Genomic DNA, 136,254 nt, shown 5'->3' on the forward strand with positions numbered 1-136,254 from the left:
AACACAAAAATAAAGAACAAACAAACAAAACAAACATAAATAGGCCTGTAGCCAAACTGGTCTGAGTAACTGGAAGCTAAGGACTTTCTTAGAGCGTTGCTTGTCATTAAATAGCGTCCTTATCTGTCGGATCTGTCAGAGGAGAATCTAAACGCGCTCCCTGTCCTGTGCACCTCTCTCCTCTGTCGTCTTCCTGCTCTACCTTTCGGTAATTGAATTAGCTCAGTTTTAGCTGGGGGAGGGGCTTGGCTTTGTTCAAGTGACGCCCATTCAAATAATTTCAAACCAATGGGACTATCCCCTGCTCCGCCGTAACCAAACCCACTCTTTCAGTCGGCGTCTGGAGCTGCCTGCCAGCCCTCACCGTCCTGTGTCCCGGCGTTTTGAACCCAAACACAAGAAAGAGAACGACAACAGAGCATGCACATGGGAAAACGCAGTATTCTTTTCATCTCTGCACGCTGCACCATGGCTCATATATGAGGAGGACACTTTGGGAAGCGGACATAAAGAAGCGTCTCCACGGGGACAAGCGCATGAGAAAACGCCACGCAATTTGTCCTCTCCAACACCGAGAAGGACTCCTCCCCACCTCGGCCGTAACACCTCCGGTACATCGCCCAGAAAGGATGACACTGTTTTTTGCGCTGGGAACGAAAGACCAAATCTAGCGTTGCCGTTCGTCTCCCAGACACTGTATGGCTTTAAAAAGTTGCCTGGAAAACATGGACATCTGACGTGCGTCTCACAGCGTCATTGGACACATTGAGCCCCCCTCTCTTTTCTCTCCATCACATTTTGGACTGACTAATCCCTGAGCTTTCGGTTTGGAGTAAGAATAAGTGTTCAGCAGTTGTCACTTGCCCTGACACAGTCTACATCCAGAGACTGCATGCAGAAGGGGAACACTGTCACACTACAGAAGATAGCGTGTTGTGCTGTGCGTTTGTGGCTGATCTCCCTGTTTGTGCTTATAGAGGAAGAAATACTTTCGTCTACCCAACACGGATTTCTCAGAGCTGACATCCAGCAAGAAATAAAGCTTATGATTTATTTGGATCCTCGCACTGAATTAGCGAGAAAACACAGTGACACACTGTTTTTTTTTTCTTCTAACTTTACATTTCAGTAGCTAAACCTGAACAAGTGTTGCCTTGAATGGTTACAGTTCCCTCTTTTCCTTTGCGTTTTCTCTGTTGTGCGCATTTTTATTTGTTTGGCGTTCTCCAAACTGCGCCAGAAACACGCGGCCACATGTGACTGAGACTCATCACCTGTCCCGGTTGAAGCAGCCCGTAAAACTGATAGACTGACCGACACTGAGGAGGAATACGTGCCGAACTTTTGCTGTAGTGATGCTGCAAGTGGAAATGGTCCTCTTCATCTGCCTGGTGCTGTTGATGTGTGTATTTAGCCAGGAGCCCGGTTCCAAAGTGGTGGCCGATCGCTACGCCGTCTTCTGGAACCGAACCAACGCCAAGTAAGTGGCCTCGCAGCGGGGCAAGTTTGCCGCGGAGAGTCGGAGATGTGTCTGTTTGCTCTGCATGAACCGCGGGGTTCACAGGTTTTCTGGACCGCATCGATGCTTATTTTACGCAGTGAAGACATAATGCCAGTACTCGTAGGTAGTACACACAGTAAGAGGTGTATACGGAATTTAAAAATGCTAATGTGACTTATTTTTAATATGTAGTCATGAACGGCGCGTCCCATCGTGAGCAACTGTAGAAAAAACCGTGCGCAATAAGGCCCGGACAGCATTCGTGCTCCGGTGTTGCATCCTTCTACCATCTTCCCGTATTGTCAGATAAGCTTGGACACAGAAGTAAGATCTACAAAACCTGGAGGATTATCTTCTTTAAAAGTATTTATCTGATTGTTGGACTGAAGCTGGGTATTTTTTTTAGGAGCCTCTCAACCCATCAACGGTATCTAACAGTATCGAATCAGGCTAAACTCCAAATAGATCTCTGTCAACACATATCCTCAGAGTCTCTATCCCCTTTAAATACATCCGTTCGTTTCTTCGCTTTAACCTGCATTTACTAGGAGAACATAACCTGTAGGAAAATACAAACGCAGAGTGTACCAAATCTTTATAATGGCAGAGGACGCAGCTTATAATTTTTTTTTTTTTTTGAGTATTTACTTGTGACTTTCTGAGAAACTTGCGAATAAATATAGCTAGTAAGCCTGCTAATGTATATTAGAGTATGCAATATTGCCGTTGTGTACTGTTGTCGAAGTAAACTTAAAGTACAAAAGGTCCAGAAGTACTTCAAAGAGTTATTTATTAATATTAGAAGCACCACAACAGACCACTTATAATAAAAAGACAAATTTACTTTTAAATTTAACAGACATAATACAATTAAGCTTAAGTTGAATATAATTTATGAATTTCCAACTGTGACGAGCTCATGTTTTTATTAGTTTTTAGCGATTCTTTTTAAAAATATGAGTCATTTACATGTAAATTATTCCACAAGGAATCAGCTAAAATGTTTAAATTTTCATCAAGTTTAATTGTTTTCCAGTTAATTGGAGAGTTTTTCTTTCTTTCTTACTTTGCAGCAGTATCACACAATGTCTACCAGACACACCAAAAGCAGACTGCTGTGCAGTAAAAAGAAATAATTAAATAAGCATGGGTGTTTTTTAAGCTCTTGTCAAATTAATAATAAATGTATCTGTTAAAATTAGACTCAAGAAAGCTTAATCTCTCTGAAAGATGAAATTCAGTGTCACGTGAATGTATATATATGTGACATGTCCCATTTTACGTGTATAGTTTAACTTTTCAAACTTTTGGTTTTACTTTATGTGGCAATGCACACCTCAGAGTGGGAATTACTGTTTTGCTTTTACTATTTTTCATATTGGTGAGAATTATTTTGCATTTCTTCATAAATTCAAAGTCACAGGATTAAGATATATTTTTATAAAGCCCAGAAACATGCAAAATGCCTATTTAAAGATTCTCAAAACCTTTAGGAATGAAAAGAGGTAGTTTTTTAATTTCCATTTGCTTTAATAAACTGACAGCTAGGTGCTTAACGTGAGATACTTTGACAAAAACCTGTTATGGAGTTGTGGGAGGATTTTAAAAGCCACTCCGGTAAACTTCAGCAAAGTTGGAATGAAAGTTTCTCATCTGTGCTGCAGTCCTCGCCTCAGAAACCTCTTGGTTCGGGCAGCTTGACTTAACTTCAGTGTAAACTGTGCATGTTTGTTGAGACAGCATTTCCTACTAAAAGTCCCTTTTGGAGTAGGACTGCACAGCTTTCTTCTCAGGCTTCATATTAAGTCTGAACACTGCTGCTGGAGTTTACTGAGATCTTTCACTCAACTGCCAGTGGCACTTAGTTTTTGTTGAATAAAATCTTCCAAGTGTGCAAAGCCATTAATAGAGCATGCTGAATTTGTTACACAACTATTTACACTCATCTTGAAGTTTGGGAAAACATGATTTATTGCTTGAAACAATTAGTGGTCGTGGTACAAATGGACGGCTGACTGTAAGCTCTGTGTTGAAGTCGGAGCCAGTCTAGCAGGGTGTGTAGATTCTCGGCCTGATAATACCGTACACCAGGGCTGCTGTGCTCTTGATCCCGACTCCGACTTATATGCAGGCTGTTTATTTATGAACCACTGTCCTCAATAGAGGCAGACACAAATTTGAGTTAAATCTTGATTTCTACCATTAATAACACAAACTACACTTTTTTTTCTTTTTCTTTTCATCAAAAAAAGTTTTGACTTGACTGGCTGCTCTGTAAACTTGATACCTTCCAGATGTGCTGACAAGTTTTCTCATTTTCGGTGAAGGGGGAAAAGGAGTTTATTTAGAAGAAAGGGAATTTAAAATAAATCGAGTGTTAATCTCAGATCTGACCCACTAAACACTGACTGAGGAAGAGAAAACAACATCCCTGTGATGCAGTGGTCTGCGTGCCTTTTTACTTTACATTAGGTCCAGTAAAATCAGAGAAATAGATAGTTTCTTGAGCTTCATCTGTCTCTGAAGCTCATACTTGCCCGAGGAAAGGAAACAGGTTTTCACATAGACTTATCATGAACAGTCATTCTGTTCTGCTTACTCTGAATAGTTTGTTTGACTCTCTGCCCTGCAGGGCTGAGACAGAAAGCCAGAAAGGTAACTTAAAAGCAGAGAGGTAAAGGAGACAGAGAAAACATGTCTTATTGATGACTCGGTTAATAAATATTGAGTGCCTCTCCTTCTGCATTACTGTGAAAAGCTGGTGTGGCACTGAAACTTGTCTGTGTTTGCCTTTGTTCTGAGGCTTCATGGTCACACCGAAAGTATGAGTGTTTGGAGAATTTACACAAAGAGCACCCGTGCATACAGATTTTTGAGTTAAACGAACACTTATACATGATAGCAGTAAAATAAATGTAACATAATTGCAGGGAACATTGCTAGCAGGTGTTTTAAAGGATCATTTCTGTGTTTTTTTTATTTATTTTCTCTTACTTTGACTGTTTTCATTGTTGTCTGACCACAGTCAATCAAGGCTTTTTCTTTTTTCTTTTTCTACAGAAAACACAATTTGTTGCTGAGATATATATATATATATATATATATATATAATATATATAGTTTATTTATTTATTTATTTATGCCCAAAATATATAAAATTGCAGTTGCTGCAGGCTTAAAAAAGTTGGGAAATCCATTACATCAAAGCTGCAGTTTGAGTTTGGTTTTGTCATAAACTCTCCTTTGCTTAGTTTATTGTACCCAAATTGGACATTTCACATCAGTGTGTGCAATATGTTATGCTCTGCTTGCTTACTTAATCGCCTAAAATTTACAGGAAAAAAAACATATGCAGAGCAAAATTGTACATGTAAATATTAACATGACTTAAAACTTTCTCACACCTGCTTGTAACTGTCCGACTGCAATCAATTTGGCGTTTCTAACTGGAAATGAAAAAGTGAAAAAAAATGCACATTTAAAATGTCTGGTTATTATTCATAAACAGAACACATTATTCACATCCTCGTAGCTCTGACTGTAATATCAGGTGAATGATCATAGATAAGAACTCTTTGTCTATGAAATGCAACTTAATACCAGGATCATTATCATTTTCTTTTCTTCAGGTTAGATTTTTTTCTCCATTGTTTTCCTTTGGTCAGAGTTATCTATAATTTGGATTATTTAGGAATTCTTTACTAGTAATGAGTGTTATTTGTAGCAGCAGCTCCACAGTTGTTTCTGCTGGTGTTTCTGCTGTCTGGGGCTGAGGTGGGTTTCCTTGCTGTTTTGCTGGCTTCGTTCCACTGTTGTGTTTCACAACCCCAGCATGAGACCAGGAACTTACAAACTGCTTAATTATTCTGAATAACACCTTTCTCCTCCCTCTTTTTCACACATCCAGGCTCCCTTTTAGTTCAGTCTTGTTATTGATTACGGATGGGGTTAATAGAGATGTATAGGAAATCTTGAGGTTTTATCTGTCTCAAGAGACCTCCCACAGTTTAAAACTTTTTCTGCCCTCTGCTCTCTCACTGACCATCTTTGCATCTATGTGTTTATTGTAATAAGGAAGCATATGCGGCCTCTAATAATGTCTCAGCTGTAATACCAAACACACAACCTTTCGTTTCCACTCTCCCCCCACTGCCTTTTCCTCTTCCCCATATCCCTCCTCGTCTTTCTCCCATGTTGCCTCTCAGTTCTCTCTCTTTGTACCCCCGAATCTTTCGCTCTCCCCCTTCCCTCCATCTCCTCTAGCCAGGCACCGAAAATGAATGAATACAATTAGATATTTTCAAAGTCCGCACACGGTTGATGGTGCAGAAAGACGTTCAGAGGTCAGGCGCACTCCGAGAGGAGCTGAGAGGGAGGTCACGCACACACGGCGAGGAGTAACGAAGCAGAAAGTTGGCCTGTGAGCGACAAACCAGCGACTAACTCTCCTTGAAGCGGAAGGTGTTATTCACATAAACAGTTGGATATAGTTTTGGTCATGCAAATTTCTCAAGGTGATTTATGTTTTGGTGCACGTTGTATCGCTCAACAAACGCGGGTTTTGTCTAAGATGCTGCTTTGTGTCGTAGCTTGTATTCTTCAAATGAGTGTAATTGGAAACCTCCAGTTAGTTGTCATGTCGTTGGTATCGGCTTGCATTTGTTGCAGTCGTGTCTGGCTTGTCTTTGTGTGTGCATGCTTTTGTGCTTACACATGTTCATATGTGCACACAAAGTGACAAATGAGCCACAAGGATACATAGAGCTTGTGATGTCACCCATAGATTCATACATACAAGTATAATCACATGTGTTTTTTTTCGTTTTGGCTTCTTACTTTCTTACATAGAGCAACAGTGCTGGTACGTACTTACATGAAACTGCTGACCCTTCACTATGTATAAAGGTGGAAAGTTAGTCTAGACACCCATCTGTTTCTGACAGATGTGAGAATTATGCATTACGTATTAACTTTGAATTTTGACCCCGTTCTGGTCTCTTTTGGCTGTACCTTTTTTTTTGTAACCTATGCTGACTATTTTTCCTCTTTGGTTCTAGTCGTCTTGCTTCTTCTGTGTCTGAGACTTGAATAGTTTTTTTAAATGACCCTTTCTTTTACCCTTTCTTATTTTTGTGCATGTGGCATAGACAAGCACAAGCACCGACCAAACAGCAAGTGGAAGGGACACAAAGAGAGCGAGGCAGGGGGATAAAAATTAAACACAGGACCTGACGGAAAACCAGCAAACTGTAATGACGGTGTTGCACGATATAATTCTTTTATTAGGTTTAAATGGCACTTTGTATTTTCTCACCAGACCTGTAAATGCACTTTCCGTTTAAATTAGACTTTTTTTTCTGTTTACTAGAAAATGAGCCCAGCAGGCAGTAGTCAATGCTTAGTCAATGTGCTTGGCAGAGCAGCTGTTCTTCAGTGCGCAGTGGAAGAGGGGGAGGACTCTTGGCCGTGACCCTTGTGGAGGTGCTATGCGGCGGACAGAAGCAGCCCTGTCGCCAGGGGTGCCTGGTGGTCAGGCTGTAGTCTTGGATATGCTAATCCTGTTGAAGGCAGCCTACAACTGGACAGAAAAGACATTCCTTGTGTGCCTCTGTGTGTGTGTTTGTGTGGAAGAAGAGATTCTTCTTACTTTTTTTTTTTTTTTTTTTTAATAAAGTCAAACATTTAATGCTTTTAAGCTTTTCTTTGCGCTTACATGTGAACAGTTCATTCTATTTCTGTAGACCTTCAGTTGGTGCTTTATTCACTGAAACATGAGAAAACCTGTTTTTGTTCATGATTTAATAAATATTTCTTAACCTTACCGAGGTTAACGGTAATAAATTGTCAAGAGTGATGATAAAATAAGAGAAAAATGGCAGTCAGTTAAAATGTTAGGTTATCCATCAAAGAGTAGCAGAATTTCTTTTCTGCGCTGTCAAACTTGGTCAATATTAAATGGCAGCTTCATTTCAGTTGCACATGTTTCTTTCACTTACCCTGGGAAGCTCATATTAATGTTCAGGTTTTTGTTTTCACAGTAATCACTCCAAGGTCAGACGGAGTGCTGAAACACAGCTATCAGCTGAGCGATCAGTCTTTTAGCCGCCTTTCTACCCTTGGCATTCAGTCCGTGGGGGAACATTCTGTATAACTGTACTTGGAAACAATAAAGTATTAACCAGCTTATGCAACTTCCACATGTGGAAAGCTGGATGGAAGACTTATATTCTGGTGTTGGAACATCAAAAGTAACGTCTTCTTATTTTTCTTTTTTTGTGTGTGTTTTAGTTTGTGGCCTTTCTACCATATCATTATGTGTGATTATTCATAGGCTGTTTTTCCTCCATTCTCACGGTCTCTAATTTAATCAAAATATTAAGTCACCTTACTTCAAACTTGTAGTTTAAGTGAACGGATTTATAGTTAAAGTCAATCGAGGAAACAGAGAAAGGTGGAAAAAAATACAGTAAAGGGCTCATGTGTAATTTTAAATCCCCCAAAGTAGCTACTATTAGGAAAAAATAATTTTTTAGGGTCTAATAAGGCTTGAAAAGCCAAAGCAGGAGTCCTATATTGCCTATGATAACTCCTCGTTCATGGATGAAAATGGCGCTGCCATATCCTTCTTCACGTCCTCCGCTCTGCTCTGTAAGATGGAGGCTTGGAAACAGCTGTTATTTGGTAGATCTACCCCCCCTGACCAGAAAGGGGCGCTACAGAGAGGGGTCTGATAGCCTCGTGTGCCCTCTGCTCTCAGCCAAAATCATATTAGGTGTACAGTTGAAATATGAACTGCATACATTTGCTTGATATAAACCACCTCTTTTTATTTTGCTTTGACTGGACTGTGTCAAGCTTACTTACTGTCAAAGTCATGTTGTATTTATAGGAACCAAATCTGCATGTAAAGGCCAAGACAACTGATGGGTTTCAAACTTTTTGTCTTTTTTTTTTTTTCTTTTTCTTGTCACCGCTCACTATTCAACTGGAAAATTTGACGGGAACAGTCGAGACCGCTCGCTTTTTGCCAGACACATTTTCCACAGATAATTCCTTTCATGGTAGGCTGGCTTCGGACCGTACGCTGCCGTTTTCCTTATTTAACTTTGGGGGCTGCGGGGGAGTAACTGGATGTTTTTCTAGCTGGGCAGCAGTGGGGAGAAAAGATCCCAGAAGAGAACACATCTCCAGCTTGTGAATAAAGACCTAATTGACGGGTTGTAGCCAGTTGTAAATGACTCATGAGGTAATACGTCCTCACAGACAGACTGAGAAACACACATGTACAGTTGTGTGGTCTTTCCCTTGAGAAGTGATACAATCTACTTGGTTTATTTCCAGACTTAAAAAAACAAAAAAACACCTTTCAGTCATCAATTGGCTGCTTTCAACCAGTTATAGTGTTATCGCCTTGCTTGTGTGTCTGTTTTAAGTATCCATGAATGCCTTTGATTGCATCTTGTATTTACACTGAGTGTTTCTTTGTTTGCATGGGCATAGCCATGCAAAAGTGAAATGAAAACAGGAGAAAGGACTAATTGATGGTTTGCCTTTTGATTTCATATGCATGACTCTTTGTGAATTTCCTTATGTTGTGACACTTTTCCGCTGACCAGGTTATAAACAAGCATACAATGTCACCTTCACTTTGTTAGAGCGAGGCCAGCCAATAATAAGCTAGCTGTATTAGACCGTTTGAAATGACAGTAGAGAAAAATACTAGCAGCCACTGCCCCCCCTCCCTGACCCTAAACCCCCCTCTAGTGCCAGGCTGTGAGACTGAAAGACGGCCATTGTTCTGCTCTTTCTGTCCACTCCAAATAGCCAAGGCTGAAAGTAATGCATGCGTTTTAAATGGACAGAGAGAAAAAAAGGGAGGGCAAAGGAGAGGAGTAAGGGAGAATGGCGTGAATGGCAAGAGAAGGAAGAGCGTGCAGCTGAAGTTGTAGTAGGCTTTCGGACAGAAACAGGGAGGAGAGGAGGAGTATAATGCAAGAGCCAGACATGAGGGGGAGAGGCATGTAGGAGCCAGGGGTGACAGTGTGTGGAGAAGAAAAGGTGGCATTTTTCTCAAGTAACCTGTTTCTCTTCTCTCCCCACCATCCGCTACCCACCCTCCTTCTTGCCTCTCCTTGCCAAGGCTTAAAGATGCATGCGGGTCGCTTGCTGTCTGTCTCCCTGGTGGTGACCATGACTGGTTGGTTGGTGGTGGTTTTCCAGGAAGACAGACTCTGAATCCTCACCATGAAGAGATGCTCCCTTCGTGGTTCAGGTTTAGTGACCCTGGGGTTGTTTTCTACAGAGAAAGGATTAAGCCTGCAGGTTTAGACCCCTGCTTTGTTTCCTCTGACAGAGAAGACTGCCACACACAGGGTTGTGTTTATTTGGGGGTTGGTATTTAGGTACTAAGTTGCATCTTGGTCTTAACTACCGCGACACATTGCATGCTGTGCCCTTGAAAGTGCATTTTCCACTGAAAGGATGTATCAAAGTCGGAATGCCAGGGTGTGTTCAATGTAGTGGATTAATGGAGGGTTTCATTCCAAAATGCTGTATATCTGCTGTGGAGACAAATTGGTACAATAAGAATGAGCTACTTTTGTCCACAGCCAGACTTTACAAGCGCCGGCCATAAAATGATGTGTTCCTTTCTTTGTAATAAAGAATATGGATAATTATGCATGACTATAATTCGAATGATAGAGGAAACAACGCACGTATTTGTCTTGCTTGTGTTTGAAGCTGCATTACTTAAAGGATTTGTAAAAATGAAAAAAAATTAAAAATAATTAAATAAATTAAAAAAATATATATTTTTATCCGTTGCACTGTATTTTAAAAATGTCTTCAGTAATAATTAAAAATCCACTCAAATTAACTTCAATTGCTTCTCCAATAAAATGAAAAGTTTTTTTATCCTACTCTCCTGGGCTGCAAGGGTACAAATATTTGTCTGATGTAAACTCTAAGAAGCATCCAGAATCAAATAGTTAAGAAATGATAAAATGCGCAACATTGAACTCAATGTAACATCCTCAGTGGATTTTTGGCTTTGAAGCTCAGACAAGTGAGTATTTCGTGGGTGTTTGTGTGTCTGCCTGCATACTTGTGCGTAGTCATTTGTACGCATGCGTGATGTTAGGTGTGCTTGCACTGTTATCCCGAGCCGACCTCTGCTTTAATGAAGCAGCAGAAACATGGACCCACTGCTATAGCAGAGCACAGCACTATTCTTGACCTATTTCTCTGAGCCTGCTCCTCTGAGAGCTACTTGATATTTTTCCCATTTTGTGAAGTTACATTTTGTGTACGTGTGCATGTTAGTCTTTGTTTATGTGTGGCGTTTGGTATTCCTATGTGGAAGTATATTGAGTCTACGTTTTTTCCCCTCTCCCCTAAAAGAGAAAACGATTGATCCTCCAAATGTGTGATAAATCCCATCTTCACTCTCTCCTCTCATCTGTGCCCAGCTTTGACCGGCCAGGCTTACTCTGAACATTATCCCACACAAGCAAATATGACACCCCAAAGAACACAGAGCAATGCATGCACGTACATAAACATATACAGTACACCACTCTGCATTGGAAGGGCAGTTCATTATTTCTTTAGTGAGGTTTAAGTTGCATGAGATGCTGTATTTATTCAGCTTGTTTATTTTCTTCCTTTAAAATCAGTGAGCAGTGAGCTTTGGAGTGCAGCAGCCTTTGAACCACGGCCTATCCCATGACTGCAGCCCGGGGTATTAACCCAGAGCCACTGAGAGGCTTAAAAAGCCATCAGCTCATTGTCCGGAGACACAAAAAAAAGCCCTTCCTCTAAAATTCCCCCCCATCCTCCTCCTCTCTTTTACTCCTTCCCTCCTTTCTTAAGAATGCCTTGAGCTGGCCTCTGCTGGCATTCATATTAATCAGTTTTAAGGTTCTAATGAGATAAGTGAGACTTAAGGGGAGTCCCCAAAGTGGCCTAAGCCCTCCAGATAAACAGAGGTGATGAGCGCTGCCTATAGCTACATCCTCAGGAGTGTGTGTGTTTTTCTCTAGGATAGTCATGCATACAAAAGTTTTTTAAAGTCCTTAATCTCTCTGCGGGGCATTGAAAACCAAAACATCCCTAAACTTGGTTTATTGTAGGGACAGTCATCACTTCGCCTTGTAAAAGTTAGGGTGATGATAGCAGAAGGTTTTGGTGATTTTTTTTTTCTTTTATTTAAAAAGGATTTCAGAAGTCCCCCCCCCCCCCCCCCCCCCCCCCTCTTTCTTCCACACCAGTACCTCCTTTTTCTTTCCCGCATACTTCCTACCCTCCACCCCTTATCACACTAAGTATTCTAGGAATATAGGTCAGTGTGTTTTCTCCCACTCTTCTATTCCTTGTGCCATATTGCCCTCTCTGTCTCATCCTCACTTATAGATCTTTTCTGACTTTGGGATTACCTATTCTCTAACCGTACTGTCCTATGGTTTTGGGGTCCTGCTGGGGTGACCCAGCATGCCCACTGTCAGCATTAGGCCTAATGTTGTGGCTGGAGAATTTGAGTGGCGGTCATTAACACCCGAATTTTCCTTCCTTTTTTCCTTCTTTTTTTTCTGCGGTGGGATCAGAGGACTTCTTTGATTTTTCTTCCTTAAACCCTTTCAGATATTTTACCATAACTGAATCTGAATCATCTTAAAAATGTTTAGAATTAGAGAGGTTTAAATAACCTTCATTTAGCAACAGTGATTTAAGCTTCTCAGCAAGTATAACCTTCTTAGGCAAATTCAGCAATCTGTAATAATCTGCCTTAACGTCACCTGATGCAGAAGCCAAAGGTTGATTATGATAAGGCATAAAAGAATACCGGTTTAATTCAAAATTACACTTGTGAAGTTCAGTTAATTAATTAATTTCACACATCATGAAAAACACTTTCCTGGTTTGAAAAAAAAAATAATCTTTTTGAACATTTGGGTTCTTGTGTAATGAAGAGTCTGGTTGAACTATTCAGCAGAACTACTGGAGTCTTGCGGCGGGACGAGTCCCCGGAGAGTTTAGTTTCACCTGCTGTTCTGTTACTCGGGGCCGCAGGACTCCACGGCCGGAGACATTCCAGCCAGGATTAGTGTGTGCATGTCAAACGGAAGCACAAATAGGAGCAAATGAAGTGGCTTTTTTTTCTTTTCTTCTTCTTTTTTTTTCTCAGAAAAGGAAAAACATTGAACCTGGCTGGTTTGAGGAGAATATGCTTTTAATACTCTAGTACAAATAATTTTATTTCATATTACAGGGGAAAGGTGTTTCTATTTTATTTCTTTTATGTTTGCCACCTCTATTTTCTGTATTGCCATTTAATGTGTATGTTAAATATATAATAAGATATTAATGCTACAAATTTTGAAATGCAGAAAAATTGACAGTTTTTATTTATTTAATGGATTTAAATAAATTACACTTTAAAATTTCCAGTTTAGTTTGACAAAATAAATAAATAAAAAGTAAAAAAAAAACAACAAAACAAAAACAACAATAAAAAAGATATTTTATATTAGGGATATTTTTAATGTTGATCTAGACACGAGGTAGAGTTAAGTTGAGCTAAAAGGCTGCGGTGAACTGAGTTCTACGTATTTCCCGTATTTGGTTGGCTTGAGTGGAGTGATCATGAAAAATCATTACTGTTTTTAATTTCTAAAGGAGACACATTTGTAAATCTCTGGATGCAATTCCTAAAAAAACTGTCAAACCTTTAAGTAAATTTAATTTTTTCTTTTTGAAAAGTGATTTATTTATTATTCTATGATAAAAGTTTGCATTGTGTAGTTGTTTCATACCTTTCATATAATTGTTATTTAGTTCTGGATTTAGAATTTTTCTAGCGGCAAAATGACAGGTGTCAGTTGCCAGATCCATAAAATGGTGTTTTCAGCAGCTTTAATAATACACTGTAGCCAAACTTTTTATATCCCTTCTCTGGGATGTAAAGAGCTGCATGTACATTTAGCCAATGGTCAGATTGTGTCTACTGTTTTACATTAGCTTCAGAGCATTTCTGCCTGTATCACTGTTAAGAGGAACATGGCACGAAGATGGTTGAATTATTCACACTCATAATCGGCCTTTATGTCCTGCTGCCAAGCCTGGCCTCACTGTTATTTCAGTGCATAATTGATAGTGCTCAGAAGTGGAAAAGTTAGAATAGCAGAAGTAATGTGAAGCGAAAGTGTAGTCAGGCAGCACAAGAGGGGAAGAAGGGGATTGGTGGGGTAGTGAGGGGGATAGAGGGATGAGGTGGGCCCCAATAGGAGTTTTTACACAGAGCTTGTGTTAGCCTTTATGGGGCTTAGGCCCTGCTAGCGTGAAGATCGCGTGTGTAGGCCAGCCAGACTAGTCTTGAAGAGGAGGGGGAAGGTGCGGGATAAGAGGGGGATAAGAGAGGGATGAAAGGAGGTGGGTGAGAGAAGAGATGGGGATCCAGAGTAACAAGGGCTGACGTCGAGCTGGCCCAGAATGTGGTCTTTTTCTCCCCTAAAGTTATTCTGGAGCTCCGCCGTGGGCAAATATGTATATAAAACGGAATTGAATGAGTTTAATAGATGGCCAAAAAAGTTCATTTTTGAATTGTTGAGGGAAGAAAATCACAATGGTTCGGTGCAGCTCAATTTGCACTGTTGGGTTTCAGGTTTTTTTTTATTTTACTACCTGCTTGCTCAGGCAGGTTAGATGAGCACTGACATCATATTACAATCATGCAATGCAATGATCAATAAACAGCAACTCCCAGAGAAGAGCAGACATTGCCTCTATTCCAGTAGTAAGGAGAAGCCACATGTTGGGAAATTCAGATACTCAAACTCTTTACAAAGTTTAAAGACATTAAATCACATAAGGAGAGCTTTACTTTTCTGGACAATATTTTTACAGTTCTACCTTGATGTTTCTCTCCTCCCTGTATCCTCAGTCTTCTATGAAATTCCCTAATTGAACAGATCTGTTCCATGAAAGTTTGGATATGTCTCAGGTAAAGGTGTTAACGCAGCCCCCAGGTGTAGTGTATTTAACACCTCTCTAACCCTTAATAAAGCCGTGCTAACTGCTGTCTAGTTCTACCCTTTGTGTTCCATAACAAAGCCTTTTAGCTCCTAATAACACAACAGCACTGCCGGTGTCAAGAGAAACCTGAGATAAAGTCCACATCAGAGAGTTGGTGGGAACTGTTTAATCCGTCTCTCGAAACCAAACCAACACACAACAAGCAGGGATCATGTTTGGCAAAGTGGCCTGCTTTGATGAAGGGATCGGATGGTGCGAGTAGGAGGAAGGACGATGATGGAAAATGGAAAGGCGGCTGAATGCTGGTAGTCTGTTACGCAGCTGTGAAAAATAACTTCTGGAGAATGATACAGGGAGTTGCACAGGGTGTGTGTTAATGCTCGCTCATGCAGATGCACTCATATACATGCAGGCTAATAGTGCCCCAGAGGCAATACTTGTTTCTTTTATGATCACTTTCTCATACAGCAAATTAGTTAATTTTTCAAAATTAGTTGCTTAATTAGTTCTTTAACAGATAACTGAAAGAAAAAGACAAAAAGAGACAAACATTATTAATGTTTCAAACATTTCATTAACATCCAGGCTACAATTTTATTTTTTTCAGCATCACTTTTGTAGTGTGTTAGACTTGAGTCACTACAATGTGGCCATAAAGCCGTTGAGTGGAAACATTAGCAGAGATACGTCTCAGAAACTCATAAAACCAATTTATGAGCGCACTTAAGGCCCATACACCTACTGGAGCCTTCTATAAAGATGCAGACAGAGATAGCACCAAATTCTTCCCAGTTACCCACATTTTAAAAGTAATGAATGTGGATCAATAAGTGATAGTGTGCGGTTAATCTCTGACTTTGCCAGTTATTTCCAATTTAGGAACTCCTTTCCAAACTAAAATTGCAGCATTTACAAGCTTATCATTGATTTGTTTTATTGTTTTCTTCCTACGGGCTAAATGCATTGAGTTGTATTTGTCTTATCTTCTGCAGTGTTTAAATTCCTACAAGACTTGTGAAAGAAAGAAGAAATTGTAAGAAGGAGAATGCTTCTTTTTGTAATTGTACTTACTGATTTTAGATATCTATTTCTACATATGAGACAAGAGGTGAAATAAAGGGAAAAATTCAACAATCAAGGCTACAATAAAATGTTTCTTCTCTGGTATGTGGGAACAAAAGTTGCAGCCTGCTGCTAAATGCAGTCTGGCCATCCAGCAGCAGGGCACTGTATGTAAGCAGGCATGTGTGCATCTGAGCTCTAACGCTTATTTATTTCCAGGCTCAGCATGCTGGGGATGCTACTGGCACTGGCAGGTATGGATTAGGCCCCTTTCTGTCTCACTGTGAAGTTAATTGAGGGAATCTTCCTCCCACAGCGGACTGGGACTACTTCAGACCTGCATGTGGACTGTTTACAAAGCTTTCACTTTTAATTTGAGTTGACAATTTCTGACTCCAAGCTGATGAGACCACATCCAATAAATCATTTCTCTGTGACCTTTTATGCAAACGCTCCTCATGAGGACCCCCCCCCAGCTGCTACTAAAGTAATGCCAGTAATATGATATAACGGCTTATTACGGTGTCACTAATTAGATTGTACAGCAGTTTGATGTGTTATACTGCTAAACCATCATTTAACTTCACTGGTGGTTTGCATTTGCTTATTTAAATGTTACTGTGCTATTCATCTGGATTAGTAATCCCTTCTGTTGTATGATTTTGTGTAAAATTAATTGATATATTATTAAGAAAAAAGTTGTGTCAGGAAATTCTGCTGCTAATGCCTTTGGATGGCATTTAGTTTTAATGGCAGGGGGATGAGCTGCTCTCTTTTTGATACATTTGTTTGAACCTGTGTTATTTATGTGTATGTTTGTTTTTCTTTATGGTTAATTATTTAGATGTGACAGCAGAGCTCAGATTATCCAAGTGTTATTTGCTCGAAGTATGTTGCATGACTGTTTAAGAGAAGCCAATAGCTTTACTATTGATATGGTGGTTGCTAGTCATAGCCTTTCATGAGGATTGACATAAAAACACGTCAATTGAATGTGAGTTGATTAAATCTTCACGTCAGTTTTATTTATTTATTTATGTTATTTACTACTTACACCCTTGAAAACAATGGAGGAAACATTACCTCAGTACGTTCTCATCTCCCCGTGGAGTTGCATGTTATTGTGTCTGTTGTGTAAATGTTTTACTTCCAGATATCTGGACACGAAATAATTCCTCGCCTTCTGGCTTTGTTTTCTCTGTGTCTCTTCTGGTCTTTTAATTGTGAATTTTGCCAGTGTTTTACAGCCCAGTAATGATTTTATAGCGGGCTGTTTTATACTGGTGTCCAAACCAGCAGCCTGGGGAAGATTTAGTACGCTGCTGTTGTTTGGTAGTGAGCTGTAATTGGAAGGTCAGAAGGACGAGTTTCACTGTAGCAGAAGATCACCTGCACAGTGTAGATTTAAAGGTTTTCATTCCCACTCACAGACACACGTATACCGCATATATATGTATAATCTAATATTGATATAAAAGATTGGGCTGAAGCTGTGTTTTACATCTCAGAGATGTAAATATAATAATTCTACTTCAGGATCTGTATTAATTAACAGGATGTATGTGATTCTTCCCTTTTTATTGTTGCTTTGAGACCAGGAAGATGTTTTTCTAAGGGTCCATGTTGTCCCACTTCAGAACAGCTGCTTTTGGTCCTGCATGGGATGCCAGGAGTTAACCACAGGCTCGTCTTGGCTGCAAGGCCGAGACGCCTGTGTGCTTGACGCTATTTGTGTGTGTGTGTGTCTGTGTGTGTGTGGGGCTCCATTTCTGCATCTTGTGCCACATTTCGTGTCTATCGCCAGCCCTTCTCTCACGCTTGCCTGGGCCTTTGTCGTTAATGGGGTTTGGGTGGATGGTGGGCTGAGGAGTGCGTAGGATGATGGGGTGGGGAGTGGAAGGGAGTGAGGAAGGGGTCCGTGGCCAGTAGATAAGTGGGTGATATCTGGCTCATACTGCTAATGTATGCTGGGCCACATGGTGGGTCCACTAAAGGATATCTCTGGGTCTTTCTTGGCACGCAATGTTTTGAGCTCTACCTAAACACATAGTGCTTTTACTATTAACCAACTCCCACGTACAATCACAAACACTCACACACACCTTTAGACACTGGTTGACACACAAAACTGTTATTTTTTACTAGTTTTTTTTTAACCACTCGGGAAAACTGTATTTCTCACCTGTGTGTTGTATTTTTGAACATCATGTGTATGCATGTGCATCCAGATGTGTAGCTCAGTGCTTATCCACCCGAGCTTGGTAGCGTTACCGTTATCGACAACAGAAGGAAAGGTGCGGCAGGCAAAGATGCAGAATATGCTGACCTGAGCATCCAGCGACAAAAGTGTGGGCTGAGGCAAGGATGGCTAGAAAGTAGATTTACCATGTCCAGCCTGGCTCTATTGAACCAGTTTGGCTTGCTGACCAAGGCTCCCGTACCTTATCCTATCCATCCACCTCTCTGTCCACTCTGTTCCTGTTTCTCTCCTCTTTTTTAGAGTGCTGTCTGCCATCTAAGCAAAGAGAATTGATTTTTTTCCTGTCCTTTCTTCCCCCCCTTTCTTTTATTTAATACCCCTCAGCCATCACAGACCCCTTGCAGCCCTAATCAATATAGTATCTGCATGTGCACTGGGTTAAAATACAAACACATACAATGACAGTATCACAGTGGACTCAGCATCCCTTCTCTCGTTTTCATGGTTTATCGCTGTGTCTTTGCTTGACTACCTTTTCCAGCCCACCCTCTTGATTATTTCATTCAGTTTACATGCCTTCTCTCCATCCTTGCTGCCTCTCCTCTCAGCACAGTGAGGATCTAATGCAAAAAGGTGAGAAAGTTAAGAGATTGAGAATGCATTTACTGTGCTCCTCTTGACCTGTGTGCGTCGTCCTCCTCCTCCTCTTTCTCCTCATCGGGACAGTTTGTAATAAGAGTCTGTGTGTGTAGGTGTGGTGTGTGTGAGTAATGAATCGTATTGGTTGTTAACAGGGTCAGTAAGATAGAAAAGAGCACAACGCTCACTGTTATAACCCCTCACCCTGTGCGGACAATGTGTGTGGGTATGTGTGCATTTCAGGAGTTGTGGGAGTAAGCTGCTCGACAATACTATGCAGAATGTACTCTGTAGTCTTCACTGCATTAACCTTCTCTTTGACCCCGTCTTTGTCATGAAATACATACAAACACACACACAAAAAAAGAAGAAAAAACTGTTAAAAAAGCAGCAAAAACATCCTCTGCTGTCCCTGTGCTTGTCTTTCTTCCTGACTGCAACCTGTCTGTTCAACTGCATTCAGCAGTTCTGCTGGGGAGCACTGAGAGCTGTCATGCCCAGTGTGGAGCTTCCATGCTGGGCTAGCTGTTTCCTCGAGCTCCCCTCTCTGATGACAAATGACCTGTGTCTCTGGATCAGACACAGGGAGCTGCTGTGGGGGCGGGGTTAGGGAGGGTTTAATAGTGTAAGGTGCCGAGTTATATGAACTGAATTGAAAAAAAGGGGACTAGTAGAAGGAAAAAAAAAAATAAAAGAAGGAGGGGGGGGGGGGGGGGGGGGGGGGGGGGGGCGAATACACTGGCTCCACAGTTAAACCACATCTTTTTGGCCTCACCCACCTGCCTTTTTGTCTTACAAACCAAACCATAGTATGTTCATGATGAATTATGTAAAAATATAAGGTGTAATTTGGGTATAACAGACAACGTACAGATATAATGGAACACGTATTTATCCAGAACAGCCCCAGACAGATGCATGCACCGTCCGTGCAAGCAGACACCCCTATTGAACACAATAACGCTCATCTTGGTGCAGCGCTTAGAGAATATTCCAGATGGCTTGAATATGCTTTTGTACAGTAATTTCTACAGAGACCTTTTGTAAATGCGAATCCCATTACACACACGGCTCAAGAAAAAATAACTTCAAAATTGACAGAATGGTATTGCTGAGTAATTTAGGTCTATTAGAATAGCCACTGATTGGAGACGCCATTATTTCTGCGCATTACAGAGTAAAAGGGCTCTGATTCGCTGCATATCGCAGGACGGGGCAGCCCGAGGAGGTCAGTGTGACTAACAGTTCCTCTTTGTTCACACCAAGGTTTTCATCAGGCCTCCAAGTCCTCCATTTTTTTAAACAGTAATGCCTAATTCATCCCACATGGCTCACTCTCACCCTCTCTCACAACCCCCCCCTTTTTTTCATGCATTTTTACATCAGTGCACACTCATTAAAGATTATACCTGCACACAATCACAGCCTTGCACACATTTAGAGGGTTACACGCTCAAACACCTTCACTCTTTAGCTCTTGTTGGTTTTATCTTCCCCAGTCAGTCATTCAGTGTTAGATCTTGCTGATTCAGACAGCTTTTACAGCAGCTTCTGCACCGGGGGCCAAGCAAGCCAGACACCACGCAAAGCCACGTAGACATTATGGTGTGAGAGGTGGACATATGTGTCTAAGTATGCATCAGTGGGTTTGGTTAATTTACTTTATGCTGCATTCATCTAGAACGTTTGCTCTCACCACATTCTCTGTATTTTACAAGGGCAGGCAGGGTGGCCCCACCGTATAACTGGAGAGATATTGGCATAAAAGAGAAGTCATAGATACAACAGCCAGTGTTTACAGATGAGTGCTCCCATCATTATATACTCCTCTGCTCATTCACCGTGAGTATGCTCTGAAAGTGTTAGCTTTTTTAGACGTATACGAAATGATGGCCAAAAAACTTTTTTTCATTGATTTGATTCAGAAGAAAATTCACCTCTGAAAGGCAGTGAATTAATCGCAAGCTCAAAGGGTCAGCTCATTCAGAGAAAACTGTTTTTAATCAGAGTTGAATCTAATGATGCAAAAAAAGGTTTAATAGTTTTTAGATAACCTCTCCTGAGATTTCTGCCACAGAACCAAGAAAAGGAAAACATTTTTGTTTTATTTTGCTCTCAGAATTCATCACTCACCTTCAAGAAATTCAGTGGCAGCAGCTACATCATAAGCCATTCTCATCCTGCTGTGCATGAAGTGCTTGTAGACTATCCAAAGTGTTCAGAAAACAATTAAATGTCTCTGAATGGTGAATTAATTTAATGAAGTATGCCAATGCTGTAAACACAAAATGGAAATTCAGTATCATTTCAGGCTGAAATCCTTGTAAATGAATTTCTTAAAAACACAGACAAAAACAAAAGAGAGAAATATTCTTATCAGGACCTTTCCTTTATAATTCACGGGAATGCATGTTAAATAAACCATTTGGGGTAAAAGTTGTGGTATGGTTTAGTAATTCCCCTGACTCCCATTTAGTATCTATTAGGGGCCAAATACCAAATATATGAAAAGGTTAATTTTCTTCTGTTATGGTTGGGTTGACCACATTTGCCATGATTATGTTGAGGCACTGGAAAATGGCACACAATTCAACTCTGATTATGCAGCGGTTAACACTGCATCCAATAAGTACACACTTTTCTTTAACATGAGAACATGATGGTGGAGTACACGTCTAGATTTTTTTTTGGACTTGAATACACAAATGCAGACTTAGTTTCTTACTTACTTGTGATTTTTAGTGTGCTTTATATATTTCACTTGTTTTGGACTTTCTATGCTTCAGCCCTGCAGGAGAGTTTTTGTTGTGGAGCCACTGGTATTTTTTGCTCTAGTTATATTTTGAATTTTTGTTTCTTTTTCTTAAATGTTCAAAATTATATATTCAGAGTTGAAATATGGACACCTTGATTGGTGTATCAGAAAAAAAGACCTTAGTATTTTGAATGAAATTCCCCTATAGCTGATGTGCCACTACATTAGTAAAGTGCATTCAGAGTCAGTGGCTCATGTTACTGGTACTAAAAGTGTGGTGTGTATGCTTTCAAAAATAATATCACAAATAGCTGCATTGATCAAGTAACTTTATACAAAATGCAGCAAACAGACACAAAAAATCAATACTGATGCAGAGCAAACTCTCCTACTTTAGGATGAAGTTGTGTAAAGTTTTCGACTGTACTTAGCTGGTAGTTTGCTCCAAGCATGTGCAGATTCAGTGTCTTCTGTCTCTTCTTGTAATCCCAGGCTGACTTAACGATGTTGAGATGAGGGCACCGAGGGGGCTGCACCATCTGCTGCAGGACTCCTTGTCCTGTTTGTCACTAAAATAGTTCTTTATGACTGCATGTTTGGGGCCATTGTCTTGCTGCAGAGTGAATTTGGGACTGAAGAGACACCTTCTTGGCAGTGCATGATGGATGTGAGTCTGAAATTTTTCCTCAGACATGTGCTTCTGCACTATTACCTGTTCCAGTGCATGTTTCATGTGTTCTTTGTAGAGCACAAGTCTAATGACGGTTGATAAGTGTGACCACCACTTGGGGTGCTTAGTTCCTGCTGGGCCGTGAAGGGTGGGGTGGAGTGGGGGGCTTTCATAGATTAGACACCATCTGTTGGCTGGCACTCCACAAGCACATTGCCCTCTTGTACACACATAAACACACACACAATCTCACATGCACTTTCCACATTAATGGGGCTGATCTACAGTTTCAACATTATTTACTTCTTTGTTTTTCTCTCGACTTTTCTGACATTCACCTTCTTCTTCTCCTCCTCTTTTTCTTACATCTGTCCTGACCTGTTTTCCTCCCTGTAACCATGATTTATCTCTACCACCCTTCTCCTCTTACTTGAATTTGCCCTCCCTCTTTTTCTTCTCGCACTATTTCGTTCTCATGCACTTTCTCAGGCCATCCGTCTCGTTATGTGTCCTTTATCCTAAACTCTTGCTTTCCTTTATCCTTAAATATCTGCCTCTCTCCTTCTGTGTGGTGGAGTGTTGAGGGTGTAAAAGGCTGTCATTAAAGAGATGCCCCCCTGTCTCCTGCTGGGTGTAATCATCTATGAAAGAGAACAAATTAATGTAACCACAGCTAACACTGGTGGCTATGTGTGTGTGTTTTCTCTGTCTGAGTGGCCCAAGATGCCAACATGGCCCCCTTTGTTTCACCCAGCAGTCACCAAATCCTTTTTCAAGGTCACAACCACTCAAACCAGAGTCTCTGCTGTTGTGTGCCCGTTTGTGAGTGTGAATGTCAGTTGCAGGTTGCAGGTCCCATGATGCTACCTTTATGAATAGAGCTCATTCTCCACTAAACCACAGACATATTTTTCAAATCTTATTTTTTAAATTGGCCTATCTTCTGCAGACCAATTTTCTAGGAACTGATGCTGAACTTATTGAAATAAATGTGTGCATTCCTGCATGTGAAAAAGGTAGCTTGTGTCAGCGACGTGTTTGTGTTCCAGATCTGTTTTGGTGTCAGTATTGTTTGTGCTTTTCCTGTGTTTGTGTGTGGCATCCCTGTTTCATCCTGCCTCCTGAGGATCAGTGGTCTCTGGCTATTCTGAAGGTCAGAGATGACACCGTGGGAGAGGCGTCAGTCATCACTGCCACCCCTCCATCTCCCCCTCTCTCCATCTTTCCCTCTCTCCATCTTTCCTTTCATGTATTCTCATCTCTCACTTGTATGGTTCTTGGTATGTGGACTTTATTAAATTTTCCTCCGGGTGGGTGACGGAGAAGAGAGGAGGGGATCAGGGGAGTCATCCCCTCTTTCCTGCTTTCATCTGTCTCTCCTCTTTCATTCCCACAGGGGGACTCCGGTTGTTAGGTCCTTGCGGTGAAAAGGTAGCCCAGGAACCTCTGCCCTTTTTGGGCACTATGCTTCATGGCAGCTCCCTGATTCCATCTGGAGGTCAGGGAGTGAAAGAGAGATAAAAATGAGCTTTTTCTCTCCTTTCACATATTACACATGCTGCCGTCTCTTTAAGGCCTTAAACCTGACAGAAAGATAAAACTCTACAAACACTAAATCAGGCATCTGCAAAGTCCGGAGCTTCAAGTGGCTCTCTGGACCTTCCACAATGGCTTTTATTACATGGCTAAACATGCTAAAGAACTAACTAATGTTTTTAAATTAAGATATTATAACAAATGCAGATTTTATTTTTTTTTTTTTTTTTCATGGAATAATTGCGTTAAATTTCCACAACGTAATGACACTAAAAGTGCCAGTAATATTTTTATTTTTATTTTTTTCTATCTATTTTTCCTGTCATTAGGTTTGAAACTAAAGGCTCTTTAAACAGCATTGGTTAAAATAGATGGATTAAATTTTCAGGATTTGCTAACTAAAAGGTAAAAAGTCAGCAGAATGAATTTAAAGCTGTGAAGCTGCTTCCTTATAAACACAGAAGGAACAATATCTGATGAATATCAGCTATCAAGTGAACAGACAGAAAGCAGGATCAGAATCTCACAGCTCATAGATTGTGAGGAGAGAGAAATACTCACAATATGCACAATAACTTCCATCCATGCACCTCTGTGGTTCAGAGATTTCTTGTGGTTTCCAGATTTCTTGCCTATAAATTCTTTAACTTAGCATTTTTAGCTTGACTGTTTAGATTAACCTCTTGAGCCTGCACAATCCGATACTGGTAAGGGGTTAACATCTGGTTTTACGGGTATAATTATAAACATGTGGTATCCACAGAAAGTCCAGAATTTCAGCTAACGGCTCAGTAAAACCATTTCTATGACCACCAAACACAGTTAAGAAAACAAACAATTAAAAGACCAGACACACAAAGTCCGAAAAATATGTAAACACAAATTATGTCTCCCTGTGTCCACCTGACAACATGAACACGGACAAATGACACCTCTACTCAAAGCACACATCTCACAGATCCTAAAACTGTAAGTTTCACCTCGCTATGACCAAGATTTACCGAACCAGAGGTAAAAGAAGGCCCAATTTATGCTTCACGTTTGTAAACATAGTCATGAAATGTCTTACATTGGCTCAAAATTTATATCCACCAAGATAAAACTACATTTAGTTGGAAAAAACAAACAATAAAAAAAAACTACGTTTCTTATTGTCTTTTGGGAGCAGTTTCTCATCCAAAAATCACAGTTTTCTGCCAATTTGCACTAGTTTTGACAGAGAGAGAGAACGAGAGACAGAGAGAGAGCAAGAGAGAGAGAGAGAAAAACAAAAAGATATATAGTAAATATGTGCATTACATGCTAATCCATTGCTTCTGCAAGAAATCTTGCCAATTTAATTAACTATGAAGTTGATAAAGGGATTTCTCTTTCAAAATAAATCATTTCCCAAGACAAACAAGACAATCCTAATACTTTGAACTCTCAACTCGCTCTTTCCTAAATGATGGCAGACACAACAATTCATTTGAAAGGAAAAGCAGATGTTAATCAAACACGCTGTCAGTTTGGGCCACTGTTTTGTATAATGCGTTATTTATGCAACTGTATGTGAATAAGTTCAAAGCTTGTATTTGTTTAATGTGATCATGTAGTGTAGAGGTCACAGTCATGAACAAACATCCATCCCAGCATAGGGACAAGCTGTGTCTTGACAGGTATTGTGATTGCTGCTAGTGGGCAGTTTGTTCAAAATGTCCCTCAAAGCATTTTGACAGATAAATGATTGCATTCTTCCTTTTTTAAAAGATAAACGCTAAATTCTGCAGCCAACAGGGCAGGATTAATAATTTGTGTTAACAAGAGGGATGCCAGCCTCTTTTCATCCATCCCCAAATTGTGTCCCTCTCTATTTTCGCACATCACCCCGCTGATTAAACCTGACAGTTTCTCCTTCTCATCGTCTGAGATGACAAAGTATTACTGCTGCACTCCCAGAGTCTCATCCCTCAACCGTGGATGGCCCAGATCACAGTAGGAGCAGATTTGAGACCAGGGTGGAGATCTGTCACAACGCCCCTTTGTTCCTGAAACTCATATTTCATATCCTGGTTTGGCACGTGTATGGCATCTCTTAGTGGTAAACATAATTTATCCACTAAGCTGTTGCTTAGTGGATGCCAACATAACTATAGAAGCCACCAGAATCACAATTAACTCTGATTTATCTGCAAACTCCACTGTTAAACTCTGAATCAGCATTGGTTATAATGATGGTGTTTTTGCTTGAACCTGAGTTGAGTTTTTAATTCTTTGAGAAGATGATTGAGGAAACTTCTCATGTTAAAATTTGTATGGAAAATTTTGTCAATCAGTGTTACTTGTCCAGAGAGTTATGCTGAATTGTATGTTACTCATATCCTTGTATGAGGCTTTGCAGAGCATTTTTTTACAAACAAGATTAACTTATAACTTTTGCACAATTGGAAATAGAGGTAAGAAATTCAAATACCATGCAAGCTCTGTCTCACACTGGGACACCTTATGACTACAAAAGGTATCATCATATTAAATATAACAATGTTCTATTTTAGTCTGCCCCACTCCTTTTCTTTAGTGCTATACTGAAAAGCTGAAGCTCATAATTTAACACAACACTAGGCTACTGTATTATACTGTGGGCACCATAGACAGACATTCAACAGTACAGTATAAAATGGGATTAAGATGATTTAGAGTATAAAGGAGTCGAAGGAGATGACAGCTCAAGCCCCACGTTCCACTAGGTGTCTTTTATACGTCTCCACCTCTGAGCCTAAATGAATTGCTTCATGATGACTTCTCTTTTTATTTTATTTATTTATATATTTACATGCTAGAGTTATCCACCCTTGTCTCCCTTTCTCTCTTACATTCATCACCATTTAAATGGGGTATTTAATTCCAGTCTGTGACAGCCATCAGAATGCCACCAACTTTCAGGAAAATTACTCCCATTTCATCTTTGTAATTATTGACATGAGGGGAGGAAGGGGAGTGTTTGAAATGCTCACACGTGCCTATTATGGTTTCTTTGAAACTTGAAGAGGCTTGTGCTCTCAACAGGTTTGCCAAGAACTATAACAAGATTTACTACCATTTAGGAGCTCTACTCTTTCTCAGCGCTTACATACTGCTATTTTTTCAGGACTTCTCTTTGTCAGACTGTAGCATAGAGTAAAAAAAAAAATAATATTACGTTAAACTATTTTCTTCAGCCGTAGTAGGTTTGTGACTAAGCCTTACCAAGTTTGGTGTCTAACCTGTAACAAACAGCAAGTGTAACAGAAAAACATAAACAAAAACTGGAGTTTTTACGTGACCTACTTGGGACAAGAACTGTGGGGTTGTTATAACATAGTAGTCAGCTAGCCTCCATACGATTGGCGGTTGCAACATTCAGCCAATCCGAGTTTGCTTTCACACTGCCCTATGTCAAACAAACCAAATCTTTTGACCAGACCAGAGTTGTGCATCATAGTTCAACAAACCAGACTTTCCAAGCAAACTAACTAGGATTTCACTAAGAAGGACTGTTGTGAATGCATCCTAACTTAAGGGTAACTAACTTAAGTTCTGTGACTTGCTTCCAATTAACCCGCCTCACTAAGAATATGGACTTTCACAAGAAGGAAAAAAAAATGATGATGACCATCTGCATGAATAGAATAATTTTTATTTCGTGACTAATTCCCAGTTTTTCATGAGACTGGGCTGGAAGAAATATTGAGATCAGGTTAAATCTGCAGCATTCTTTGAGCTCTAATGTTGTATTGCATTATGTGCATTTTCACACTTCTACCATATCAACTCATATTTCCTCTGTGCGTTGGTAGGGGGCAGAGGTCTCTGAGGCTCCATCTTTATGCTAAGAACCTCGTAAAGAGTCGTGATTGCGGGGCGATTGTGTGAGAATGTGTTTATGAATGTCTGCATGGGGCGCCAACAGGGCTGCATCTCAGTTCGGGTTTTAATTCCAAATGGACGTGTGAGGACTGGCAGAGTGAAAAAACAGAAAAGCGTGTCCATATGGGGGTGGAGGGTATCCATAGATGCAGTGTGTAAAATGGTTATTGTAGCGTAATCAGCGTGGTGACCTGAGGCAGAGTTAATATTGAGGAGTTTGACCTTTTCTGTTGGTGGAAGCTCAAGAGCACCCCCCATTCACTGTGGCTTTATATTGGCATTTTATTCAGGGCTGTTGTGCTTTACACACTCTACACACACATATACATGCATGCACTCAAGTATGTAGGCATGCCTTTTTTAAAAAAAAAAAAAAAATCAGCTTTCAGACAAAAAGAGATAAAATATCATCAATGAAACAGACAATGCTCAAAGTTTCCTATTCTGCACCTACATGTGTTTATGTGTATACCACTTGTAGATACAGAATGTTATTCTGATTGCTTAAATTTCGGTGATACTGAAATGACATCTGTTCTCTGTGAAAGTAGAAACAGGCTGGACGAGTCTATGAACTAAAAAGATTAGACAGAAGTAATGGTGAAAAAATGTAGAAACAAACTCCCTGTGTTGGCAGCAGTTCTCCTAAATAACGACAGCTTATTAACCTGTTTTTTCATTTGCATTTGGGAAATGTGCCCGGTCATACCTGCCCCATTCCCAGAGGAAATAACTGCACACAGAATTATATGTTAGGAAATAATGTCACTTATTGTTTGCTCTTTCTTCCCCATGTCTTTGATTCAGTTATTCTCTGACTCCCATGTGCTTTCATAACATCTCTCTGCTTTGCTCTTACCTCTTAAATCCTCCCAGTAGAATTTAATGTGTGTTTATCCTTCCAGCCTTTCTTCCTCATGTCTTCAGGTCCCCAAGGAGACATCCAAAGCACAGATCCCCAGGTAGGGAGCCCCAGGCTGGGCTTGTGGCTGCTATGGGAGGGCTCACAGGGATTTGCAAGCTCTAGACAAACTGTATTGGTGGTGCAAGGTCTTATGTTGTACCAGAGATGATGAAGGAGAGCAGGTTAAGCAGATTTCAAGATGGAAGAAATATGTGGTGTTTTTTAGCATGACTTGGGCTCATAAAGGCAGTGTTTTATTTTAAATCTACCCATCAGGATTGAAAAGGAAAAAAAACCCTAGAAAGTATGCCTTAAACCTGCTTCACCACCTGAACCACTGCCCCCTATTTGTCTAACAGACATAGGACAATTGGTTACAATGATATCAAAGGTCCTGTCTCAGTCTCTGCTTTGTGGGGATATGATGATGTCCCACGCTAGGAACAGAACCAGATAATTAAACCCCCTCAGTGGCGCTAGCAGGGCTCATGTGGGCTGTCAAATTGAGGTGGCTATGTACACACAAATTTGTGTACACATTAATGCACTGACAGGCATAATCATGCTCATAGGCGGCCGTTAAAAAGTCAGAAATGCAAACAGAACGTCTCAAACTGTTCCACGCTTGGTTCACTTTGATTGAAATAAAACAGGGTGCCAGTAAATGTAAGCTCTTTGTAATTTCAGCCTCTTTGTGTATGTGGTGTGTTTTCAGTTGTCTACTCAGTGCCTTTCAGGAGCTGAGCAAATAAACCCTGTAATCTTTTTTTCTTTATTATACAACATGGACAAAAGTATTAACAATATTACTAAAGGCAGGAACCCCCATCACTACCATCATTCTTCGGTGCAAATTGACTGTTTTGGTGCTTAACTACAATTAATTGTGAGTGAACAAGAAGAAATATTAAGCATGACTGGCTAGAGCTGAAATATGCCTTATAGCTTGTAATCTCTTGATAATTCAATTAAATCCTGGTGTTTTCTGCACTCTCTCTCTCTCCGTGCACAGTTTAATATAACAAAACATTTTAGAAATTACAGCTTTCATGCCTGAAAAATCATTGGATCGGATATTCAGAATTTTCAAAAGTACTTATGAAAGCTTTCAGCCTTTTGTGCACAAACTGAATTGATTTGTTTATGAGAAAAAGAGCAGAACAAAAATTTTTTTCTAGCATCATGTGCTTAAAATATCAGCCCTGCAACTTCCTCTTTCTCTCTGATTTGTGTGTGTGTGTTACTTTGTTATTGTTACTGAGGTTGTGTATGGGGTGGGTCTGTCACATCATTCATTTTCAGATGGCCAGAGTAACAATATACTGTATGCTAATTGTTTGCTGCTTAATATGCTACATCAATCAGGACTAATTATGACACCGTTTCAGCACTCAGCTTTGTTTCAGCAAATGAGACAGAGTGAGTGAGAGAGGGACAGAGAGACAGGCAGGAAATAAAATGCTATATCAGATTGTAAATCCAAATCCAAGTGATGTAGAGTTTTTTTTTTCATTTTAAAATGTGTAACTTCTCTGCGTTGTTCTTTAATCATCAAAGGAGTTGGTGATCAAACTCAACTTTCGTATCTCTTCTTCATAATGCTTTCTCTCTAAGATGAGAATTGGCATTAAATGTGCTGCATTTAGGAACCGAGCAAGAGGTCCAGCAACATTGAAGCCAACAATGTATAAAGTGCACTGCACAAATATTACAATTGGCTTAACAAGTGCTCTGTGATCCAACTTGGAAGATAATTCTTCTGGCTGCTGCATTAAATGCCTTTCATGATTGATTACCCCAAGAAATCATTTTAATGGGTTCCAATCACACAGTAGAAGCACTTCTTGTTGAACTGAATTATTGTCAGATATTGGGATGTGCTAAGCAATCAAAACATTATTTATCCTGTTTAAAGAAAATTTAAACCACGCACCCTTTCTCACACACACCTTTTAAAACTTCTTGACTGTAGTAGGTGATCCCCTGATCGTTGCTAAGTGCATGGGATGGGGGCCCTCTGGCTTGTGAGTCTTTTTAATGGACTCCTAGACAGTCCATTTCTATTGTGTGTTGAGAACAACCCCAGTGAATGCAGCAAATTAATCACGTTTGGACTTGGATTGGCTGCCACTTTTCAATATGAGCCCCCTTGCATATGAGCCCCCTAAGGTGCAACCAGAAAAAACTGGAGAGGGTCAGACATGCACAAAATGGAGGGCTGAGAGAAGAACGGGGGGGGGATTCTCAGCTGAAAGAGGGACAAGGATGTCATTTTGTGTTCTTGCTTGGCCCCTTTTGCGCTCCTGATGGCATTTGTAGTAGCAGTAGGTCTGCAAGTCTTTGTGTCTTTGCATGTGTGTGTAGGCAGACAGAGAGTGTCTTCTAGATGTTTTGATGTGGCAAAGGTCACCTTGTAATGCCGGCCCTCAAGATAGGCAGGCTTGGAAAAAAAAAGACCAGAGAATGAATAGCTGTGTTGAGAGAGGGGGAGGGGGGGCGTGCAACTAAATCACAAAGTTTATTTGAGTAAAATTTGGTTTATTATGTCACATTCGTGCAGGTGACAGATTTATGAGAGAAAAATTTTGGTTGGTTTGTTTCAGGTTGCAATAAGCGGAAACAGAATGAGGCGATGCATAGTGAGGAGGGGAAAATAGGCTAAGCAGTGAGAGAAACCCCTTGGCTTGCTGTGGCCCCTGATCTGTATGCATCCCCACTGTTAGGATGATATTAGGGGGCAGAGAAAGGCTATTGTTCCCTTTGGGTCTTCCTCTTCATATGAAAAGAGAGATGGATGGAAGAGTGGAAGGGAGGAAGGCAAGAGACAGAAAGAGGGTTAGGGTGTGGGGCCGACCCATGACACACACTGACCTACAGACACCCGCCACAACTGAGGCTTTTGTCTGAGGATGGAGCTCCTCACGACCTTCTCCATGTAAAATCAAACCCTTAGTACCCCCCTTTCCCCTCCAGATCCACTCGAATGTGACAAGGTCAGGGTTCAAACACTGTCAGGGGCCCAGGGCAGTCACATAGAACTGGGAAGCCGCTCACTGCATATGTTTATGTGAGTGAATGTGCATATGTAAGTGTGTGTTGCCTGCCTGGATATGTGTTTATATGCTTGTGAGCGTGGTTGTTAAAAATTTGTGGTCATGTAACGTAATAAGGGGGTACATTTAAAAAGTAAGTTCTTCCACAGTTTGAGTCGTTCAGCTAATGCTGGATTTTACTGTCATTTCAACACCTTTTCAGTCCTTTTCTACCTGCATGTGTGAGAGCGTGAGTGTAGTTGGTTGGGCTCTTAATTGCTGGAGGGACTCATTAGAATGTGTCCTTTGGTTTTCAGCATAATGGAAATAAGCAAATCAACTTAAATGCGGTAGAAGACTGAAAAGGTTTTGTGTTTTCATGACCTCAGTGCTTGAAGATCTCAACTGTTACTGTATCCCAAAAAATCAGACTCACATTCACACACTGTTTTTCCTTCTTTATTTCTTTATCCCTCTATACCCCACTTTATTCCCTGTTTAGTCTTTCATCATCTGCATATCATAGTTTATATTCATTGGAGAGCCCCTATACTACTGCAAAATCACGGGAGCTTGACTGTTTCCATGTGGTGGGTTTTATTACTGGTTTCCTGCGTTGCTAATGTGGATTTTATCAACTCAGCATGTGTGCATAGATGCTTGAGAGAAAAGTAACATTTCCCCCCTTTTTAGAAAATTTCCAACCAAACTCTCCATGACAAAGTTTTAGGAATATGTTCTTGGACATGCATGGACATGAGTTCTGTGTAACACATAAACACTCTTGCCCTTTTAAAAACACACACTCTCCACATTCACACTTCAGAATATTATGCTTCTGGGATAAAATAAATCACCACAAGATCACACGCATCAGCCGTCAAATCCTTGGCACAAGCATCCACCAGTATAAAAGGATTTCATAGACCTGGCCAGTGACTAGAAAACATATATTAAAATTTACCTCCATATTTTAAGCTTGTCAAATGAAGGGGAGTAAATGGGACACACAGCTGGTAAAACCTTTTCACTGATGCTTGGTGCTTGAAGCGGAGTGTTTAAAGTTAGAGCAAGTGGGAAGGAGAGCAGGGAAGAGAGAGTGAGAAGGGCTAAATGTGGAAAACATGAGGATGCTGGCAGTAAAGCGGGCAGGCCAGCAGTGGGGGATCAAGAGAGGAATGGTTTGACATGGCTCTGTCAAACCAGTGTAATTACTAAACACCCCAAATTACATACCCTCATTTAGTTGTACCATATCATTTACCACTATCCACATCTTTTTGCTGTTCCTCTCTGTCCTTTCCTTCCCCGTCAATCTGCCTTCTTTCTAATTTTTTTTCTTATTTTATATCTCTTCATTCCTACACCTGCGGTTTTTCTGAGGCTTTCAGTGTTTAATGTTGCATCCTTGTTGGTGCTCTGGGTGAAATAATTTTTTTATTTTAAGTGGGCTGGACAGAGTTTTTCTTTCCCCTCTTCTGTCGACAATAAGTAACAGCTACAAGTAAAAAACTGACCAAAAAAAAAAAAAAAAACACTTTGCCTGGATTTGTGCAAACACACATGTGTTGAAAAGAAGTATGACCACAATTTGGAATTGGTGTTACCAAGAAATTAAATAAACAATGGCTTGGGGTGGAGACCTTGAATAGCAACCAGCCGCATTTGTCTGTCCAAAATCCACTGAGAGGTGATGCTGTCTCCACATGTTAAATTCAGTCACTGTGGGTGTGAGGGTGTGTGTGTTGTGAGAGCATTTATTTACATTAGTCCCCTGACAGTGAGTAAAACATCATTTCCAACATCTCAGCCTCTCGCGTTTCCATGGGCACAATGGAGACAACCGTATGTTTAAAAATCAGGATCTTGACTCAGGGTTAGTGTGTCTGCTGTGTACATTTGTGGTTTTCTAAGTGTGCAAGTTCAAGTGTGGGCTTGCATGTGTTTGTGTATGCACTTTGCATACTTTTGAGTGTCTCAGTGTGTATTTGTGGTGAAGGGTGTAGTATTAATCCACTGTGATTGTCTTGTTCTGATTACCGGCCCAGTGAGTTTGCTTGGATTGGCGCTTGCAGTGGCGCAGTCAGACACTAGAGAAGTAGCAAAGCCCATGCCACAGACTAAATAGCAGGCAAAAATGCCTATATCCAGTGTCCCCCTTTGCTTCACCCACAACACACTTGTAGTTTTCCTGTCTGGCTTACAGTGTGTACCTTTTTGATTGAACTCCATGCTGCCACAGCATCTGAAGTGTCTCATTCTGTTTGGGAAAGAATGAAGCACTTAGAGACACGTCCTGTTCCAACATTTTGTGACTGTTTGCACAACTTAAGACCTTGCAGATAGATTAGGCTGTCTAGGCTCTCAGTGCCATATCTCTGCCGTGGCAGCACACTGATGATGTCATAAACCTGCTCCAGCCTATCTAGATCATAGCTGACATTTTCACGGCTGACGGGACTTAGAATAGGGCGAGTACCTTGCATTGAGGAAGGGATTCCATTATTGCCTTTATAAGCCATAACTCACAAACACACACTGTCCACCACCTACTCACAAATGGCAGACTTAAGCTTAGAGGACACATGTTGTACATGTCTAAGGAGACGTGTAGCATTTCCAATGAGGACATTTGGGGTTTTCAGGGTTGAGAAGTGTGTGCTTAGTTGGTCTCCGTAGTGATAATCGCTAGGTGCGCCCACTGATTTATAGTCCCGTCAACGGCCACGGAAACCATCAGCAGAGCGATGCAGATGAGCGTAGAGGTAACAAGATGAGAAACGACAAGAGCGGCGGAGAAGTGAAAGAGAAGGGGATTGTGATCAATAGAGGAGAGTGGTGTCCATTTGGATAATGGACAGTGGATCATAAGTGAACAGGATCAGAAGCAGTTTCATTATCCACTTCATCCTGATCTCTGTCTTGAGGCGCTACACGTCTGTCTACATGCATGCATTCAGTTGCATCCAGGAGTGCTTCTTCATCTTGTGCACACACTACTTTAGGTGTGTGTGGGCCTCTTGTACACACAACAGACAGGTTTAGACAGGTTGTGAGTCAGCTCCATTATCTCACCCATCAGCTCTTTTTTCTCATCTAGCAATGTTAACTGAATTAGACCTGAAAGAGAAGGGGAGTCTGATTAGACAGCTAGTGTGAGAAGCTGACACAACTTTTAAAAGAGCATTACGATGATGTATATCGAATGTTTACGAAATAGAAACAATAATCCTCTTGATCCATGTGTCCAATCTGATTACCCTGCTTGATGCAGAGCATCTTCATCATACACCCACTGCAAACACACACTTCTTTCTTCTAGGATATCTGAATCTACTATCTACTCTCTTTCTATTTATTTTCTGCATGGTTGCGGGTTGTTCAAGTCGACACCAGTGTGCATGTGTCTTGAAGATGCAGGTTAAGTTTCCAAGTCACCTCTAAAATCCCTATTTTTCTGCAGCATATACTATATGATCCCACCTTTTGCAGTGATGCTTTGAAGTGTATTTACATTGTGACTAGCTGCTAAGTCTCCCTCTCACTCTCTTTGTTCCTTTCTGCATTTTTTCTTGTTTTTTTCTATCTCTTTCTTTCTGTCTCTCCTTACCTTTTCAATTCATCTATTCATACGGTCTTTCTTTACTTTTTGCCTCTGAGCAAAAAATGAACTTAAATGGAAGAGTTCATGCAGAGCCATCAACACTGTGATCATATGACTGCTACTGGCTCCGCTAACAGCTGATGATGCACTTCCAACGGCAACTCTGTGTTTCACATCCTCATGAGAATCACAAGCTCAGGAGTAAATTGAGAAATTAATTTATTCTAAAGAAGAAGCCATTGAGAGGCAGATATGCAGGGGAACATGAGGTGAGACAATCAGCTGCTCTGTATCAAGAATGTGAATTGGGTAAAACAAACAAAAAAATCCTTAAAATCTTAAAATAATTAAAACTGAACTGATCCCAGACAAAACCTCCCATGATCTGGTCTCAGATAACCACTGGTTTGGTGTGTGTGGTCACAGTTTTTTTCTCATCAGGGTGACTTTTCAACACTTGCTGAGACATCAGAGAGATCATGTGAGAAGGTGTTGATTTGATCCAATCCCAACACCTCTAGGACACACATACAAAGTCAAACATACTCTGAGGGAGTGGGACTTCCCCTTCAGCCTGAGAGGAATGTAGTAGATGATTTTTCAGACACAGATAGGATTTTTCTTGACTCATGTATACCATGCAGGTAAGATGTTAACATAGAAAGCTCTGTTTGAATTTTTTTAATGCAGTAAAAAAGCACACCAGCACTCAAAGCTCATGTGGTGGTATGTAATATTATGTTGCCCTTATAAATGTCTTCTGCTGAAATGAACCCCAACAGTTCATCATTCATTGCTGTCTTCAGTAAATGAAATGCTAGATTCAATGCTCAATTATCAGTTATTTAGATCAAGTGTTCCCACAGATCTTCATTGATTCCTGTGGTTCCTACTTGACAGAGAATGTTGCTGTCCATGATATGCAGAAGACTTCCTCCACCACCAGCGCTATGCCTCGTTTATTTCCTAAGGAAAGACCACTTATCGTGGTGAGGATGTCTCTGGAAGTCATGCGATCCATATGTCAATAGAGTGTTTGCTGTGCTGTCTACTATTACAGCTGGGTGCTGAGTCAAATCTTTAGTGTGGTGCTGGATTATTGCAGTCATTTCTCTGACAGAAGCACCTGCACACTCTTCTTGATTGCAAATTTAAACTAGTGTGCAAAGTGAGATTTGTGTCACTGTTTTTTAACTCAGCGTCAGTCAAAGGTCACAGTTTACTTTAACAACTAGCAGTGAAGAATCTCACAGTTTGGTGCCAAGTTGTTGGTTTGATCACATCTCTTTGTGAAGGTAGAAAGAATGATGGAGCCAGATTGTGAATTGCACCAAAAAAACAAAAAACAAAATAGCCTACGGATATTTCGATAAACTACCCTTTGCTAATGGCTTTCACACAACATGTAGCTAGAATAATTCCTGGTAAGATGCTAAAACTCTTTATGTCACCTTTGGGTTCATGTAGAGCCGCCTAAGGCTGCAGTTGTTTACAAAGGGGCTGTGCAAGCTGGTGGCGAAACGCATGCATGTGATGGTGTTACAGTGTGGAAGAGGTGCATCTGTTTTTTAATGTCTCCCTGTCTTCGAAAAACCCCCCACACACACACATATACACAGTCTCTCTGTCTAGATGGTTATAAATGGCTGGGTGTGTGGTGCCTGCAAACTGTCATTAGGAAGCCATTAGGCACATTCAGGGGAAGGACAAAGCAAAACGGAACAAAACATGGGAGGAAACATGGAACTGAGATCATCTTGGATCAGCCACACTGCATCTTCCTTCTTTTCCTCCTTCATCCTCCCACCCTGTTGTAGAATTGAGGATCTCGGCTAATGGCCACCACACCTCCCCAACCGCCCCGGGCCCTCCGTGCTGCTGTCAGACAGAAAAATATAAAGTCTGTAGGTGACCAGAGGGGAGGGTTACAGAGATGGACGAGGATAGATATCTGGCAGAGGAACAGGACAGTGATATTGGATAATGAGGAGGAAAGAAGGGGGAATATGAAAGAAAGAGAGAAATTATATGGTGCCTTTTGATTCTGCAACTCCCACTTGTGTGACACAAATCAGGAGATAGGGGCACAAGAGAGAAAAATCAATAATCTGACTTTCTTTTCCTCTTCTTCATGTTGCCCTTCTTTTTTCAGCATCATGCAGGAGAAAGCTTGAACTGTCTCTGCATACTAGTTTTCTTTCTATCCAAGTTCATCCCACTTCCTATTGGCTCTTCGTCCTCTTGTCTTTCTCTTAGTTTGCCAAAGAGTGAGAAATATACTACTAATAATAAACAGATGAAGTGAATCAGAGTTAAATAAAAAATAAAGGGGGAGCAGAAGAGGGAGGGAGAGAGGAGTAAATAAAATCTATTGAATAGCTGCTCAAAGCGTGGACACATTGTCTCCTAGCAACCAGGACCAGCTATGCGTTTTTCTCTCAGTTTGATTTCCTGTAAAAAATAATAAGAAAAAAAAAAAGCTGATTAGGAGATGGGCACTGTGGTGTTGTTTTCCGTGGATCAGTAAAAGGAACAGTTTGCATTAAAGTGACTAATACAGGGAAAAACAAAGTGAGTAAAAAAATATATAAAAGGGATGACCAAAACCAGGACACACCCTGCTATGAGTGAGGAGTTGGACCTGTCTTGGGATGATGTGAGTGCTGAGACAGAGCAAAGGAATGCAGAGCAGACAGTTAACCAGAACAGACATCTCAAAATAGAGGAGCGATGAGAAAAGGGTGGAGGTGGAATGAGATAGAGAAATGCTTGTTGATGATCTTTGTGTGATTTTGTAACAGTTCCCAAGGCAATGTCAGGCCAGTATCACACCTACAAGGAGAAAAGGGGTGGATGGGGTCAAAGTAGGAAAGACGTTGTTAAGAGGTAGTGTAGAACAAAAGGTTGTATAGATGAAGGAAGTGAGAGCAGGTGAAGTGTGAGGGGAAGGCAGGCAGGAAAGGGATCAAAATCGGGTTTAATTTTAAAACAATGGAATAATGTAGTCCAAGGCTGCCCTTTTCTTTACCTTTATGTGCTTTTTTACTATGCAGCACACAGTGACTGGATGGAAAATCAGGCATTATACTGCTGTGGCATCATCCCAAAACCAGTATGATCAATCCGTTACCAGCAACAAACTTTTCTCCTGCCCTGTTAACAAAGCCACAGTGTGTACAGCAAGGGAAATGAGGATAAATGGTTCTGTGTGCATGCGTAAGTCTGCCGTTCTGCTTAAGTTGCATGCTTTTACGTGTGAACTGTATGTAATGTGTTTTGACTTTTGTTACTATAGCAGCTTCTGCAGTGCAAACTGTGAATGAAGAATCTCATCTGGGACACCACGAGCTAGGAGATCAGAGAAAAACCATCTGTATATATGAGTAGGCTTATGTGTAATCGCTCTGTGTGTCTAAGAGTTCATCTCATCCAGCACGAGGGAATAGTGTAGATAAGTGGGAGACTGTTTCCTGGAAGAACAAAAGATAATAAGACCAGAAATGTACAGTAAACAGCGATTAATTGACACAGAGGATGGGTTGCGGAAGAATTACAGAGGCAAAAAATTCCATGGCAAATACAGCTTACTATAAATAACACTTATGAATGACACTGAAATCATCACTTAACAACACAATGTCATGCAGTATGTTGATGAAGGTGGTGAGTGCAGTTAGGGTGGGACAAACATAGACAGGAAGAGAGGGGATGGGATCAAAGAGGTTGAGATTAAATCATATCTCAAAATTGACTTGGTGGTGCCATGCTTGTCTTAAGGTAATTAACATACCTACTTACAAACAGATGGAGAGGAATAAGAAACTTAACTGATGGATCTGAAAAAGCCACATGATGGATAGTCACTGGTATGTGTAACTTTTATAAAAAAAAATGGTTTTTGAACATGTTTGATTTGGGTACATGGGTACATTCTATGAAGGTATACTGTAGCTGATGCAGAAAATGAAGCCATATTAAATAGAAAAATAACTTCTAAAGATTTGCCAGCTAAACTTTCCAATTTAGAGTCAGGCTAAGTAATTAGACTTTCTGAAGACTGCTCACAGATCACTGATCTTTCCTCACTGACTTTGTACTTCTTAAAGACACACTATGTAACTTTCCAATCTTAAAATCCTGTGTTTCTGACTTGTTTGATGGCAGAGTGACATTTATTATGTTATTTCTGGAGCCACTGCTGCCCAGCAGCATCCTGAGGCAGAGAAACCGTACTTCATAACTTTTGCTTCCTGGATGCCATGGGATGTTGCAGCTAAATTAGTGCTTTAAACACTGCGTCACACGCTACCAGATATTAACACACCAGCCATTTTAAATGCACACCATTGCTGATTCAGCAAATAAATGTAAGAGGGCATTATCAGAGAAAAAGAGGAAAAAGAAAGAAAGAGACAGAGCAAGAGATAAGACAAGAGCCAACATAGGACTTTTACTGGCTGGCGAGAGCTCACAGTACAGGTAGGATGCAAGATGGATACCTGAATTAGCCGTTGTTAGGGGGTGCATCACTGAGAAAATTTATCAAAGTTTTGTTGTGTGTCTTTAGTTAAACACTTTCTATATATTCATTGTGTTACCACACATATTACTGTGTCTAGGCTTATTGTCTGAAGGCATTAAGTACATAATTCTCGCATACAGTGACAATATGCTGCTGTGATTGGTGTTTAGAGGTAGCAAAAGACGCATACACTCACACACGGCTGAAGAGCAGTGTACATTCCTATGTAATCATCATTCTGTCAGCCTTCATACTTGTTTACTGTAAACAGCCTCATGCCAATCATTCTATCTTTTCATTCCTCTTTGTGGCGAGACTCAATGACAGCATGTTGCTTAGAGCAAGTTTCATAGTTTATGTTGAAGCTTGCACCCGCATGCTGGAACATTTGCTCATGCATGCATGCCGGTTTTGCATTTTCATAAACAAAACCAGGTAGACAATATTAATCTTACTGCCAGGCAAATATCCTTTGTCTTTTGTGCATGTTGTAATGGGATGTTTTTGAAGCCTAAGCAGGAACAAGGAAGAACTTGGGTGGTATGGGTGGCACTCTAAGAGCATAACCCACAAACCTTGCAAGCAGTTAAGTAACCTAGTCAGTGCCCCGCAGGATATAAAACATCTCCCCATGTCACCATGCAACTTGGTATCAATCTGTCTATCAGCTGGCCCTTCACTTCCATTGTGTGTATTTGGATTTTTTTCAAGGTGTTAGTGTGTGGTCTTGAAAGTGTGAGACAGTTTTTTTGACATGCAGTCCTAGCATGCTGCTGGAGGGCATAGCAGAGAAGGGAAGCATTGTTCGTATAGAGGTGTGAGTGAGCGAGAAAAGAAAAAAGAGAATACGACTGTGAGTGAGCAGAACAACAAATGTGACATTTTTCTGTGATGCACGTAGCTCCTCAGGCATCAGGGTAGTGGTAGATCCAGCATAATGATGAACCAAGATGGACCAACACAGGGCCTAGTAGCTGCTTGGGGCTGCTCTTGTTGGAGCTGAATAAAGGGGTGGGGGTGGGGGTCATCCTCCGGCTGTTGCAGAGCCGAGATGGAAAGAGGACACTTGAAGCATTTGTTTTTTTATTTCCTCCCATTTGGCGTATCTTCTGCAATGCTACAGTGAGTCAGCTCAATGAGGCATAAGGTAAATGCTCCATCAGCTCTCTGAGGATGGGTGGCATTTTGGCCTCAAGAGCAGTCTAGTGAAACTTCTTGTTGAGAAAGTGGTTGTTTGGAAGCTTGTTGATGGGAAAAAGGTTTTTGGCCAGTGAAATTACTGCAAGGTAATCGTGTCCATTGTTTTCTCTACATTGAACTGCAACGGCAAAGTGAAAATAAGAGAGAAAAAATAAGAAAAATCTGATCCACGATGTGTCATACTGACTATATCTGACACATTTTTACAACACGTTATTCATGCAGATACAGATGTTAAGCAAACATTCAGAAACAAAGAAACACTGTAGTGTACAGCCAGTGTCTATTTACAGTACACGTTTGTCCCGTACACGTTTGTTTTGAAGCTATCTCTGAGACTATTAGTTCCTTAACACAAGCTCACACATGAGTAACATTTTCCTCTGTAAGCCCTTTGTGTGTGGCCCTGAAAGAGAAATTCCTCAACTGCACACAACTTACAAAAATTGTAACAATGCCATCTCATTAACAATTGTCTTTCTTTGTGTTTGTTTACACCATATGGAGAGATTGGAGCTAGAAGGGTAAAAGAAGGCTTTGACTTATTTTACATCCCAAATAGGTTTGACCTTGCCAAAATCTTACTTCTTATTTATTAGCATGTACAGCAAAGGCAAGGGGAGAAGGGTTGAACTGGGAGAAAGGATTGGACATGGTCATAGTGTTGCACCTGGAAACTGCCCATTATGATTATTTACCTAAGTACTGTGCTCAAGGACAAGGGGCAGAGGCCTCCCAGTCCATCTGTATGTGGAGTTTTGTTAGGTTTTGCATTCATTTGTTTATGTGCCAAAATGTTATAAATTGTCTATGGCTTTCATCAATTTAAAGGGCTGTACCAACTATTTTGCATGCATTAGACAATCATACAAATCATACTTGGTGGAAAGGACTTTTGATCTAGTTTCTTTCTTTCTTCGCTCTTTAATAATCTCAGAACCCTTCATATTTGTTTGTTTGTGTACATATAAAGTAGTTTAAATAGCTCAACATCTATGCATGTTAAACTTTGTGTTAATTTCTAACGTAAGCGGTGGCAAGACTAAATTAATTTGCACTGGCTGGTCTGTGGCCAGTCATTATCTGATATGGAAGTACACAACACTTTGAACAGATAGCTGCATAGAAATAAGAAAAGGAATATTTAGGAGATGTGTCATCCAGAAGTGTAACCAGGTTTGTCTGCAACATCCAGCTGAATTCTGGAAAGAGGGAGAACTTAAAAACCTGATCATGTACATATGTGTATCTAATGAACAGTAATTTCATTTAGAAATCGGTTAGATGGGCAGTGCAATCAGGCATCTCATTTCAAAATTCTATGCCCCCAAGTGTCACACACACACACACACACATTCACACATATATGCACGCCAAATGACTCTGTGACTCTAAATGCCTACCAAATAAATGTCTCTTGGCTGCTATCTAGCTATCTAATTATTCCTTTTTTCATTAAATGGGTAAATCAGATTCTAATTAGCTGGGCTGTCATTCACTGGCCAGGGAGTTGAAGATGGTGTATTGGTAGGTGTTATTCGAGTGTGTGTAGGGGTGTAGGTTCGCGTGTGTGTGTGTGTGTCTGGGTGTGTGTGAATGTGTCTAATAGCATATGCTCTCCTCTCTGTCCCCAGGGCGAGGTAGAGGTCTCTGGTAATTACTTTTGTTGCACCAGGAAAAAATGCTGGTAGCGAGCAGGAAGGAAACCAACAAGAACCAATCAGGTGTTAGACCTTTGATTAAAGCTTCATCAGACATTTAAAAATGAGCAGTTTAACAGGGAAATACAAATATCCTTAGAATAGATGATGAGCAAATTAAGAAATGCCATTTTTCTTCAGGAAAACTTCCAGATTTAAGAAATGCAGTGTTTTTATATGTGAAAACCTTTAATTTGCCCATTTAAGAATGTCCGTATACCACAATTTGCTGTGCTTAGTTCAACATGTTTTAATAGTGGCTAAAGGAGCCATCAATAGAAATAAAGCTGAGAAGAGGGTTGTGTAACATTAACTATAGTTCCTCTGACTAATTGGTCCTCAAGAGACTCACTGGCAAGGGAGGACAATTTCTTCTCATTCCTGTCCTGCAGGCCCACTTTTACCACTCTCAGTCTGCATGTCTAAGAGCGAGGACATCATTTACTGGATGCTGACTATTTAATGTATTTAGTTGGATGCAAGAGTCTTTAAGAGACTACTTGGAGGCCTTTGTGTGACAGCATTCCCTGTCCAACTGGGTTTTCTAATGTGGGTTGTTCAAGTCCCTTTGGAATTAATTGAATTGATGTAAAACACTTCAGAAATTGCTATCTTTCCCTGAGAAGATAAACATCACCTAATCAGGAATTCCAGCCTGCCACAATCAAACAAATCAGACAAAGTTTGCCCTTACTAAACCTTACCCGGAATGCAATGTTCCTTACAACTGATTCGGATTCTGATCCTAACTCTGGCCCCCTTCGCTTTAGGGACCTTCATAAGAGTTGTTTGGGAGGCTTTTGAAATGTGCAGGACATTTCACTGCTTGTTCTGTTTCTGAGTTTTTAATTGGAAAGCAGAGAGACAGAAAGAGAGTGGTGTTTCAGTATGCGCATATGCATGTTTCCCCACAAGACAGTGTAATTGTTAGCAGTGGTGGGAATTTGGATTTGGACTAACTGAGCAAAAACATTCCTGCATAATGTTTAGTTCGGAGCATCACTACTCTTTCTCACAGATTCATGCATGCTTGTCTAAACAAATGTTGGTAAATGGATTTAAAATATCAAATAGGTTAGGAGGTGAGAGAAAATCTTCTTGGATTTGTGATGTGTGTTCACAAGTTCAAAGTTTGAGTTTGGCTGAGGCAAAGTATTTAATTACACTTATTTGTTTCTTTATATGAAACATCAGTTAATTTGTAAACAACATTAAAATAATGAGTAAATGATTAAAAGTAAACTGCTTAGAAGAGAATGTTTTCATTTTGAATGATGCTCAGAAAATTTAAGATTCAGCTGAAACTCACCTGCTCTGTTGTCTTACTTGCAGTGTGCTTACTAATCAGATTACACACTCCCTCGTCAACCAACACAGATATTGTTTAGATGGAAAGAACTACATCCAATGTAACACTGTATATACTCTGTAGTTAACTTGGTGACACTGTGTCTGTGCAGAAAAGCAATACAAGACAGCTGTAAAAAGTCTCTTTTTGAGTTGAGTCTTCAGGACAGAGAAGAATTAATGAGAAGTAAGGAATGTTGTAGAATTTTTACCCTGGTGACTATTAGGGATGCACGATATATCGGCATTAATATCGGTATCGGCCGATGCTAGTCATTTTTTAACATATCGGTATCGGTCCGATAAGCAAAACTGGGCCGATATTAACAGCTGATATTTATTTTCGTATAATTGCTGATTGTGTTCATGTGTCGGAAGGTTTGGCCATGCAGCAATGTTGCGACATGTGACAGCAATGTGGCACTACATTGTGGGTTGTAACTGAAGCAAGAAGCAATTTCAGCTGTGTGGTAATTTCTCACGGTGTAAAAAGAAGGTACTCGAAAAGCAGAATGCAATATCTGCAAAGTGGAAGTAATGCGAGGAGAATGGCGTGTCAACTCATTCAGCACCACAAATTTGATATGTCATCCGAAAAACTGCCATCCAAACTTCACAAACAATGGTGGGAAGCTAACACCACTAATGTTTGCCTTATTTTCACTTTGTACAGAATTTGATAATCTTAAACCTTTTATAACAAAATATATATATCGACATCGGTAAATATCGGTTATCGGCCTTAACAACAATATTAATATCGGATATCGGTATCGGCCAAAATTTTCATATCGGTGCATCCCTAGTGACTATGAGAGGTCTGCTTTAGAAAACAAAAAGTAAGTTGCTGTGTAAATTGCTGAAGGTTTCAAATAAAAGATGTTTGCTGATTAACTCAAAACAGGCAGCCTTCTGTGGGGTTTAAAGTCAAACCATGAGATCCAAGTGACAACATATATCTTTTTTTCTTTTTTAATACAGTCCCCATTTTTCTTAAAAGCTTTAGACATACTGTATGTATGTGTGATCTTTCTCTAGTGTTTTTCAGTGATTTTCTGAAAATGGTCTTTCTGCTCTTTGCCCTAGGTTTATTTTTCTGTCTTGCTTATTCTACTCTTCTCTCAGTTCATTGTGGTTGTTCTGATAATCCCACCAGCTTACCACATCTGGGTGCTGCTCAGAAGTACATCTATTAGTCAATTAAGCTTTAAAACAATAGAAAACCTTTGATGTACACTTGCCATTCTCCATGCACTAAATGCACACACTCAAATTGTCTGTCTTGTTCACACTTTGTGAACACATGTGGGTCCTGGACACATTTAATGGCATAATGGCAGTCACGGTTAATCTTTGTCATCCATTTTTCATGGCCAATTAGACGGAGTGGGGCGCATGTCTCACTGAAACTCAGCTGTGGCATCACAGGCTTTAGATGTTGAGCTGAGTGTAGCAGATTAGGCTGCACGTCTGTGCTATCGTTTGCATGATTTTTTGGAATCAACAGAAAAAAAGCCTTCTCTGTTTTGTGTATACTGTGTGCACTTGTATGGCTCTGTGAGAGAGAGATGCTACATAGACCATCGTGGAGTACAGTAAAGTTTCATCAGTTTTGGACTTTCACATCAATCACAGCAGATTAGCTGACACCTCTCCTACCCACACTGCTCTGCTCCCTGCCTGCAGGCCCTGACTGATAGAGGGGTGCTAGAAATACAACATACACATACTTACTTGATAGCAAACAGAAATACAAGGTTCATGTCTCTTGCACACACATATAACCCAGCAGATATTTGTCCTCCTCCTCTGCTTATTTTCTTTTCTGTCTTTGGTTTTTTTTTCTCACTAACTCAATATTTTCCCTTCCCACTCACTGGTTCAGTCTGTCTCAATGTATACAATTTATTCTGGTTGTGTGTGTGTAAATGTTGTGCTTATATGTCTCACTGATTGTTGTGTCCATCTATGGTGGCTCGTAGCCCACTGTGCTTGGTATCAGCCTGATCCAGTGCTTAGCACAGTGATGAGTGGATCCCTGATGATACGAGCTCCAGATTACAGCCAGCCCTGGACTTCCAACCAGTTGAGCCTTGACGTACTACCCAGCTGGGAATGAAAGACTGATGAATAAGTGACAGACATTTAAGATGTCAAAATTATTATTGGCCTCAAATATCCTCCAATATAAATTTGCATCATGATATATATGTCAAATGTAATCATTCACATGACTTTCTAACAGAGAGGTTGTTTCTGTAACCTCTGGCAAAGGATTATATCGTCACTTGCTTACTGGCCTGGACAATAAAATCAACCTGCAATGCAAGTATTGAGACTTAAGCACTCACCATTTAGCGAAGACTTGCTTTTCCCATGTGGGCGTTGTGATAGTTTGAAGAGTAATTGCTCTTAAAACTTAACACCAGCGACAGAAAGTGTGTGTCTTCTTCTGTATTCTGCCATTTGTCAAGTCATGTTTTCTGTAGCAGTCCAGAATGATCAAATTAAACATTGTCTTTGGAGAGGGATTTCCACATTATTTTTTGTGGCTGCTGCAGTTTTTTTACATTATTTGAAGGGTGGGTAAGTTGAGAGGTATTCATTTAGATGCTGTCTGCACCTTAGCCTCTAGAGTTCAGTAAAACCCACACACAAAGCATATATAACATACAATCATATAGTTTAAGAGACAATTGTAAACATGTATGCATCTGTAGATTGTACAAAAAATTCTATCTGAATTTACTTTGATCTGTAAAAAGAAAAACTGTCTTTGTGCATGTTTTGAGTTTGCTGGAAGGAGTAATAAAGGTAAATTTTGCATTTGTAATTGCACTGACCCAAAAAGGCAATCAAATATATTCCAACCTTTGTTTTGGAAGAGGATAAATGCTGACAGCTTTTTTGTTTTTTGACAAAAAGATGCAATGTTAGAGGTAATAGGCACAGTGAAGAGTGGCATGAATGACAGGTATGAGAAGTAGGAGATTTGAGGTGAAGAATACATTCTCCCTTGTTAGCAAAATGACCAAACTGCATTCCTGTTGTGAACGTTTTGTGTGTGTGCGTGTGTGTGTGTGTGTGTGTGTGTGTGTGTGTGTGTGTGTGTGTGTGTGTGTGTGTGTGTGTGTGTGTGTAGTGTAGTGTAGTGTAGTGTGAGGGCCTGTGGCATTATCTTTTGTTTAAAACATGACACATCACATTCTGGGCAGGAGGGAACTGTCTCTGTAAACATCACCAGCCTTCCACTGAGCAGTCTCAGCAACAAAAGTACCTCTGCTCTGCTTTCAGTGTATTTGGATAATATGACCTCAATACAAATGTATTAATTACAAGCTTAAACATGAGCTGACTAATCAGCCTTTCAGGAAATGGGATGAAAACATAATCATAGAAATGCTAAGAAATATTAAATATTGCAGTAATGAGAACCACCTGCCAAGCTTTACAAGGCTCTGTGGTGAAAACAAGGCCAATCTTATTATAATAACATGGCACAGTATGTTGCCTACAGTAGTTTGAGTCATATTCTGTATTTAAGAAAATGAGCTGATACATACACAAACAGACCTGTAAAATGTGAATACTGTTGTGTCTGACTTAGTTCACCAGACCAGTAATATCAGCTCATGGGACCAGCTGAAATGCACCGACCACACAGGGTGAGGATCTGTGTCAGCACTGTATTTCTATATGTGTGTTTGTGCATGTTTTTAAAGTCTACACTCTGCCTTTTCTTGATTAATGGAGTGTGAAGGGATTATGCTGATTCAGTTAACAACTTGGGCACAGTGACACGGTCATTATGCAGGTGAAGGTAAGGGTGTGTACCTATGTCTGTGTGTGTCCTCACATAGCTGTTTTCCTTAAACAGACAGGTGAATGGGGATGGTGGAGCAGCGTGAGCATCGCAGTCCTTTTGTCCTCTGTGCTAAAGGCAAACATAGTAGAGAGCTCTCACTAATCCCCTGCTGCAGCCTTATCTAAACTACACCTGAAAGCATAGGAGAGGTTGGAAGACAAGAGGTGAGGAGAGGGAGGAAGACGGGCCGAACAGAGAAAGAAAAGTTGAAAAAAAAAAAAAAAAATAGGTTTAATAAATGAAGAAGAGCGCAGGGGAGTTGGAAATGGAAATGGAATGACATGCTAGCGAAGATTAATGATTTAGCTGTGACAATGAGAACGGCACAAAAAAGATATACTTGCCAACTAATGTGGCAAAAAATGATGAACTGGATGTAATGCTTTTCAATGTAGTATGGAGATTTAAATGTAAATTAGTCTGATACTTTGATTTATTTCCAATGGGTCTTATCAATATCTTTGGTTACATTTCTACTTTCAGCCAGTCTTAGCACAGATATGTGTGATGAACAGCTACATTGAGCTCCTTAATACAGTCTTATCAAATTAAACCCATCCCATATTAAACAAGCAGATGTGATTGGCTTGGCCTGACCAAGGCTGTTTTTAGTTTGATTGGGAAGTGGACCAGATGCATTCTGCCAGAAAAAATGAAACATTAGATCTCTGATTTATCTAATTCTCAGGATAGGATTGAGGATGGTTTATTGAAAGCTATTGTCTCATTGCAACAGAATTCAAGTTCAAAATTCAAAGTTCAAAGTTCAAAATCTTGTGTAACATCAAGTCTTGCAGCAAAAAAGAACAGCACAGTATCGGTCACTAAAATGTATGCAGTGTAAGCAAGGTATTTCAGATATCTGCCTCCCTCCCACCAGTTCTGGGTCTTCTTCTTTCAGCCAGACTTGTCTGAAAAACCTCCACAGGAAGGTGCAGAGGAGCACCTTTCAACACAATGGAGCAGCAGGTTATGTCTGAGCTCGTCACCTGATCTCTCAGGCTGAGCCCAGCCACCCTGCTGAGCACACTCACTTCAGCAACTTCTGTCCAAAACCTCATTCTTTCGATCACTACCAGCTCAGCTTCCTCATCACCACAATGGTCCGCTACAGCGACCACATTACTGCTGACACCTCACCATTCCATCTCTCCATCTCACGCTCCATTTTACTGTCACGTGTGAACCAGGGATATTTAAACTTGGGGCAACAATTCCCTCGAACCTTGAGGGAACAATCCACTGTTCCCTGTCAGAGAACCGTGGCCTCAGATTTGGAGGTGCTGGTTCTCATCCCAACCGCTTCACGGTCTGCTGTAAACTACCTCAGCGCTTGCTGAAGGTCATGGCTGAAAAATATGAGGGTCAGTCAGTAAGTAGAGCAAGGTGAGCAAAGAAAGCTGGGTAAACATTTCCAGATTTCTGGCCAAAACCAGTTAAGTGTAGCACTTTTTTTTGTTGTTGTTATTTATTTGAAAGATGTTGTGATTTAGGATTTACTCAGCTGTTCAATCTTCATCCAAAACAACAGCGTGTGGAAATCTTTGACAACATTATTGATGTTTTCAGCCTGATCTAAATGAGTATGTTGGGCTTCTTGGGAGCTTTTTGTTGTACTGCTAACCTCCTGTCACGGACAAAACAAGCTAATAGATTATCACATTCCATTCCTGAGGCTGCTGAAGGCTAAAGAGGAGCAGAGGATAGATAGAACGGCAGCAAAGCAAAAGATTAGATTGATGATGCAGACGGTTGTGCTAAGAAAACACACAGATGATATTTGTCTCCCTACCTCTCCTTTTTCTACTTTCACCACTCTCATTTTACCCCCGTGCACGCACGTGTGTGTGTTAACTTAGAACTAAATACCAGTTGCAAAAAAGGAGCTGCATTACAGGAGTGTTACACAGAGAAACACCTGTACACACCCCACAAACCAGGCATGAGGATGACAGATATCTGCTCCCACAGACATATGGAGTGTTTATGTGGAATCCAGTAAAGATAGTCAGCTGTCTGTTGGATTTCTCTCAATCTCCAAATCAGCGATCACACTGCCATCTTCCTGCTTCTAAAGTATTTTACATTTATTGAAAATCAAAGACATTTTGGAGCATGAATAATGTTTGCGTGTTTCTGTGAGTAATGAAACTACTCTTACATCTAATAAGTTCATTACAAGGTACACTTTGTGGCAGCCATCTGATGAACTTGACTACATACATCATCATAGATGATGTATTCAGGTTTCACAGTGATACCTGCTTATATCCTGGCAAGCTGCGACTGTGAGGAGCAACACAGTCTAAATGTTATATTAATGTAAGCTCAAAGTTTAAAAAAAGATTTCTTATGATGTGTTTTAATATGTTTGTTGGGTTGTGTTGGTTGATTAGCAGACACAGATCATAGCAGCAGTCATACTACAGGACTAGTCAGAAATGCTATCTCTAGTTGATTTTGCACAATTGTCCCAATTTCTCACTGATGTAGAGCTACCATTTTAACCCTTACCAAGGATGTTCCCATGATTCATGTTCATCTTTTGTTTGAGACAGTCCATGAAATAACATACATGTATATTTTTTCGGTTTTGTGTACAAGTACATATGAATGAGCGAGTGTGTGTGCACATGTGGTGTGTGTATGATGGAGTGCCAGGCAAAGAGTTGATTGGCCATATGTCTGCACAAATGAGCTCTTTATTTAATAAGGCCAGTGATCTAAATTGTCATTACTGTCAACATTTAACTGTGGTCCTCCCTGCCAGATGGTATTTGGTAATATATCACACAGATGAGCTCTCTCAGTTTACTCTTTACTAAATCCATTCCATATTAGAAAGTGCTCCAGCTTTCATTTGGACTATCTCAAAGCTTGTAGTTATGACTTATCACATTTTCATGACCATTTTAGATCACACCATTGTATTTCATACCTTCTATTGTTTATCCTGCTGTATGCTCAGTATCTATGGTAATGCCTGCAGAGCATCTAGTTGTTTCTGTGGGAACAGCATGTGAATAGGTTTTAGTCTCATGTAATTAACTTGCACTTTGTGGCAAAAAGATAGATGCTATGCCACTGTCTTCGTCCAGAAATTCACTGTGTTTCATTGGGGGAAATTTGACATTACCCAGTGCAATTTCCGTCTTGATGTTGGTCGACTGATAGTGCAGCACACTCCGCTGCTGATGATACAAGACCACTGATGAAAATAGCAGGCGTGTTAGTTAATGGCTGGGCTGTCCCAGATGGGGTCAGGTGCGTGAGGAAGCAATTAAACAGAACACATCTGTCTCTTTACGCAGGTCTTACAGGTACTTATGTAAGTGGACAGAAATTTAGTGGAATTATGCAGAGCGTTAGATAGTAACTACTAATGTATATATACATACCCACATTAGTCTTTAATGCATTATTAGAATGGTTGCAATGATGAATAGATTGTTATAATGAAAGGGGGAACTGAGTAGCAAAGCAAAAAGACACTTTGTGAAAGGAAGAGATAGTAGACTAGACCACAAGAGTAGTTATCTGTGTGCATGGATGTCCAGTACATTTGCTTGCACATCTACTCTAAAATACAGCATTTTGTTTTTCTGTTTTACTAATCTCTTGTTTATTTTTCATGTTATTGCTTTTGTTTTCCCCCATGCCATGTGTTTTGGCAACACTTTCACTGTTCATCCCTTGAAATCCTGGTAAAGAACTGTGTACAGCAAAGTAAAGTACTTCCTTTCTCATTATCAAGCCAATATTTCAGCTATTTGCCATGAAGCCAGGTAGTGACTCTCAGTTTTTTTGACACGGATCAATATAGGGATTTAAAAACAGTTTACTAAAAACCTGAAATTAACTTCTCTCTGAGACTGGAGGGGGAAGAAAGAAGCATGCCAGAGTCCAAATAATTATTTTTTTTTTTGGAATCACCTCCCTTTAGTCAAGGTGGTTGCAAAGCGCTGCACGTAGATGTCTGAGAGGGGTCCCAGCAGACCTTCACGGAGAAGATGCAGATTATGAAATTTACGTCATGATTCTCCAGGCAGATCCCCTCGAATAGGCAGACACGCACACACACAAAAAGAAAAACCACAAATTGACCCCAAGTCAGTTCATTCATTCTGAGAGAATTGGGATCTTTTTTGCTTTGTCTCAGCTTTTGACCATCTATCTTTCTGTGCTTCCATCTCTGTGTCAGGATCCCCTGATGGGGGTTAAGTGCTCCGGTTAATTGCAGCCCTAAGTAGTGCCCCCACTGCAGCTGAGGAGGAATTTTTTACACCTTCCTTAATGTCCTTTATAATTTCACTCGCACCATCATCTGTTCTCTATTGTTTCAAAGCGACCTTTTGGGAAATATAGTTGGCTTCTTTTCTCCACTCTGCTACTACCTTTCTCATGCTCTCCTTCTCTTGCATGAAATTTGACAGGACACTATCAGTTTTCTAAGCTAATGAGTACTGGGGACATATTCAAAGTTGTATGCAAATCTCTTTCATAAATGTTATCTGTAATAAGATCTTCATAGCTGTTAGATGTTTTGGGTACAACAACGAACAAGTCCCATCTTTCTCTCCTCGATGTGCTATTGTGCCATCTCTTATTTTTTTCTTCTCATCTGTCAACTGTCCTATGCTGCCAAAAGACAGCCAGGAGGCTCAGAATGGGAGTGAGGTAATAACAGGGGAGAGTAACAGGAAGGAAAGGATGGAAAGGAGGATGACGAGGTGATGGAGAAATGAAAGAGGAAGCTGTTTGCAATAGCTGCAGCAGCAATTTACCTGCTGCACTGTGTGAAAGAAGGATTCCTAACAACATGCTTTTTGTGAAGCTGATACGTTCACATATGTTGAATATTTAGATTTATGTCACTGCAGTCATAAATGTCAGTAGGGCAGATTAAAAACAGGATGCTGTTTGGGGGCACCCCAAGTTAAATTACGGAGGTTTATAACTCCAAAGCTGCCATTTCCACATCTTGTCCAACTTTGCTAAGGTCAGCATGAACCTCCCTGTGCAGCCATCAGCCCCAAAATTTGTGCTCATGTGCTAGAAAGGTGAACAAGAAACATGTTGTTGTAGTCTAAACTATGTACCATTGCTCCTTTTTTGTTACGCATTCACATAAACTAGTTTATCTATACCTTTTTATTTCCTATGTTCAGCCAAACCGACAAAGAACAAACAAGAGCTTCTTGCTGTCCAGTAGTAGTTGTGCATGCGTTAATTGTGAGTCGAGAAAACTGTTGTGCATACACTATGATGTGTATAGATTAAAACATTTCTGCGAATACTATTTATGTTCATGCTTATGAGATAAGATACAGATTAATTTGTGAAGTAGTCCCACCCAAATATCTGACTGCCATTGGTGCCTTTGTTTTAGTCTTTTTGTGTGCTGCTGCCCATCCTGAAAATATCTACTATAGATTTATTGGTAAGCTGCAGATCATTTCTCTCACTCCCTCTGTTTCTTTGTCACTTGGTATCTACTGTCATTCCACTTCCCTTCCTGTTGGTCTTTATTTGCCTTTGTTTCTTACTCCATCTCCACACACTGACTTCCTCTCCCTCTTACTCCCCTCTAATTCTATTCATGGAAGCTACACACTCCATCATTCTGTCTCCCTATATCTCTGTCTACCCTTCATTTTCTCTACACCTTTCTGCACCAGAGAAAGATGGAGAGAGAGGGAGGAAACAGAGAGTGGGGGTGGGTTGGAGAGATGGACAGATTAGGTGACAGTGATAAGCGATCGATCTCAAGGCCAAACAGCCTTGGGTGGGGCCCCTCTAACACCACACCTCCCTTTTGGTTCCCTCCTCACTTCCGGGCTTAGTCTTCTTTTTTACATTGTCTATTTATCTGCCCCTCCTCCCTCTCCTCTTTCTCTTTCACCTTTGTTCCCTTCAAACTGACAAGGGTTCATTAAGGATCCACTTTGTGTGTATAAGTGCATGTAAGTGTTTGTGCCTGTGTGTATATGTGTATGTGCACGCTCACTTATGTCTGTCTGCTTACTTGATAAGTCATGAAGGATAGCTCCCAAAGGTGCCCCTAAAGAGCTTTTAGTGGCTTGCGATCGCACAAACACACAAACACAAATATGTGTGCAGACATAAAACACACAGGGCTAATTAGTGTTTTTTTTCTTTTTATTTAGTTTTAGTTTTTTTTTTTGTTTGTTTATTTTCTACAAAAAACTCAATGATTGTTGGGCATTTATTTGTAAATGTTGTCATGTTGGTGTATTATTTTATCTTTTGTTGCCTTTCACCTAAAACCCAGGTGCACAGAGCAGCACCATGTAGATGGTCTTTCATCCACCCCCTTCCCCCTGTCATCACCACCTCCCATCATCCCCATGTGCCTCCGAATTTGCCCGCCACAGCATATCGCCCTAACGAGGTTGTCTATTGATCAAGTGATGCTCTTTGTTCTGGACACCTAAATGGACCTTCAGCTACTCTCACCAGGCCTTTATGGGAGTTGTTATGGCCACAGCCTGATTACAACAGAGGCACTTAAAATACTCAATGCCTGATGTTTTATGCAGGAGCACACATAGCTTCAGAGGTATATGTCTGCTTTATTACGCTGTCCCCTAAGTGTATGCATTTCAGGGTGTTTTTTCCCCCCTTCCACTGTTTTCTTTCTCCTGCACTTTTTTTTAGTTTTTTCAATTGAGAGAGTATTTGTGTTGTTAAGTGTACATATTGATTATGAAAATCTAAGCAACCCAACAAGATGCATGTATAGAAAAAAATATCTTGTCTATGTTTGCAGGGTGTGAGCTCTTTCTGTTGTTTATGTGCTTGTGTGCATTTGCATGCTTGCGTACATGTTTAAATGTGTTGGTGTGCCTTCCTGTGCGTTCACTTTCATTTAAGGCCGTCCTAGTGTGACTAGAAAGCATGTGGAAGATTAAACTCAACTTTTTGTCCCCTTTCTGACCCCTGCACCATCCTCCCAATGAATAAGATTTCCAGTCAATCATTTCCTCTGCTGTTTATTCATGATGCTTCCACTTCAAATATTTCATCACTCATCAAGAAATATATGAAATCAGGGCCGTGTGTGTGTGTGTGTGTGTGTGTGTGTGTGTGTGTGTGTGTGTGTGTGTGTGTGTCAGTGAGTGTCTGAAAAAACATCTAATATCAGGCAGTGAGTTAAGCTTCGACTTTTGTAACATTTTGTGAAACACTGATTGTTTCTGGTATTGCTTTGATCCAGTGTCATCTGTCAAATTTGCTTAAATGAGATGTGCAAGCACTCTCTGTGGTTTAACAGATGCCTCGTTTCTCTGCCTCATTCACTCTCTCTTTCTCATGAGCATGAACAGCATGAAGCCAGAGTCAGATATTAAACCCACCCACCGTGCACGGCTCATACTGCATGCTGATGTGTTGAACCGCAGAGATGGTCAATTAGATTATAAGATATGATTTTCATTGTTTTGATAATCTTCTTCCATTTTTTTTCTCTTGTCTGTAACCTTATGACATTCTTGCTTTTTCCAAAATATCATAATACTTCTGCCGACACCATTACTGTGTTAAATTTTTCTTAAAAAAAAAAAAAAAAGCAAAAAGTTAGTCTTGGATCGTATTTTTCTGTTTTCTATTTTGTGCGCAGTCCCTCAAATTTCTGCCTGATGCTTTTATTTATTTATTTATTTTTATAACAGAAGCAGCAGGTCGGCTGTAATTTTAGGAAATTCTTATCTCAGTGGATAAAAAATGCTTAATATTAAGATGGGGAAGAAAAAAATCTGGGAAGTAATGCTGCATCTGTAAACAGCTATGTAATGGATCCAGGTGAGGGTGTAGGATTAGATTTTGAGATGATTAGTGTTTGAATTGATCCCTGACACCTGTGGGAGGATTTACTTAACGCCACAAAGCCTTCGCTTCTGACTTGATATAGACTGTCTCTTTGCACATACAGCTCACACACAGTTGACTAATGCCTCAACAGGGACATCTCACCCAGGCATCTGTGCGTATGTGATGAAGGGGCCCCTGCTGTGCCATGATGGGGACATCAATACCAGGCAGTTTAGGCTTTCGACACACTACTGTCAGTGTGTGGAGAAAAAGCAGCAGGTGGAATGAAACAGACACAAAATGGACGACTGGCGGAAGAGAGAGGGCTGGAAAGAGGGATTATTTTGTAATAAATTAAAATCTCAACTTCACTGCTGCAGTAAACTGTGAGAAGATTGAAATATACAGTCAACTTACACTATTTATTGTTCAAAGGATGCAAAATTAATTTGGGCCTGAACTGATGCCCCATTATGTACCATGTGTGCTACAACACGTGGTTATCGTTAAGTATTAATAGGGGCCTTTATTATTCGGATTGATAGTAATTTTGTTTTACGAGCTCTTGCTTTACCCATTCATGGCATGTGGTGAACGTGCAGTATGCTGTGCTGAAGCAGGAGGTCCTGACAGCTAGCTTAGGTCAGGAGATGAGATGGAGGAGGCAGCTGGAGAAGAGTGTGTGTTCAGGGATGGATGGACACAAGGACGGAAGGCATTTTCCAACTGCGCTAACTTTAGACCACACATGTCGGTGAACCTCCCAAAACCCATCCACAGCGTGTCACCACATGCTTCCATAAAACCCTCTTTGTGCGTGTATTTCTCTGTGTTTGCACACACCAACTTGCAGGCATAAATAAAGAGCACAGAGGATCTAAATAGCTTTCTACTACAACAAATCTCATCTATGTGTTGAAATTTCATTCTCTTTCTGAAAAGGTTATTGTTTCAGTTTCTTACTCTGCAAGATGAGTTCAGAAGTTCATGAACTCACAGTTGGAAGTGTGAAAAATGTAGCCTGTACCCTCTAAGGCGTGACCTACAGACCTTGTTTTAGTGCCAAAACCTTTGGTATCCCCCCAAAGGGGAAACTAAACTAGGTCAATGAGTTAGAATGAAGAACTAGATTTGATTAGGTAAGAATCAATCAGGATCTCTGTTATCAGGGGAATGATTTGATGAGGTGTGTGCATGTGTGTGTAGATATGGAAAGATTTAGTTTTGTGTTGTATGTGCATAAAAGTAAAACATCTATGCTTTTCCTCTTTCTTGTGAAAGATTTTGATATCATTAATATTGTTTTTCTCATTCGATGCTCAGAAATAAAAAATCAGAACAAATACCACAAAATTAATACAGAAAATCACCAGAGATATGAACAAAACTGTACAAACTTGCACATGTATCCATACACAGTAAGGTCACCCCCCACATTTGCAGCGCGCTTGTAGTACTAACCGCCTACAGCCCAGAACAAAGGCATGTTGAACATCTTTCGGCTCGTTTGACGTGACACAAAGCTTTGTTAAACAGACAGAGTTCCTGCTCTGTCAAACTGGGTCTTTTAAACAGGGCTGAGTTAGGATCAAAGACAAGGACAGGACTGACTGCTACCACTTTGCATGGTTTGATCCAGGTTGCAGCAAAGAGAAGCTTGCTTGGTTTCCTCTGAGAAAAAGGTTCAGCCAGTCATGAAAAGTATCTATAGACAGGTGGGATTCTTTGTTGCTCTTTCCTTTTGAGTCCAATTGTTCATAAGAGGTCGTTCATACTGATGATGTTTTTTTTATTTACCAGTATATGGATAGATGGGCTTGACTGTATATTAACACTGAATCAGGTCTGTGAATAAGCAGAAATAAATATAGTCAGACCAAGACCTGAGTAATGGAAAGCTTTTATAGAGAGCAGCACAAGGATTACTGTAAACCAGCCCTGAACTTCACAGTTTAATTTTTAACCATTTATGTGTTCATGTCCAAGCTAGGAACATGTATGCAGTCCGACAGTGTGTGTGTGTGTGTTAGTTGGACTATGTGCAAACTCTATGTCTATATTACATTGTGACCTGTGTGGCCCTGTATTACACGAGCATTGCCCACAAAAAGACACCCAGTCTAAGTAACCGACACACCACTTAACCCCCTGCCTGGGACCTTGACAGCTTCTCCATGGGAGGCTGACCCTGAGGGTACAAGAAAATGCTTTGTTCATACCAAACAAACACACATGCACACACACAAAATTTGCTGCATTGGTATAGACTTATATATTCTGGGCACGCACACACATGTGTACATAGTGTGGGAGCTAAAAGACCACATAGTTTTTAAACAGGCATGAGGAATTAGCAAAGAGGCCCATGTGTCAGCTCCCTGCTGGCAAAAACATTGTCGATCTCCCTGGAGTCACAGCTACTGCTCTGTCCTCCTGACCACCCTGCCATATATCTCTGCATCCATTTATCTCCCACTGACACACACATGTGACATGACAGACATTGAAATATGTATACAAGGACTGGATGAAGGACTTTCATCAGCTCTCAGTGAACATGTGCTATTAAAACACTGCTTTTACAATCAGCAGATGCAGTGGAAATCACCTCCTCCACATCCTCCTCAACCACGTTTCCTGTTCGTCAAAAAGTTATAATTGAACTTGAAGTTATCTTGAGAGAAGGCTCCACCATGCAGTCCTTGTGATCTGACTGAGATTAATATGACGGGTTTAGATTAAGATACTTATCATTAACCCTTTAAAAACATTTGGTTAAAATAGCAAAATTTGACTTGGGTGGCTGCCAGGATGATCACTATCAACAGTCTTGTCCCAGAGCTCAGTTGTTAAGACTATTTTGTCACCCAAACTTTTGTTCACTGTATAGACTGACATAGATAAAATTAAGAGATAATTATTGGGTTATGTGACAAAACGTTCTGTCCCACACTGTTCGCTGTTGGCACAAGTATATTCAAAAAATCCTTTTGCACAGTGGAATAATATACTTTTATTATGAGCATTCCTGGAGACAAAATGGAACAAGAAACCCTGACAGAGTTCAAAACCCTCCTCTGTCCATTGAGCAACAGCTGGGAAGTGTTCAGATCATGGACTGGTTTCCTCTAATGTAGGATTACAGTGTTGTACGGCATTTCACTTCACTGCCTTTATATTGCCTAAAGACAGTAATTAGTGTAAAAAAAGAACAGTTAATATATCCTCTCATTAGGGGAGAACAAGCAAAGTCCATTAAATGAAATACTTTGCCATATTTACAATTAGCTCCGCTGTGCAAGAATTGTAGAAGGAAAGATATAGATTACAGCCGAACAGTTAGAAAAATCAGCCAAGAGAAAAAGGTTTTTATTTAAAAAAAAACAAAAACAAAATCCCAACAAGTTTTGCTTAGTAGTTTGCACTCAGTGTGAATGCTCAGGTTAACATAACCCAGTTTTTTTGGGGGTATAAATCATACCAAATATTCAGTTAATCCAAAACTTTAAAGAAACTATGATCTCCCAAGAGGTTTACTACAAACAGGATAAATTAGACTTTTTTTTTGAGCAACTGTTTTAATCTCTGTTTTGTCCTCTTAATGAGCAATTGTACAGTTATACAGCATGTCAGTAAGTAGCAGATATTACATTAAATTAAGTTTGTTTCACAGACACTTTTGACTAAAATGAAGTACAATGTGTATTGCATGTTCGGTGCCACGGTTATTTCTATGGTAATTATTAATCTATTTAAAATAAAATGTAATACAAATAGGTAAAAATAGTTAATTAAAGATATAAAATTTACATAAAGGAGAATAAAATAAAAAAAAAATAGCAAATTATCTAAAGTTATGCTATTCTTGTTTGATCATTTTACCTGTATGATACAAAATAAAAATGAATATTTGTCAACGGTCAGACAACAAGTAGAAATGTATATTTAAAGGTTTGTCCAATTTAGCTTAGTTTGATTAAATAAATTGATAGATAAATTAATAGATAAATACAATGTAAACATATTATATTTTAAACCAACAAGCAAAGTTGAAGATAAATTTAAGATGGTGGGAAAGATTTGTTGTAGGGTGTTCATGTTTGTGAAATAAATCCCTAAAGGAAAGAAGGAATGCATAAAATACACATGCCAACCATGATGCATAGACAGACAAGTATAACTACAGCCTTTCACTAAAGCAATTATAAACCAACATAAACACATAAGGGTAAGCATTTGGCATCCCACTGCTCCCTTTTTACACACCTACCTCATCCTACATCCTCTGCAGTCACTCAAAAAGCCTCACACACTTTCCGTGCATGCATGCACACAGTAACACACCGTGCACTGCTAGTGGTTTGTTGAGTTTGAAAGGGGCAAGGGTTTTATCCTGTCACAGCTCCATGGCAACCTATTTGAAGGTCAGTGTGTATGCGTGTTTTCCCTTGTGTATTTAGAGTATAGATATACAACAAATAGGGATCACTAAATTGATTTGTGTGTTGTGTGTATGTGTGTGTGTGTGTGAGAGAGAGAGTCTTAATGACCAGTGCAACTGGTGAGATAAAACAAGCGAGAAACATATACTTGTCTGTGTCCTCTTTCTTTTCATCATCGCTCTCTCTCTTTTCATCTTGCTTCCCACATATTTACCCTTTCCCTTCATGCTTTGCTCCATCTTTTGCAGCATTTAAGCCTTTATACATGCCTTTTTTTTCAGAGGTTGTTGCCAGTTTTCTACTTACTTCATTCCAACCATTTTCTGATCTTTTGTCCTGAGAGACAGTGGAGGGTTTACATAGTAGCAAACAGAAGATTGTGGGCTGACAGTGTAGGTGGGCCAAAAGAGGTGGATATGGCAAGGAAGAGGGGGATGCTTGTAATAGCTGTGGGTGACGAGTGAACTGTTTTTTAATTCCTCCCTCTGTTGTTTCTTAGATCAACCAAGAAATAATTCTTTAGCTTTAGATGTCAAAAATAAATAATTTTCATTAATAGAAATCTGGAAATGCTGGAATCTGTGTTGTGAGGTTTGAGCCAGGTTAGATGTGCCAAACCACTAGTCTTGCTTGAATAGAGTTTGTACATGTGGTTTAATTGTCTGGTTAGATTGACCGATGTTTTGCATCACAATGTTTTGTATACATTTATAAACAGCAGATTTAGCATATTTACAGAAAAAATATTAATTTCATGCATTTTTTAAGAAACTTTATTGACTGCATTGAAAGACACAATTTTTCTTACCACTTTATTGTGAGCACCATGGTGCATATTTTAATTAAAACAACCTTATTTTCTTTATTCAGTCCACTTACTGCTTCATCCAGTTTGGATAGACCATTTTATGTCTATTTAAGCTTTGCACTAGGGGCTTTATGCAAGGTTGATTACTGTTCAGAGATGCAACAGTGCACCTGGGAATGTTTTCTTTGTTTACACTTCTGTATCAGCCCCACCTATCAAGGTGTTTAGGTATGTCACTTACTATGTATTAATGATTGCAGACACATGGTACTCTCAGCAGCCATGTGCTGTTTTTGTGTTTATCCAACCTCCTGGAAACTAGTCATAGCAAGCTAACCAGCTTGCCATTCAGGGTTTAGACCAATATTTCAACTCTGTTGTAAAGGATGTCCCTTTCTCCCCTTTCTTTAACATTAGTTAGACATGTTACATGGCTCAAAGCCGTTTCATTGCTCCTGTTCTGTCCCAGCTGCCAAACTCCTTGTCACCATAAAACAATGACTTATGATTAATGGCCGACACGTCTCACCACTCGGTGATACATGGCTATTAATTGATACTTACTGCCCATGTGTGACCGTGGAAAAGCTCACACAAGCACAAGCAAGGAAACACACATCTACTTTGGTCCTAGTAAACATGTCAAAGTGAACAGTATTTACAAAGGGATTGAAGTGGGTTTGGGGCAGCAATGATTCAGAAGAATGGCCCCAGGGCCTGACAGGATGTAGGGGGGGATGTGTCATTTTTCCCCGACTCCCTTGGTGATGAGGGAACACATAAAGAAATCCTTTTACACACAGATATACACAGACCCATATACACATACTCGGTCATTCACTCATGCATATAGTGTACACACATCAGTGCTGCACACCCATAAAAAAAGGTTGTTTGGCAGAGTAGTGAGTAGATGAGCTCAGAGGAAGTATCTGTCTGCCTCCCCCCCCCCCCTGTTTTGGACTTAAGCTGCAGTATGCTGATGCTGACTACATCAAACACTTACTGGAGCCCTACATCTCGCCGTTTCACTCAGCACCAAGAGCAGAACAAGAACTTGTCTGTCACTGCTCTTAATTCATTGTCTCCCTGGGGCAAAATGAGCACTGACAGACATAAATGGCAGAAATGAATATTGTAAGATCACAGTCAAGGGTGAAGGTGGAGGGAGAAAGGGTGGAAAAAATGAGTGATGGCAAAGAGGAGGTATAGGATGGAGAGATGTTTAACAGGCTCTAGATATGAGAGGGAATGAAACTAGATGTGAGAGGGAGAGATGAAGGAATGCACTGCTGACAGTCAGTATATTATACTGGGCTGACCACCTGTTATGTGCCTTGAGGTACACCATCTATAAAGCTACAGCAGATGGACACAATAAAATGCACCATGACCAGCAGCTACACACTTATATGTGTGTGTGTTTGTCCATTAAGGGTGAATCCCATTTCACCCCTTGGCCCTACCCCTTAGCCCTTCCCCTTCGTTTTGCGCGTTCACGTGAAGGGGTAGGGGTGTCCCAATTCCTTTTAGGACCGAGGGGTAGGGGTAAGGGGTAGGGCTATATACCCCTTCAAACGAAGATTTTTCAGAGGCACACTTGAAACGGAGGGGTATGAAAAATTTCCTGTTCTATATGAGAAAGCAAGTGTTTCTACGCACATCACGCTTTCTTGAGATGCAGGACAACACACACTCGCAAAAAAAAAAAAAAAAAAAAAAAAAGGCACAGAGAAAACAGCGTATACCAGCAAACACGATTAATTTTAATGGCATGCAAAATTCGTACTTTGCGTCCTACATATGCCTGTCGATAAGCAATAAGTCAATTAATTGCACGGTAACGAAAAAATGAGCGCAACAAGTTTGCCGCCGCGATAGTTTTCATTAGCCCCCCCCCATCTTACTGCACCATAGACTGTGTATGACAACAGGTTTCACTATGCAGTATCTCGACTGAACGCTCTTGTGGAGTGATCTCTCTCATGTCATGTTTGACAGCAGCATGTAGCAGCACGAGACCGTGGTGAACCACTGTGCAAGCCGGTACGCTGCGTTTGTTTACAGGGCTACTCTCACGCATCGGCCGTTAGTCTCGTGCATTTGAATGGCTTCTTACGCTCTCACGCTAAACCTCCGATTTCTCACGCTGGAATACACTTTAAGAATACACTTTAAGAGCAATGCCGGCTAATATTTATTGTTTTTTTTTATTTAGTTTCTTCCAGTATCTGTGTAAAATGTTCTTTAGTGACTACTGATGACGTATGTGACTGTTGAAGGGGTGTCCCAATTCGTAGGGGTGGACTTTTCAGCCCTACCCCTTCTAGCTCCGTTTTAAGGGGTAAGGGGCAAGGGGTAGGGGTAAGGGGTAGGGCCAAGGGGTGAAATGGGATTGGGCCTAAGTCTGATAACCCATATAAATATTAAAATATGCCTACATTCATGCATGCTTCAGCCATCTACCATGTCCCAGAGGCAGTAATATGTGATACTCTATATGCCTGATGTCACTGTGCCTTCTCTCTGAACCCCTCTCAATGTCGTAAGCCTATCGGCCAGTTAGCCAGCTAGGAATGTAGCTGTCAACTCATACAACAAGATCACATTCTCACATGTTCTTCCTCTGACTTCAGCACTCCACTTCTTAGTACTTGTCTTTTTGCCCCAGCAATTATATTTATGTGGCATCTCCAATCTCGTGGTAGTGTTTATTTAGCTTTTATTTAAAGTCAATAAGAACATGTTGCAACCAAGATTTAAGCAGAAAAACAAGATTTTAAGATGATTTTGGGTAAAAAAATCTTTGTCACTGTGAGCAGTTAGTTTAATGAATTGATTCAAACATGGCGACATGTTAAAGATGGTAGTGGTTTATGTGATTAGTACTCAACTATTTCTCTACCAGCTTGTTATAAGCTGTAAAATCAGTGTCTCAGAAATGGGTGATATTCATTCTAGCTACTTCCTCAGAAAAAAAGAAAATTAGCTTTCCATCTCAAGGTGTAAAACTGCAGAAAGTATGGAATTGTCAGGAATCTTACAGTCAGGATGACTTTAAGTTGGAAGTACAGAGTGCAGTTATCAGTCCTTCATCTGTCTTTCCTTTCACCACTATACTGTTTTGCCATCAGTTAACAGGTGAATATCTGTCTGGAAAGCCAAGTTGTTTCTAACAGCAGTAAAAAAAAATAAAAAAAAGTAGTTAAATTAAGTGCAACAGGCTCTCTCTCTTCTTTCCTCCTGCCTCTATCTGTCTGTCAGTGCATTTTCTTTCAACTCTTTCTCTTTCATGCTCAGACCCAAACCAATCATCTGTAATTAGCCAACTGTGAAAACTATATCGAGAAGTGTTTGCGATGTGCGTTTTTGTAGCGTATGTGTTGAAAAGCACTGAAAAGGCTGTGGCATGTGTAGATTAGTTAGGGTTCAGGAAGAGTTCATCTCCTCTTTGCTAAACATATTTTCCTTCTGGACCAAAATCAACAAGTGATCCTTCATTTTAACAACCTGCACATATACTCTTCCCTTCACACACAGCAATATGAGTCTACGCACACTCGACACCATGAGGCAAAAAATTTTTTTGGTGGGGTGGGGTGCAACAGATTGCTTTTTAAGGTGCCGGTGTATTTCTAGTTTCTTGGTTACTGTGATTTGATTTATCAGGCAGCAGAACATTGCCTGAGGATACTGAATTGAAAATATATCAGATGTATGAATTTCAGCAGGGGAGGTGAAATAATGTAAATAGATCTGATTTGGGGTCATGAGCTGGATTTGGAAGTGTGAAAAACTCAAGCAGGCATAAAAATAAAGAAATTGACAAGAGCAGGAATAAGCAGAATTGTGTGGTGGATGGGTCTTTGGCTTTCTTGTGCAAATTGCCTAAAGCAGCGTTTAAGCCTTATAGTTTTGATAGTTTAAGGCAAAGTCTCTAAACAACACAAAGCAGGATTGTTTCAGGCATCTTTGGTTACATAAAGTTGTTTTTTTTGTGTGTGTCACTGCATTAATCAGTCATTTATCCCAGTTGAAAAAAGTGTTGATATTCACTTTTGCTGTAACATGAAAGATAATCTCTCTTACATATGTGATCTATTAGCCCAAAAGTGTCAAACCTTTAAATCTAATAAAATTCCTTGTTAGGAATTAGTCTCCACCTCTTGTTCTACTGACATCTGGGAGCGGTGGTATTTACAAGTGTGCTGCTCGGCCAGACTACATTGAGAATTTCCTCTTCTCCACCTCTATTGAATCTCACTTATTCAACTGGTTAGATGACTCGGATTGCTCTCTGGGTGCTACTGAGCTCTTGCTCTCTCTTTTTTTTCTTTTGCCTTTCTCTTCCACTCAGGTTATCTATCTCTCCCTGTCCTTCTCGCTGTCTGTCTGCAGCCACCGATGCACAGCTTAGAGAAGTGGCTGATTGGACTGCATTGGGTACAGTGTGTGAGCACAGGGCCTGTGCGTGCACAAGCAGCTGTGTGTATGTTTGCCTCTCATAGTGAGTGCCCCAGTGTGTGCACTGCAATGTCACTGGGCTGTGTAATTGAAATGGAAATGAGCCAATCAGCGACTGCAGTGGTGTGCCACCTTACCCTGCATTCACTTCTCTGTTCCAGCTCTGCCAAACTCACTCTCTCTGTTTGTGACTCACTTTGCATGTGCAAGTGTTTGTGTGTGTGTGCGTGTGAGTGCTGACAACACTTGGCCCTCAGTTTTAACCCGAGGGCCTGAGGAGGCGGTGTGATAATGTAATCAGTTGATAATAAAAATGATCTTCTTCTCTCTCTGACAAGCACATACATGTGCCCACGCTCTGTGTCCAGCTGATTTCCTTGGCCTTGTGTTTTGACCCACAGCTCACTGGGAAAGCAGTGGCATAACAAAGACATGTAATTATCACCATTGGACAATTAACCTCCCATCCAAGTTTGCTCCTTAATTACCTATTTTACTGCTTGAAAGCATCCGTTGCCACTCTGCGCTGCTTCAGTTTCTTATGAGAATGGGGGAAAAAATGGTTGCCAGAAGAATGTCGTAAAATACAGGGAAGTCACTGTGGTTGGGCGGACTGTGTGCATGTGTGTGGCAATGAGGGAGGAGTGAAGCTAACTTAGCCCTAACTTCATCTACAGTTTTTTTTTTCTTTTTTTATGATTTTATGACTTTTCTTAATTTAGTAAGCCCTTTTCTCATGTAGACTGTGTCCCTGAAGTTTGGTACACATTACTCAGAGGACATGTGTGTGAAAATACAAATGTCAAAATTAGTCAGACCAGATGTTACATGGATTTTAACCTACCAGATCACTGTGGCACAAAGTCTGCACAGTGTCTGCTTCAGCCAATGGGTGGATGGTTTCCTAATTCATGATCCATGGGTAGATCATAAATTAGGAAAGTTGGTATGTGTAGCTGTCTCCATCATGGGTTTTTGTGGCTAGAAGCAGCTTACAAGGGATGGATATTAGTAAAAACTCAAAAGGACCAAACATATCTATTGGATAGCTCACCTGTCACTTAGAGTTATATTGTAGATTTTTAACCACTTTAAGCCATCACACACAAACAGGTGGGTAAAAATGAGTCCCTGGTGCAGCTGGAAGGGAGAACCCATTTTTATGTACCAGGTTGTAATCATGTTTATTCTGCTATAATGTTTGGCAGAAGTAGGCTGACTTGCTTTTCAAACCAGACTCAAGAGGCCATTCAAGAAACTGCAGCTTCCGAAATTTATGTCGGGTAATTTGTATGCTAAGGGAGATAATACTGTATGTAGATAACACATAGATATTCAGTGAATTCATGGCACATTTAGCATTCATAGCAGCTTCATTTAACTTGTGTGTTGATTGTATGGAACTGAGGGTTCTGTCATTTGTGACCAAATGACCACATGACACAAGTGTGTCCCCCCCCCCCCCCCCCCCCCCCCCCCGACCCTAATTGTGTTTTGCTATGGCGTGAAGCCACTCACACAGTCTTATGTTGTGTGCGTGTGTTAAATAGTTTATGTAGAACATAACTTCAGAGAAACCTACTGGGACATTATGAAATTGCCATTCCTACCATATATCCATTTATTACATTCACCTCTTATTTATACATTTTATACATTTTTTGCAGTTCTCTTGAATTTAAAACTATAAGGCAGCGTCTTAATAAAGAAACACCCCAAATGATGGAGCAGCAATTACTCCTGGGATGGTTGCTTATAGCTGCATTTTTAAACACAGCAACAGGTAGAGGAAGTCACTGAAAGATGAACACTTAATTTGTATTCAGAAACAAAAGGAAAAAAAAAAACTCTGTTACATTTGTTTGTCTTGTTTAAAATCTTGGTTTAATAGATCAGCACACTGTTGATAAAACCTGTTATTCTGAATACTCTGCTTTCCATATGGATGAACTAGCCCTAGACAAGAATTAGTAGTGATGCAGGTTTAAATGATCTTCTCTAGATTAATTGATCCTGCAGTAAAATTGCAGTCTTTCTTTACTGTTGACCCCAGCACTGCTGCTCCGTCTCTCCTGCCTACATTTCACTCCTCTGGACTCTAAAAGATCCTTGATTTACATTTCATTGGTTCATAATGGCTTGAAGCTCATAGATGCAACACAGTGGCTGATGTACAGTTTGTTTGAAAAACATGATTCCATTTTGCTTTGAGGAACAGTTTCCTCTCACTGCTGAAAAGAGGGGACCATTTAAACAACTGCTGTGGCCGATAAAATCACCCATTGCTATCAATAAGACACCAGCCACCTCTAAAACTCCCACATTACTCCCATGATACTCTTATGAAAACAGTTTTTTATAGGGACAAAAATAAAAAATAACACAGCAAATCCAAAAATACAAGAGTTTTCCTTTGGGTGCATCTTGATGACAAGCAGTCTCTAAGGGGACTTGGCTGCAAACATTCATGTCATGTTATGCACAAACAGTTTTAGTAGAATCTCCTTTAATGATGACTGCATGGATAAATGACTACTGTGAAGACTCACTGGGAGCCTTGCTGTACTATCTGCAGCATTCAGTTTTTTTTTTTTTTTTTGTCACCCTCCTTTGGAGGCAGGTCCTTTCTCCCCCCTTCCCCCTCTTGTCTGTTTCTCACTCTCTTTCTCACTCTGTGCCATTAGCAGCTTCTGGACGTCTCACTGCTGCTGCTTTGCCAATGTGCCAGGGAGCTCACTCAACTGATAACACAAACCTAATACATGTGTGTATGCTTGTCAGGTGTGTGTGCTAGATGTGCTTTTTTCCTGCATATATGCATGTGTGTGTGTGTGTGAAATACATGTTACAAATGCCTTTCCTGTCCCTTTTTATGAGCTCACTCACCCAAACATCCTCTGGCTCATTTGCAGTCAGGGCCACTAGCCACTATTCTGACTGCTGAGGCACAGAGAGTAGGGCAGCTGAAACATCACACACACAGATGCATGCATACACACTCTAATTCTCATTCTCTCTCATGCTCTGTCACTATCACACACACACACACACACAGAGAAGCTGGAATGAGTGGATGGGAGGATGTAACCATTAAGTCAGTGACATTTTAAAGCACTAAGAGAGATGCATGGCTCTTCCTGGACCTCCATAGACATGTTTTAAATGAAACGTTACAGATGAGCTCCTCCATACCTTAGCTGTAAACACTCTTATACTGGTATTTACCCTTCATGTGTAAACACAGAAAAACTATGTTTCATGCTAGCTCAGGCTCACATGTCCACATTAACATACAGAGCACATCTAGAGGACACACATGAGCACAATGATGAGAAATGGCTTGGCTCAATTTGTCGTTTGATTATTAAACTAAACATTCCATTATACCTAAATGGATTAAGAGACAGTGTAAGAGACCAAAAGCACTTTTATTTTTTTTCTTAATTTGCCATCTGATCTTCAAAACGAGTGCTCTGGTTTTCATTGTGATTGTAATTCTGTGTAGTTTGTCCAGACAAACTGCAGACTGAAGCAATCTAAGTGGGATATTCAGCACACGTATAGCAATTTGATTTCAAAAGATCCATTCTTTAGAGTCAGAAATCCAACATCATACACAAGCGACAACAGAGCAGTAGAGCCATTATGGTTTGAAAAAGCAAATAAGTGGAGAAAAAAAAGAAACATGGGCAAAATGAGGCGAGAAAGAGTTTTTCATGCAATTGTGGAGATTATATTTTCAACACCATCGGAAGATGTTTGAGACATTTGATGAAAATCAATGAAGCCCCCTCACTGTTATTGTGTACCAGCCTTATCAGTTTGTTCTTGTTCTTTATACACCATCCACTATCCACTATTCTAAGAAGACATAACTTATTTCTTTAGAAGATTTTTAAAACTTGATAGACTTTTGTGCCGTAGTTAGACATAAAAAAGAAAAGGCTGCATAGTAAGCGAGAAAGAAAGAGAGCGAGAGAGAGGTCACAATGCTCCCTCAGTGTGTTAATCCTGAGGCTCCAACATCCTTATGATGAAATTATTTTTTTCTGTCACACACTTTGCCCCGCGTATGTTCTGGGGCTTGAAGAGCCCTTCTTATAGACAGCAGTGGCAGATTTCAATTAGTTTCCTCAGAACTCTTGTAAGGTTGTGCTTTTACAACATTAAAAACTGGGTCTCAATTATAGGCTCACACCACCTGGCTTCACTGTGAAATGAACCAGTTAGCAGCAGCTGTATGGATAGGCTTGGCAATTTTGTGGTTAACATCATCACTCTTGGAGCTCTTTAAGTGTGCGTGCTTAATTGAGGGCATCACTAACAAGTTAACAGGTGTTCAGCATTTTTCCTTGGAGACCCTCTTCTGACCCAGAGGTTCGGGTCATACCACCCAGATAAACCAGAATGTTTGCAATGCAGAAATTGCCCTCTAATTCTGTGAAAATTCCACAGATGAGAGGCCTATTTGGGGAGCAACAGAGAAGAAATTGTGATTGTGTGTGTGTTTGTGTGTGCGCAGATGCTAGTTTGTGACAGTGTGTGGCCTTTTGATGAAACTCCCTGTATGTATTGCAGCCCTCTGACCCTGTGCGGCCTGTTCTAGATCATTGCTGCTGTAAAGATGCTTCACTGCACAGCCCTCAGAGACATCCCGGCCCCGTATTTTTCCTATCATGACATTTACTGCTCTGCCATCCTGCAATCCTGTTTCTCTCTCTAACAGTTTCTACTTTACACTCACTTTTTTTTTGTAGAAAAACATTTGAGTAAATGTTTTCTTCTTATTTGCATTTTTTGCAAGCATATTTTCTAAGCGCTTGATGCTCAAGTTTGTTATCATTTGAAAAGCATGTGTACATATGTGTGAGTAAACATATGTTGCAAGGAAAGATTTATGGATAAACCAACCAATAGAAATGCTTGTAATTTCCACAAAGTACTTAGAAGTTGCAGGAGATCTGCTTTTTTTGTGTAGAATCTAAATTCAGATTAACTTTTCTCCATAAAAAAAACAGTGTTGATTCATTAACACGTCTGTTCAGATGACTGGCTGATGTTTTTCTGCATCTCCTCTCTTCTGTTCTCCAAACAGGTTTCATCGTGGGGACTACCACATCGACGTGTGCATTAATGACTACTTGGATGTCTACTGCCCTCATTATGAAGTCTCAGTGCCTGAGGAGCGGACAGAGCGTTATGTCCTCTACATGGTCAACTACGATGGATACAGCACATGCGACCACACCGCCAAGGGCTTTAAGCGCTGGGAGTGCAACAGACCGCACTCCCCGAACGGACCACTCAAGTTTTCAGAGAAGTTCCAGCTCTTCACTCCCTTCTCCCTGGGCTTTGAATTCAGACCAGGCAGAGAATATTATTACATCTGTGAGTAACTTCTGTTTATTTATTTTTCAGACCTTTCCTATCAGTTGAAATGATTTTATCATCAGACAAAAAGGAAGTTACTTAGAATACAGTTGATGAGCCACTGCGAAGAACTAGATGGCCCTTTCCAGACAAAATATTTCTACATTAATCCGACAGAGTGATTCCTCTGTGTTCTGTGAGTCTCTACCAAGCTACAAGAGTGGTTTGACAGTTATCCTAGCAGATGCTTTCATGCTCTTGCCTCCACACTCCTCTCATCGCTCACAGAAACCTCTTCCCTAAAATGGAAATAGAATTCAGACGGTTGTTAAATTGAGACAGTTTGAAAGTTATAGCGCTCTTCCCTTGCTGCTCAATACCACATCTTTCAGAGAGTATGGTGTCTTCTGTCTGTATTATGGTATGCTTTTATTCAGCTCGTGCTAGATGTTAGGTTGTCTGCTTCTTGGCAGACAAACTGAGCCAAACTGAGTTCATCTGAAGTTAAAGCCCCTGGGAAATTAGGTTTTATCAAAGCTTGGTAATAGAGTGGAATTGAGTAGAGCTGTCCTTCCAAGACAGACTACACACACACACACACACATGGGAGGAGTCATTGTCAGGTGATGGACTTGCTGCCGCTTGCCTAAAACACATTTGTCACAAGGATGCGCTGATTTTTGCAAATAAGGAAGTCATGCTCATTATGCGGTCTAGTACTTCATTCCTTTAGCAGCTGAAGGAGGTGAAGGATGAAGCTTCAAAGTTTTTTTTTGTTCATTTTGTCATTATTTTTATCTTTGTGTCTGCAAAATTTGGTCTGAGGTGTTAACGCAGCTCTAGGTGCCTGTCAAACCGCTCAATATTTTTTTTGTGTGTGTGTGTTTTTTTTTTCTTCTCAGAGACATTGTTGAAAGAGTCAGGACCACAGCTGAGACGAGCTCCACTCTGTCACTGTGATCTGCTTTCTAAATTGGCACCTTTTTCTAAAGCAGTTAACCTGACAGCCAGCCAAGACTTCTGAGTTTTATTCATTTCACATATTTCTCTCCCTCACAGCACACTGTTGTATTTCATAGTTACAGATGTGAGTTAAAACAACAAAAACCGAACAAACACACCTTAGTAATGTTTGTTGGTGTTTCTGTTGTGAGTAGGTGTCGACTCTTTCTCGCTTGCACACAGAGCAAAACAAAACAAGTAACCTGTGTCTTTTTTTTTTCCAGATGCCTTCCAACGAACTGGTGTTTGTTGGTTTAAAAACTAATCTGATTTTCCTTTGCTTTTACAGCCAATCTGCATTGACAGCCAAACCAAATGAGATGAGGGAAAAATGAAAGTGTCGTAACTTGTGAGCGTAGATTGGGGTTAGTGTAGGGTTATAAAATTCATCCACTCCCTCAGGTCTCTTACATTTTATTTCCATTTCTGTTGAGAGATGCTTGTCCTAAGGGCTGGATTAAATTACACTGCGACCGACAGGGTTTCCATGGAACACATCTATTCTGCCATAGCACGCCATATTGGTTTAGTGGCCTGCGGCTTCATTGGCTATTGAATGATTCTAGCGCATAGCCTCTCTGGCTACTGTAGCGGATATTAAAGTCATCTACCATGAAGTCTTCTGACATGTGATATCCCTCTGCCATTGTGTCGAGCCCGACTTTCCATATGAAGCAGGGCAGATGGCTGCTGATAGATCGAACAATCCTTTTAGTGGACAAAATGTAAATTTAAATGAAGAAAAGAATATAGCTACATCACAAGACTTCTTAATTGATCCATCACTGCCAATCTTAATTTTTATTTAGCAAAAATAATAGAATTTTTCAGGTTGCGTCAACTTCCGCTTCACTACGTTTCTCTTTTAATCTTAACAAGTCAGGCATGAATACAACTTTCCAGCTTAAAAATAGCAAAACAGTGTAAACCTAATTAAAACAGGGGATTTTTTTATAAGAGTGTAAGATAATTACTTTGTAATATTATTCTTTGTAATCTCTGAGATTGCATTTTGGCTTACCATACTGGTACAATAAAAGATTAGTTAAGATGGTGGGAAAAAAAAAATTAAAACAGACTCAGGCTTGTTTATTTTTTGTCATTAATCCTTTAAAAATACAAACTAAATGTCAGTATAACCGAGAAAAATTAAATCTCCATAAATCTTATTTACACATCAGAAGCAGATATGCCAGGATAAGCTTTAAGGAAAACTTCTAAACTTGTGTTTACCTTGTCTGCTCTGTGTTTTATCCAATGTTCTTTTATTCAGCAGCACCAAGTCACCCTGACTGTTTGCTGGTTGTTTCTTTGACTCTTACACATTCATAAAAACTACATTCCTGAAATAAATTTTGTGACCTTTTTGTCCGAAACACTTTATATCCCAACCATGCTGGATGAAGCAAAGAAGCTTGATGCATAATTTTACCTTTAAATTTGGCACTAAAAATAATTTATACTCATAGAGTTATTAGGCATTTTCACACATCATAACCAATATTATCTCGCAGGAAGCTATTAGATGGCATCATGAGGAATAAAAAGCACTTTGAATTAGTTTGCAAATCTGCCAGTCTTTTTAGATAAAGTAGCTAACAACCATTTAAACCCGATCTAAGCTATAGCTAACATATAAAACAAACAGAAAAAAAGAGCAGTGAAACAATAAGCCTGGTAATGGTTTTCGTGTTTAACGGTAGCAAAGAATGTGACGAACAGCTACTGTAAGACTGTGAAGCCACTTCTGGAACATTTTGAGCTGAGTAGTTCTAGTAGTTTGTTAGTGGCTGATAATGCTTTTGTTATCATATGGAGTACCGTGTTGCTCCTTTATAATAATAATAGATGTGCTAGTAGTAGTAGTAATGATGTTGTGTCTTTTCCAGCTTCTCAGGTATGGATGCTTAGCCAACTATGAAACAATATGGTGGATATTTAACTTGTCTGCTATTATGACAACAATTTGCTCACTGCCCTGTGGTGATGTTCAGTCTAATTAGGGGTGCTGATACCAGTAAAGATTTAGCTACATTTTGCTGAGCTGTGAGGAAACATTGACTAAAACTATAGCTGTAGATCCAGGCTACTTCTTTTAAGGTGTCTTTGGAATATGTTTTTGTAACTGATTTTTTAAATACAGCAAAAGTTTACCATACTCTAAATCTACACTGCATTAACGCAGTCTGTGAACCAATCATTACCAGCCTACAATGAAAGTACTGTATACTGCAAATAGCTGGTTACCTTCCACATAGTCTGCCTCTTTAAACTTGTCTTTTAAGAAGAGTTACTGTAGATGTGCAGGTGGGAGTAAATAAATGGCATTGCGTGCTCCGATGCATGACCTGAATTTCTTGCTCCTATTGGGATCATTAATCTCATCATTTCTTTCTGTGCACAAAATGTTAAAATACCACAGGCCAAATTTCTAAATTATTAATCTCAAACCACAATTGATGACTGATCACTTTAATTCTTAAAATATTTAGTAGCTTAATAACTTTCACTGATTTAACTTTTAAAAATTATATCAACCATATCAGTGGACTATGCCTGGCTTCTACACAGAAAAAGGTTTCTGCTACACAGCAGCACAAAGAGTCCGTGGTCACACTTTGACCTTGTAGTCCATTTGCTATATTGTGTAAAGGTGTAGTATAGAATAGCTAACTAAGAAAATCCTATGCATCATTACTCTCTAAAACCAACTTTACTGCACACCTGCACTCAACAGCAATGCCAATGGGGCCCAAGCCAGAGGTCATTATCCATGAACACATGAAAATGAGGTAAGCAGTGCTTACTGTGGCGGAGCTTATGTACCTGAATTTTTTTTTTTTTTTGTCTTTTATTTTACCAAGAAACAATCAAACCAGAGAACTGGCCAATGTACCAGTCTTCCAGAATTATGTGAAAATCTAACCAATAAAAAAATTAAAAAGTAATATAAACAATGTCACATTCAAAATTATTCATTGTCTTCTTCATTATCTCATCAAGTTCATCAGTGGGTAATAAATAATAAAGTATCAAATTAAAGATCTTGTTCCATGTTTATCATTAACTTTTATCTTACCAAAGATAGTAAGTGTATTCACACTCAAAGATTTACAGTATTTAGCATAATCATGGTTTAAGTACAAACCTTGTTTCCAGAAAATTTGGAAAAACGTCTAAATTGTAATAAAAATAAATTTGCAGGACATGTTGCCTGTTAAGAGTCTACTATTAGTTTTTGTCTGAATCTTCCTCTTTTAATACATTTTAATAGGAAACAGATGTGGACTGTTAAACACACACACTCTGTGTGAAGCTACACTGTTAACAGTGTCTAAAGTATAAAGCTATAACATGGACCACTAAACACATGTCCACTGAAATTAGCCTGTGTTTCTAAGAGCTTTTCAACATTTCTGTTCAGAGTTGGCTTTGGTGGAAGGTCCTCTTATACCTAATCCTGACACCCTCACCTGTCACTAATTAATCTACTGATTGTAGAATGCTGTTTCCTGTAGGTTTAATAAACATTTATATTTAAGTTAGTTAGCCGAGACACTGACAATCATTTCTTTGGACTTGTGCCTGTTAAATAAAGTTCAATCTAATTTACAAATGCCAGACTCCAGTTTTAATTTGTGTTTTAGAAAATTTACCCCCTTTTCTGGTAAGGAGATTTGTACACAGACAGCACCAGAGCCTGTATTTCAAAACAGTGCTGACACATAGTAGCTGGATGTTAATCTTTTCCTCATCTCTATTAACTTTCTGAAGCCCAATGACTGGAGGGAATGGTGGATGAAAAATTTGCCCTATAGTTACATGATTGATTAGCTTTCTAGTTTGTAGATGAAAATTAAGATGTCAAATCATATTTCTGCAGAGAAAATGCCTGTTAATGGTGTTTTCGCCCTACGAGTTTGATGCGGGTCGAGGGCTGATTTGTTGCATCTCTGATAGAATTATAGAGAGGAGACAAGGTTCTGCTGTCATCTGCTTCAACAACAAAAACAGCTTAATCAACGCTTGCAGGACAGAGGGAATCACAGAAATTAAGGTCATAATTCTTTATTTTTGTTTGCGTCAGCCTCTTGTCTCTGCCTTAGGCAGTTAATTGAAGACAATAGGAAAACTAGATATGGACAGGAGCCTTTATTTCTTGTAGATAACATGCAACTATATTTTCTCAGTAGATCATTACAAAAACTGACTGTTATGGAAAGGGGACAACAAATTAGCAGAAGAATACATTAAAGAATTAAAATTGAACAGATCCAAGAGATCCAGGGTTGGGAGTAATCTAATGCTCTCATATGCAAGCAGTTCAGCAAAAGGCAGCATTAGCAGTGAGTGACAGCTCTGAATTGTCTGTTTCTATGAGAGACAGATGAGATAAGAAAGGACAGTGGGAGAGCTTGGGTCAGAGTTCACATTCTTGGTTTAAGTGAAATCCATCTCACAAAATGCTGATGTGAGCACAATTTTCTAATATGGACACAATCCACAAGATTGTATTTGAGTGATTTTAATCTGCAAAGGGCAGAAATCCAATATCAATGGCAGCTCACTGCTAGATATGAGTGAGAAGAGTTATGCCATTTTTAGGCACATACAATTTGTGGAAAATAGGAAACTTGTTGCTGTAATTCTGCCGTGGCAGACTGACAGCTGAAAACATGCTGTTTTCTTGTAGACTAACTTGCCTACTTACACAGACCGGAGCCATTTCTGACAATCAAAAGTGCCTTTGAGTCATAAGGATTGTCTATGGCTGCTATTAAAGGAGCACTTTCCAAAACCCAGAGGGTGTTGAGGAGTCTACCCACCTTAGATAAAATGAAAAACATTCAGTGAGGTTTCAGTCACTCAGCAGATACATGTAGGCCAATATGCAAAGTGTATTTGTTGCACAAGACAAAGCTTTCATACAAGCCAACCAGATCAAGAAGGAAACTTATATTTGCAAGACTTTTTATATGCTTTTATTCCACTTTACTGTTCCATTACATGCACATAAAGCTCAAATATATTCTTCAGAGCACCGTCTATAACTGTTATGTGATTGATCATATATGCTGTGATGCACTACCCTCCTTCAAGCTGCTTCCGAGGGGAGGAAAAAAAAAGTAGTGATGGAGCAGCAGCAGGAAAATGGCATTAATGTACAAATGAAATAGAGGCAGGGGATGTTGTATGTAGCCTATATTTTGAGAGGGTTGCTAATAATGATAAAGAGTCAGTGCTGTTCCATTTGTGGTACATGAGGGAACCTACATATGGACACTATCATAACTCAGGCCTTTCATCCATTCACATGTAAAATCCCACCCTGTCATCAGTAGTCAGAAATGATCTGACAACCTGAAGTAATGTGACAGAAAGCTCTGCATACTTGAGAAAATGCACATGCACTCATGTACGTGATGTATATATAAACAGACATATAGAAGCACATAAGCACAGTGTATGGTACACATTATTGTAATGCTGATAGATGGATAGGCTCCCCTGGTTATTACATCATTACTTGTCTTGAGTATTCATCCCATCTCCTTTTTAGATTTAAGCGCATCTGTCAGTGCCATAGAAGCTGTATAAAAAAAACTCTTCCCTCACCCACCCTCCCATCTCCTGGGATCTTAGCTTTTTCTAGGACTGCAATCTTCTGGATGGAGATGTCTGATGTTTCTCCAGGTATCTGTTGAAGCCACTTCTCCAGTGTGGGGGAAACGACTACCAGTGCTCCAGTCACCACTGATACTACTGTTTTCCTTCACCTTCCAGGCTTTCTCCAGCTCTTCCTTGAGTCCTTGGCATTTCCCCAGCTTCTCATGTTCCTTTCTTCTGATACTTCCATTGTTGGGGATGACTACATCTATCACTACGTCTTTCCTTTGCTACTTATCCATGATCACAATGATCGGTTGGTTGGCCACCACCATTTTGTCGGTCTGTATCTGGAAGTCCCACAGGATCTTAGCCCTCTCATTCTCCACCACCTTGGGAGGTGTTTCCCATTGTGACCTAGGGGTCTCCAGTCCATATTCTGCACAGATGTTTCTATGTTTCAAATAAATTAATCATGATTAATCATTCGTGACTATGCCTGAAATATGCCCGTTTTTACTGTATTGTATCAACAGAAAGAGCAAACCAAGCCAAAGCTTACTTGAGCTTTTCTTTCAATGCATTTTCACATTAGATGATCGCTTTAAAACTTTTCTATTGATTGATTGATTGCCAATGATTGTGGGTATTATAGAGTTAGAAGCTGAAACAGCAAATAATTCCTATCTCCCCATAGTAAAGAATCCTTTAAAAAATTCCTGGATCCAGACGGTGATCTGGATCACACCCAAAATCTAATAACTTGTTCCTTATTCCATTTCTGACATTTTCTGCAGATGTAATTAAGATCTGTCTATAACTTCTTTTTAAGTTAGACAAAAAAACCCGACACCCCCGAATACCTACTCGCATTCTGCCGTCAGAGTGTGTCTTCAAGGAGAGGGCAAGATCCCACCTGAGACTGCAGATAAAGTCGGTAAAGCTGTTACATATTTTATGTTATGGCTGTGTAAACTGCTACACAAAGTAAACATCAGGCTGATGTGCTGTATCATTCAGCTCTTTCACATTTGGGGCGGGAGGACAAGGAAGTCCCGACTCGACAAGGTAGATGTGGTTGCCGAGCTTTGACTGTCCCCAGCACAAGTGTATCCAATGCATGTGGCACACCTGGAAATGGTCGAGTTCTAAACCAAAGCTTTACTCCAAACACAAAGTTCAGTGCCATTGTTGTCATAGCTGAACTTAAAGAAATTAGAGTTGTGATGTCTAACATGGTGAGAGTTATGTGTGACATATCGAACACATTAAACGATCTTGAATATTTGCGTTGTTCTCATCTCAAACACTGCATTACATCCTCACAGATCCTTGCTCCCGTGTAATGCCAAGTTGGGGATGGGGCTGTGGGTCGCAGTCCTCATACTGAGCAGGGATAAGCCAGGGGGGAGACTGTTCTCACCTTGGCAAAATGATTGTGTTAATATGTGGTATGGGCTACAATCATGATGATAAATTTACCTGTTAGTTGCCACACAAACTGACCCTTTTCTCTGCTACAGGGGTTGAGATTTGAGTTGTTTTGTATATATATATATATATATATATATATATATATATATATATATATATATATATATATGTATATGTATGTATATTATTAATTTGAAAGATGTTTATGGAATAGTTATGACTCACTGCAAGCTGCAATACAGATAACACTGATGTGGACCTATAACTGATATTTGGTGTGAAGTAAAATTAAATGTGTGAGAGGAGTATTATACAGTCTGACTGCAATTCACCACCTCATCACCTGCATTGTGGATGTTCCCTGTCTCCAAAAAGTCCATACACATGGGTTAAAGTTTACGTACAGGTGCGCACATTTACCCCAATGTTTGTTTTCATAAATCACAACTTTTACATGGGGAGTGGAGTACGCCACATTCAGGCCTCGTTTTGTGCTTATGCAACGGTTATAAATGAGACCCCAGACCTGCACAGTAGCATCATTTAGAGAAGACACTCTCAATAGATATCTGAACCTGGACTGTCTTTATAGATGTGTGCATGGCTGTCTTATGACTAGCAGATTTTATGTCTCTGTTGCTAGCAAACACCATTAACACTGAAAGTTATATATAACTATATAAAATAAAGGCAAACAATATCTAAATTAAATAGGTTGTGCTTATCAACGTTTCTCATTCTTCAGCTTCACGTGATAGTGATTTGGATCCAGGGTCGTACTGGCACAAAAAGTCAGGCTGGAAGTCATACACTCACCCTAATTCTTACTTCATTCATCAATTCATACATCAATTCATCATTTTTAAGGGTGAGACTTTAATGCATTAATTGTGATCAAGTAATTACAAAAAAACAAATTATTTAATCGCAGTTTGCATTCCAAACATTGTGGAACGTTTGTCTGCAAACGAATTCCTGTTACTACGATTAAATTGAGACATACATGCAGTCAGAGCAGGAGATGTTCACCTCTTCTCCATGACCAGACTGAAAATAATGCGCAAAGCTGATGCTGGCTGATCCCGTCCTGGCTTACCGTCAGATATTAATGTGCATTATTTAAGAGCGTGAATGAAAACATTTAAAAAGTTAAAAGTACTGAAACACGTTGTAGACTCTTAATCAGAGAACAGCAGGAGTTGTTGGTTAAAGTACTTAAAATGACACTTCAACTTACGTCTGTTCATTTTGGGCCAGGTATATTTTCTATTTATTTTTCAACAGTTTGGAATTGAAATGCAATTAAATTGTTTGATTCAGTCATCCACTAAAATCCATTCATAAAAAAAATTTGCTTTTGGGGCAAATATTGTTATGCGATTAAAATGCGATGGACATTACAGGGTCCGACGTTAAGGTTTTTTCCTACTTGCCCTGTTGGGCAAGTACTTCTCAAGTCTACTTGCCCCATCAAAATTCTTACTTGCCCTGCCTAAGAGGTCTTCTTTCTGGCAGTGTCATGCAAACTTTTGCTCAGGACTTATATCCTACTAAAATACATTTCCTGTTGACTGTCTACAACACTACACAACACTTCTTCCTTCAGAAAACAGTATTTTATATGTCATTACAGTGACATGCATTGAAAAACATTTTAACAAATAACAATACAATTCCCGAATAAGGGACCAGAAAGAAGTATGTGTAAGTGTAATACGTTACACCCTCCGTGCCCTGTCTGAACATGTGAGCCACCTGTTTAATGCCTGATCAGTTAAAATCTTGCACTGAAGGGCCTTCAATAGCCAAAAACTTGGCCAACATTTTAACAGATAGCTGGCTCCTCCAGTCAGATTTTATTCTTTTCATTGCACTGAAGCCACACTTCAGGACCAAGACTCCACCACCATCAGGAGGTTGGAGAAAGTCTTTTTTCTTTAGAAGAGATGTGTACTACGCGAATGGCTGCTCCGTTTTAGTGACATGATAAGCAGTGGTAAGACATTTTTTTATCTGGTTGTGGCTCTCCGCATACAATTTTTGGACACAACAGTCCATCGGTCCGGGAACAGTCCGGCGTCTTTTTGCCTCAACACAAGACAAGTGTGGAATGGATTTAGCATGGCTCTCCAAGTTCTGTCTTCTGTAGCTGTCGTTTCCGCGGAAAAAAGATCCGTTTCTGTCGGCTTTGGTTGGGAACTCTTCACAGACCGTGCAAAACATACCCGTCAGTTTTTCATCATATTCTACCCACGAATAAATGTCCTTCCACGAAGGCAGGAAAGTTCTTTCTTTTTTCTGCTTTGTATTTCCCTCTCGAGCTCTCTGCCATGTTCGGTAACCCCACGTGACTGAACCGTCTGAGGTCGGCACGTCAACAGAGACACCCAATCAAAATCAGCAGCACATAAAAAAAAAAAAAAGCAGCTCAAGGCAACTGGCCCCTCGTGTGACAGACATAGGAGACAAAATAGACAACAGAAAAAAAATCGAAGTGGGTACTTGCCCGGCCGGACATGCGTGTGAAGGTTCTACTTGCCCGGCAGCTATTTTTACGTGCCCCGGGCAATCGGGCAACCGTTAATGTTGGACCCTGCATTACAAGGTTTGACGTCATCAATTCATGCAAATCAGCGCCAGCGTGAAGCTGATTATGAACACCTCATGAATAATGAGTGTAGGGTGTTGCCTTTCACACTCTGGAAATAAACATGGTACTTTGGTTTTGGTTTGACATAGGTTGAGCTCCAGAGGGAGGAAAATGATCAGCAGCATGTCAGCTGTCAATCAACGGCCACATAGTGGGCATCGAGCTCTATAAGCCTTTAAATCTTATTAAGAGAGGAATGATTTCCGCAGTGACCACCAGCACATATATTATAGGGCATGGATTTAACAACGGTGACCATAATGACTCATTAAAAGTAAAAAAAGAAAGAAAGAAAAAAAAAGAGAAAAGAAAATTATTTGACTATATTTATGGAGAAGCTGGTGCTTTTCTCAACAGTCAGTTGGAGTAATGGATTTTTTTTTTTTTTTTTTTTTAAACTGCATGTACTAACTCTTCTTCTGTTCTGTGTTTTGCACCAGAAATTTATCTGCCATGTCTTTTTGGCTTTAATATTGCATGTCTCAAACACATGCAAGATGCACAGAGATGCACTGTCCAAATAGATGCCTGAGTTTTTGTGCAGGAAAAATTTATAAATGCAGATCCTTCTACATAAAGCATGAGGGCCCACTATATTTTGATGAAGGTGAAAATTAGTCTAAGTTATGAAAGCCGAGAGCAGCCAGGCTCACAAGTTTAACACCATTTTCTTGTGATAAAAGGATAATTTATCTTGTTATCTCAAAAAACAAAGTTTGGTGGGGGACTATTCTTCAACTTGGTTAAAAGAGTTAGGGTTAGCCATCATCCGCCTCTTTCCTAACACCTCAACTGGTCGGTCCAACGGGCATCCCAGTACAAAGCTGTTCTGTATTGGGATGTCTCAGTACAGTCAAGCCAGCAACGAAAACAAGCTGATGTCAGATCGATGTCAGATTCTGGCTGCTCACTGTGTCGTAACAAGTTTGTTAGGCATTTGTGACATATTTGCATTCAGAAAATTGAAGCCAATCAAGTTGACTAAACTATACAGAAATAACCTGTGAAATCCAGCCATGTCGTCCTCATTAAAATTCCAAAAGGTTTCCTTAATAGAAAATAAAATAAAAACAGTTAACCAGCTAAGCCAATCTTGGTTAACAATAGACCATATGCCAAGTCATCACACACTTGTTGACAGCCCTGATAAAAGCAGGTGAGAGAGAAAAGTTTCTAATCAAGTTATCTGAGTTTGGCTGCCAATAAAATAGTCATCACTTTGCCTGCCAAAAAACAGAGAGGCTGTGAAGCAGGCGAAGTCTGTGATTCAAAGGGGCACAGGGTAGCTCGTAGCCTGTTGGGTTAGATTTATGCATCTAACAGTCACCTTCAGGAGCTGATTATTATTCAATTTCACAAAGACAAGGACATTATATCCTTGGCTTTTAAACCACATACAATGATGAGCAAAAGTTTTACCAAGTGAGGATGGTTTTATTCTGTTTAGGATATCTCATTTGTAATAGTCAGAACTCTGTCAGAGTTAAAGCTTTTGCCTTTTTGGTGAAAACGTAATTCTAATTAATAATATTATAGAATGATTCGTACAAAAAATAAACCTTTCATTTGAATAAAAACCCTTGCATAGTAGATCTTTGCTTTTTAGTAATGATGTTAGTTTGCTGGTTCCTTTTCCACTTCTCCTCCAATGCAGCACACTCTTTCATGAGTTGCTAAGTAGGGTGCAACAATTATGCCATGATTCCATTCGTAACACACAGTGCAAGAATAAAGCATTATGTACAATGAGTATCATTTTGTTACTGCCTGGAAAAAGCCAAACCTCCCACACAGATTAATAAATCAGCTAGTTTATTGTCATTTGAGAACAAAGACAAGAGTGAGTTGATGACTTTAAGAGTTTTCAGACTTTCAGTCACCCGCCTTTCATCTTTAAGAAGACAGAGTAATTTGCTGGAGCACCATTATGGGGTTTTTCGAGAACATTATGATGCTGGTTCCACTTTAACATAATAGCGAATGGAAATAATTGTATCCCCATACTACTGCGCTCATATTCAATAGAGCGAGGAAAGTAGTGCAATCGTATAATTAGGCATTATAATTGTAACTAACTTCCCCTTCCCAGATCAGTCTTTCTGTCACTCTTCCTCATTGCTTGTGACCTTGTCACCCCAATGCAAGTGGCATAAAGAACTTTTGTCTTTTGTAAGAGATTGATAGAAACTAGGGAAAAAGCAAAAGGCCAGCTATCACCAGGAGGGAAGAGTTTATGTTCGATGCCTGAATCTGAGTCCACATATTTTACTGCTTTCTTTCAGCGCCAGCATTCCCAGCTATTGTGTGTTCACTGTAGAAACATATGGTTAATGGGCCTCTTCAGTTGATGGTCTCTTCCATCTTCTTTTGCACAGACGCACACAAACACAATTTTGGTTCAATCATTTTGCTCATATGTAATATAAAAAGCATGTGTGTGCTGTTGTCGCCATGGAAAAGATTATACTGAACAGTGGAGCAGATGATGTTGCTTACAAATCATTTAAGAAGTTTTTGTATTTCTTTCCTCAAGGGTCTGTACTTCAACCTTTTTCTCAGTGGGGATTTCTGTGTATGGCAAATGGTGGCCACATCTAGATGGCTTAAAGGTTCCTGGAAAGTAATGCTGTGTGAAAATTTATTTTTGTTTGTCCTTCTCTTGGAAACTGTTCCATGTTTATTCAGACTCCTGGACCTAAACTCTAACGAGTTGTGTACGGCATAATCCACATGAGTAATCCTCAAGAATGAAAGACACGGCCAGCGGGCTGCTTTTCAGTGAGCTGGCAGAATTGGCTAGCTAGAAATGCACAGTGCTGGATTCAGCATTGCTTGGCATTCAGTTAAACCCGTCCCATCTACCAAATAAGAAGGGATATAAAGATTACAGCCCCATTATTAAAGCCAGCTGGAGACCTGATGCAGAGTAGAGGCACGCTAACAGGATGCTATTAATGTTACATGTTTGCATGACAGCATGCAAGTCTGTGCAAGCCTTTGAAACTAAAATTAAAGGAGTGCTTGGTAATAAATTAGTGTGGTATAAAATTACTGTTTGTCACCACAAAGCTAGATATGTGGATAGATCAGACAAGGATACTTAGATTTGGTTGAGCTGGAAGTCACAAACAAGAAAACCGTCAACATACCTTTCGAAAGAGGGTAACTTGAAACATTTTGTAGGAAACTTCATGTCATTTATGATTTATTGCTTGATAGTCTATCATGTTGCTCTGAGCCTTGAGGTTGTGTTGACATGGGGAAATTTACAGATTTTAAGTGATGGTTTAATGACTATGAGAGGACTGTAGACAATTCCAGATTCAGTGTTTGATAAGCAATAAAACTGCAGTGTTACAGCTGGATATTTAACCATGGACTTGCCATATGCAGATGCGTTGGCATCTGGATGCAGCGCTTGTGTTTTCCTTCCCTCATAAGGCGTCATGTCAAATAGAGTGCATTTCAGCAACTGTACTGTCTGCTTGACTGTACAATTACACATTTAGTCAGGTAGAATCGCATATCTGTGGGATCTCAAAGCTCAGACACTTATTGTTGTGGCTTGGGAGTGAGGCCACAAAAAAATAAATAAATAAAGAAACTGAACCCCAATCTTATAGGGCAGAATGACATAACAAGGTTTATAGTACTACAGAACACTAAGTATATACCCATATTTAAACAGTGTCAGCAATTTCAATCTTTTTACTTCTCTCCTACAATTACAGCTCTCATATATTGTGCTGTGATACAGCTGAATTCCTGACAAAGTTGCTCTTTTTACATGTTTTGTTCTTCATGTTCACATGTTAATCATCAGTCACTCATTTCACAAATGAAAAGTTGTTAGTCAAAATTATAATTGAGGAGGACTTTTGACTTTCGTTGTACTTATATGTAGAATGACTCAGACAGTCCTAGTTTTCATGCGTGGCAGCTAGGGCTGGACGATATGGCCAAAACTTTTATCACAATATATTTCTTAATTTCGGTCGATACGATATAGTTCCGATTTAAACAATATAAAAGCTTCAGAAAAACTGCCAAAAATGCCCACAACAGATGCCTGTAAAACTAAAAATTATTTTGCCAAGTCTATGAAACTCCTCCAGTGTAACATTTTAGAAATAAAAACTGTACTATAAATTAATGTTCATCTTTCATTTCTGTTTAGCAAGGCTAAATTAACCTTCAAACAAAGAAATTTGAAATCACCATCAAAGGTCAAATAAAACTTTTACCTTTCTCAATATTAATATCTTTTTAACAGTGCTTCAACTAGGCTTAAAAATAAAAGTACTCAGAATTGCGACAATAAACAGAAAAAAGGAGTGAGCAACAGCTGTTGCTTCATTTTCGGAGTCAGGATATTCTGAGTGGAAATGTTTCAGATGCACTGTTGCCTGATATCCAAAACACAATAAAACTAAATTCTTCAGTCAATATTTTCTTTGTTTTTTAGTTTAATTTTATTAGGTGTAATTTTGTTTTAATTATATTTTAATTTAAAATTATATTTTAATTATAATTTTAATTAGTCTGGAACATGTCAACACTTTATAACTTTTTAAATATTTTTGTCCACACAGCCAGCAGCAGCTTTGTACATTTCATTTCCAGCCTGGTCATGAAACAGAGCTGATCTCCTGCTCTGATGCAGCAGCTGCTGCGTGAGGTGAGGGCAAGTCTGCGTAACACTGGATCCTCATTGAGAAAAGTAAAACTACGTTACAGTCCCCAAAAATCGCTTAAAAAATCGCTAGAGGGAAGTGAAAACGAACAGGACAAAGTTGCTAAGTTGGCGACCCTTAGCCAAACCTCTTGCGTACCATTGAGTTATTCTTTGCTCTCTTATCAACTATTTCATCTGCGTTCTCTTCACTTGTTCAGTCACGTTTGCATTACGGTCATGACCACTCGTTTTGTAGCTAAAACTAGCAGCACTGGAGCTTAGCCTAGCCTTGAATCAAACGCTGTAATCATATACTGTATGTATATCAAAATATCGGAAATGTGTTCAAAACTCATATCATCATCACAGTATTCAATAAAAGTATATGTGGAGTTCGTTGCTAGTGGTGTTCATGTGTCTGACTTCCTGTCTGATTCCTCTGCCTGGTGCTAACTGAAATGATATCTGTCAAAAATAGACCAGCCATGTATTTTTAGCATAGCAGAGTGATGGCTCTGGGATCCAGACCATGACACAATCACATCTAGTGAAATCTGGGGGTTATGTTTCCAAAATTACATGTAAGAGCTTTGTATCGTTCCCTGATACAATTTAATGCGTCTACCCAACATGAAATCGGATATTTTGGTTTTATCTCTTTAAGTCTGCTATGTGAATCTTCCATTTAAAGGCAGAGGAAACATGTTTTCCTGATAATGTAACATCAAGCTTGGCTTGAGGTGTGATTGAAACAATTTGGACCTAAGCTGCACTGAGCCCACCTGTTTGTTCTTCCATAATTGGATTCTGCTTCATTCCATTTGCCTTAATGCTGATGCATAATACAGTCCACCAAAGGAACCAGCCATTACCAACCAGAGGACAAGAGTAACCTGAGCCTCCTCTCATCACCCAACCACTCTACATCTTGGGACATCTTTCCAGAGCCACTGTCCTTCAAAGCAGCCACTTGCTTGGGGTGAATGGATTGATGGTTAGGTTGTGGAGTTGAAGGTAACCAGAATAACAGGTGTTGATGTCGCCGCCTACAAGAACACTAAGCTGGCCTTCAGCAGCTTGTTAATCTAAGATAAACAGTCACCAGTGTGGACATACAGTGACTGAGTAATCAGCATTTCTTTCAAGATTGGAACACACTTGATTTTTATTTTTTTTAGCATTAGTAAATAATAAAATAATCTTATATTGTATTTACAGCTAAATGGTTGGTAGCGTTATGCTTGCTGAAACTATTCAAGAAAATGTTTAAAATCTTAAAACTTCAGTACTTATGCAATACATAATTGGTAAAATCAAGTTGTACTCTTAAGCCCATTTTTTCTCATGTAGGAGGCAAAAGAGTATCATGACCAAATCTATAAACATAATAGCTTCACAGACTGCAGCATGGAAGGGACTCCCACATGCTCTTTGCCCATTGTCATCAGGGCCATGCTTCTCTCATGATCAGCTGTCTTTGCTAAGTGGCTCTTGTCGATGGCTGTGAGTCAACTAAGCCCACAATGATGATGAAGATAAATAATGTGGAGATGGTGTGTGTGTGTGTGTGTGTGTTTGGCACTGCATGTGCACACAATGAAAATAGAAGAGTAAAGAAGTGCGACAATAACTGGAGGGACATAAATTGTGTGGGCTCTGGTGTGTATATGTGACTGAGTGGGTGAGCAACGGTGGCCAAGGTTCATTAGCGTGTCATCGGCTGCCTCCATGGCGAAATAATAAGGCCCTCTTTCTCTCTTCTCCGTCCGTTACCCCAGCCTCCTGCATCTGCTGAACACAAACTGAGCTGTGACAAACAGTAACTGATCCTGAGTGACCTCTCTTGTGCTGCAACACGTCATGAAGAAACGGATAACAGCTGATGTAGTGAGAAAATTATAATGATAGCAGTGAGATCGTGAAGAGAAAGGGACACTGAAAGTTCGGTGAGCTATACAGGAAGCAGAAGAGAATGCAGTGTACATTTTGATAAGCTGGATATCAATAGATGAAGGGTTTATTCTTGCTGACGAGGATATTGGAAAATATTTTTCTTTGAAACATAGCATCTATCTTTTCAAACTGTCTCTAAAACTAATTGTTAAACTCTGAAGTGATAAGAAAACTAATAATGATTTATAATGGCTTTTTTACAAATATGTTTTTCATTCCAATTGTGGGGCAAAACAAGTATGTTAAGTGTTGCACACAACAAGTGTCACACTGAAGGTGTCCTGGTGGAGTTTAGAGTAAACATTTAAATCCAATCGCCACCCAATTGCTTATTTAGAGCTCGACATCAGACTCATGATGAATTGGGTCAGCCAGAAGGACACACTACAGCGGCATATCCCTCATCTGATGCCTTTGGATAGTTTCCTTGGCTTCTGCATGCTCTCAACTGTTTAGATAAAATAAAATAATTCGGAAATAATCAGTTTGTGTTTAATTTTTTGTGATTTCATTCACTTACAGTTGCATGTGAAAAGCAGGGTCTGCTGTACTTGCACAGACACGTGCAACTGTATCAGTAATCATTGGTTGTTGAATTGATAAGTAAATGTAAACACACTGCCCATGCCTCGTGTATAGCTCCAGATAGACATTTGAGTTCTTTTTTTATTTTTTGTTTTTTTTTTATCACGAGCTTGTGTGTTGGATATGCTGTAAATACAAAAAGAGGAGGCCATTTCAGCTTTGATTAATGGATTTAGCCACACTGACAAATAAAAAGAGATGATTTTTTTTTGGCTGGCATGGGGAAAGGTAAAGGTTTATAAGAGAATATTTAGGAGGTACTTCAATGATAGCCTTTGGAAATGTTTGGCCCCATTACATCAGATTGAACCAAAGAAGTTAGCTTACAGTAGTTGACAAAATAGTTCGGCTCCACTGAGGAGGATACTAGAACCAGAAACCAATAAATACCTTTAATGTGTCACAATAAAGGTAAAGGTTTTTCTCAATTTGATATGAGGTCCTGACCCAAGACAGCAACAAATATTTTGAAACACCCGTATGTCCTTCAGCAACATTCACCAACCATGCTCCAACTGATGCATGTTTGACCCTTATCCTTGTCTGTATGAGACAGCACCTGGTGCCTCACCACACCACCATTAGTGGTCAACCCCTCACAGACACACACTCACGCACACATACACTACTTGAGTTATTTTTAGTCGATTGGATACAACCTTTATGGCAACTAAAGCTCAGAGATTCACACTCCATGGGCTTGATGGGAAGAGATCCATTTCCTGACAGCAACCACAAACCATCCACTCATGTAGTATACATATCCCCCGTGCATAAAAGTTTGTTCATTTCTAGAGTGTTGAGGTTTTTATGAAGGAAAATACAGAAATATATGCACACACACTATTCATGTGATGCTCTTTCTCCTGATTTTGAGCAATTTAAAAGTCAAAACCATGAAAATATCTTGATCCCTCTTGAGCTGCTGTCAGGTGTAACATTTAAAATATTGCAATTAGAGTGTGTTTTTTTCTAAAAATTTCCTTTGCACATCTGTATATAATTTGTAACAATAGGGCTAAACCCACAAAATCCACAAACAAGTTACCAATCAATTTTTTTTATCTTAAATAAAATCTCACTTCTGTTGTCTACAAGAAAAAAAAATGTATTAATTATTTACAAGAAATTTATTAAAGCAAGTTTAGGAAAAATACAGCCAAAAAAAAATTCTTCTTTTAGTGCACATGCAGTACATTTACAATACATGCAGTATGTCAGCGGCATCTTTACCTGTGTCTGTTGTGTCTTTTCAGCCTCCACGATTGCTGAGAACGGGAGGAAAACATGCCTGAAGCTCAAAGTTTTCGTCCGACCATCAAGTAAGTGTTTGCATACAACATGGGGTTTTACTAAAGTACACTTTAAGGCTTGTTAAAGTACACATTTGGACTGAAAATCAAAACAATTTAAGACTAACTGTGTGGTTACCTCACTACCCAGATCTACCTTTAGCTCACTGTCCAACATGCTCATTTCATTTATCACAGGCCTGCTTTACTTGCTAAGAAAATGTTTTTTCAAAACATGAAGAGGATGCTATATGATCACATCAGTCGAAATCATCTGAATGTTGCCATGAGCTTTGTTGCTTGTGATGTCAGTCAGGGATTTGGGGGTGGTGGGGTTGTAAATGTAACTAACCTATCTGGCACACACCTCTAATGATTTCTCATTTTCCTATTTTCTGTTATAGACAGCTGTGTGAAAACTATAGGTGTACATGACCGTGTTTTTGATGTAAACGACAAAGTAGACAATACATTAGAACCACGAGGTTAGTATGGCTTCCTGCTTCTTTGTTCTTTTTCAGTATGACTTCCATGTATTTGTCTCTTGTTCTGCGCTGCCCGTCCTTCCACATCACTGCTTGATGCTTCCTCTAAGACAGATTTGTTTTCCAGATTGCCAAAGTGGTGTTATGTCACTGTTGCTGCTTACATGTTAAAAATAGCTGTTTATATAATTATACTGTGGGCTGTATATTGTGTTGACGTGCACTGTTTCCATCTGCATATGGATTAAGACAGCACAATGTCATTTGCAATCTGTTGTGCTCCATACAGACATGTAACCTTTAATTTTACTAGAGTGATCATTTTCTTTATACACTGAAGCAGTCACTTAAATTCTGTAATAAATACAGTCTGTGTCAAAATAAAATAAAAACTAAAAAACATCCTGAATTGCTATAAAATATACTTAAACTTCCTTGACTAACTGTTTAGCTTTGTGGCTCAGCAGTCACTATTTTTATTTTCAGAATGAACAAATTGTGTCTTTATTTTCAGTCTAACCCAGTTATTAGAGTGAAACACTGCACATCAGCCACATGCTGTTGTCTTATTTTAGCACCAGCTCGCATCAAGGTCTAAAACAACAGAAAAACTCCCATGTGTCAGAATATATAAGAAAGTAAACTAATAAAAAGAAAAGTTGGGCAAATTCAAATTTTAACAAACAGCAAAACATTTAATAAAAAAGTTTAACTTAATATCTCAAGTTTACACTGATAACATAAAGCATTGTGTTTCTCTTTTTTCACATAAAAATCAAAATGTATTCTTCTGATATTTTGCAATAGGTTTAAATAATTGCAATTCTACTCCAATTTATTATGAATGTAAGTTCCTGGTTTAAATCTAAGATTAACGGGATGCATGTGCATGCCACTGATTCCATCAGAGGGTGCGTTTTTTTTTTTTTTTTTTTTTAACAAAATATTGTGATGCCATTTAAAGTATTGTGTTACATATATGTAACAGAATAAAATACACTTACTTTGGGTATCCCATACCAAAAAACCATGTGGTATAATTAGCTCATACAGGTTTATTTCCTTTTTTTTTTTTTTTTTTATCAAATTTAGGCAGTTAAAGGGTTAAAGAGCAACTGAAAAATATATTTTCTATTGTAAAATTGTATCGTCATTGACAATTTTAACTTTAAGGTTTTATCATGACTAAATAATTTGCAGATAGTGTGTGAACTAAACTAGCAATTATCCTATGTTTTAAATGCAAGTGACAGATAAAAGTCCCCATCATGTATTTATTTTCTCTTAGAGAAATAAAGGGTTTCATTTGAAAGGAACATTTGTAGCTTAAAAAGAATGAATGGTGGGTTGAGACAGTTTTTTCTTACTTTTCCAACTATGAAACACAACCTAACAAAACTTTCCTTATTGCTATGAATTATGGATAAAAAAAAATCTAAATGATCAGGTCTTCTGTTTCATTGGAGCAAGAGATTTATTGATACAAAAGCAGGTATTTTCCTTAAATAATAACTTTTGTATTTAAGGTCTGACAATTTGAAGCAATTATTATTAAAAGTTCACATAGCTTCAGTTTTTACAGTGTATCCAGCCTAGTAAATATAACATATAAGCGTACACCTAAATGGGGCACACAGATCAAATCCATATGCTCGTATATTTAATGCCCACCTGCCTGATTTCCTCTGTGCTTGTTTGCCAGCCCTCCTATCCTGTCTGCATCCTTAATGGTTGCCTCTAATCTACAGTAACAAGCTGCGTTTGGCTCATTCCCTCTTTTGTGCTCTCAAAAGGAGGAGAATTAAAACATCCATCCTTCATCTGCTGCTGGCCTGTCTCTTCACTCCCTACCACACAAACACACACATACATACACACACTCTTGTATAGTTATGTAACTGTCCGATCCTCTGTTCTATCTGTCCTCTGCTGTGCATGGTTTAGCTACTTTCCCATGGTGCAGCAGGCACATGGCTGCACAGAGATACTGATGCTACTGTCATTCACACACACGCACACAAACAGCAGCCCACCTGGGAGATTAATCCAAAATGTTTCTGACAGTGAGCATAGAAACATTATATAGCAACTTAAGTTCAAATGGCAACTCAGACTGCGTGACAGGAACTTAAAACTTTCATGTAGTAAATAAATTTTTCGTAAAAAGGACATCAGTGTTTTTTTGTTTGTTTGTTTTTTTTTTTTTTTTTTAGATAATTATAAATGTAAGAATTGCCTAAATGTCATAGTTTGTCAGTGACTCATTATTGCAAAAAAGCAGCCTGTGCCATAAATCCACCTTGTTTATGATTTTTTTCTTTTTCTTTTTCTATCTTTTAGATGACACCAGCCATGAAACGGCTGCACCTTCCCGAAGTGAAACGAATGCTGCACCACACCTGCAGAAAACAAATCCACTTCTGGCTCCATTGCTGGTCAGCTTAGTGGCACTCATCACTTTATAGCACCTCCGTCTGTGCTGGAGGTCATTTACACCTAGCGTGGCCTGAGTCTGCCCTAAGCTGCAAGGTAGGGTGGGGTGAGGGGGTTTAGGGTGGATTGCTTTCGCTTAATCGGGCATAAGAGCAGGCTTCTCAAGGAACCCTCTATTTTTTTCAGAAAAATATTTAAGTGGTCTTTCTCCGTCTGTGAGTGGAATAAAGTTGATGTTAGAAGTGGGAGAGACACTTCCCCATCGTAAACCTTCAACCAAGATGCCAAATCCCGTTTTTTTCTGACACTTAGTGATTCTTATTTTCCCGTGACTTTTGACATTGCTTTACATCATATCCATGTCATTACCGCACTGATGTTTACCTGCAGAAACAAACACACATCTGTATAGCACATACACACAGACAGCATTATACACATAATTCCAGCATTGCAGTCTTACACATATAAATAGCGTTCAATAGCAGTAGATAGGAGTATTACCCACTAGGTCAGTGAAGATTCTAGGACTCTGAAATGACTGTACATACACTGATAGAAAGTTGTCCCGAGACCTCTCCGAAGCCTTTTACTAAACGTTTGTACAAAGTTTTACAGTGTCATAAGTAGATTTGGGGCTCTCTTTTAATGGAAAGTGAAATACGTACATGGCATGCACCTTTGCCACTGATCTTATCATTGATTTGGTTTAAACTTAGTAGCCAGTTTCTTTTCATTATAAAGCATTTTTCTGTTATGGATAAGCTATACAGACATTCAGTGTGTGTGAAGGCAAAACCAGTAGGTAACACCTTTATGTAGAGAATGCCAATGTGCCAAATAAAACAACTGCAGTGATTCACTTCACTCTGATTCATAAAACAACTAAACTAACTAAACTTTGTCACTTTGTTGACTGCTGTGAAGATTGAGGATCGATGTGTTTTGAAAGTTGATCACATAATTTCACTGCAACAGTCAAAGGCATTTATATAATGTTTACTGAGCTGGGCAGCAATTGTTTTCTCTGTCCTAGTCAATATTAACACTCCCATAAACATTAGCGTCCACCACATTTTTTTCCCCCACTATTGATTGGTTGAATGTGGGCTTGAAAATGATTCACAGCTCAAGCTATACCTTTTATTTCTTCTAAACCATCAAGTTATTTGACTTTGCCAGTGGTGACTCAATACTTTAACCTGAAGATGCTGTAAACTTAGATTTAAAATCCAGTTAAACAAACAGATTGACAGATGTCAGGGGAAAGTGGTTGGAAAGATGCTTAGTGCCATTACTCTTTTTTTTCTCACATCTTTGTCTCTTCAATGTGACAGTAGCTTACTATAGCTTAATACTAGTGAGATTCCAGTTAATTGCAGCAGTTAGTACATCAATTACAGGTTTATGCATAGTTCAGATTAGTTGAACTCCCATTATGTAAAACAAAAAAAAAAAAAAAAAAAAAAAAACAAACAAACTTTCTGTTCAATACAATTTAACACATAGTTGTGTTTAGTCTAGCTAGGTTTATGTTAGCACTTAAAAGAAGGGATATTTAGCTTTCTCCAGCTTCCACAAATGCACACAGTAAGTTTGCATGATGAAAGCTTTTTCATGGGGGCTTGTTTCTTTACTTTCAAAGAGCAATGAACAGTTAGGAAACTTAACTTTGCCAAAACTGACTTCCATTCAGAGCCGGGTTGTGAGAGACAGACACACAGAGAGAAACAGCAAGAAAAGGAGAACAGGAGCGATTGCATGCCCACCTTGTGCTCTAGTGTTACTGGTTTAAGTGACTCTTTAATGAGGTTCAAAATGACAGGCATGCAGACCCCATGTTGTGGCAAGGAGAGTTATTTCTGGTATTAAAAATAGATGGTGGAAGGCTTGGGGGGTCTCGGGAGGGGAGGGGTGTAGATTTCCACTGTGGGGGGGCTTTAAAGCAGCAATGACCTTTCAGTTAGAGAGAACTGGTGAGTGAAGGAGACAGAAAGAATTAGAAGGAGATATGCAAATACACAGTTAGTAAAGACATGGGAGGTAGTGTGATTAGTGCCTAACAAAACAAATCCAGTCAAAACAACAAAGGATTCATGCAACACTACTGGAAAAACACCCAATTCAATGACAAACATGCTGTTTAGTACTATTCACTCTCAGAGGCAGTTTTTGTTGTTTTCATTTTTGTGGCTGCCTTTTTTTTCTGGTGTTCTGTTTTTTCAAGGGAGACAGCCTTTGCCTCTGGCCATTTGTTTTATTATTTTTATTTTATTTTGCTAGGGTAACAATGCTATTACAGCAGAATAGCAGCTCGGCTATGAGGGGCAACAGGAGACAAGGCCATTTAATGAGGTACTAATTTTCAGGATAACACCAACGGGAATAAGCACTGCATAACTTTCAAAATGTATGCTTGTCAGCAGATTAACACTAAACTTTAATCAGAAACCAGCTTCAATTATTCTCTTTAATAATTAGCAGTTATTTGTCATTATTGCTATCATTGCCATGATTTTCTTTTTTTTCTGCAAAAACCTTAACCTGGGAAATGAGGATCAACTTATATACTGGATACTGTGTATCCTGAGGTAGTCAACCATAAAACATGTAGTGTTAGGTTAGTATCCGTTTTGTACCTTTCTGGAGGATAAATGAAAAAAGAGATACATCATTGTTAAAACTGTATAATTATTATTATTGTTATGATGATAATGATTATGACTATTATTATTATTAGGAAAACTTCTTGATGTAAATAATGTTTGATATTAAAGTATTAATTTGGTTCTTATGTCTTTTCTAAAAATGGTATCTCTGGGTTTTGCGGAGTGTGTACTGTTCTCAAACAATGCATTGTGTGCTTTGGTCCTCAATGCTTAAAGAGACTTTGAGTTAATACAAAGGGGAAACCTGTGGGAGCTGTACACAACGGTGTACAGAAGGCTGGACATTAGCCAACGAGAGGGTCACCTCTTACATGTTTCAAACCAGTCACCGACCTTCAACATCTCTTCATATATGGAACCTACCTTGAAACGAAACACTTGGGACTTAATTAATGGCTTATTTGTACTTTGTTTCTTTTTTCTTTTTCTTTTTTTTGCCTTCAGGGTTTTGGAAGCACGTCGGTCAGCTAATAGATCAGCTATGAGTGAACTGTTGGCTTTTTAATGGAAGGATTTCACCAATTTCATTATGTGGCATGCGCATGAACTTAATGACATGTTAAAAAAAGGTAAAAAAGAAGAAAAAAAAATCAAAAGTTTTTATAAAATGTTTTCTTTTGATGATTTTTTTTTTCCAGATGTATTAGATTTTCTGATCACTTTCATGTTGTGTGTTTTTTGCATCCCATTCGAGTGATGTCAAACTGTGTAGTTACAGATGACAAATGTACATAACACAAGCCATTGTTTTGAAGTTAGAGTGGGGGTCAGTCATTTTGTAGTTTGAAGCGTTTTCTTTTCCTAAGAATGACTGTCTCAGTACTCATCTATGGTATTCATACCATGCCTCCTCCGCCTATTCATCCTCTCTGCTCCCAAGAGGAGAAGTTTGGGAGTGGGTACATCGATGTGGACATTTCTCATTGTAGAAAAAAAGAAAATGTGTGAGAGCTATAAGTTTAAGTGTGTGTGTGTGTGCATCCCATTTGCTGTTGCTGCAGTGAATGGGAAGCGGCAACCCTCTTTGGCAGCGAAGAGTGTTTCCCATGCCTTAGCCCTACAGCCTCTGCCCTGGCAGCCCCGTCTGTGTTCAAGACGCTTTCTGCCATTGTGCTTTTACACAGAACAGCTGCTGGCTTTGAAGAGACTACAACAGGGCCCTTCACTTTCTCTCCCTTTTTAACAACCCTAAATCACTTGTCACTACGGTAGACGGTGGTCCTGGGCACAGTTCAAGGATTAGTGCACCCCTTCCACCAAATCCTGAACTGGATTGTTTGTGGGGTGTAGCCTATCATCGATCCAGGCTCTGTGCACAAGGGCAAAGCCTTTCAGTTCTCTTTTTGCTGAAGAAACACTTGGTCATTTTATGTCCTGCTTCATCTTTCTTGTGCTTGTGTAACCCCTGACACACCACCTGTTGTCTTTCCTCCTTCACCTTTGAACCCTGCTCCTACTTTGCCATCAGTGGGAAATGTTTCCAACCTGCTCTTTTACAGTATATAAACAACAAGAAAATTTGACAAAAAATGATCTGTATTTGTATATACACGTGTCTGAGCAACTATGAGTACTTCAATAAAACAGAAATACATTGCTTTGACTGTTGTACCAGTCTTTCATCCTTCTTTAATCCTTGTATGAAGTTTTAAGGTATGTTTTTTTATGGTAGTAGTTATCTTCAATTAAAAACACTCTTAAATCTGTCACTGCATTAAGAATGTTATGCATCATTTAATATTACTAGATTAACTAATACAGAAAAGAAACTCAAACAGAAACATGTCTCATCATGTGACATATTACATACCATTGTCATGCATGCACACACACTCCTCTCTCTTTAGGTTTCTCCCCGTCAGTCCCTCTGCCTAGCTGTCTTCACCATGAAATCACAGCTTATAAAAGACAGACTGAAAGGAACACTATCCATCAGGATCAGAGTAAGACCTTAAACCTCCTCTCACTTAAGTTGGGCAGTAATGAGGACACCTAATAACCTTCTGCTGGACCCCATCAGCACCATTTAGCTTAACCTTCCATTATCTCTGGTAATTAGACTGAGATTCAAGCAAGCCCTTAGGACCAAAGGAGGGGAAAGGCCCTTTGATAAGCCAACTGGATTCCATTGATGCTATAAAGATCAGTGAAACTTGATTTTACAGAATATAATGGTACTCTTAGTATAGATGGTAACCCCAAGTAGCTAAACTCCATACAGTAAGATTAACTAGTAATGTTATGCTTTTTCTGTGGATTTTGTTTCTTTCTTACAGTGTGTTATATTTCTTTTTTACATGAAATGCAGACATGATGGAAAATACGTTCACTTGATCTGCACCAATTGGTTTGAAACGTTGAGTCTGAAATTTATTATTTAGGCTATTTGTTATGCTTTGTACATTTTTGTTGGTGAGACACTGGTCAAAGGAAGCTAGCTGGCTTAAAGTCCAGTACTAGCCATGTTCATTGGGCCACAGCACTAATTTGGCAGTTAAAGCAGAGGTTACTGCAGGGAAATTATCTATCGAGAATAAACCCATTTTTATGTATCAAGCATGTAAAGGTGGGAATTGTTTGAGTTGTTCAAAACTTAACGTAAGCATGTATTATGCAGATGAGTTTCATGGTAATGTTGAAAATAAAATTAAGGAAACAATGTACTACATATAAAGGATTTCAGGCAACAAAGCCTTGGTTGGTTAGCATAGTACTGCAAATCTTATAGTAACACAAAAAGCTAAATAACAATTAAAATAATGGAGAACCCCAAAAAGAATGATATTACCTCTTTAAGACTGGGACGACTGACTTCATTTGGTGGCAACTTCAGGGGTACATTTTTCATAAAATCCTATATTTTGGGCAGCAGAGGCTCAGGTCATCCAAAAACCGGAAGGTTGGCAGTTCAAATCCCACTTCATCCCTGTCGATCTGTCATTTTATCATGGTGGTTGTGCTTGTGAATGTTTGGTGGTGATCAGAGAGGCCCTTGGTTCTGATTGGCTGCCACATTCCCGTAGTCTGTCCTATTGCAACTATGGCTACACGTGTAGTTTACCACCACCAAGTATGAATGGGGAGTGAATGAATAATGGATTCCCAGTGAAGTGCTTTGCGTGCCTTAAAAATCACTTATCTAATCCATTAATATTACCATTTTCATCATTATCATTTGGCCCACTCATGTTGATGTTAACAGATCCATAATTGCCTGAAGGTCAATGCCCAAAGAGTTAATACCAAAGGTAGATACTCTCTCAAAAAGAAAAATAAGCTATTGCTTGACCTCTATAAAAATATTACTTGCAGTGTAGTTTAGTATCAACTGTGCTCTCCATCTTAGAGAAGAAAAGCACTTTCTAAATATAAAGAGAATTTAAAATGCTTTGACTGCTTGTATTTATTCACTTTTAAAGTTGTTAAATCAGTACAGTAAATCCCCAAAAGGAAATAATGGATTTAGAAATCAGCACAATAATGTAATTTTAGGAAAATATTCATTTCTTTGAGGTAGGCTTTGGTGCCAGTTTGCCTTCAGCTTTGAAGGCTTTTTCCAGCCCCACTGTGAGTTACAGTGAAGATACCAAGCATACTTAATTCTCTGTAGGCCGGAATAAAATCTGTTGATGCAAAAGACATGAAAGCTCATCTATAATGCATTTCTATTCAATCTTACCCTTTTCCAAAGCTAGTGCTTTTTTTAAGTATCATTTGAAAAATGCTTTATGCATGAACACACATGATGTGATGAGCCAATTAGTGTCAAGTTGTTCTTCCTGGTGTCATTACCAAAAAAGGCTCTGGAGATGCAGGTGTGTGTGCCTATGAAGAGCAATAAAGACAAATCACTGTGCCTGATCATTAAATCTAGGATAATGATAGCTTTATGTGAAGATGTATCCCAGATGTACTATTAAGCTATGAACACAGATGAGGCCTGTGACCAGCAGCAAGTGAGCGAGGAGCACTGGGATGAGGTGGTATTCAGCACAAAACATGTCACCTTTCAAAGGGCAACATAAACGTAAGAATGTGCACAGATTTACCTGTTCCTTTGATTTGATTTCTTTTTTTCCCAGGGTAGTTTTCTGCTGGAAGAAGCTTTATCTTAGCACAATAACAGCTCATCTAACAGTTCTGAAGAGGCCACTTCACTGAAAAGCATTAGAAGGTTTCACTCTCAAGTCAGCTGGTTCACTTATGGGCTGTATGGTATTTCGTTTCCATGTAAACAATCAGTTTGACTGACAGCTCTGAATAATGTCTTCAGTTAATCGCTTCAGTGGTGTGAAAAGGTCATAAATCACACAATTATGCCCCCCCCCCCTTTATGAATAGATATTTTTGGGGGGAATATTCAAAATGCTTCCAAGGCATATCAACTTAGTCAACCCAATATTTATTGAGAGGATGCTGCTGGGTGGCTGCTTCTGCCAGAAATAACTGATAAGCAGAATACATTTTAGAGTCTCCGTTACACTGCAGAATGTCACAGTTTTGCTCAGTTAGGAAGTCAGAGCAGAATCCAAGGTTAGGACTTATGATTTATGATCACTTTGACATGTTTTTTTTAATAAATAAGAATAACAACAATGTAGGACAAATTCTGAATGAGTAAAGTGAAAAAAAATTAGGTAATTCTTTGTTAAGGAAAAAAGGTATTTGAACAAAATTATAATCTCAATGTTGACTGCAGTTTTATGATTAAAATGCACAATAAATTTGTGTGAAACAACCTGCTGCTGTCAAAGCAGATGCAATATACCTCAGCTGTGTTTGATCAATACCTATTTAAGTATAATATCTTGGCCTCTTTCATGGTATTTGAAGGGTCAGTACCTAAAAGAAAAGATTTTGATTTTGAAGTGTATGTATGGGCTCAATATTAAGTCATAAAGATTTTGCAGTTGTAAATGAATGTTGCAGAGTTCCTCTGAAGAAATTAGATTTTTAGTAAATCATCTCAGTATGTTATTTTTTGTAATCAGCATCTAGAACTAAAAACGGCAAAGCAGCACCCTGTGAGTTAAATGCTCTAGCTGCAAAAGTCCTGAAAGAAACCGTTTGCAGCAAGTCGTGGAGATGCTTGCCTCTACTTTCCTCTGAATATCCAGTGTAGGTTACCCTCAGCTCACACAGAGGTCACTGGAGTGTGTATCATGCAGGTCATTTTTCTTTACTTATGCCTCTCACATGCTGACCTTCAGGGCTGAAAGATGAGGGGGCTGCAGCCAATTCAGCTGAGGATTACAGAAAGATGTGATGCCACTACAAAACGTCAACTTTAATGCAAGCGAGACATAGATTGAAAGAGGATGCGGTGAAGGTTGAAGAGTGAAAATGAGGATTGCATATTTAAGCAACTGTGTGTTTTATGGATAAAAAAAAAGGTTTTATGGACCTTGTGTGTTTTATATTATAGTTTTACTTGTAAATATTGACCGAGAGGAAGGAAACATTCGTTTGTGATTTCTGCAGGATTGTTGCTGTGTGTAGGCAGTCAGATGCTATAAAGACTTACTTAAACAGCAGGCTTTCACACAGTGTTTCACACTATTTCTGATGTGTTACGCTGAGGATTCACACTTGCAGAAATGAAGAACTCCTCCATTGAAATGACAGCTAATTTCACATGGAGCTGTGAAAAATGAAAGAAAACTAATAGAAACCAATGGAACATCGGCTAAAGCATGTGCACAAGATGGCTTGGTAACGTGTTGGTGGCTATGTATATGCATCATAATCATATCCATGCTTTTTTTTTTTTTTAAATCATACAAACCATTTCTGAAGGCAGCCTGACCCTGGACAGGTCAATATGTGGAACTAATGTGTTTTTTTTTTTCTTTCTTTTTTCAAAAATACTTGTAAATGTTAGCATCATGGAATGTACTGAAGTCAGTTTATTCACTATTAAACTGTCAATTTTATGGTTGCAGAATTTGATCATCGGGTTGATATGGCATGCAGATATCAGATATTACCATTATATCCTGCACATCCATCTCCATCCATCCATCCCTCTAAAGTGCATCATTGCAATCTGTGAGGCAATTCAGTAAAATTTGAGTATTCCACTTCCAAAGAGAAGAGGGCCTCTGTCATCTCCTTAGCAGCTCACACTACTCTAAGTGAGACTGCCACTGAAATGAGAATATTTCCTGCCAGTACCCACTGAATAAATGAGGCAAAAGTGACAGGGATATTACACTGACATGTCAGCACTACATCATAGAAGTCTTTGCCCTGGGGTCATAAATTAGATTCTAATGATTTTGTCATCCTGTTAAAACAATAACTTTCAGACCCAGGCTTTCTTTCTTTTTCTTTTTTTTCTTTAGCTTCCATAACCTTTGATTTATACTTTTAATTTTTTGATAGCTGGAAATAGTCTGACACTTGCGCCATTATGATGTTGATGGGATGAAATATTGTCACAATTCATTTTACTTTTCAGGTTTAATTAGTTTACTTTAAACTGCCATCCATCACCACTGCTGTGGATGAAATGCAGAGAGCATTGAGAGCAGGGAGACTTGTCATGAGGAAGTTTTACAGTTCACTTCCCAGGGAATAAATGCAGGCTGCATTATTCATAAAGCTTGCCATAACTTTAATCTGATTCTTAATTCAAGACTTTTCTTTTCAACAATATATCACGTCACTCATTCACAATTTCTTTGAGGCGACTCCACAAATGTGGCTTCAGTGAATTATTACTCCTCAATTGGTACAGAAGCAGATGTGGTACAAAAGGCTGTCTCCAATAGATATGTAGACTTGGTAATCCTGGAAATATTTTACAATGAATAAGCGTAAGGTGAGTGAGCATATCTTCACAGCTAAAATATTCTACATCCTCAAGTCTGGACAGGTGACAGCCAATCATTTATATTTCCTTTGACAAATATGCATTAGCATGGAGTTATATGCCAAGTGAATTAGGGAGCAAACTAGTGCTCAGTAAATGCACAATTAAAGACACATGCACATTTTCATTGAGTTGTTTTCTTTTTTAAATTGTTCTGGCTCTTTTTTCGAGTAAAGCCATTTTCCAAGACCCAAGGCTAGAATCACTGTTCTAGTTCATGTTTTCTAGAAAGTTCATAAAGTCCAATGCATGTTCAAATGTCTAAATGCATTTTCACTGACTTTTTGCTCCATATTCCACTGACATATTCACCATCATATTACTGTCAGCTGCAATGCTGACACAATATTAGAGTTGCAATCTAACTGCTTCTTCTTTGGTGTACTTTGTTGTTACATGTTTTATGGTAGTTAACGGCAACTTTACTGTTCCACAGAGGCCAGAAAATCACCAATTAACCATCATAAACTATAATTTTATGTAGCTGCGCACTCTAAATCATGTTCTGTCAATGCACTGACGCATTATGTTTCACACACTGTAAAATCAAATTAGTTGACTTTCCTTAATAATATATGCAAACTTATTGCATAAAAACAATTATGTTTTTCTTTATTTGAGTAATTGAGTACAATTAACTAAAGTGGTTTTAGTTTGTCAAACTTTTACAAACTTAATCAGTTTAGTTTTGATGTAAGTAAATGAGATTGTGCAAGTAACTTGATTTGATCAATTTCACATGAACGCTGCTTCAGAAAACTTTTTATTTTTTTCACACACAATGATTTTAAGTTCACCGTCACCAAAAGTCTGTATTAATCCTTTATCTTTATCATCAATCAGCATTCTAACAGGTAAACTGTAGTTTCATGTCTAGAACATGTTGTCTATGCACTGAAACTATGGTGAAAGTTGGATTATTTCTGATTTGAGGTCAATATGGAGACCAAAACATGTTTTTGGCAAAGACTTGGGAGATTTGGAGGTAGAGATCAACAAGGGTCTTTTTTCTTTTTAAACATTTTATTCTTCCTAATTAATACAAAACAAGAAGTTAAAAGATAAATAAACAAGAGAAAATGTGTGACATTTTAACTTGGCTGATGGGAAAATGGACACGGCAGTCTACTTTAGATTTTTCATTTTACATATTTTTTAAATCAATCTAAACATTTTTGTGTCAGTTGAATTACTGATAAACCAGTGTATTTAAAATACATTACTATACAAACTATTACTAATATGCCAAAGTAACAGTAAAATTGATTGAAGTTTTTTTTACAGTTATTATCTCTAGTTTGTTGATGATAGAAGTGAACTGCATCGTGGAAAATCCTGCTCACCCACTGTCACAGTTCCTCATGTACTTATTTTAATTATAGATTTAACTTGAATATGTTAATTTTTTAACATTTTGCCCTCCAAAGTTCATATAACTTCTTTAAGTTTAGTATTGCTAACAACTAGAATAAAGAAATGAATTATATCCACTAGATATATTATGTTAAAACATTTTAGTGCATCTTCATCAGATTCATCTTAGAATGGAGAATTTTCTTCACCTCTATCCTGAACTGAACTGTTTTAACCTATGATTTGAATGAACAATTATTTTAAATCTTTTTGCAGTCAGACTCCTACTGACTGAAAATGCTGTGCAGAAGCCCCTCAATGGCTATCCCTGCATGGAATACGAAAAGAGGGTGTATTTGTAACTGATAGGCAAAAAATTATTAAAAAATATTTGATAAAACTATGGAAAAGATCTCTATTAAAGTGTTACTGAAGGAAAAGTAAATGCAGTGTGGAAAGTGAGTTGTTGCAGTAATTGTAAGTGTAAACAGCAAGGAGAACAGTGGAGTAATGTCACAGAATGTAAGTAAACAGTGGTGTATGCCTGTTGTCTTCCAAACTATGGCAACAACATGTCAAGCTTCGTTTTGCAAATAAATATCAAATATGTCTTTTTGACAAAGTTCCTGGCATCATTGTATTTGCCCAAGGTTTTCCTTAGCATTTGTGTCCTGACTCACAGGTTCAAGCAATATGATGGACATAAGGGGAAAAATGGAAGACTGAGGTCTTCTTGGTATTTAATCACATTTTTGGATATGTTCTGTTGAATTTAACAAATGCTGTATTTCTACTACATTTCCAAGGAGGTTAAAACATCATTTTTAAATGTAGCAAATTAAAAATAAAGATTAGGCATGTTTTAATTTGCTTGGTTGAAAAGAATAAGCTTAGCATTGCTACTTTGTCAGACAGTAGCACTTTAGATTATATTACACAGGCTGCAGTAAACAGATAAACAAAAGACTCAGGACCAAGAATTAAAGTTGGTTTAAGGGTCCATAAAGTCCCTGTGAACACAAGTGTACACGTCAACATTCTGCTATGTTTGTGTATACTTGCTGCAAACGATGGATGCACGGCATGGACAAAACACTCAATACTGGTGGTCACCGCAAGGGGCAGTACACAGCCCTTCGAAAGAGTGAAAAGGTCAAGCTACTGGTCACACTGTATTTCCAGGTCATCAACCCCCAAAACGCCTCCAATCTGTTGCCAACTCTTAAGGCACGAGTGTTTATGACTGTGCTATAAGGAGGAAAAATACAGATGCCGGTAGTTGCAGAAGTCCAAGAAGCAGTCTTCCTATGAGGCCAGATCAGTCTCAATAGGAATGAACTCACGCCAGGTTTTTCACAAATGCACATGCTCTGGTTTGCATTTGTATTTCAGAATCGGAAATGCACACTTGCTGTTTCACAAATGCACATGCTCTGGTTTGCATTTGTATTTCAGAATCGGAAATGCACACTTGCTGTTTCACAAATGCACATGCTCTGATTCACAAATATAATTTTGAGGCACACTTGTAAGATTATACGAATTGCTGAACGTGCATTTACGAACTGCTTCTCATTTGTGAACATCTCTGCATTCGTGAGAGAATTCTCTGCGGTGGATTTTGAGACTCCCCTGACGTCGCAGGGTAACGAATGTCACCATTGGTTGACTAATCTGTCAATCAAATTTCCGAGTGTGATTGACAGATTCATCAGTCAATCAGGTGTGTTTGCATTCAGCCAATCATACTGCTCCTTACATTTTCTCCATACTTTTAAACCTGTCGCAGAGCTATTTGAGCATGGTAGTTCAAGTCCAACTAGCGGGCAGACATGGAGGAGACGCAACAATCACAACCTGTAAGTAACACATTTATCTTACATTCCCTCGTTGTAAATCATGTAATTGTTAATTCGATAACATTACATGATTTACAACGAGGGAATGTAAGATAAATGTGTTACTTACAGGTTGTGATTGTTGCGTCTCCTCCATGTCTGCCCGCTAGTTGGACTTGAACTACCATGCTCAAATAGCTCTGCGACAGGTTTAAAAAGTATGGAGAAAATGTAAGGAGCAGTATGATTGGCTGAATGCAAACACACCTGATTGACTGATGAATCTGTCAATCACACTCGGAAATTTGATTGACAGATTAGTCAACCAATGGTGACATTCGTTACCCTGCGACGTCAGGGGAGTCTCAAAATCCACCGCAGAGAATTCTCTCACGAATGCAGAGATGTTCACAAATGAGAAGCAGTTCGTAAATGCACGTTCAGCAATTTGTATAATCTTACAAGTGTGCCTCAAAATTATATTTGTGAATCAGAGCATGTGCATTTGTGAAACAGCAAGTGTGCATTTCCGATTCTGAAATACAAATGCAAACCAGAGCATGTGCATTTGTGAAAAACCTGGCGTGAGTTCATTCCTATTGAGACTGATCTGGCCTCATATCTTCCAAACTATCCATCATTGTATTTACTTTGGACCTGTCATGTTCATGTTCTTGTTTGCATGAGCACCACAAGCGTTCAAGTCAATATTGCAACTCGCGAATGAAACACGTTACCTTGTGTCAATGTGAGCAACCTATGTGCCAAACGAACGCTAGGAACGCATGGCAGCAACAATACGTATGTGGATGCGTCGCTAACAGCATGTATATCCCAGCCCTAATTCTTACACAATGTCCCTTTAAGTTAAAAACAATTTCCTGTAGTAAGTTAGGTAAACTTAAGTTAGGTAACTTGTCTATGAAAATATTACTAGCAGTCAAATACAGCAACTGAGCTTAAAAGACTGAGAACAGACAAACCTTTAGTCCAGCTATGTACAAAACAATTTTTGCATTACATGCAATACATGAAAAAAAGATAAGGAAACATGACCATATGTGGTCCCTGAGTTTTTTGGTTCATTCACAATAAACTTTGTTCCTGCTCCAGTCTACTTCCGACGCACCATGACAACATTGGCTCTTATACTAGTTTGTCTTACATTCTTATAAATGAATTTATGAACATCATGGAAATTCACTGATACTTTAACAATCCACATACTATCCTGACCAGGAGTAGGTCTTTTAATAAATGGTAAAATAAATCAGTTATGATAATATTGTCCAAATTATGCAAATGGAATCTTATTACCTGCTACTGGATCTCATTAAACGTCATTACTTTAAATTGTTGCTGAATGACATTAATTAATGGGAAAGGCTGAGGTAATTGTAAAAGCACTACTTATTATTTTGTTTGAATATGCCAAGTTAAACACATTATTTATCTTGTGGACACAGTATGGAAAATAATACAGTTTTGTCTATGCTCGGTGTGGTAGTAAAAGCCCGAGGCTATGGCAGTTTTCCATAGATCACGCAAATGGCCCCACCAACTTCTGCCTGTCTGTTATTTCCTATTGTCCTTTCTCTCTCTTTCTCATCTAAACACACATACACAATTGTGTGCAAAATATTTCCTATATACTGCACATTCATTTTTAAAGCACAAATTGTTCCCACTAAATTTATGGCATTTATGGGCTCACATGACTGCAAATATTATAGGAATGCTTAAGTCAGTCAGCCAGTGTAGAGATTACACTGTAAACAACAACACATTCTTTTGTAGTGTGCCTTGCAGACAGTGAAATCATTAAGGGTGAATTGGCAGAGTTATGCAGTCATACATAAGCTGTGTAAAAGGTTAAAATACTCTGTAACCCATATTTATAATTGATACATACTTGATATCCCTTATTGTCCTTGACTGTATGTAAATTATGCAAGGTGGGGAGCATTATTTAAACTATTTAAATGTGCTTCTGCTTATTCCAAATAAAAGTCTTTTGTATCAAAGCTGATAAAACTAATATCATGAACAGATCTACACTTTTGACATTCTTTCACTGTTAAATAACAGTAAAATACTGGCAGCAGCAACACTAGTCTTTTTACAGTGCACTTACTCTAATTTGTTTTAAGCTATTACTGTGTCTTGGATTATAGTACATAAAAGTAGATTTAACAGTGCATTTTATTTAATTTAAGAGCATGTATAATCATGTTACTATTTACATTCTGCTTTCTTTTTTAATCTTTATTCACATATCCCAATTAAAAAAAAAATAATAAAAAAAAAACCCATTAAAAACTAATTATCATAATATCAAAATGATTTAACTTTATTCTTTATTCAGTTGGCCCATAGGTTGATGCATATATTGTTCTCTGCAACTGAATCCTAAACTTGCAATAGACTGAGTAGCAAAAGTCATCGGTAATCAGTTCATCAACCCAGCTCAATAATGACGCGAATGACTGAAAGAAAGTGGGTGGGGTTTGTAATGTTTGAGCTGATAAATTGCAGTTATAAACTGTAATTTAATTTACATGTTAGAGGTATGAATTTAACAATTACAGCTATTATGAAATAGTAATACAGTTTTGAAACTCCTCCAAATTTACAGCAATTTCTTTATAGTATTGCCCTGTGCGCTGCAAAAATATCTCAAAGGGATTTTAGTAAAATCTTGTAAAACTGTTTTTTTAAATAACCTTTCCAGCAGTTACATATATTTAATTTCAAGTCTGTTTTGTCTTGATGCTCTTGCAAGCATCTGTGCAGATAACTGAAATTGTCATGACAAATTACAAATCATTTTGCGCACAAATGACATGCAGCAGCAAGGCTAAATAAAATTTGCAATTTTTGCACTGCTAACAAAACATGGACAAACTTGTGAAAGTAGCAATGGGCAGACGATGATGAATCAACAGCAGAGACATCAACTACCAAAAAAAAAAAAAAAATGCGACAAGAAAGTATGATGAGGCATACCTTGCCCTAGACATGACCAGATAATGGTCAATGGTGGGTCACAGCATCGGACAGAATGTCTCATCCTGAACACAAAGAAAAGCCTATTGATTACTTTAGAAAAAAACAAATTAACGTCCATGTATAGCAGTTGTTTTACTAAAGCGTCATCCGCCTCGTCTGCACCAGTTGAAACAACTGCAGCAGTTTGCATAGTTTACTGGTTTAAAACGCCTCAAACTAAAGTAGAGGAATTGATAGATAGATAGATAGATAGATAGATAGATAGATAGATAGATAGATAGATAGACAGATAGATAGATAGATAGATAGATAGATAGATAGATAGATAGATAGACAGATAGACAGATAGACAGATAGACAGATAGATAGACAGATAGACAGATAGATGAGTGTAAGGCCACACAGAAAACACAGAAACAGATGAACAGATGTTATCTGACAGGTGCAGGAGGCCCAGCTTGGTGTGTGGGCAGCAGGTATGACAGTGATTTTGCATTCACTGTGTGAGCTAATGCTGTGTACTTCAGTAGCTGTCATGACAAAACCTTATGGTCAGATAGAAGAGTCTTGTACGGGATGTAGGAGGATTAGTCATGACTGTGTTTCATAATGTTGATGTAATGTGATCAGATAAAAACAATAGTTTTTGAGCCTAAATCTTCAGGTCTAAAGAGCACATGTAATTGAAAAGACAAGCTTTTTTCTATGTTTCCTGTTTTCAGATACAGATTAGTGAGGATGTGATGACACTTCATGTAAGAAAATGACTCATCTGGCTAAAGTAAGGACATGATGAGTTGATATATACCAATGTGTCATCATCAAAAAACTCTCTTTTCATCTAGAGCCACATTTTATTATGTTTAAACTACAGAATCCATCCTTCATTCCTTCATTAATCTGTCAACAGATTGGCTATCCTTTTTTTGTACGTGTTGATATGGTGCAATTTAGGGTTTAGTGTCTATGTTTATTTGGTGCTTGGTGTGACGGTTGTTGCTCCTCTCTTGCCCAGTTAGTTATAAATAGACCAGGCAGGCAGGCCTCCTGGAAAGGGGTGATGACCAGTTGCAAAAGGGTCAAGGACAAAAACCGACCCAAAGCCACTGGATGCAGAAAATTAAATTAGATAACCCACATAGAATGTAGCTGTTGATTGAAGTGTGTGCATGCTTGTATATCAGATTTGTGTGCACTTGATATATGTGTGTTTTTAATCTTTCTGAGTAAGTGGGTGTAGGGAAGTGTTGAGATGGTTGTGGGTTTTGTGGGTAGGTGGATGATGACAGAGCAAAGGTGTACAGTGGGATAGGCTTTAAGCAGGCGGGTGGGCAACTCTTCAGTAGGCTTAGGAACTAATTCCAGATAAAAGCACAGTGAACTGTGTTAATGTGAAGCTAAACCACAAACCCATGCCAGGATCTGACAGTGTAGTGCAGTGTCTGAAGATTAGAGACAAAATATTTCAAGGATAAATCCCCAACGACAATGCCCTGAAACTTTGTCTGCATCTTTTTTGGTTGTATTATCTCTCCTGTACATGTCTCTGTAGTGGTGGTCCCCCAGAAGAGGGACCAAAGGGTGTGCTCCAACAGGGGGATCATACTCCTCAGCAATCTCTGGTAATGTCTATTCAGGGGTTCTATAGAGAAGGATCCAGTGGAGAGAGGAACTTTGGATTAAGGAGGAGCAGTGTGGCTTTTGTCCCAAAAGTGGTTAAGAAGGAGCTGATCCAAAAGGCAAGGCCTTCAATTTACCCGTTAATCTACTTTTCTACCCACAACTTTGGTTACAAGCTGTAGGTAGTGACTGAAAGAACAAGATAGTCAATATAAGTGGCCAAAATGAGTGTCCACGGGCTGGCCAGGTTCTCCCTAAGAGATAAGGTGTGAAGCTTCGTCATCCTTGAGAGGCTCAGAGTAGATTCTCTGTTTCTCCACATTGAGAGGAGCCAGATGAAGTGGCTTGGGCATTTGGTCAGGATGTCCACTGGACACCTCACTGTTAAGGTATTTGAGGAGACCCAGACAATGCTGGAGGTACTACATCTCTCAGCTGGCCTGGAAGCACCTCAGGATCCCCCCTGGACAGGCTGGCAAATGTGGCTGGAGAATAGGAAGTCTGGGCTTCCCTGCTTAGGAAGCTGGTCCCATGATCCAATCCTGGATAAACAATGAGAAAATGGATGGATGGATGGATGGATGGATGGATGGATGGATGGATGGATGGATGGGCGGACGAATAGCTCTTCTTAACTATGTAAAAATAAAGGTAATTTCACTTTAAGTTAGAGGTGCTGACTTCATCTGTACATGTCATGAAGTAAAAAAGTTAATTTCTGGTATATCAGTAAAGTTTGTGATATTCTGTCAATTGATCTCTTCTTATTGAATTGCAGTTGTTTGGTTGTATGTTTGTACAATGGACGCTTGAGACATCCAGATTTATTTAAAGTTCCTGCTAAACACCTACAACAAAATGTGCAAGTTAGGTGGAACAGCACTCAATTCATAATCTAGTGCTTTAAGGAACCGAAGCAGCCTCTCACTCTATATGCAGCCTAAAATTCATACTACACTTTGTACAATTTCTAATATATTTTAGTAAAGACATTTTAAATTATATAATTTATATTAAATTCTATATAAAAACGTTAAAGTTATACTGCATTATGTGGAAGTGTATTAATATATTTTTCAATATGTCGATCTTAAAAAATCCCACAATTATTCAACAATAACATGGTAATAACTGTTGCAAATTAACAAACAAAAAGAACAGTACTGGAGATAAAAGCTTGAAAAAACATAACAGATTATTCATTCAATAGAACAATGATAGTGTTGATTAAAAAGCTTAGCTGAACAGCTCCTGGTAAATCTGTTCCCTTAAAAAGTTTTTATTATAGATTAGTTTACCAAAGCATCATAACCTTTAACCATCTAACAATGTTTTACTTCTTTCTTCTGTGTACAATGGTCATAAAAGAGGAAAAAAAAAAAAAAAATACTGAGCTGCTCAAAAGCAACTGTCAGTCATCTAAAATAAAAACTTAAGATGAAATGTTTTCTTGTATGTAAATGCATGAGTTGACATTAAACAATCAACACACTTCAAATGTTAATATAATTTTGACTATTAAAGAATAGACATCATAAATATTTATTTTTGGGTATCTGTTCCACCACCAAAAAAAGTTTTATACAAGCAACCCACTTTGAGTCCTGTATGGGTGTTATCGAACATATTGATATCTGCAATGTCTTTGTTGATAATGTCAGTGATATCAGAAAAACATCTCACCATAAACTCTACAAAACTTTAATAGCGTTTCATCTCCTTTTCATCCTTTGAACCTGTGACATTAACTGATATTTCTGTCTTGCTGGGTAAAATTAAGTCCTCCTTATGTTCCACTGACATCCTCCCAGCTGTGTTATTTAAAAGAGTTTTTGAGTTTACTAGTCCATGTGTGGTTAGTGTATGTAATACTTCTCTTTTAAATGGGGTAGTTCCTGGCTTCTCTAAACACTCTGATGTTGAACCATTTCTTAAAAAACTCATTTTGGACCATCACAACCTAAAAACTATAGGCCCATATCTAAACTCCCACTGATGTAAAAAGTTTTAGAAAAAGTGGCTGCAGAACAACTAACTGTTTTTCTGGAACATCATGAACTGCATGAAAGACTTCAGACAGATTTTTGTAAAATTCACTTGAAAAAGAAACTGCGTTACTTAGGGTCGCCGGTGACATCATGACGTCAGCGGACTCTGGAGCATGCTCAGTCTTGGTTTTATTGCATTTGTCTTTGGCCTTTGACACAGTTGACATAACATTTTCATTGACAGACTCCAGGATCTGTTTGGGATGTCTGGTTCATTTTTAAAATTGTTTTCATCTTACCTGTCAGATAGAACTTTTAGTGTTCATGTGAACCAGGTTATGTCAAATACTGCTGAACTGTCATGTGGGGTATCACAGGATTCAGTTTTAGGACCCATCCTGTTCCTTTTGTATATACTCTCCCCTTGGCTTTATAATTAGACAATTTACCAATATATCCTATCCTTTCTTTGCTGATGATATTTAGTTGTACTGTTCATTTAAACCCTGTAAGCTCCATAAACTATCCTCCTTAACTGACTGCTTGACCAACATCAAATAGTGGTTAAATGACAATTACCTCAAGCTGAATTCTGATTAAACAGACATTTTGATTATTGCACTCTGCAATAAAATCTCTATGATTTAAAAGTATGTTGGAGCTTTAAGTCCATTTGTCTAGCCAAGCCTCAGGAAATTATTTTTGATCCATCCATGTCCCTGGAAAATCATTCTAGTCAGCAACTGCTTCTTTAAATTGAAAAACAAAGCTAAGAACTTTGATATCAAAGACTGAACTTGAGATGGGGCTCAATGTTTTTTTTCTTCCTGTTTGGACTTATGTAACAGCCTTTTTACTTGTTTAAATAAGAAAGCGCTAAGTCGTCTTCAGGCTGTACAGAATGCTGTGGCCCGGTTTTTACTGACTCTCATAAAAGAGTGCACATCACCCTGGTTTTAGCATCGCTCCACTGGTTACCTGTCCATTTTAAAATTTATTTCAAAATACTGGTCACTTTTAGAGCTCTATGAGGTCAGGCTCCTCTCTACATCTCTGACCTTAGTCATTCATACATACCAGGCCGTGCTCTGCATTCTTCAGATCAGAGATAGTAGTTCCACGTACACACTTCAGGACCAGAGACGATCAATCCTTTCAGGGAGTGGCACCCACATTGTGGAATGTGCTGCCTCTCTCTTTCAGATGTTCTGTCGATTCTTTTTAAAAGCAGTTGAAAACATTTTTATTCAAACAGACTGTTTAGTTAAACAAGGGTTTTATGTGTGTATGTGTTATATGTTTTCTTATGTATTTTTATTTTTATTAATTCAATGTTTTGTTCTTATTGTAAAGCACTTTGTGGTTTTTATCTGTGAAATGTGCTATATGAATAAAATTTCCCTCCTCCCTTCAATGTAACTTTAAAATTTGTTTTCAATGCTTTTTAGGGAAAACTAAAGCGAAAGGATGGCAGGTAAAATGAAGTGATGCAATTGGGTAAAATGTGGTAGAAATCCAGGGTTGGCGCTCCGTCCTGTCTGCCCAGTGATATAACAACATAATTTATTTAATTTGCCACAGCAGTTGTGGTGGGCTTACGTATCATCATTGTTTCTAAAACACACAGTAGTTTTTAATTTTTCATTTTTCTCAACCTGTTATCACATTCTTTCATAAAAAGGGAAGTTCAAACTGATTTCTTTAAAATAATCATTTTTGGCTTATATTCATATATTAAACCACAAAACAAACAAAACAATAACCTCTTTTGTATTTACAGTATGCCCCATGGATCACTGTAGTTTAATTGAGCTCAGGGTGAAATTGAACAAGCTCATTGTCATTGTAAGAGCTGTGTGTTCTGTTGAGAGCTGTGTCATGATGATTATGTGAGAGACTAAACATTACAGTTTGGCTTTGGTCAAACTTGACTTGGCTCCATGCTGAGATTAGCTCATTGCTTCTATGGGCAAAATTTCAAATCGGAAACGCATTCAACAACACATAACTATAATACAACAGGTGTTATAATAATCATAATCTTACTTAACGGATGGAAAAATAAAAAGTTGTGGGAAAAAGTGCGACACGGAACTATAGGTTGCACAAGCTCAGAAAACAAAAATGTTATTTAAATGAACTCTGGCAGTTCAAGCTACTTATCCTGCTTTTATAGCACTGGAACTGGAGCTTGACGTCAAGAGACTCCCAGTGATATCATCTGGCTTTGGTCCCTGTGGGTGGATGACTTATGTTCATTTCTTAATGGTCATTCCCTGAATTATAATAGTCTTATTGATTTTTCCCTATTTCTCCTCCGCACTGCGATACTCATTTATTCTACTATTTATTGCAGATGTGACAAAGGAAAAATAAATATATGTGGTATCAGATAATTGCTAAAGAAAGTGGCAACTTATTCATTTCTTTGGAGTGTAACACTGACTATCCCCACAGTTATAAATCATTGTGATTCACTGATATAAAACAGAAACTAATTTGAATGGTTGTTCGAGTTTATTCATTGGATTAAAAGGATTTGTATAAGGTACAGTAGAATAATAACGAATCACAGCCTTGTGAAGGCAAAGTGCCCAAATATATTTGTCCCTAAACACCATTAAAAATGTTTAAAGCTGTGTATCTCCACTGTCTAGACAGTATTAATCAGACTTACATCACTGGACTCTTTTTATTTCATAGCTTTGACTTTTCTATTACAGACATCATGTTAATATTGTCAAATCAATGAACATGAATATGGTGATGCGAGGTGCGTGGGTACACAGAGACACTACAAACAAAACTGTGGTGTGTGCAAACCCTCCCACTGGGGCATAGTTTTTCCCTCTGTGAGCACGAGCATAAAAAATTGTCTTAGTTTAGGTCACCTGCGAAGAACTAAAAGTACTGTGTCAAAGACAAAAAGAAAAACACTTTTTGGATCTCCCCGTAGAGCTGTGGCCGACATCACAGTCACCAGTATTTGAGATAAATGGACTACTGTGAATTTTTATTGGGGGACATTAAAAAGCAGGATCGCAGTTCATCTTGGAAGCCAGAGCGAGCATGGAAACTCTCAATGAAGTGTTTAAACACATGTTCTGGGCTGAGGCAGGCACAGCTGGCTGCGTGGGGTATAATCACAAACAGTCAAGTCTTAAAAAAGCCTTAATCCTGCAAGGATTACAGAGAAATAATCAGTTTATGTGCACCATTACTAAATGCATCCAGGAAGTGAATAAGTCTTTTTTCCTGTTTTATTGTTGGTCTAACTGTCTCTAAGGCTTTTAATCTCTTCCTCTAGATAATAGTGTTTTCAGTTAATCTATTTCTATTGTGGCTAATTGGAGCAATGTTACCCTTTGGTCTTGAAATAATGGCCATTACACCGTGTAACAAGAGTCGCTGATGGAATGTGATGACTCAGCTAAAATGAACAATCCAAGTGCATCAACTAAAAGAAAATAAAGCAGTGAAAGAAGAGGAATGGACAAAAAAATAATATAATTGTAAATAGTATCCATTCATTATGTACACTCACTTAACTGGGGTTTGCAGGTGGCATGGAGTGGATCCAGCATGTGCTGAGCTAAAGGCTGGGAAATATCACAGACAGATTGGAAGTCCGGCACCTGGAAGGCATCCATGTGAAGACGGGGAGGACAAGCAAACTGCACTCTGAGAAGAGGACTTTCTCGTTGCCAGGCACCAGTGTGAACCATTTAGTTTCCTTGCAGACTCTACGTGCAGCATATTTACAGTCTACAGGCTGCTTTATAACTACATTTCATGTCAAAGATTCAGTGATTTCACATTGTGTTTGTTGTTTCAGATGGTTCCAAGCACAAAACAATTAATGAGATGATCAGTCTTCTGAAATGCCCACCAGCCTTGATTTAAAGACTGAAATCATACCAGCTGGAACTAACATGCAAAGAATTTAACCACTGTATCGTATATCCTTGTATCACTGTGATTATGTTAATGAAATTTTGCTTTGATACACTATTAGATTAAATAACAATAAGGAATTTCCTCTCATCAGGAAGAGGATATGACAGCATGGTTAGAATTTTAAGCAGCATATTGAGCAGGCTTAGTCCATCCAAGAGTGAAGTCATGAATGTGCATGTCACCTGCAAGACAAAAGACAAGCGTAAAAGTTTGCTGTAATAATGCTTGCAAAGGAGTCCGATGGCATCAAATGAAACCTCTGCTTGTAGCCTTCATGAGCAAATAGGTGGGGATTATATGTGCTTCAGAGGATAAAAATTCAAGTCATTCACACACTCCACGTCCATTTTCTCATGCAGTGATAAAATCATATTTGATAAAGTTGTAGGGCGATAAGAGGACACTGCTGGAGCACAGATAGACAAGTCTGAGCAGACAGCACTGTGCAACAGTGAGCAACGCCACTCTTGTTAACACACGTGCTTTGAACAGCACTGTGTTTAATAAGTTGAAGCTTTATTAAGGCAAATCATAAAAGTAAATAAATAAAACAGCAAAAATATCCTGCAAGCAAAAGAAAACTGTGATGGATAATAGACAAAATATTCTTCAGCTGCCTATCCCTATGTTTGTCAAAGAGATATTGTACCTTAATAGCTTATCAAACTGCATTAACTTAAAACCACATAACTTTAAACTGGGTAAAGAACAAAATTTGCACAAAAAAAAAAAAGAAAAAAGAAGAAGAAGAAGAAAAAAAAAAGATGCTGTGGTCACGGAAGAAGAAACTATTGATCCATAACACTTGAACTTGTATTTATGGTTGTCTAGCCAAACAGTCCTTCCCGTACGCACAATAAAAATCTGCATCCAGCATTCCAACACAAGCTCTCGGCTCATTTCAACTCAGCCTCTAAATCTTCAGAAGAGAAGGAATACAAACATTTCGAAACCACCTCTCTAAAAAGTTAGGAAACGAGCATGACTCAAACAGATGAAGAATGTCACACATGCACATGTGGCAGATTGAATAAAAATATGCACAATGGAGCACATGAATTTCCCAAAGAGGAGGGCCACCAACACCTCATTACCTTTGATTAGCAGGGTGGTCAACCATGGTGGAAACATATTTGTGATACGCCTCCTTTAAAACCAGATTTTTTGGCATCTTTGTATGTGTGTGTGTGTGTGTGTGTGTGTGTGTGTGTGTGTGTGTGTGAGAGAGATTTACTGTAGCTTGCCCCAATCCTCTGTGTCATTCAGATGGAAACTGATGTGTCTATATGTGGATAATAAGCTCCTGTGGGGGAGAACTCTCTCCCACTGTAGACCACAAACTACTCTTTTACTTCAGTTATTATGCTTCATCCAGGGAAGACTTTTTTTTTTCTTTTACTGGTCACAATTATATTCTTCTTGTATTGTTCTGTGATTTTATATTTGGTTTTTCTGTTGCCATAGCAGAAATGTGAGTTCTATTATACACTTGGATTGTAAAAAGCTCTTAGAGACTCTATCAAGCTTTTTTCCCGAGCATTACATGACCCTCCCAAACCTAAGCTTGGCTATAAAAGCACACACAGAGGCTCCTCCTTCTTAAAAATCTCTTTGATTTTCCTCAAGCTTCTTCTTGCTTGAACTACTTCAACTGCTTTCAGACTGGTTCTCTCAGGGCCCGGCTAAGTGCCACTAATTGAGGTGTGCAGAGTGTTTTGTTTTCATGAGGCATGCCGCTATAGCCCCTCAACACTCCGCTCAACCTCTTTTCGCAAAACATGCACACATTCACAGATGCATCCACATTTGAACCCTCCCTCTGTGTCCTCTGGACATTTTATGCTTTTTATTCCCTTTAATTGTTATGAGCTTACCCTCATTCTCCCGTGGCCCCCGGTATTCACAGTGCCAGCAGCTCATCTCAAGGTCACACAGCAATGCTTTTGTTGTGGATTCACTGCCAGTATTGTCATGCTGTCTCTTTCCCTTCACCTACTGCGTATTTGTTTCCTTTAAAAACAAATCCAATAAATTCCCGAGTCAAGTGTGAAACACTGTGAAAAGAAGCTTTGCTCTCTCAAAGAATATCCTGACAGACCAACATGATACATTATGTTTAATTTCTAGCCATATTCACTCCACTGTCATTCAAAGCAAATGGAGGTATGTGTGGAATTCCACTTACATAAATGAAATTGAAGGTTTTCTCTTCCCTTTTCAGAAAGAGGCCACAGAATCCCCAATTGAAAGCTAAAGAGTGTTTCCAGGCTTTTCTAGGACATTCACCTGGTGGTGTGCTCAGGGCCATGCAGTCACACATCAGCATTACAGCCGCCATACTGGCTTTTTATAGGGTCTGGAAGAACGAGATGGGATTTTTCAATCATATTACCAGTCTGAGTACATCACCACAAAAGGAGAGCACTGCCAAGAAGGGAAAGGAGTTTATTTTTGCTTGTTTTTCCTCACAGTGGATGCCCTCTTTTACAAGCTGAAACTTATTTTCCTCATCTTTAATTTGCTGTGCATGTAACATTGTGCAGTAAAACATGCATGATTTTTTTCTAATGACTTTGTTTTTCTTTTAACATTCCCATTTTAGTGTTAGCAGGAAAATACAATGACAACAGATTTTACTGATAAAACATTTTTTGTTTAGACAAAATAACAACACAACAACAGTCACACTTCCTGTTTCATATTCATTATGATTAGAATTTTAAGAGGAAATTTGGTGCATCACATCACATTTTTAATGATCAAAATTAATCAAACCAAACAGGGGAGGCATGATTTTGCAGTTGCATTATTGATCATACATTTTCCCCTTTTCATATGCCCTTTGTCTTCTTTCATCTGTGTTTATCTGACATAATTTCTAGAAACCTTAGTTCTGATTCTGTTTGAGAAATGGCACTGCTCTCCATTTCTCAAACAGCACCAATTATGGTGAAACGCAAACTAAATGAAATATTGTTCATTTGTCTCTAGTACAAAGGCTGGAGAAGTCAGAGTTAACTGATGTGACTGGTTTGGATGATAACTTCCCATTATTACTCTCCTACAAGATCTATAACTGATCAGGAAGAAATGAACTCCATTCATCATCAGGCATTGTATGAAATAAAGCAATTGCATGCTGTGGTGGTGGAATTGCAGTTCTTTCACTTGACTTGCATAAGCATTAATTAATGCACCCATCGCTAGAAAAACTAAATGTGGATTTACATGCAGGATATCTGGACACTGAAGCTTCTTTTCTTTGCTTGTTTCAATTATTCTACCTACATTTAATCAATGTGATACTTAGGTGAGACCCTCAGCTGTAATTTGAGATTATTCCCTTTAACAATTAAGTAAGGATTTACAAATAACCGCCCTTTATTATGTGTAATTCCTTTTTTCAAAAGATAATTGTGTGCTCTTTCTTTATTATTTATTCATCAAGTGAGGTGGTAAAAGGTGTGGAATTGATTACAAGTGTGACATTTGCATTTGGAAGCTTATGCTGTGAATCCACAACAGCCTGCAAAGACAAAATGAGATAATCAGTGAGACAGCAGAAACACAGAAAATCAACAAAATCAACAGTGAGATACAATAATGATAAAAAAAAAAACAGTCCTGTACAACAAAGCAATATCACTAGTTAAGCAAGGTCATTTCAAGTCTAACTCTAGTCTAACTATATGATAAAAACAGATCACTTCTAACCTTGGTATGTCTCTATAGCAACATATGCTGCAAAACTCAACATGGTCTGAAGCAAAAAATTATATATATATATATATATATATATATATATATATATAGTTTTTTCCTTCAAGAAAAAAAAAAAATTCATCTTTCTCTTAATCCCTCTGTGGTGTAGTGTTCTCAACCCCAGAACCCCAGTGTCGATGGACAGACAAGCAGTCAAACACAGAAGCTCCAGAGATGAATTTTGTGCTGGTCAAATTACTATTGGTCAAAAATTAGTTCAAGCTAGCTAAAGTCAGATGAGGCCAACAGCAACTGATGTAATAACGTGAAAGATGAAGCTTCAAACACCATGACCAGTGAAGAAACACAGGTGAAAACAATGAAAAAACTGCCTTAGATAATTTTCATAGTTAACAAAGCAGCAACAACACAACCGAGAGCAGCCCGCAGCTCAGATATTTCTAAGCTGCCACCAAGTTGCAGCAAAAGCTATCATATGTAGAGCCGCGTTTCACGGGCACCTGTGAAGTGTGTAATGTGACCTACAGCATGTTCAGCTTTTATGAAAGGTATACAGTGTCAGCAGGGAATGTTTAAATCAGTGGTTCCAAACCTATTTTCATTGGGGACCCCCCTTCATGCAAATTCTGAAAAGCCCTGCCCCACACCATGCTGAAACCCTGCTTGTTTTATGCTTTCAAAAGCGAGATTCTCACCATAATTACTGTATTATAGCGGAGTCCTGTTCTTCCATGAAGCCAAATTAAATTACCAATAAATAGCCTTCTTATTTTTTTTTTCTTAAAATAGGGAAATTGTGTGGATGTTAATTATGATTGCTCTGAATGTTCAAAGCATCAGGGACCCCCTGTGCTCTTTGGGGGACCCGCTTGGGGTTGCCGGACCCCAGGTTGGGAACAAATGGTTTAAAATACTAAAACTCTATACTTTTTAACTTTGTGTGATGTAGAAGTGATGCCATTTCAACAAAGCTGAAATTAAGATTTCCTTTCTTTTTCTTATTGCACTAGTTTAATTTGTATTCACCAAATTGTTTTGTTTGAAATATGTCTGTATGTCAATTTCCTGTATAAATGTTAAAAAGGTCAATAAATAAAGAAAACTATGCATAAATAAATCATCACAATTTAAATTCTAAGAATTTTTTTTCCTTTTAATGTCATAGAAATTTACACAGTATTTTTACAAGCAAGTTTGTTTGTTGCTTTCATGTTTTCTTTTTCTTTCTTTTTTTTTTGTTGTTGTTGTTGCAGCTGCACTAATAAAACTTTCTTAAATGCCACTTCTTTACACCTGCAACACACAAAAAAAATGTAATATTCAGGAAAATGGTTAAATTACACATGCTTGGTACAGGGTCACTATTGTTCATTGATTATTGGATCAAAGAGAGATGCAGCTGGATGATTTCTGAAGTGTACAGGGAAATGCTGTCAGCAATAAAAAGGATTACACAGAGTTTTACAGTACAGATGGACAATGACCAAAAGCAGACTACAAAGGCAAACCAGGAGATCCTCATTTTCTATACCCACGTAACCCAGTTCAATGGCCAAGTAAGTCACATGTGATGGATACATATGTGCTGCATATCACTTGTAGACAAAACAAAACAAAACAAAACAAAACAAAACAAAACAAAACAAACTAAAAAACACACTGAATCAACTGTAGACAGAAACATTCTTTGGGTTCAAGGTCTAGACTTCAGGCAAACACAAAGAGGAAAAAAAAACTTTGTTTTGTTCATGTTTAATTGTCCGATTATATTTAAGCCCCTGAAAAATAAACGGGGGTTTGTAGTGGGTGTGGCACAGGTGCAGTTTAGAAATACATATTTAAACCTAAACTGTACTTTAAACCTGAGTTTCCTGTAAATTCTGTAAACAGCTCTACCTCTGTAGAAAATATAAATATAAAAATAAACAAACCATAAAATAAACCATTTGGGAGCTAGTTAGTTGCATCCACGTCCTTTTACTACTTTTACAGCTGAATATAGTTCAATACCAAGTTTTGTTTTGTTTTTTGTAATGCAGATTTGAAAAAAACAATGTAACAAACCACACCTCTGTGAGAACATTTACAGTCATAAAAACATTATTTTTAAAAAGGGACTGCTGCCACATGTAAGAAACCTGCATAAATTTGCTGTAACTTTTATAATCCTACTACTCTGTTTTTTATCCACTGCCTTTAAAACTGCTATTTTGGCATAGTTTCTGTCTGCAGCTGTAGTGCCTTGAGCTAGGTCAGGCGAGCACACTAACAGGGAGCGTTGCTGGTTTGCACATCATTAGCTCAGTGATCACTTATTGCAAACTCTGCCAGCTATAACAAGCAATATGGGGTCTGCTCACCCTGGTAAAGTTCACCATTTAGGATGAAAAGTCAAACTGAAAAGGTTTTATTCTGTATTTACTTTAAAAAAAAAACATACAAATAGAGATATCTATTGAACTGGAATGCTGACTGAAAAAGTAACTGATTTGTAGACCAAAGGAAAAAAAAAAAAAAAAAAAAAACAGAATGAGAGGTGGTGGTGCAAAATTAAACAGGTATAGACTAATAAATAAATTTAATTTTGCACTAATGTGGAGAATATTTGCTCCCATACAATTTATCCCCAATTACAAAGGAAAGAAGGTTTTTACTAAAAAAAAAAAAAAAAAAAAAAAAAAAAAGAGAGAGAGAGAGCGAGAGAGGGGGAAAAAAAAACAAAAAACACTTCAAATGTAGTTTTCTATGCTCCAAGGACGAGCACCAAGTATTCCCTTGCACTGTCTCAGGTTACAGACCTTTAAATTGTGCACTTAAAAATGTCTCCTGTAACTAGTGCCCTTCATTCATTATGGTTAACTTGGAGTTGTTTGCTCATGGGTAGCAGGGCACAGGTTAAGCCATTGCCTCTGCGAAGCGGGTGTTTGAAAGGAAAGTCTTTGTGTTTAATGAAAACCATATTTTGTCATTTAGGTATGTGGTGTGGTTGAGTTTATATGTGTGTGTGGGCATAAGAAATTGTAAGGCTGGGAGAAATTTCTTCCCTACAGGACACAATCATTCAAGTTGTTGAAAATATTCATTTTTCATACAAATTTATATTGTGAGAGGTTACAGGACACATCTTCCTCTCAATTGCTCCTTTGCTGTTTAATTTGTGGTTAAGTGCTCATTAAGTAATGTGGTCCAGTTGTTTGGCTTGGTGTAATTGGCTGTTAGGACATTTACCCCTCCTCCTCTAAGCATGGATTTAATCACTTGTCTAGTAAACTTATATCAAACTTATTGGTCAAAGTAATTGTGTGATCATGCTCTCCCTGCCCAAAGTCTGTCCTCAGAATGAAATTTCTACTTAAAGTACAGTTAAAGGCCATTGAACTCAAGCAAACACTTGTGGCTATTACCCATTTAATTAAAAAATGACTACACTGCTCACTTGGAAAATCCTAATTGGAAAGTCAGGTGTAAAAAATTAAAAATTAAAAAAAAAAAAAAAAAAAAATCCTGATAATTTAATTCATTTGCATCTAAAACTAAACTCATTGAATTTTTACGACCCAACTGAGTGTGTGATGTCATTTAATGCAGGGGAATAGAACTTGCAAATCAGTTAAATGACGCTGCACCAATTGAATTAAGTTGGACTCTGTGTATAGCTGGAGCTCTGCAGTGTTTATCACTATGTGTTTAACCCAGTGCCCCTCCTCTGTATGCCCTGCCGTCCTTCATAGCGTCACAGACCACTGGCAAGGAACTAAATAATAACATTTCACAGTTTCACTATGGGGCGCCATCTAAGGCCCTGTAGCACTGTCACATGATATCACTCTTGCCAAGCAGGAGGCTGTTGTGTGCCGTCAGAGAGGGTGTAAATGTGGAAGTGTATGTGTATTTGTGCAACCCATGCATGTGAAATTGCATTCTTGTGTGCTTGAATGTCACAAAGTACAATATTACGATGACTGAGAAGCTATAACCTCCATCAGGTCTGCAAAGGTAAAACATGTGTTTCCAGTGGAGGCGAACATTCTACTTAGATTTACAGAGGGAAATGACATATCCTGTTTCTGACAATGAGTGTTACAGGGAAAGATGCTGAGACACAACATACCTCAAGGGTACAACAACTACAGTCATAAACCTGAGTCTAGAGGATAGAGACAGTCATCTAGAGCCATATAAGTGAACCTTGTAAAATGGAGGGAGACTGGATTTTAAATAAAAGTATAAGTATACTTTTACACCTAAAGACAGTTCCACATTAAAATTATTTACTCAGTTCTTTTGAAACTTCACCTTTCCAAAGCAAAGCTATGGTCTCATTATCCCCATTTTATTATAAAGCACATATTTTGTATGAATTGGTCTTTAGCTGTTGAACAACTTCCTTTCCAACATTCTTCACTGTCCCTCAACAATGTAGTTGACCACACATGATCATTTTTTGGACAGAAAACATGCATTTTAACTTATGTCCTGTTGATCAAGATAGAAAAACATGATCCTGTTAAGTTTGACAGTTCAGCACCAAAAATAAGGTCTTTAATCCACGTTTCCACATCTCGAGTCCTCTAGGCAGAAACATTTTCCTCTCAAAGTATTCCCTTCCTAAACCGGTCAGAAGTCATTTCACAGTGCCTGAAAGATTGAGATGCCTGTCGTTTTCTGTCCAGGCCGAATCGCATGTCCGTCTGAAATGGCTGCTGAGTGCCAGTGAAAGATGCCTTTCAACAGACAGGGGGATTTCCAGCAGATTGAGGTGGAATAGGCCCTGGGAGGGGAAGCAGTGGGGCCAGAAGAAGGGAGCAAAACTAAGAATGGCCAAGCTGCTCAGTAACCATGGGGAATATGGTCTGGGCTATAGCTCTCAACACATCCATCTTGACCTGAAGCAGGCAAGATTTTGGTTTCATTTAACAGTACTCCAACGTCAAAACATCATGAGACACGTAATAGGAACACACCAACAAATGGACTTTAATTCATGAAGTGATAATTGATCATAGCTATGTGACAGGCAGAAGTTGTGATAACGATCACTATTTTTTTTCTTTCACTTTTCATGTGGAATAATCAAGAGTATCCAAAACAACTACACAGTTTCAGCCTAAGTGTTTTCTGATGACCATGTAGATTTGGGGAAAACACAGAGAATGTTTCTATAGCTCAAACTGTCCACTATCATGTCCAAAATCTTCCACAAAAATGCAAACCACAGCAATTTGAACCTTGGCCAAGCTTGGCTGCAAGCTGGGAAACGGGCTGAGATGAGTTCACACTGGTTCAATCCAGAAAATTAGAAACAGCAAACATCTTTTAGTGACAGACGCTGATATTGTATTGTTGTCATATTATTTATATTTTCATGTGTGAACTTCAGGATACATGTATGGGCATCTTTGTATTTGTACACCACTGCACTTGACTAGGCCTAGAGTCAGTTATAGTTCAGAAAGCTGGATGTGTTATTATACCACCCTCTAACAGATTTCTAATGCTAAAAATGTAGAGATCAGTCACTATGGTTAACTTAAATTAAAAAAAAATATATGTTTTTAGTTGTCACTGCATATTTTTCTGCAAACACAGTAAGAGAAGATTTTTCTTTTATCTTTTCAGTTTTATGATTGATCAAAGTAAAGACTATATACTACTGCTTTTCTTTGTGGCAGTCAAATAACATCAACCCATGCAAAAAATAAGTTTCCTTTTTTTCCCACTAGCCTATTTTTCCATAAATTGTCAAGGAGATTTGGATGTAAACCAGCTTCAAGGCCTGGAAATGAGAGTATTTTTACTGGCTCAGACACTATCCAGAAGATATTAGCCGTGTAGGAAATGTGCTGAATATTACCGGCTTCACTATCCTGGGCCAAGAAAGACAGTTGGTGCAAACCCCTGACTGCTGTGTGGCTGCTATCTCTCAAAATGTTAAAGCTTTGGTCTCTAAGTCTGATCCGTTCTGCCGTGCATCTACTGTAGTTTGCACCAGGTAGGAAGGCAGGCCTGCAAACTAACTGGTAGGCCATCCACCTAGCTGATTCATGGTGGTAATTAAATGTGACTTGGAGCCTCAGGGTCAACTCTGATACATTGCCCATTTTAAAGGAAAGGTAAAGGTCCAGGCTCATTAGGGTTTGAACGGAACACTTTGCCGGAGTTGCACACCACTGCTGCTTCCATTTGCACCTTTTTTTTTTTAAAAAAAAAAAAGACCAGACTTGTGGAGAAACTGCCCCAGTTTCCTTTTTTTTTTTTATTTAAAGTCCTGTCCAGCATCATAGCACGCAAAATGGTAATCTGGTTGCTGTATCGTGCTGAACAAATTTGCTCTGCCAAGGGGGGGCCTATGGGTAAGGCTCCTCTTGATAATCTGATTCACTTATTTATTTATTTACTTTGAATCACGGAATCTATGTAATCTTGCTGGACCTGACCAGGGACAGAATAAGATGGAAAATAGTAAAAAGAAGCAAAAAGGAAAGAAGAAAGGAGACAAAAACATCACGGACAGAAGGCGACGACCCTTCAATCCACACCATCACCAGACAACAAACTGTTACACCTGTACATGAACACACCAGAAAATTTCCTACAACTTTTACAAAAAAGACAGAGCTGCTAGTCATTAAGAGTTTAAATAATAACCAAATCAAAAATACATCTCATGAAAGTAGCACAACAGTGACCAGATACTGACTCAAGAAAGAAATAAAAAAAAAAAAAAAAAAGAAGAATAATCTCTTAGTATTTAAACCCACTGGGCAACTCAGTGACTGTGTCATGAGGAATAAGGAGTGATCAGTTATGAAGAGTGGGGAGTGAGATCGTGCAAATGCGACCACACCTCTACGGAGGTCAGAGGCAGACCAGGGCAGCCCAGAGACCCGGGCCCTCAGCAGCAGCACCGGAACACTAACCCAAGCTACCCCACCCCTAAGACGACTCCAGGCTTATCCAAGGGGCAGCAGAGGAGAACCCCAGCAAGAGCCCCCCGTGGTCTTAGGGCACAGGTCCCAGTGGGCCTGGGACCGGCCACCCAGGGCAGCCCGAGCGAAGGGCCCAGAGCCCCAGGAGCCCAGAGGTGGCTCCCCCACCATGCCCAGGTGAACCAGGCCCCCCCAGACAACCACCTGGCGTAGGCCAGCACACACCCCAATGTTCCAGCCGCACACCCTGGGAACCTGGGCATCATTGACCCCCTCCCCTCACCCTCCACCTACTCCAATCTCCACCCCATATAGCCCCACACTCACACTCTCCCCTGTGCCGTACCCACAAGCATTCACTATCACACAGTCACGTCACACACAACCCACCCATCATGCCCCGTGGGGGACATCCCAGGCAGACCAGAGGACAGCGAGCCCCAAGCCCCCCCTACCACACACACACACACACACACACACACACCCGACCCAGCACCCACAGAGCTAGCAGCGCACTAGCGCAAGCACCCCGGGTCCTGGCCCCTGGGGCACCCACCTCCCCCCGCCAGCCCCCGGCCACTCCCAGTGGGAACAGGGGTGTGAGAGACTGCCCCAGTTTCCTATTATAGTGCTAAAACAATGGTAACTGTTTGATCAATAACATGTAAGCACACACACATACATGTGCCACTAGCATGCCTCACTCTAAGACTGAAAAAGAATCCTTAATCCCATAAACGCAATTTTTTTTTAAAGGAGATTTTCTTGGGGGATAAAATACAGCCAGTCATTAATGAAAAGACTTGGAAGCGCTTAGCTCTACATTCTTTACATACTGTGCAAATGAGCCCAAAAATGTGCTTGATGGTTACACATAGTTTCCTGATTTACTGCGTCATGTGTGACAATGGCTAATGATCCAAATTGGAGAACACAATGAAAAGCAATTTGTAACACACCATAATGGCCATCATTTATTATTAAATCCAATTAATTTATGCTCTCAAGCTATTTTTTATTCTTTTTAGATGAGTAGACGTTGAGAAGGTATTTTTAACATCTAATAGCTAATATTTGTTACAAGGAAGTATCCAGTTGTGTTGTAGAAAAAGAAATCACATGAACAACAACATTTAAATAATTCAGACAAGGAAAAATACCAGTAAGTGTTCTTGGCAACATGCAAAGTGCTGAAATTTTAACATCTAAGGTCCATGGCTCATATGATTGGTCTATGAACATTTCAGAGAAAGTATCACAATTCAGCTTTTCCTTAATGCCAAAAATGGCAATCATCAGGCTAAGAAGTGTGTGGTGCAATTTAAATCAATCACACCACTTCTAGATCTACTGACTACTGAAATACATACAGATGTGGACAAAATTGTTGGTACCCTTCTGTTAATGAAAGAAAAACTCTCAATGGTCACAGAAATAACTTGAATCTGACAAAAGTAATAATAAATAAAAATCCTATGAGATTTAAACAATGAAAGTCAGACATTGCCTTTCAACCATGCTTCAACAGAATTATTTAAAAAAAAAAAAAACTCATGAAACAGGCCTGTACAAAAATGATGGTAACCTTAAATTAATATTTTGTTGCACAACCTTTTGAGGCAATCACTGCAATCCAATTCCTGTAAATGTCAATGAGACTTCTACACCTCTCAGCAGGTATTTTGGCCCACTCCTCATAAGCAAACTGCTCCAGTTGTCTCAGGTTTGAAGGGAGCCTTTTCCAGACCGCATGTATCAGCTCCTTCCAAAGATGCTCAATAGGATTTAGGTCAGGGTTCATAGAAGGCCACTTTAGAATAGTATAATGTGTTCCTCTTAGCCATTCGTGGGTGTTTTTAGCTGTGTTTTGGGTCATTGTCCTGTTGCAAGACCCATGACCTGTGACTGAGACCAAGCTTTCTGACACTGGCCAGCACATTTCTCTCTAGAATCCTTTGATAGTCTTGAGCTTTCATTGTACCTGCACAGATTCAAGACACCCTGTGCCAGATGCAGCAAAGCAGCCCCAGAACATAATAGAGCCCCCTCGATGTTTCACAGTAGGGACAGTGTTCTTTTCTTGCTTCATTTTTCCGTCTGTAAACATAGAGCTGATGTTTTGTGGCTTGTCAACATGTAGTTTGGCAAATTCCATTCTAGCTTTTATATGATTTGTTTTCAACAATGGTGTCCTCCTTGGTCGTCTCCCATTAAGTCTACTTTGGCTCAAACAACGACGGATGGTGCGATCTGACACTGATGTTCCTTGAGCTTGAAGTTCACCTTTAATCTCTTTAGAAGTTTTTCTGGGCTCTTTTGTTACCATTTATATTATCCATCTCCTTGATTTCTCATCAATTTTCCTCCTGCAACCACGTCCAGGGAGGTTGGCTACAGTCCCATGGATCTTAAATTTCTGAATAATATGTGCAGCTGTAGTCACAGGAACATCAAGCTGCTTAGAGATGGTCTTATAGCCTTTACCTTTAACATGCTTGTCTATAATTTTCTTTCTAATCTCCTGAGACAACTCTTTCCTTTGCTTCCTCTGGTCCATGTTGAGTGTGGTACACATCACCATGTCACCAAACAGCACAGTGACTACCTGTAGCCCTATATATAGGCCCACTGACTGATTACAAGATTGTAGACATCTGTCATGCTAATTAGTGGACACACCTTGGATTAACATGTCCCTTTGGTCACACTATTTTCAGTCTTTTCTAGGGGTACCATCATTTTTGTCCAGGCCTGTTTAATGAGTTTATTATTTTAAAAAGTTATGTTGAAGCATGGTTGAAAAGCAATGTCTGACTTTCATTGGTTAAATTTCATATAATTTTTTATTTATTATTACTTTAGTCAGATTCAAGTTATTTCTGTAACCATTGTGAGTTTTTCTTTTATTAACCAAAGGGTACCAACAATTTTGTCCATGTCTGTAGATAGAGAGATGTAACGTACATGACCAGCCTCATATATGCCATATTGCATTCCTGTTTTACCAATCAGGATTATCTTTGTTCTCTCTCTCACTTGAGTCCTGCACCACACCTATTTATTTTAATGAATACTAATACTGTACACACCTAATTGAAGGGTTGGGCCATTCAGCATCAGAACGTCAACATGTAGAAGAGCTAGATGAGGCAATCAAGCACTTTAATTGCACTTTATTCTAATTTAGAACTTCAGCTTTCTATTTTGATTCATATCAATAAACATGCTGGCTCTTAATCCATTATCCAAATATCATTGCTGATTGTTAATGGAATCTCAGATTGACATAAGTTAAAGCACTGAAACTAGAAGAAGTAACACACTGTCAATTTGCACTTGGAATATTTAAAATTAGAAGCACTCAGAGAACACAAACCTCCACCAGTCCATTGTAATTTATGTATTATTATTATTATTACTACTATTATTATTTATTTATCTATTTTATTATTATTATTGCACTCAAGCATAGGGGTACATCTTTTGTTGTTGCAGTTTCTCCTCCTACCTATAATTATCTATAATGTCATAAACTTATATTGATACCCTCAGTGTCAAGGCTAGGAAAATATATGCTAGAAGCTAGTAGCAGTAGGACTGAGTGAATGTCTTTATGTCTATCCGCCATCACATTGTGAATGAGCTGCTAACAAGAAACATTTAGAACATCACAAAAATCACCAACAGATGTTTGTTACTGTAACCAGCCATTTCATGGTGTTTTTGGCATCTATACAAAAGCAACCATAAGTCTTAAATAGTAATATCATAAATGTTTTACTCACCAGTCACAAAATTATCTGAACAAATTGTGAATATTTCGAAGGACTCCAGGCATACCATCAGCAATGACATGCTCGATAGCAGCTAGCCAGTTATCACAGCTTTCTGGGCTTTTGTGTCTTTTAGGTAATTTGGAAAAAGCTCTCTTGTTGTCTGTGGAACAAATATGTTCATGGCAGCCAATCACAGAACAGCTTTTCGGCACATTTAAAGGAAACTCTACGAAGCTCAAAGAAGAATCTATGAGGTCCGCTGCTGAAAATCCAATGATGTTATGTTAGCAAACTTTTGTTTTTACCAGGAAAAGACACAGATGTGACGGAGTTGACAAATGTTCCCAGATGCTTGTGCCAGCCCTGAGCCTGTAAAGAATCCTTTAAAAAATTATCTGGATCACCCACAAAATGTAATCACTTGTTCCTTATTCTATTTTGGAGATTTCCTGAAAAATTCAATAAAATCCATCCATTACTTTCTTGAGTTATGTTGCTGACAGACAGACAAACCAACATCACCATAAACATAACCTCCGCCTTGGCAATAATAAAAATGAAGTGAATGAATAAAGTGTCTTTCCACATTTTGTACTATCTGACATTTTATGCCAGATCTTCTCAGCAAGTGCTTCTTCCTACAGACAGAGAGTGTTTTTGGCCTGTATCTGAGAGGCAGCTCTCTTTTGCATGTTCTCTGCAAGCTTCAGAGATATGAGATTAGACAGCTGCATGTCACACTCATTGTCCTTCGTTAACAAGTCTAATTTGTGCCTCATTCTGTCTTCCATCTCTTCCAAGATCTCAGACAATCATCCTGGCCCCCATTGGGGTTGGAAGAATCATCACGCTGGCATCCTCATTTGTACCATCTGTGATGGAGAGAGCTGTGTGGTTATGGATCAATCACACACAGACACTCTCCTACAAATGCTAACATACCCACACTGAAGCAATCACCACTTTTTTCGATGATTGACACAAATACACAAGTTTGTAACCAGCTTCAACTGCCTACTGTGAAATAGGCTGTTCACATTTTACAACAACTGTAAGCTCTGTGTGCTGCACAGCTGCTCAGTTTGCTTTAGCAGTGCTACAGTTAATTTATTAGTTAAAAAAGAATTTTGCTTAATTTCTGCTTGAATGTCAAATCACCAGACCTTATATATGTACTATATTATATGTCCTTCCCTATATCATAACCTCCCCATAACCTGACATACACCTGTCTAGTACTGAGGGTATTTGTCACTGTTGGTGTGAAAAGCTGCCTCATACATTTCTCCCTGTTGCTGCAGAAGGGTTTTTCTGGTATATCCAGAAATACTCTAACTGGGCAGACTTCTACATCCTGTACTACTGTATTTACTGTAATGTAAGGTGTGAAAGCTGAAGGGAGTCAATGTTGATCACTTCACACAGGATTCAGGAGTGAAATGGTCCAATGGTAGTAGAAGGGGCCTATTTTGATTTAACTATGAGCATTTCAATAAACCAAATGGAACGGAGGAACACTATTTGCATGAATGACCCCAATCAATGGTCATTGGTCATTTTGACATTTTCCAACTACACTTAATTCTCAACTTATTTGCAGAATTTCCCTCCAAAATAATTCAAATCCAAAAATCCATTAACAGTGCATACTGAATGAAGCTTTAATAATATAACAGATTTAGATGCGTTATAGCCATCTCTGGCTGGGCTGTGAAAGAGAGGCTGGCATGGAGCTTTTTTTTACTATTGTATAGGTTTTTCATGCAATAACATGTTTCCCAGGCGGTTGGATATCAGTCTGTTCTCCTATCCATCAAGAGGCAGCCTCAAAACCGCATCTGAACTTAACCTACTCCTGGTAGAACTGGTTTACACCTCAAGCGTTTGTAATACTGGCATGACTATCTTTCTCTGAGCAATTAAGTTTTTCCATTTTGCATGAAATCCTTATCCAAGTGTACAGTAATTTCTGCAGTATTCATTTTTGGAGTCCATGCTGAGAAGGCTTGTGGTGGGAACTCCATTATAAAACCGCACTGGGATGCTGTCAGTGACATTCTCTGGCTTTTCACAGCCATCAGCAGAGCACTGTCTCTCTCTGTACATTTTTAAACGTTCATGAATGCTAAGACAGATATTAAAAAAGGAAGGTGACAAAATCTAGTTTGTGGTCTTTCCACAATTGATGATCTGTTTTAGTTAGCTGTTCTGTTTAGCTGTTAGTTTTGATGTAACAGAGAGACTCATAATTATGGGTTTATTTTGAGTGCATGCAAATCTACACGTGTATGCAAGCACAGGGAGTGTGTGTCAGTTGTATCTGTGCCTTTGCATCTGATATACACAACCCTGAGGGAAACAGTAACAGGTAAGCCACCTGAATATTCATCCAGAGACACAGTGTGTGTGGTTTGTGATAAAACTCCTCAAATGGCTGGAGCATGGGATGGAAGGCACCACCAAAGTGAGTAAGATCGCAATCACAGAGAACATACAGTCGAGGCATGGAGAAAAAAGTCTCTTGAGACAAAAGGTGGAGAAAAGTAGATCAGAATATATATGGGGTAGCAGCAGACAAACTGAGCGAGACCATAACAGTAAGTGAAGAGTGCACAGGGTTATGACTCTGTTCTAATGCAGCAGTTTAGATGGAGAGATAAGAGGGGATATGAGACAGCAGTGATGAGGCAGTTGCATGAGTGGGTGTTTAAATATCACCTAACAGTACAGGTTGACGGTTGAAACACAGCAAAGGAAAGCTTTAAAATGTTCTAGAAACATTTCTGCTTTGTTTTGAGAATATCTTTTTTTGACCAATAACAAGTTATTAAAGGGGTAGTGCACCCAAAAATGTGTTTTTTGAGCTGTAAACAACACAGTATTACTTAATTGTGATGAATCTCGCTTTGCATCTTGCCAGTGAGCTGAGCTGAGTCTGTCAATCATTTCTGCATGTGTATCTCAACCCGCCCACTCTCCACTCCCTGATCATGCCAAACCTCCCACCCCAACCCTTGCAGTTTCAGGCATTTTTCAAATTCAGCAGTGGGTGGAGTTACGCAAAAAGTAGGGGGTGTAGTTACACTTTAAACAACTGCTTGAACATAGCATGTCTCACTTTCATCATCTTCATTTTTCTTGCCTTGTGTTCTTTAGTTTGACTGCCCTGACCTTTGATTTTACTCATGTTATGTCAGTTAACTATCCTATTAACAAACAGTGTGGACGCAGCTCACTGGGCAAGGATGCAATGATTGGCTTATAAAGATGAAGATGGTCTGGTTTGGAAAATGTATGTCAGTCTAAGTATTGAAGATTTAAAGAGGGAGAAAATATGACTAAATGTCTTAACTCACAGTGAAGGCCCTGTATTTTTTATATCTTAATTGGGAGGTATCATAGAGTGAAAGTTTTCCCTCATGAAATATGATTTATGTTCCTATTTATATGCTGAAATAAGCATATATATTAGCATTCTGACCTAGCCCTCCCCTGGCTCTGTGGGAACAATCACAGCTCAATTAAACCCCAGGCATGCAGATACAAATTGTCCCAAATAGCCAACGACCACTGAATCCTGTCAGTTTAATAGGAAGCTTTTTAAAACTGTCATGTAAGTTGCGATGCACAACCAAATTCCTTTAATGAAATATGCAAATTCTTATTATAAACCTAATGATGCTGCACTATAATTAACCTTCATATTTAAAAATGTGTAAACGCTAACACAGTACGTTTTTAAACATTCTCATTTTTCTTCTTTTACACTCTCCCTTGTGAACATACATGTATTATAGTGTGTATTTGCTGTTAAGACCTTTAAGGATCATTGATTTTTTCCTGTCAGAAAACTTTTATAAATGCAAGAACATATTTCACTAGGATAGTTTACCGTGTAGATAAACAAATAAAACTAAAAAAAAAAAACTTTTCAAGAACTTATTAAAGAAAATTTGATAACTTCAAATTCTCCATTTGCAATTAAAAATGTTTAGGATGCTGAATTGACCAAATTTAGATATGTTTTTGTTTGCCTACACACAGAAAAAGAAGTTGGCTCTTAAACATTTTTTCCCCATTAAGCTTATTTTTCTACTTATCCTCGACAAAATATGAATGAATGCATTTTGAAAATTGAAAATTGCAATCAATGAACTCCTTACATTACAAACTGTAGCTTTTCTCTTTTTCCGTCTGTCTCTCTTTATCTTCCTCCACTCTCTGTGTGTGGGACCATCTGTTGGAATTAAGTTGTGGTTGTGTTTTTCTACGCATCCATATGCTGGCTTGTGTGTTTCCTGATGCTACTAGCATTACTATCTGAGTTATTTCCATCAAGGACTGTGCTGAGTATTTTGCATCACAAACTGTAACCATTACAACAGCATCTACATTTTAACCACTTAGTAACAGCTTATGTTGTTCCAGCTATTTCTTATCTAAAGGACGTTTGCTGTAAAAAAAAAAAAAAAAATTCAACAAGAAAAACAAAGCATGTGGAGAAAATCAACCAACAGTTATTTTCTCGTCCACCTCCTCCCATTTCCCCTCAGACCTTTTATCTAACTCTTTCACTTTGTGTGTGCCATTTTATCCTTTATACACGTGAGCATTTCAGCTGCCATTTAGGCCTGAGAAATATGACGTCTGGCAATCTAATGATTTACAGACTGTAAGTGGAAATGCCCACTATGAATCATAAGAATGTGTTTTCCCATTTCCATTATGGCGGAGTATACATGCTCAGCAGAGAGATTTACACTGTCATTGCTTTCTCATTCTCCTTCTCCCTCTATGACCGTCTTCTCCTTCCAATTCATCTTTATACTCAGGTCATTTATATTCCTTGCGGCTTTGTGTTATATGTTTGCCGGTAAAGTCTAACCAAAACCCTGCCGTGTGCATGTCTTAGACTAAAGTTAAACATCTTCATGAGTTCCCTTGAGGTTTGCAATGTTTTACAAATCCCAGAGCCCTTATTTCCACCCCCTGAAGGGCACATACAGTATTTCATGTTGAATTAATGCCTTTAGAATGAATGCAGCTGCTTCTTTGATTGTAGTTATGCTGGACTCCAGCAATCATGGGGAGTGCTGCTTGAAATACAAGGTTTTAATTTTTGCAGTATAACACAAGGTTTCCATTTGAAGAAGGTTAGTTGCCCTGGTACAACATGAATGCATTTATATGTTAATAAACATCAAACACATGATGGCTGTTGAACTGTTGTGAATGTGCACATTGTAGGTTGAAGGACTGTGATAAAAAAATAAATAAATAAGTAAAGTAAAACTCCGGGTTTGAGTTCACAGTCATAAATTTGTTCTTTGTGAATATGTACTGCATATCACAACCTTGCTCCTAAAGCTAAATGCAGTGTAAGATCAGTGTGTGCTGGTTTACGTTAGAAGTTGCAATTGAGTGTCAGAGGTTTAACTGGGGGAAAAGACTGGCCCAACTTCCAAGAATTGCCTATGGCTTTAAACCTAATGTGGAGAGAGACAAAGCACAGAAAATCCGAGTCATGATCTTGCCGTTGTGTCATTAATCACAGGGTCAATCAAGGGAACAGAACATGCAAGAACTTTAAACAAAATAGTAATTGTGGTTCATTGCATCATATATGTACTCAATGTGAATGTGTGTTTTTGTTTTTATGGTTATGGTTTTTATGATCTTATTATTTCTCTTTATTCTCTGGATCTGTCACCCTGGCTTTCACATTCTGTCACTGTCTGGTTCTTTTCAGATCCAGTTATGTGGGACCAATAATGTACTTCCTGGTAGGATTTAAGAGGAAATTCTTATGCAGCGACCCAAAGCTTTCAATTAGTTTCAAGTAAAATTGTCAGAGACACCCTTTTACAATTACTGCTTATCAAGCAGCCCATAACCAATATATCTAATTTTGGATAAGAATCTGTTACTCCAGGTTGCCCTGCAGTGTTGCATTAAAAGAAAAATCATGAAAGCAAACAGTAGAGAGGACACATGCCTGGATGAGAATAAGAAAACAGGGATTGAGCAGCAGATG

The 136,254-nt window shown here is 39.0% G+C and overlaps 1 protein-coding gene and 1 long non-coding RNA gene across 3 annotated transcripts; one reads left to right on the forward strand and one right to left on the reverse strand.

The window, feature by feature from the left end:
* The first annotated feature begins 334 nt into the window (after window positions 1-334).
* efna5b (ephrin-A5b) lies at window positions 335-93,930 on the forward strand. 2 transcript variants are annotated; one of them, XM_042000322.1, is made up of 5 exons: window positions 335-1,480; window positions 70,094-70,386; window positions 89,531-89,596; window positions 89,971-90,051; window positions 92,392-93,930. In XM_042000322.1, exons 1-5 carry the CDS (start codon window positions 1,356-1,358, stop codon window positions 92,514-92,516), a joined length of 690 nt encoding a protein of 229 aa, XP_041856256.1. In that variant the 5' UTR covers window positions 335-1,355; the 3' UTR covers window positions 92,517-93,930. The 2 variants fall into 2 exon arrangements, with proteins under 2 accessions (XP_041856256.1, XP_041856257.1); XM_042000323.1 differs by lacking the exon at window positions 89,971-90,051.
* A 21,441-nt stretch (window positions 93,931-115,371) lies between these two features.
* On the reverse strand, window positions 115,372-118,390 carry LOC121649215. Its single transcript, XR_006012083.1, has 3 exons — window positions 117,978-118,390; window positions 117,667-117,802; window positions 115,372-115,974 (listed from the first exon to the last, which is right to left on the reverse strand). It is a non-coding gene; the product is annotated as an uncharacterized LOC121649215 (long non-coding RNA).
* Window positions 118,391-136,254: the final 17,864 nt, after the last annotated feature.

This window comes from Melanotaenia boesemani, chromosome 11 (genome assembly GCF_017639745.1).
Source record: "Melanotaenia boesemani isolate fMelBoe1 chromosome 11, fMelBoe1.pri, whole genome shotgun sequence".
Taxonomy (NCBI): Eukaryota; Metazoa; Chordata; class Actinopteri; order Atheriniformes; family Melanotaeniidae; genus Melanotaenia; species Melanotaenia boesemani.

Coding starts and splice junctions, on each gene's coding strand:
- efna5b (XM_042000322.1), top strand. CDS start 1,356: ATGCTGCAAGTGGAAATGGTCCTCTTCATCTGCCTGGTGCTGTTGATG. Junction 70,387..89,530: donor CAGAGAATATTATTACATCT/GTGAGTAACTTC, acceptor GTGTCTTTTCAG/CCTCCACGATTGCTGAGAAC. Junction 89,597..89,970: donor AGTTTTCGTCCGACCATCAA/GTAAGTGTTTGC, acceptor TTTCTGTTATAG/ACAGCTGTGTGAAAACTATA.